The sequence below is a fragment of the Arachis hypogaea genome, chromosome 12, assembly GCF_003086295.3.
Source record: "Arachis hypogaea cultivar Tifrunner chromosome 12, arahy.Tifrunner.gnm2.J5K5, whole genome shotgun sequence".
Lineage (NCBI taxonomy): Eukaryota > Viridiplantae > Streptophyta > Magnoliopsida > Fabales > Fabaceae > Arachis > Arachis hypogaea.
Genome location: NC_092047.1, coordinates 61,923,756 through 62,067,934, shown reverse-complemented (window position 1 = coordinate 62,067,934; position 144,179 = coordinate 61,923,756). Strand labels below are relative to the sequence as shown.

Here is a 144,179-nt window from a genome sequence, read left to right as displayed (position 1 = left end):
TAACATATTAGTGAGGCAAAGATAAAGGAAAGATAAGAAGTTAAAGAAGAGATAAAATCAAAGAAAAAGTCTGTAAGGTTTTAATGACAGAAAAACAGATAGAAATTAGTGAACGAACTAGGGCAACATAGTTAGTCCTTGAGTTGCGACTAGGGTTAGGTATTATATGAAAAGTTAAACTGTTTCAGTATAGACTTAATGAACCTATACTTGGGACAGACTAACTATTCATACCAAAATTTACATAAGCTTTAAATACATACGTTAAACAGAGAAATCAGAGCAAAGTAGAGAAACACAGAGAACAGGTCAACCAGAGTAAAGTAAAGAGATAAAGAGAAAAAAGAGTAATATAGATACAGAGGAAAGAGTAATCAGAAAAAAGTAAAGAGATACAGAGAACAGAGTAATCAGAGCAGAGTAAAAAGACAAAGTGAAAAGAGTAATATGATAAAGAGAATAGAGAACAAGCAGAGGGCCTGTTGAAAGGTCATTTGTTGCGTTAAGGCAACTCCAGAGATATTTGTATATTCATCTGCTGCTTTTCTATTGGCCCTAGAGGTCCTGTAGGCCCAAGTTCACCTACAGTGAGTTGTTATTCCTGTAGGCCAAAGTTCACCTACAGTGAATATCAATTGTGAATCTCAGGGTGTTGCTCCTGTAGGCCGAAGTTCACCTACAGAGAGTTGTAATTCCTGTAAGCCAAAGTTCACTTACAGAGGTGTCATTTCTATAGGCCGAAGTTCACCTATAGAAAGTTGTTGTGCTGTAATTAGACTTTTTCTGTAAGCCGAAGTTCACTTACAGAGGTGTTATTTTTGTAGGCCGAAGTTCACCTACAGAAAGTTGTTGTGTTGTGTTTAGACTATTCCTGTAAGTCGAAGATCACTTATGGGAGTGCTATTTCTGTAGGCTGAAGTTCACCTACAGAGAATAAGCCATATCTAGGACTAGTTCCTGGGTAATGTCGGGCTGCAGGGTGTAAACCGACACGTGAGCTCATTGCCTGCTGGTATGCGAAATTGTTACTCAGGTTGTAAAATTTGTTGTTCGTTCTCTCCCTGGCAATGGCGCCAAAACCTGGTGCACAATACCATGGTCCAAACATAACTTCACAACTTCGCACAACTAACCTGCAAGTGCACTGGGTCGTCCAAGTAATAAACCTTACGTGAGTAGGGGTTGATTCCACAGAGATTGTTGGTATGAAGCAAGCTATGGTCATCTTGTAAATCTCAGTCAGGCGGATATTAAATGGTTATGGAGTTTTCGAATCATAATAATAAATAAACAGAAAATAAAGATAAAGATACTTATGTATATCGTTGGTGAGAATTTCAAATAAGCGTATAGAGATGCTTTCATTCCTCTGAACCTTTGCTTTCCTGCTGTCTTCATCCAATCAGTCTTACTCCTTTCTATGGCAAGCTTTATGTAGGGCATCACCATTGTCAATGGCTACATCCAATCCTCTCTGTGAAAATGGTCCAAATGCTCTGTCACGGCACGGCTAATCATCTGGAGGTTCTCGATCATACTGGAATAGGATTCACCCTCCTTTTGCGTCTGTCACTACGCCCAGCACTCGCGAGTTTGAAGTTCGTCACAGCCATCCCTTCCCAGATCCTACTCGGAATACCACAGACAAGGTTTAGACTTTCCGGATCTCAGGAATGGCCATCCATGGGTTCTAACTTATACCACGAAGATTCTAATATCTCGGACTCGATCCTCTGTATTAGATATCTAAGAGATACTCATTCTAGCTTGTTTGCATGTAGAACGGAAGTGTTTTTCAGGCACGCGTTCATAAGTGAGAATGATGATGAGCATCACATAATCATCACATTCATCATGTTCTTGGGTGCGAATGGATATCTTAGAAGCGGAATAAGTTGAATTGAATAGAGAAACAGTAGTACTTTGCATTGAATCATGAGGAACAGCAGAACTCCACACCTTAATCTATGGTGTGTAGAAACTCTACCGTTGAAAAATACATAAGTGAAAGGTTCAGGCATGGCCGAATGGCCAGCCCCCATGATCTAAGAACTAAACGTCCCAAGATGTCTAATACAATAGTAAAAAGTCCTATTTATACTAAACTAGTTACTAGGGTTTACAGAATTGAGTAAATGATGTAGAAATCCACTTCCAGGGCCCACTTGGTGTGTGCTTGGGCTGAGCTTGATGTTTACACGTGGAGAGGTCATTCTTGGAGTTGAACGCCAGTTTGTAACGTGTTTCTGGCGTTGAACTCCACTTTGCAACTTGTTTCTGGCGCTGAACGCCAGACTGCAACATGGAACTGGCGTTCAACGCCAGTTTGCGTCTTCTAAACTCGGTTAAAATATAAACTATTACATATTGCTGGAAAGCCCTGGATGTCTACTTTCCAACGCAATTAGAAGCGTGCCATTTGGAGTTCTGTAGCTCCAAAAAATCCACTTTGAGTGCAGGGAGGTCAGAATCCAACAGCATCTGCAGTCCTTCTTCAACCTCTGAATCTGATTTTTGCTCAGGTCCCTCAATTTCAGCCAGAAAATACCTGAAATCACAGAAAAATACACAAACTCATAGTAAAGTCCAGAAATGTGAATTTAACATAAAAACTAATAAAAACATCCCTAAAAGTAACTAGTTCCTACTAAAAACAAACTAAAAATAATGCCAAAAAGCGTATAAATTATCTACTCATCACAACAGCAAGCTTAAATTGTTGCTTGTCCCCAAGCAACTGAAAATCAAATAGGATAAAAAGAAGAGAATATACTATAAATTCCAAACTATCAATGAAACATAGCTCCAATCAGATGAGCGGGACTTGTAGCTTTTTGCCTCTTGAATAGTTTTGGCATCTCACTTTATCCATTGAAGTTCAGAATGATTGGCATCTATAGGAACTCAGAGTTCAGATAGTGTTATTGATTCTCCTAGTTCAGTATGTTGATTCTTGAACACAACTACTTTATGAGTCTTGGCCGTGGCCCTAAGCACTTTGTTTTCCAGTATTACGACCGGATACATAAATGCCACAGACACATAATTGGGTGAACCTTTTCAGATTGTGACTTAGCTTTGCTAAAGTCCCCAATTAGAGGTGTCCAGGGTTCTTAAGCACACTCTTCTTTTTGCTTTGGACCTTGACTTTAACCGCTCAGTCTCAAGTTTTCACTTGACACCTTCACGCCATAAGCATATGGTTAGGGACAGCTTGGTTTAGCCGCTTAGGCCAGGATTTTATTCCTTTAGGCCCTCCTATCCACTGATGCTCAAAGCCTTGGATCCTTTTTATTTACCCTTGCCTTTTGGTTTTAAGGGCTATTGGCTTTTTTGCTCTTGCCTTTTGGTTTTAAGAGCTTTTTGCTTTTTCTGCTTGCTTTTTCTCTTTTCTAAAAATTTTTTTCGCTATTTTTTTTCTTTTCTATTTTTTTTTGCAAGCTTTTGTATTCACTGCTTTTTCTTGCTTCAAGAATAATTTTTATGATTTTTTAGATTATCAAATAACATGTCTCCTTGTCATCATTCTTTCAAGAGCCAACATATTTAACATTCATAAACAACAACTTCAAAAGACATATGCACTATTCAAGCATTCATTCAGAAAACAAAAAGTATTGTCACCACATCAATATAATTAAACTAAGTTCAAGGATAAATTCGAAACTCATGTACTTCTTGTTCTTTTGAATTAAAAACATTTTTCATTTAAGAGAGGTGATGGATTCATAGGACATTCAAAACTTTAAGACAAAGTTACTAAATACTAATGATCATGTAATAAGACACTAACATAGATAAGCACTTAACATAAAGAAAACGAAAAACAGAAAATTTGAGAACAAGGAATGAGTCCACCTTAGTGATGGTGGCGTTTCCTTCTTGAGGAACCAATGATGTCCTTGAGCTCTTCTATGTCTCTTCCTTGTCTTTGTTGCTCCTCCCTCATAGCTCTTTGATCTTCTCTAATTTCATTGAGGATGATGGAGTGCTCTTGGTGCTCCTATCCTTAGTTGCTCCCAATAATTATGTGGAGGAAAATGTATCCCCTGAGGCATCTCAGGGATCTCTTGATTTTCAGTCAAATGTTCTACCACTGAGCTATAGACCCTTGAGATGAATATTTCCATCTCCCATGACTCGGAGGTGGAAGCTTTTGTCTTCCCTTTCCCTTTTCTAGAGGTTTCTCTGGCCTTAGGTGCCATCAATGGTTATGGAAAAATAAAAAAGCTATGCTTTTACCACACCAAACTTAGAATGTTGCTCACCTTCGAGCAAGAGAAGAAAGAATAGATGAAGAAGAAGAAGATATGGAAGAGAGGGAGAGAGGGTTGTGTTTCGGCCAAGAAGGGGAAGAGAGGATTGTGTTATGTGAAAATGAAGGAGGGATGGAGGGGTTTATATAGTGAGGGGAGAGGGAGTAGGTTCGGCCATAGTGGGTGGGTTTGGGTGGGAAGGGTGTTTATTGGGAAGAGAGGATGAATGAGAAGAGGGGAGAGTATGAGTGGAGGTATGTGGGGATCCTGTGGGGTTCGCAGATCCTGAGATGATCCTGTGAGGTCCACAGATCCTGAGGTGTCAAGGATTTACATCCCTGCACCATTGAGGCATGTAAAATGCCTTTGCAAGCAATTTTGGCGTTTAAACGCCGAATTGATGCTTGTTCTGGGCGTTCAACGCCCAGATGCAGCATGTTTCTGGCGTTCAGCGCCAGCTTTCCTCAGGGTGCATTCCTGGCGTCTGAACGCCAGGATGTTGCTTGTTTCTGGCGTTCAACGCCAGATCCATGCTCTGTTCTGGCATTGAACGCCAACCAGATGCTCCTTACTGGCGTTTAAACGCCAGTAAGTCCTTCCTCCAGGGTGTAATTTTTCTTCTGCTGTTTTTTATTCTATTTTTAATGTTTGGATTTATTTTGTGACTCCACATGATCATGAACCTCATAAAACATGAAAGAACAATAAAAATAAAATTAGATAAATAAAAATTGGGTTGCCTCCCAACAAGCGCTTCTTTAATGTCAATAACTTGACAGTGGGCTCTCATGGAGCCTCACAGATGTTCAGAGCATTTTTGAGACTTTCCAACACCAAACTTAGACTTTGGTTGTGGCCTTCCAAAACCAAACTTAGAGTTTGACTGTGGGGGGCTCTGGTTGACTCTGTAGTGAGAGAAGCTTACTGTGCCTCTTTTCCATGTTTACAGAAGAATGACCTTGAGTTTTAAACACAAGGGAGTCCTCATTCAATTGAAGGACTAGTTCACCTCTGTCAACATCAATCACAGCTCTTGCTGTAGCTAGGAAGGATCTTCCAAGGATGATGGATTCATCCTCATCCTTCCCAATATCTAGGATTATGAAATCAGCAAGGATGTAAAGGCCTTCAACCTTTACTAACACGTCCTCTACTTGTCCATAAGCCTGTTTTCTGGAATTGTCTGCCATCTCTAATAAGATTCTAGCAGCTTGTACCTCAAGGATTTCCAGTTTCTCCATTACAGAGAGTAGTATGAGGTTTATTCCTGACCCAAGGTCACATAGAGCCTTCTCAAAGGTCATGGTGCCTGTGGTACAAGGTATTAGGAATTTTCCAGGATCCTGTTTCCTCTGAGGCAATGTCAGTTGATCCAGATCACTCAATTCATTGATGAGCAAGGGAGGTTCGTCTTCCCAAGTCTCATTACTAAATAATTTGGCATTCAGCTTTATGATTGCACCAAGGTACTTGGCAACTTGCTCTTCAGTAACATCCTCATTCTCTTCAGAAGAAGAATACTCATCAGAGCTTATGAAGGGCATAAGGAGGTTCAATGGAATCTCTATGGTCTCTAGATGAGCCTCAGATTCCTTTGGTTCCTCAGAGGGAAACTCCTTGTTGATCATTGGACATCCCAGGATGGGATTCACGTCCTCTTCCTCTTTTGTGGTTTCGGCCAGGATTGTTATATCAATGGCCTTGCACTCTCTCTTTGGATTCTCTTCTGTATTGCTTGGGAGAGTACTAGGAGGAGTTTCAGTGATCTTCTTACCCAGTTGGCCCACTTGTGCCTCTAAATTTCTAATGGAGGACCTTGTTTCATTCATGAAACTCAGAGTGGCCTTAGATAGATCAGAGACTAAATTTGCTAAGCTAGATAGATTCTGCTCAGAATTCTCTGTCTGTTGCTGAGTGGATGATGGAAGAGGTTTACTATTGTTAAACCTGTTTCTTCCACCATTATTAAAGCCTTGTTGAGGCTTCTGTTGATCCTTCCATGAGAAATTTGGGTGATTTCTCCATGAGGGGTTATAGGTGTTTCCATAAGGTTCACCCATATAATTTATCTCTACTATTGCAGGGTTCTCAGGATCATAAGCTTCTTCTTCAGAAGATGCCTCTTGAGTACTGTTAGATGCAGCTTGCATTCCATTCAGACTCTGAGAAATTATATTGACCTGCTGAGTCAATAGTTTGTTCTGAGCCAATATGGCATTCAGAGCATCAATTTCAAGAACTCCCTTCTTCTGAGGCGTCCCATTACTCACAGGATTCCTCTCAGAAGTGTACATAAAGTGGTTGTTAGCAACCATGTTAATAAGTTCTTGAGCTTCTGCAGGCATTTTCTTTAGGTGAATGGATCCACCTGCAGAAGTATCCAATGACATCTTTGATAGCTTAGATAAACCATCATAGAATATATCCAGGATGGTTCATTCTGAAAGCATGTCAGAAGGACACTTTTTGGTCAGTTGCTTGTATCTCTCCCAAGCTTCATAGAGGAATTCACCTTCCTTCTGTCTGAAGGTTTGAACATCCACTCTAAGCTTACTAAGCTTTTGAGGAGGAAAGAACTTGGCTAAGAAAGCCGTGACCAGCTTACCCCAAGAGTTCAGGCTATCTTTAGGTTGAGAGTCCAACCATGTTCTAGCTCTGTCTCTTACAACAAACGGGAAAAGCATAAGCCTGTAGACCTCAGGATCTACTCCATTAGTCTTAACAGTATCACATATCTGCAAGAATTCAGTTAAGAACTGAAAAGGATCTTCAGATGGAAGTCCATGAAACTTGCAGTTTTGTTGCATCAGAGAAACTAGTTGAGGCTTAAGCTCAAAATTGTTTGCTCCAATGGTAGGGATGGAGATGCTTCTTCCATGTATATTGGAATTTGGTGCAGTAAAGTCACCAAGCATCTTCCTTGCATTATTATTATTTTCGGCTACCATCTCCTCTTCTTGTTCGAAAATTCCTGTAAGGTTGTCTCTGGATTGTTGTATTTTAACTTCTCTTAGTTTCCTTTTCAGAGTCCTTTCAGGTTCAGGATCTGCTTCAACAAGAATGTTCTTGTCCTTGCTCCTGCTCATATGACAAAGAAGGGAATAACAAAGAAAATATGGAATCCTCTATGTCACAGTATAGAGATTCCTTTGTGTGAGTAGAAGAAGAAAAGAATGTAATGTAAAGAAGAGAAGAGGGAAAACTCGAACATAGAGAGGGAGGTGGTGTTCGAATTTTTGGATGGAAGAGAGGTGTTAGTAGATGAATAAATAAATAGAAGGAGATGAGAGAGAGAATTTCAAAATTTAATTAAAATAAAAAATAAAATTGAAAGTTAGATTTTGAAAATTAAAGTTAAAGTTAAATTAAAATTAAAACAATTAGTTAATTAAAAAGGAATTTTGAAAAAGGAGAGAGGGAATTTTCGAAAATAAGAGAGAGAGGATTAGTTAGGTAGTTTTGAAAAAGATATGATTGAAACAATAAGATAAGATTGGTTGAAAAAGTTTTGAAATTTATTTTTGGAAAAGATATTATTGAAATTTAAAAAGATATGATTGAAACAAAAAGATAAGAATTGAAAATCAATTTTAAAAAGATAAGAAGTTAGAAAAGATTTTGAAATTGAATTTGAAAAAGATATGATTGAAATTTTAATTTGAAAAAGATTTGAATTTTTAAAAGTCAAAATCAATGACTTGACTCACAAGTAATCACAAGATATGATTCTAGAACTTAAAGTTTGAATCTTTCTTAACAAGCAAGTAACAAACTTGAAATTTTTGAATCAAAACATTAATTTTTTGATGATATTTTCGAAAATTATGAGATAAAATTAAGAAAAAGATTTTTGAAAAATATTTTTAAAATTTTCGAAAATAAATAAGAAAAATGGAAAAGATTTGATTTTTGAAAATGCTTTTGAAAAAGATAAGATTTTCAAATTGAAAATTTGATTTGACTCATAAGAAACAACTAGATTTTAAAAATTTTTGAAAAAGTCAATCCAAATTTTCGAAATTTATGAGTGAAAAAGGGAAAGATATTTTTTTGATTTTTGAATTTTTAATGATGAAAGAGAAAAACATGAAAAAGACTCATAACATAAAAATTATGAATCAAAACACACAATGCATGCAAGAACACTATGAATGTCAAGATGAACACCAAGAACACTTTGAAGATCAAGATGAACATCAAGACTTATTTTTGAAAAATTTTCAAAAAAAGAAAACATGCAAGACACCAAACTTAGAAATTTTTCATGTATAGACACTATGAATGCAAGAATGCATATGAAAAACAAGAAAAGACACAAAACAAGAAAATATGAAGATCAAACAAGAAGACTAGCCAAGAACAACTTGAAGATCAAGAAGAACACTATGAATGCATGAATGCAATTTTTGAAAAATGAAAGATGAATATGCAATTGACACCAAACTTAAAACATGACACAAGACTCAAACAAGAAACATAAAAATATTTTTGATTTTATGATTTTATAAATTTTTTTGTATTTTTATTTTATATTTTTCGAAAATAAATTTTGGAAAAACGAAAAAAATAAAGAAAAATTTTGAAAAGTTTTTGAAAACAAAATAAGAAGAAAATTACCCAATCTGAGCAACACGATGAAACGTCAGTTGTCCAAACTCGAACAATCCCCGGCAACGGCGCCAAAAACCTGGTATGCGAAATTGTTACTCAGGTTGTAAAATTTGTTGTTCGTTCTCTCCCTGGCAATGGCGCCAAAACCTGGTGCACAGTACCATGGTCCAAACATAACTTCACAACTTCGCACAAATAACCAGCAAGTGCACTGGGTCGTCCAAGTAATAAACCTTTCGTGAGTAAGGGTCGATTCCACGGAGATTGTTGGTATGAAGCAAGCTATGGTTATCTTGTAAATCTCAGTCAGGCGGATATTAAATGGTTATGGAGTTTTCGAATCATAATAATAAATAAACAGAAAATAAAGATAAAGATACTTATGTATATCATTGGTGAGAATTTCAGATAAGCGTATAGAGATGCTTTCATTCCTCTGAACCTCTGCTTTCCTGCTGTCGTCATCCAATCAGTCTTACTCCTTTCTATGGCAAGCTTTATGTAGGGCATCACCGTTGTCAATGGCTATATCCCATCCTCTCTGTGAAAATGGTCCAAATACTCTGTCACGGCACGGCTAATCATCTGGAGGTTCTCGATCATACTAGAATAGGATTCACCCTCCTTTTGCGTCTGTCACTACGCCCAGCACTCGCGAGTTTGAAGTTCGTCACTGCCATCCCTTCCCAGATCCTACTCGGAATACCACAGACAGGGTTTATACTTTCCGGATCTCAGGAATGGCCATCCATGGGTTCTAACTTATACCACGAAGATTCTAATATCTCGGACTCGGTCCTCTGTATTAGATATCTAAGAGATACTCATTCTAGCTTGTTTGCATATAGAACGGAAGTGTTTGTCAGACACGCGTTAATAAGTGAGAATGATGATGAGCGTCACATAATCATCACATTCATCATGTTCTTGGGTGCGAATGGATATCTTAGAAGCGGAATAAGTTGAATTGAATAGAAAAATAGTAATACTTTGCATTGAATCATGAGGAACAGCAGAGCTCCATACCTTAATCTATGGTGTGTAGAAACTCTACCGTTGAAAAATACATAAGTGAAAGGTTCAGGCATGGCCGAATGGCCAGCCCCCATGATCTAAGAACTATACATCCCACGATGTCTAATACAATAGTAAAAAGTCCTATTTATACTAAACTAGTTACTAGGATTTACAGAATTGAGTAAATGATGTAGAAATCCACTTCCGGGGCCCACTTGGTGTGTGCTTGGGCTGAGCTTGAAGTTTACACGTGGAGAGGTCATTCTTGGAGTTGAACGCCAGTTTGTAACGTGTTTCTGGCGTTGAACTCCACTTTGCAACTTGTTTCTGGCGCTGAACGCCAGACTACAACATGGAACTGGCGTTCAACGCCAGTTTGCATCATCTAAACTCGAGAAACGTATGAACTATTATATATTGCTGGAAAGCCCTGGATGTCTACTTTCCAACGCAATTAGAAGCGCACCATTTGGAGTTCTGTATCTCCAAAAAATCTACTTTGAGTGCAGGGAGGTCAAAATCCAACAACATCTGCAGTCCTTCTTCAACCTCTGAACCTGATTTTTGCTCAGGTCCCTCAATTTCAGCCAGAAAATACCTGAAATCACAGAAAAACACACAAACTCATAGTAAAGTCCAGAAATGTGAATTTAACATAAAAACTAATAAAAACATCCCTAAAAGTAACTAGATCCTACTAAAGACATACTAAAAACAATGCCAAAAAGCGTATAAATTATCCGCTCATTACCTGCATAGGACAGATATGCATCATACTTGGTTGTGCATTTCCTCTGTTATGATTGTTGAATGAATGTATGCTTTCTTTGTTAGTATTCTATTCACTGTGTCTGTGTTTTGTTTTCTTGTATTCTTTTGTTTGTGTTTTGCTTTTTGTTTTCTCTATTTTCTCTATTTATCTGTATCTTCTGTTCACTACTTCTCGGTATTCTGCTATATATCTGCTAAGCAACACAAATTAATGAACTTAACTAATAATTCCGGCACTACTAAGAACTCCCCAGTTCTTACCCCTTCTCTCTCCCTTCCCCCTTCAGATGGAAGCAGGAGTACCCTTCCGTAATCTACTGATGACCGTTTCGCAAAGAGGATTCCGCTCTAGGTAGTCTTCTGAGTCTAGGGTGAATCTCTTTATCTATTTATATGTATATACTATGAGACCAGCCGATGTCTGCACCCCGTTTGTATGCGCACTTTAGCCTAAATCCTGTGTACGAGACTCCTGTTGTGTGGCTACCTGATGAGGTACCAGAGAGACGTCATATGGCAACGTCGGATCGTGCAGAGGAATAGTAGATGATGTTCCATCTTTTGGTAACGTTCCACCTGACTTGAGTTTTGAAGACTTAGAATGCACTTTCCCTCGCTTTAGTATTTTAGAGGGACTAGGCGAGTATATAGTCTAGGCTAGCCTAAGTGCCAGCTTAGGGACCTCTTGAACAGGTCAGGACCTGGGATGTTGTATATATGTATATGCATATAGTTATTATCTAGCTATATCTAGGGGAGTTCTAACTAAAAGTCTATACTCTAATAAAGGCTGGATCACTAAATGTTGTTAGTTGCTTGTGATGTATTTATGTGTGATTGTTTATAACTGTTTTATCTGTTTTTATTTGTGAATTGATTATAAATGATTATGTTTATTAATCCAAACGTTTTCAGGAAAAAAAAAAGTACCTCACTAACTAACTACGCTTTTAACAACGAATCAGGCTCATATAATAAATAATAGATAATAATTAGGATGACAAATTGGTAGCACTCGGTTTCTGGTATGTCCTAGGCGTACTAAAAATTGGGTCGTTACAGCTCACTCTTTGAGTGCTACATGCCTTTACTTCCTTAAGCACTGGCCTTGTTCCTTGGTTGAGTGCTACGCTTTTACGGCCATGGCCACGCTTTGGTAAGGCACGCTTTCATGGTTCTTTCTTTTCTTCACTATTTCTTCACCTACAAGCAACCAAACAAACATGTCAAAGTATCACCAAATTCACAAGATTTCTAAATCATTCATAAAATCAACTAATTCGAGCTTAAATCCTATGATTTTGTGTCAATTAAATGATGGTTGATTGGTTTAACATAACCATGAAAATCCATTCGAAATCACTTACTTATTGTGCAAGAAAGTGCATAAAACCTAATGAAACAAGTGAAAAGTGCTTGAAAAGCTAGCGTAAGATGACTTGTCATCAGGGAACACCAAACATAGTTCCTTGCCTACTTCTATATGCAGCAGAATAAATACATGCATGAAACATCAAGTACTTTTTATTAAGAAAGTAGACTATGAACTAGAAAACAAATATAAACTAGAAAACAAACTAAAAACTAGAAATATAACAATTATTAAGTAGTTTCTCTGATTGTTTGGAGCCGAGACTAGTCATGCTGAGGGTGCAATGTGTTCTTAATGAAATGTTTGGTGGAACACCAAACTTAGCATCCAACATTCACCCCTTAATTATTTTGGTGTGCAACATCAAACTTAGCTCTTTGCAATACAGAGAAATCTACTTAACTCCTTTATTAAAATAACTAAGAAAGGAAAAACTACTGACCTGTAGCTGATGACTTTCTTCCTCTTCTTCCAGTTTGTTAAGAGGAATGACCTCAATGGTAAAGAGGAGCCAGTTAGTGTCCCCTTTCTTGTCCTCTTCTCAGCAAGCTTCCTTTTGTTAATTGCTTGATTGAGCTTTTTTGCTGGTGGTCCAGGGGTTGGATTGCTTGTGGTTGACCTCTCCTTCTTCCTTGATATGTTCAATGGTAGCTTGGTCACAATCCTCTCTTCGGTGTTGTTGTTGATTGCCTTCACTTCTTTGATTTCAAAACATGGTTGCTGTGTGATTATTGGAGTTTTATCTTCATCAAGAGCCTTTTGAATTGATGGTTCCATGAGCCCTACCTTTATGCACTTCTCTGCTTCATTTGAGTGTGGACTTCCCTGATAGAATTCCTCATTTTCCTCTGCATGATCTTCCATTAAGTTCTCTGGGAGTGAGTCCTCATGGTTTTCTATCACCTCCATTAGCCTCTGTGGATATGAAATCCTAGGCTCATATATCTCCACAACCTCATTCCTCATTGAAACATCTCTTGGTACAGGAACTTCTTCATCTTCCCCTTTTACTTCCTTCTTTGCACTCAACATTTGTTTTAATTACACTTTTATGGAGGAGATTTGTTGTTCTTCCCAAGATTTCTTCATCTCCTCTTCATATTTTTCAATGACATATTCAAGTGTTGAGAGTTTTTGGTTTAGAAAAGTTTGTGGGGGTTGTGAATTTTCATGTTCCTTTGTCATCTCAAGTGGCTTCTGTAGATATGTAGTCTCAGGTTCAAATACCTCCACAACCTCCTCCTCCATTGAAATTTCACTTGATACAGTAGCCTCTTTATCTTTCTCTTCTACTTCCTCCTTCACATCCATCAATTAGTCTTCATCTCCCTTGCTTAGCACTTCTTTGTTTCTCCTTGCTTGCACCAAATATCCATCCATCTTATTGCAAAGGGTTTCTTGCTCTTTCCAAGAGTCTATGGATGTTTGTAGGTATTGTTCAAATGCTAGCTCAAGGGATGAAGGTTGAGAGTAATTTTGTGGGCATGGATGTGTTGTGGTGATGTTTTGAGGGACATGGAATGAATTTTGTGAATTGTGGAATGAATTTTGTGGTTAGTATGGATCGTGGAGGAAATATTGTGTTGAGGTATCATCAAGTGATGAAGAATTTTCACATGAGAAACTGGGAGGTGAGGTCAGACAATTTTGCATGAATGAATTGAAGGTTTGCTCAAGTTATGATGACTCTTGATAAGTGGAGTATGAACTGTCAAGTGCTTTTTGGTTTTGATCCTCCCAATCACAACTTGAAGAATTGTGGAATTCATCACAATATGGATCATCTTGTGGCATTGGGGGACAATCTTGCATGAATTTATGGAAATTACACTCCAGTGAAGATGTCTCTTGATGAACAAAGTATGGATTACTAAGATCTCTTTGATTTTGACCTTCCCAGCCACAATATGAGTAGTTGTTAAACTCATCAAAATCTGGATCATATTGTGTCTCTAGGAAGTGTCCCATTTCAACTGATTGTTCACACTCTTGTTGACATGTCCAGACACCATGAGGGTGATGATATAAATCATCTTGTGGTTCTGGATCATATCTCATGTGAATTGCTTCATCATCTATCATTTCTTGGTGATATTCCCAGCCATCACTAGGATAATGACTTGGATCATATTGTGATGGTGGGCAATATCTCATAAAATTGTCTTACTCATCTTGTGGCTCTGAAGCATATCTCCATTGATTGGAGTGCTCTTAGAATCTATGATTTCTTGGTGATATTCTCAGTCACTATTAGAATAGTCAATTGGTGATGGTGGGTAATATCCCATAAAATTTGTTTGATCACAAGATGAGTTGACCTCCATTTGAATTTTGTAAAACACATCACCAATGAAAATTGAAATTCATGTCACAGAGAAGAATTTTTTAGTGAGGCAATAACTCAAACACCTTGGTATCAGTTTAAAACAGAAAATTAAAAGGACAAAAATAAAGAAAATTCTTAATCTAGACTTCTCACCCACTTAATCATTGTCGATCTAAATCAATCCCCGGCAACGGCGCCAAAAACTTGATGAGGAAAAAATGATTCCACACAATCTCACCGGCAAGTGTACCGGATCGTATCAAGTAGTAATAACACACAAGAGTGAGGTCGATCCCACAGGGATTTATGGATCAAGCAACTTTAGTGAGTGGTCAATCTAGTCAAGCAGACAGTAGTGAATTGAATGAAATTAAACTAACAGAGAGTGAATTGCAAGAATTATAAATTGTAGAAAGTAAATTTGACAGAAGCTTAAAGAGCAAGAAATGTAAAGTGCAGCAAATGTAAAGGGAATTGGGTACTGGAAAATTAAATCAAGCAGTAAATCAAAACTCAGAACAATTGTAGAAGATTTAAATTGCAGGAAAGTAAATAAAACTGATGAACATGAACAGAAATGTAAAACTTGCAGAAAGGAAATTGTAGCAGAGGATTGCAGAAATTTAAATTGCATAAGCTGAATTGTAAAAAAGTGCAGAAATATAAAAGAGTATCAACTATGCTAAGCTCTCTGGAGTCTCTAATCCTCCAAGAGAGATCTGGAGTCTCTAATCCTCCAACCTGAGCCTCTATTCTACTCCTACTCCTACTGTGCGTGTTTCTTTTTTCTCAAATGAAACTGATGCTTTTATATAGGCTTCCTAAACTACTAAATGAAATTCAGATTGAAAATAAATTACAATTAAATACAAAATTCCTATTCTAGATGATCCTTGTGCCTTTTAGTGACGTCAATTGGACTATGCTTGCTTTGGGGCTTCAATGGGCTTGAATTGGAATTAATTAGGCCAGAGTTGCAGCTTCCAGGAGAGCGTAGTGTTCATTTAGAGAACGGAGCGTTTGGGCACCCACGCGTACGCGTCCTTCACGCTTGCGCGTGCTTTTGCATTTTCGACCATCAACGTGTAAGCATCACTCACGCGTACGCGTCCTTTGCAGCGTTCTCTTAATGAGCGCTACGTTTGCTTAATGAGCGCTGCCCCATGCATGCGTATCATGTACGCGTGCGCATGGGTAGCAAAACCTCAATTCCATGCTTCGGCGCCAGCCACGCATACACGTGCTTTGTCCTGGGTGCACCATCGATGTGTGCGCGTCAAGCACGTGTGCGCGTCGTTTGCAAAACTTTGCCTCCAAATTTTAATCTGCCCAAAAACGCTGAGTAAATGAACGTAGCACTCTCTTTTAAAAACGAGCGCCAAACACTTCCACGCGTATGCGTCATTCACGCGTATGCGTGGGTCTTCAAAATTTTCCCCTGACGCATAAGCGTCTTATGCGCGTGCGCGTCACTTACTGAGCGTGGCGTTCTTTCTTTGAACGCAACGTTACTCTGCTCTGCCCTTCTTCCTCTTCATTTTCACCTGAAATCAACCAAACAAATACGTCAAAGCCTTGGCATGATCATCAAATCTTGCATCTTTCATATTATCAACTAAATCTTGCAAGAAATCTAATGAGATTGCATAAAATTACCAATGTTTGATTGAATCAAGACAAGCATGAAATTCTCACTCAAACACTTATTTGTTGCCTAAATATGCATGAAAACCAAGTAAAAACTAATGAAATAGGCTTGTGAAACTAGCCTAAGATGACTTGTCATCAAGGGCAAAGGGGTTTTCAATGATTGCAATAAACAAATAAAGAGATAAAAGAACTAGACGAAATTGTAATTAATAAGCTAATGAAAGAACAAAAGAACTATGTATGCAATATGGACAAGTAAAGCTATGAAGTAATGAAAAAGTAGTTCAAAACATAAATGAAACCTTGACTTGGGATAAGTTATGGAATCCCTTCCTTGCCATAACCACAACTATGATAGTTATCATGAGTTAATCTCGCCTAGTTAACCCTAAACATCGAGGAGTAAGTCAAGCAAGCATAATTGACCTTTATCCATAAGTTCTAACTAACTTACCAAACTAGTTGATAAAAGGCTAGCTTTAATGGAAACAAGAATCAACTAACTTCCCAAGAACTATCACTAAATCTTGGATATTATGGCTCCAGTAATCCATAGACTCATTTTTCCCCAAGCCAAGGGGTGGAAATTATCCCATAATCAAAATTGATATTTCATCAAACACATAGAGGGTATAAACATAAAATATCGTAAAATTGAGAAAATCATGAAAGCTATGAAGCATAAATGATAACAAGCATCAAAAGCAACTCCACAAATATAAAATAAGCATCAAACATCAAATTCAACAATTGGAAATCCAAAATTGCAAAGCTATGTAAATATGGACAAGAAAATTTGAAATAGATAAAAGTGTAGGACAAGTAATGTAATTAAAGGAGAAATTAAAGAAATAATTATAATGCAATTGCTAGAATAAAAAATCATACTTGAAGAATAAAATGCTACAAAACCCTAATTTAAACCTAAGAGAGAATTTTCTTTTCTACACTACTCCTATTCCTACTATGTAAAACTATCAAAAATTATGTCTAAGTCCTAATGCCTTCATATATGGTGTTGCTCCCTTCATATAGCCCTTGACTTCAGCCTTAAGCCTTCAGAAATGGGCCAAGGAATCCCAAAATCGCGAGTGCACGTGCATTTTTAATGAAGGCACGCACTGGGACCTGTCCGAACGCATAGATGTATGCGTCCGCACACTTCGCTGAATTTCCTCTTGTGTGTATGCACAGATGGTTGTGTACACACACACTTCACGATTCTCTGGATTCGCTCTACCTGGGTTCTCGTGCGTATGCACAAGTAGCTGTGCGCACGCACGCATGCTGATTTCCATTTTGTGCGTACGTACACATCTCTGTGCGTACGCACGCATAATTGTGCTCTCCTCCTTTGTTTTCTTCATGCTTTCTCCCAATTGCATGCTCCTCTTCCATTCCCACCAAGCCATTCCTACCTTATTCGTCTGAAATCACTCACAAATAACATCAAGGTATCGAATGGAAGGTCAATGGAATAAAATTAGTCAAAATAGGCACAAAAGAGCATGTTTTCACCTTTAGGCACGATCTAGAGAGAAAACACAAAAGTATGCTATTTTGGTGCTTAAGTGTGAGTTCATGTGCTAGAATCTATCCAATTTGAGTCAAAATATACGAAAAAATATGGACTCATCAATTCCCTCATTCTTAAACAATAGCATGTCCTCATGCTAATCACATACAAAGCAGAAGGATAAAAGGGAAACAACTTATTGAATGCACTATTTATATGCATGTATCTATGCTATATACTATCTATATATATCTATCTATAATGTCCTATTGGTTTGGTGTAAACGAACAACAGAATTTCACTCAATCGAAGATAAGATCTTAGGGCTGGGTAAGAAGATACAACAATATAACCAAAATCCAAAAACTTGAATTGAGATTTTCAAATTAACAACCAAACAACTTGCAAGAAGATAAAATATAAGGAACAAGGACATAGAATTGAGCGATCGAACCCCTCACCGGATGTGTTTACACTCTATTCGCTCAGTGTTTAGAGTTTAATCACTTAATTCTCCTTTACTCATGTTTTTCAAAGATTTGCAAGTCATCTAACAATCAACTAATTTTTGATGCATGAAAAGCAAATATCACGAGGTCTTTTGAAGGTTGTAATGGGGCTAGGGTCCAGGTAAGGAAAATATGGTCAAGTGGACTTAGTGAATTACATCTTTGATTAGCTTAAGTGTCCACCTAATCCTATATCATCCTATGTACACATAACAAAACAACCTAGCTACCCATTTGTCTCCTATCTCACCTCTACTCATGCATATTCTTTCCAAAACACACACATATGCATCCTTTATTTAGCTTTTTATTTCATATATATTGAACAATGAATGCATGCGTATTATTCTATTATCCAAGTTTTCTCAATGAATATCCCGAATAAGCTTATCACTAATGTTTCCCAACAATTTTCCCCCACACTTAGAGTATACACACTACTCCACCCAAGCTAATCAAAGAGTAATCCAAGGACATCAATGGTTTTTCACTTTAGGGTGAATAAGGTGCTTAGCATTAGAACAAAAGGGGGTTTAAAGGCTCAAAAAGGGGTTACAAAGGTGAATGCAAGGGTTGGCCATATAGGTTTGTGAGTTCAATAACAAGAATGGCCTCAATCATGCTAAATACAATCAAACAACAAATACAGGACATATAGATTCATGAAAATCAATGATCACAATAAAAAAGGAGTGTAATCGCACAAGAATAAACTTTATGGTTGGAAATGTGCAACCATCTATTAGAGCTCAAATCTCCCAAGGTATGTTGTTCTAGCTCTTTTCTATGTTCTATGAAAAAGGATGCTTCAAGCAAGTTGAAAAAAGATTTTTTTTCAATTCAATCAATGGCACGCCCTAAAAAGGGTTTCATGAAAATTCTTTGTTGTTTCACCAAACTTATTTCCTATATGTATGTATGTTGTGATGGATGCAATTTTCAAAAATTTTCCAAGTTCTATTCCTAATTTTCAACATTACAAAAACTAACATGAACAATTAGGACAAAATTGAACTAGGCACTATGCTATTCACATCATCCAATCACAACTTCTATCTATAAAATATATACTAAAAAAAATATGCAAAAATGCAAGATGCAATAACTAGAAATAAACTATGCATAAGCTAAGATATATATACCAAAAGAAAAATGCAATGCAACAGCCAAAAGCATTCTAAATATCTACAAGAAACATAATAAAAAGAAACAAAAATAAGGTGCAAAGTGTTCGGGAAAAGAAAGTTTACACCCCAAAATGACGAATCCTCCCCCACACTTAAGCGTTGCACGGTCCTCCGTGCACGAATAAAATCCGGTGGTGAGGAGCTATGAAGCTCCACCTTCAGCTGGTGGGTTCAGGGGTTTTGGTTGCTGAGTAAACAAATAAACACAATTGAGGAAAAGTGAGATGTGTGTGGTATGAGAATGTGTGTGTTCTAAGTGTGCACGGTTTAGAACAACACACATTGGCCGGGTAAATGGGGATCACACAATCAAAAGAATTACCATATGTCCCTCAATTAGGTAACCAAGGTTGCAAGTGGAGAATGAGCGAAACTTAAGGCACAAGCAACCTTAGGTGACTATGAAAGTGAATTGAATGATTAAGATATTGGCTATTATAATTGTGCAAGTTAAAGCGCAAGATTAATATAAAATAGCACAATAAACAACAACCAATTCAATAATTTACAAAAACTCCCTACTCATCATAAAGCATAATGAAAAGGTCACATGGAAGGGTACTTGTTACAAAAAGTGATAACCTTGATAAGAATCAAGTTAGGTCACTCAAACAAATGCAAAGCATTAACAAGGAACAAGTACTGGACATGTGATGATTTTTAATATATAAATCATGATGAACAAGTAAATTCAACTCAAATCACTTAATCCAATGCACTTATATAATTTGCCCTAGTGATACAATCAAAACATGAGTATTCAAATCCACTAGGTACTTGCATATTAAAGCAAAGTATAACTGCATTGTATCAAGAGGCAACCCTATCGCTAGTAAACAAACACTTATAAATTATTTAAATAGAAATAACTAAAGTAAAACTAAGATAATAACTAAAATAAAAATGAAATGCAATGAAGATTAAATAAAACAAGAGGAAAAACATGGAAGAAGCAAGAAAAGAGAGGGGGTGGAGGGGGCGGAAGTGCGTGAAGGCTTAAATGGAAAAGAAATAAAAATTTTGCCCAAAACAGCACTTGTGCGTACGCATAGACATGTGTGCGTACGCACATAATGTGAAAAGGGGAGGGGTGCACTCACACAAGGTGTGCGAGTGCTCCGATCAGAAGGCGAAAATAGAAGTGTGCACACGCAAAAGCCGGTGCGCGCACACAGAACGCTTTTTTTTTTTATGGATGGAACATGTGTGCGTACACACACAGTCCGTGCGCACGCATAAGGGCGAAAAGGGTAGAATGTGCATGCGCACAGGCTCAGCCAGCGCTCCCACCAGAAAGGCTGCAAGCTGGTGTGCGGACGCACACGTCGGTGCGGCCGCACAGATGGCGCGAAAAGGAAGACGCGTGCATACGCACAAGGCAATGCGCACGCATAGATCAAGAAAAATAGGGCAGCATCCATGCACAAGCTATGCTAGTGCTACGACCAGAGGGCGCTGCAAGGGGTGTGCGAGTGCACAGAGGCGTGCGCTCGCACAGATGGTGGAAAATACAATTTTGTGCGTGCGCACAGGGTGGTGCGCACGCACAGGTGCCCTGTTTCTCAAAACTTTTTTCTTTCAAAATTAAGGGTCCAAGCCTTAGCACATCAACATATCAACCCCAAAACGTTTAAAACATCACAAAATCATGATCCATTTGCAATTCAACCTATCTAAACTTGAAATTAAACTAATTCTAAGCTAACTCAGACAAGCAAATATGTAATAAACTAAGACTATAAACAAAGAGAAAGGATAAGGAAGATGTTACCATGGTGGGGTGTCTCCCACCTAGCACTTTGGTTTATAGTCCTTAAGTTGGACTTAATGAGGAGACTCTAGCTAGGGTGGCTTGTGTTTCCACTCCTCCTTGAACCTCCATCCATGCTTGCACTAAGAGGCTCTTCCGGGATCCCATATTCTAGGCATCCGGTCACCTTCTTGTTGATCTCCATGCTCCAAGCCGGATGGAAAAGATCTCATTCTACCCTTGAAGTACCCAACATCCTCCGGAAATTACCCACTTGTGCTCTACACCATGCTTGAACTCCAATTCTTGAATTAACCTTCTTGATAATCCTTGTGGTTCTTTGGCTACTGATGACAAGTCATCTTATGCTAGTTTCACAAGCATTTTTCATTTGTTTCATTAGGTTTTATGCACTTTCTTGCACAATAAGTAAGTGGTTAGAGTGAAATTTCATGATTATTGTGATTCAATCAAACATCATTTATTTTATACAAAATCATGAGATTTATGCAAGAACTAAGTGATTATTATGATTGTTGCAAATTCTTGTGATTTTGGTGAAACTTTGATTGCTTGTTTGGTTGGTTTTAGGTGAGAAAATGAAGAAAAGAATAAGCCATGCAGTATAGCGTTGCGTTCAAATAATGAACACCATGCTCACTTGTGACGCGCACGCGTAACAAACGCTTACGTGTCAGGGATGGATTTTTGAAGATCCACGTGTACGTGTTCATGACGCGTACGCATGGAAGTGGTTGGCGCTCATTTTTGAAGAGAGCGCTATGTTTGATTACTCAGCGTTTTCGGGCAAGATTTGAAATTGGAGGCAAAATTCTAGAAATGACGTGCACGCATGCTTGACGCGCACGCGTCGATGGTGGATTTGGAAGGAATCACGCCAACGTGTGAGTGATGCTAAAGCAAGAAATTGGTATTTGCTACCCATGCACACGCATGGAAGACGCGCACGCGTGTGCAGCGTTCACTAAGCCAATGTAGCGCTCACTAGGTTAACGCTATCAATGACGCGTACGCGTGAAAGGGGCGCGCGAGCATGTTTGGAGCTGAAGACTGATAGTGACGTGCACGCGTACATGACGCGCACGCGTCGATGAGCAAAGAGGCAAAAGGACGCGCACGCGTCAGAGACGCGCACGCGTGGATGAATGAATGCTGCGCTCACTTAGAGAATGCAACGTTCCCCTAGAGACAGCAATGAGGAGCCATTTTGATCCACTTCTTCATAGGCCAAAAAGCCCACTCCAAGTATTGGAAGACTAAGTTAAAAAGTGTATAAATAGGATAACATTTGATTTCACAGGGAGCTCTCTTTTAATTTTCATTTTTTTAGAATTTTAGAATTGAGATCAGATCTGAATTTTCCTTTTCTGTTTTGCTTTCTCTTTTCTGCAACTATTACTTTCTGTTTTGTGTCTTTTGACTTCAGAATGAAGAATTCTTCTTAATTTCTTCATCTTGGAGCTTTCTTTTATTTTTCCTTTGATAGTTTTATGAGTTGGAGATCTGGTCATAGTTTACTTTCTGTTTTTCTTTCTTTTGCAATTTCTTCTTCCTGTTCTATTAAAAGAGCAATTGAGATCTAAATTTCTTTTCTGTTTCATTATTCTTCTGCAATTATCAATTTCTCTTTTAGGATTTTGAGATTGTTCTAAGTTTTCTTTCTGTTTTATCTTCTTCTACAAATTCTTCATTTCTGTTTTGGTACTAAAATCCTGATTGATATATTTTTTGCATTTCTTCATCTAAGAGTTCCCTAATTCACTGCAATTTACGTTTTCCAATTCAGTTTTGATTCCCAATACCCAAATCCCTTTATTCTTCATGCAATTTAAGTTTCCTAGCAATTTAGATTCTGCAATTTAAATTTCTTGCACTTTAAGTTTCAGTTATTTACTTTTCTTGCAATTTAAGTTTCAGCTCTTTTAATTTCTTGCACTTTAAATTTCTGCAATTTACTTCTTCTGCACTTTAGTTTACTTGTAATTTAGTTCCTGTAAATCGAATTTCACCAAAAATCATCAAATATTCGCTTAACTAAATTCATCACCATACTAAAGTTACTCAATCCATCAATCCCTGTGGGATTGACCTCACTCTTGTGAGTTGTTACTACTTGATGCGACCCGGTACACTTGCCGGTGAGTTTGTGTGAAATCATTTTTCCCTCATCAAGTTTTTGGCACCTTTGCCGGGGATTGATTTAGATTAACAATGATTAAGTAGGTGATAATCTAGATTAAGCACTTTTTCTTTATTTTTCTTGAGCATTTTAAATGTTTGATATTTTGTTTCAACTAACCATTAACCACCCTCTATCAGTAAAGTGTTTTATTTTAGTTTTCTGGTTTTGTCCGTGTTGTATGCCAGGAGGGAGAAGAGGTGAATCCACTTCTTTTGGTTCTGAACCAGAGAGAACACTTTTGAGAAGAAGAAGAGAAGCAAGAGGGAAGGGGGTTATTGGAGAAGAAGAATCAGAAGAAGAGGATAAAGAGATGGAGGGTAACATTCCAAATCCACCTGAGGATGTGGCCAACAACAATGGCCAGCCTCAGAGAAGAGTTTTAGCTTCTTACACTATCCCCAACCCAAGGAATTGTGGGAGCAGCATCCTAACCCCCAATGTCCATGCTAATAACTTCGAACTCAAGCCTCAATTGATTACCTTGGCTCAGAATAATTGTCAATATGAAGGAAGTGCTGCTGAAGACCCAAACCAACAACTTTCTGTGTTTTTGAGAATTTGTGACACTGTCAAAACCAATGGAGTCCACCCTGACATCAATAAACTCTTGCTATTTCCATTTTCACTGAGAGACAAAGCCACGCATTGGTTAGAAACCTTCCCTAAGGAAAGCATCACCAATTGGGATGATTTGGTCATCAAATTTTTAGCCAAATCCTATCCACCCAATAACCCATCAACTAACCAAAACAACTTTCATTCCCCATCTACATTCCACACTCAACCACAACCACCCCAAGAATCCCAAAGAATCTCCAACTTGGAGATGATGATGGAGAAAATGATCAAACACCAAGAATTGGCCAATAAAAACCATGAAGCTTCACTAAGGAACCTGGAAAGACAAATTGGACAATTGTCCAAGCAAACAGTGGCCGAAAGACCAACCAATGCACTACCAAGTGACACCATTCCCAACCCCAAGGAAGAATGTAAAGTAATTCAACTTAGGAGTGGAAAGACATTGGAGAATAACAAAGAAGCTAACAAGAAGCCAGCAGAGGATGATAAGGCCAACAGCAAGGAAGAAGTGACAATTAAAGAAAAGGACCAGGAAGAGCTCAGAAAGAAAGATAAATAATCTCAAGCTTCAAAGAAGGGAAAATAAGTCATGATAGAGCCTCCACAAGAACAGAAGAAGGAAGTTAAACATTACATCCCTCCTCTGCCATATCCTCAAAGAGTGCAAAGAGAGCTCAAGGATCAAAAGTTTCCCAAATTTCTGGAAGTTTTCAAGAAGCTGGAAATTAACATACCACTTGCTGAAGCTCTAGAACAGATGCCTCTATATGCGAAATTTCTAAAGAAACTCATCAACAAGAAGAGAAGCTGGAATGAGAAGGAGACAGTGATTTTAACACAAGAGTGCAGTGCAGTAATTCAAAGAGGTCTCCCACCAAAACTCAAAGATCCTGGGAGTTTCATCATATCTTGCACCATAGGCAACATGACCTTGGAAAAAGCTCTATGTGACTTAGGAGCCAGCATCAATTTGATGCCCTTGTCACTAATGAAAAAGCTTGCAATAGAGGAAGTCAAACCCACCAGAATGTCACTTCAAATGGTTGACAGATCACTCAAGATACCAAATAGAGTTGTAGAAAATTTATTGGTGAAGATTGCAGAGTTTATCTTCCCTGCCGACTTTGTCATCTTGGATATGGAAGAAGAAGGACATAACTCAATCATCTTGGGGAGACCTTTTTTAGCTACAACAAGGGCTATTATTGATGTGGAGAAAGGTGAAATGACCCTCAGAGTGCATGATGAAAAAATGATCATCAATGTCTTTAAAGCCATGCAACATCTCCCTAAGAAGGAAAAGCATATGAGGGTGGAATTGGTAGAAGACTTGATGGAAGAACTGTCTGAAATCAATGTCCAGGAGAAACAAGAAGAAGACATGGGAACTGATCAAGATGTCACAGAGAAACCAGCCTTTGAAATTTCCCTTGAAAGCAAGACAGAGGAAATGCCAAAGCAAGAATTAAAGACCCTCCCTCCCCATCTCAAGTATGCATTTCTTGGAGAAGAAGAGACCTTGCCAATGATCATCAACTCCTCCTTAAACATGGAAGAAGAAACAAAGCTGATTAAAATATTGAAAGCTCACAAGACAGCTCTGAGATAGACGATTGATGATATCAAGGGCATAAGCCCTACCATCTAAATGCATAAAATCTTGTTGGAGGAAGACTCAAGGCCTGTGGTGTAGCCTCAAAGAAGGCTTAACCCAGCCATGAAAGAAGTGGTTCAAAAAGAGGTGATAAAGCTATAGAATGCTGGAATTATATACCTAATCTCTGATAGTACTTGGGTAAGTCCGGTCCAAGTTGTACCAAAGAAAGGGGGGATGACTGTCATTTCCAATGAAAAGAATGAGTTAATCCCTACAAGGACAGTGACTGGGTGGAGGATGTGCATAGATTATAGAAGACTAAATGAGTCCACAAGGAAAGATCATTTTCCTCTCCCATTCATTGATCAGATGCTGGAAATATTGGCTTGCCATGCCTATTACTGCTTCCTGGATGGTTATTCTGGGTACAATCAAATAGTGGTAGACCCCAAGGACAAAAAAAAACCTCATTCACCTGTCCATTTGGAGTATTTGCTTACAGAAGGATGCCTTTTGAATTATGCAATGCCCTTGCAAATTTTCAAAGGTGTGATGCCAGGGCATTTTGGCCAGTTTTACTGACCTTTTCTTTACTGTTTTTACGGTAGTTTCATGCATTTTCTTAGGAAATAAGCTAGTTTTGGGTAGATATTCACTTACACCTTGATTCAATCATACATTGTGCATTTTACATGATTTCATGAGGATTTTGCATGAGTTTAGTGACAAATTGTATTCTGCATTACCCATGACTTGGACTAGAACTTTGATGCACTTTATTGCCTGATTTCAGGACCAAAGGAAGCAAGGAATGGGAGGTAACTTGCAAAGTTAATGAGAAAAGTGACTGCCAATGACGCTCTCGAAGCCATCATTACCCACGTTAAGAGTCACGTTAACTAAGTTAACGTGAACTCTAATGTGAAGAAGGGAATTTGAGCCAACGTTAGTGACACTTAACATTATCACTAACGTTGGCCAATGCTCATAAGTGGTCACGTTAGAGTCCACGTTAACTTAGTTAACGTGGCCTCTAACGTTAAAAGGGGGAAAGAAAGCAAACGTTAGTGACATTCAACATTGTCACTAACGTTGGCCTAAGTGCACAATGCCACGTTAACTCCCACGTTAACTTGGTTAACGTGGAAGCTAACGTGAAGAGGCAAGAGTGGTCGACAACGTTAGTGACACCCAACATTGTCACTAACGTTGGAAGCAACCACACAACCCCAAGGAGCCACGTTAACTTCCATGTTAACTTAGTTAACGTGGAGGCTAACGTAAGAGAAGAAGGTGATGGCCAACGTTAGTGACACTCAACATTGTCACTAACGTTGGAAGGAGCCACACAAGCCACTATGAGCCACGTTAACTCCCACGTTAACTTAGTTAACGTGGATGAGTGAATGATGAGCCAACGTTAGTGACACTCAACATTGTCACTAGCGTTGGGGATAGCTAAGCATGGCCACGTTATAAGCCATGTTAACCTAGTTAACGTGGACTCTAACGTGAGACATGGGGGCACATTGGAACGTTAGTGACAATGTTGAATGTCACTAATGTTCTCGAAGGATGGCAAGACCACGTTAAAGAGCCACGTTAACTAAGTTAACGTGGGCTCTAACGTAGGAGCAATGGGGGCTTTTCAACGTTATTGGGAAAGTTAAGTCCCAATAACGTGTGCAAAGGACCTAGAGGCAATGTTGGTGGCAACGTTTGTGCCACTAACGTTGAGGTTAAGGTGGCTTTACTTAGTAACGTTAGTGAGAAAGTTGATTGTCACTAACGTTCTCGAACTCATATTTTCACTAAACGTTAACAACCCTAACGTCCTGAGCTAAAATCTCTGCCCACTTCACACTTTCTCTCTGCAAGTAAAGCCAAGCCCAAATGAAGAAGAAAACTGCTTCAAACTCAAGATCCAAAGGCCCAAGACTTGAAGAGCCAACTAGAAGATGAGAAGAGTAGTATATATAGGAGTAGCTTTGAATTATTTAAGGGAGTTCCTGGGAGTAGGAAAATAGCATAGAACTACTCCCTGTATTTTACTTTCTCTGCTCTTCTAGTTTTCATCATGTATTCTCCATCTTTGTTTTCATTTTCCAGAGCTATGAACAACTAAACCCCTTTCATTGGGTTAGGAAGCTCTGTTGTAATTTGATGGATCAATACTAGTTTTCATTATTCTTCTTCTATCTTTTCTCTTGATATTACTTGAAAGCTTTCGATCTTCATCCAATTGGGTAGTTATCTTGGAAAAGAAACTATTCATACTTGGATCTCTTCTGAACCTTGGAAGAGGAATGAAGGGATCAAGCTAGAAATGCTTTCTCATGCTGGACCAAATTGGGTTTGGATGGATATGTGACTATAATCCTCTCAATGCTTGATTTGGGAAATGCATGTGGTATAATCAGTGACCATACTTCATCTCTTCTCATGAGCAATTGACCAAGGAATTGGCTATTGATCAAGATTTGAGAGATTGAATTACAAGAAATTGTAATTCAATCACTTAAGATTGCCAAGGAGATCAATGAGTACATTGATTGAGGAAGAGATGTAAATGAGATTGATCCGGAGAATGCAACATCTCCTAAGCCCAATGAACTCCCCATTTTTGATCTTACCCATTCTCTTTAATTTATGTCATTTACATTTATGAGCAATTCCCCCATTACCATTTAAGATTCTGCAATTTACTTTCTGCCATTTACTTTCCCGCATTTAATTCTCTACAATTCTCAACTCAATTTCTGATTCGCTCAACTAGAACATTCCTCTAATTAAAGTTGCTTGATCAATCAATCCTTGTGGGATTCGACCTCACTCTATTGTAAGTTTTTACTTGACGACAAATTCGGTACACTTGCCGAAGGAAATTTCTTATGAGACAAGTTTTTCGTGCATCAAGTTTATGGCGCCGTTGTCGAGGATTGATTGTGCATCAACAATGATTAGATTGGGGGATAACTAGATTGAGCATTTTATTTTTGTTTGATTTAAATTTCTGTTTGAGTTATTTACTTCCTGTTTTAGTTAATTTCTTCCCTTCCCCCTACTTTTTTTTTGTTATTTACATTTCATCTCACTAACCCACTAACTGTTTGATATATTGCATCACTCATACTAACAGTAATTCTGACAGATATACTTTCTGCACCTATTCTCTTTGCTTGTACTTGTTGGTTGTATGACAAGGAGAAGAAGCAGGGCTTCAACTTCCTTTGATTCTGAACCTGAGAGAACCTTCCTTAGACTAAGGAGGTAGGCAAGAGACAAACGTGTAGTTGGTGCTGAAGAAGAGGAGGAACACTTTGAGGAACACTTTGAACCAAACATGGAAGAAAACATGAAAAACTATCATGAAGAAGAGGCTCACAACCATGGCGGAAGAGGTCGAACAAGTCATACTGGGGAGGATAGAAGAGTTTTAGGCTCTTATATCAATCCAAACCCAAGAAACTATGGAAGTAGCATTCAAAAGCCAACCATCCATGCCAACAATTTTGAACTGAAGCCACAGCTCATCACCCTTTTGCAGAACAACTGTTCGTTTGGAGGAAGTGTCCAAGAGGACCCAAATCAATATTTAACCACCTTCCTGAGAATATGTGACACAGTAAAGTCTAATGGTGTTCATCCTGACGCCTATAGACTGCTTTTATTTCCATTCTCACTCAGGGATAAGGCAGCCAAGTGGCTGAAATCTTTTCCAAGGGAAAGCTTGACAACTTGGGAAGACGTGGTGAACAAATTCTTAGCAAGATTTTACCCTCCTCAAAGAATCAATAGGCTGAGAGCTGAGGTCCAAACCTTCAGGCAACAAGATGGTGAGACTCTATATGAAGCATGGGAGAGGTTTAAAGACCTGACAAGGAGGTGTCCACCTGACATGTTCAACGAATGGGTGCAGCTGCACATTTTCTATGAAGGGCTCTCTTATGAGTCAAAGAAGGCCGTAGAGCATTCATCCAGAGGATCTTTGAATAAGAAGAAAACCATTGAGGAGGCTATAGATGTCATTAAAACAGTAGCAGAGAACGACTACTTCTATGCTTCCGAAAGAGGGAACACAAGAGGAGTAATGGAGCTAAACAATGTAGATGCTCTGTTGGCCCCAAAACAAGCTCATTACCCAGCAGCTGGCTGACCTCACCAAGAAGATGGAGAGGAACCAAGTAGAAGCAATCTCCACTTCATCAACAACCCAAGAAGGAGTGAATGAAGAAGCAGAGGGTAGTCAGGAGCAAGCCAACTACATTGGGAATTCACCTAGGTAGAACCATGATCCATACTCCAAGAATTACAACCCTGGATGGAGGAATCACCCAAACTTTGGGTGGGAAAATCAACAAGACCAAAGCCTTGATCAAACACACCCAAATCTAAACAATTTCACATCTAGACCATATCAACATCCCAATAACAACACCTCTCCACATTCATATCAAGGCCAGAACAACCCTCCTCAACCTGACCTATCATCATTTGACGAAAAAATCTCAAGGATTAAAAATCTACTTGAAGGAATATGCAAGGATATCCAGGACAGTAAAGCATTCAGAGAGGAAGTGCAGTCAAATATACAAAATCAGGATGCTGCCATCAAGAAGCTTGAGACACAAATTGGCTATTTATTCAAGCAAATTCCCAGCCACAACCTTCGCAGTAAAACTAACTCAACCAAAAGGGAGGAGTGTCAGGCTATCACCCTTCGGAGTGGGAAGGAACTGAAGGAAACCCCCCAGAAACCACAAGAAGAGCAGGACGAAGCTCAAGTTCCGACTTTGAGTTCACAAAAAGGGGAAGGAGTGCTGAAACCAGAAATCCCAAGAGTCCCATACCCTCAGCAACTAAAGAAGAAGGGAGATGACAATCAGTTTTTAAGATTTTTGGAAATCTTCAAGAAGCTGCAAATCAACATACCCTTTGCTGAAGCGATAGAACAAATGCCACTCTACACCAAGTTCTTGAAGGAGCTCATGACTAAGAAAAGAAGTTGGAAGAACAACGAGACTGTGATACTAACAAAAGAGTGTAGTGCTATCATTCAGCACAAATTGCCCCAGAAATTGAAGGATCCTGGGAGTTTTCATATCCCTTGCATTATAGGAGAAATCACAGTGGAGAAAGCCCTTTGTGACTTAGGAGCCAGCATCAACTTGATGTCAGTAGCTATGATGAGGAAGATGAAGATAGAGGAGGCTAAACCAACAAAAATGGCCCTACAGTTGGCAGACAGATCGTTCAAGTTCCCGCATGGCGTCATAGAAGATTTGCTGGTGAAAGTGGGAGATTTTATCTTCCCAGCAAACTTTGTAGTGCTGGACATGCAGGAGGAAGCCAAGGCTTCCATCATCCTGGGAAGGTCGTTCATGGCCACTGCTGGAGCTGTCATTGATGTCCAAAAAGGTGATCTTACCTTAAGACTACACAATGAAAAGATGACATTCAATGTGTTCAAGGCCATGAGTTACCCACCAGAACAATTGGGGGAATCCATGAGGTTAGATGTACTTGAGGAGGAAGTGCAAGAGAATTTTGAAGAAGAAGAACCTGAAGAACCTGAGAGATTGGTAGATGAGGAATCTGAATCAAGTGAAGAGGTTGCAACAGCAGAGATTCATATACAAGGTGCACCAAAAGAAGAAAACAAAAAGTCAGAAGCACCCAAACTTGAACTTAAAGCACTACCACCCACTCTCAAATATGCATACTTAGGAGAACATGAAAGTTACCCAGTGATCATAAGTTCATGCCTCAGCCAAGATCAAGAGGAAGAATTGCTCAAGGTACTGCGACAACACAAAGATGCCATTGGTTGGACTCTTGCTGACCTAAAGGGGATAAGTTCAGCCATATGCATGCACAAGATACTGCTGGAAGATGATGCCAAACCATCCATTCAATCCCAAAGGAGGTTGAACCCTATCATGAAGGAAGTAGTACAGAAAGAAGTTATGAAGTTATGGTAGGGAGGGGTGATCTACCCAATCTCAGATAGCCCGTGGGTTAGCCCCGTGCATGTTGTCCCAAAAAAGGGAGGAATCACCGTGGTTCCCAATGAGAAGAATGAATTAATTCCTACAAGGACAGTCACAGGATGGCGGATGTGTATAGACTACAGGAAGCTCAATGAGGCTACACGAAAAGATCATTTCCCCCTTCCATTCATGAATCAGATGTTGGAAAGACTTGCAGGGCACGCATATTATTGTTTTCTCGACGGTTATTCAGGATATAACCAAATAGTGGTTGATCCCAGAGATCAAGAGAAAACCTCATTCACTTGCCCATATGGAGTGTTTGCCTACAGGCGCATGCCATTTGGGTTATGTAATCCACCTGCAACTTTCCAACGCTGCATGCTTTCTATCTTTTCAGATATGATAGAAAAGTTCATTGAAGTTTTTATGGATGATTTCTCGGTATTCAGAGATTCCTTCCCTAGTTGTCTACATCACCTCGCCTTGGTATTGAAAAGATGCCAAGAGACCAATTTGGTCTTGAACTGGGAGAAATGCCACTTTATGGTGACAGGAGGAATAGTCCTGGGTCACAAGGTTTCTAACCAAGGCATTGAGGTTGACAGAGCTAAAGTAGAACTCATTGAAAAACTACCTCCACCCAGTGATGTCAGGGCAATTAGGAGTTTTTTGGGGCATGCTGGTTTTTACAGAAGATTTATTAAAGATTTTTCAAAGATAGCCAAGCCCTTAAGCAATCTCCTTATATCTGATACACCATTCATCTTTGAAGAAACATGCATGTTAGCCTTTGAAAATCTGAAAATGAGGTTGTCCTCTGCTCCTATTATTTTCCCACCTGATTGGAATTTACCATTTGAATTGATGTGTGATGCATCTGATTTTGCAGTTGGGGCAGTGTTAGGACAGAGGAAAGACAACTTAGTCCATGTGATATACTATGCTAGCAAAGTTCTTAATGATACTCAAAGAAATTATACCACTACTGAAAAAGAGTTACTAGCAATAGTTTTTGCATTTGACAAGTTTAGATCATACCTCATTGGTGCTAAAGTGATTGTTTTTACAGATCACACAGCACTTAAATATTTGTTTGCCAAGCAAGAATCAAAACCAAGACTAATAAGATGGATCTTATTGTTGCAGGAATTCAATATTGAAATTAGAGACAAGAAGGGAGTGGAAAACAAGGTAGCAGATCACCTATCCAGGATCCCTCATGATAAAGGTGGAGCACATGATACAAGTGTGAACGAGCTCTTCCCGGATGAGCAGTTGATGACAATTCACAAAGCACCATGGTTCGCAGACATTGCCAACTTCAAGGCATCTGGAGCATTACCTCCAGAGATAAATAAACATAAAAAAAAGAAGCTCATGAATAATGCAAAATACTTTGTCTGGGATGAGCCATATCTCTTCAAGAAGTGTTCAAATGGAATCCTTAGAAGATGTGTTTCAGAAGAGGAAGGACGAGAGGTCCTATGGAACTGCCATGGCTCATGTTATGGAGGACACTTTGGAGGAGACAGAACTGCAGCAAAAGTGTTACAAAGTGGATTCTTTTGGCCCACCCTTTTCAAAGATGCAAAAGAACTGGTAAGGAGCTGCAATGAATGCCAAAGATCTGGAAACTTGCCCAAAAGAAATGAGATGCCACAAAATTTCATCTTGGAACTGGAACTGTTTGATGTGTGGGGAATTGATTTCATGGGACCATTCCCAACCTCATATGCAAACAATTACATTTTGGTGGCAGTAGATTACGTCTCCAAGTAGGTAGAGGCTATTGCAACCCCAACAAATGATAACAAAGTTGTCATGAACTTCCTCAGGAAGAATATCTTTAGCCGGTTTGGAGTCCCACGAGCACTCATCAGTGATGGAGGGAGCCATTTTTGTAACAAACCACTAGAAGCTCTTCTCCTACGATATGGGGTAAAACATAAGGTAGCTATACCATATCATCCCCAAACAAGTGGACAAACTGAGATATCCAATAGAGAGCTAAAGAGGATTCTGGAAAAGTCTGTGGGTGCATCAAGAAAGGATTGGTCGAATAAGCTGGATGATGCTCTTTGGGCATACAGAACAGCATTCAAAACACCACTTGGGATGTCCCCTTATCAACTGGTTTATGGGAAAGCTTGTCACTTACCACTGGAGCTGGAACACAGGGCTCTCTGGGCTATCAAGATACTAAACTTTGACAGCATTGCTGCTGGTGCAAAGAGGATCTTGCAACTGCAAGAGATGGAGGAATTCAGGTCACAAGCCTATGAAAATACCAAGATGTATAAAGAGAAGGCAAAGAGAAGACATGACCTACATCTTGCACCTAGGAGTTTCGAAAAGGGGCAACGAGTACTCCTCTACAATTCTAAATTGAGACTATTCCCAGGAAAACTCAAATCAAGGTGGTCCGGACCTTTTCTTGTCACAAAAGTTTCGCCTTATGGACATATCAAAATCATGGATGAAGGCTCTGAAAGGACTTTTACAGTGAATGGACAAAGACTCAAGCATTATCTGGGCAACTTGGGGGAAAACCCCAGAGTAAATTACCACCTCAAGTAAAGGAGGAACCGTCGAGCTAGCGATGATAAAAGAGCGCTCTGTTGGGAGGCAACCCAACCTCAGGTATTTTCCTTTTCATCTATATTTCAATAAGGATCACAAGTTGTTTCCCCTTGTATTGCGAGGAGCTAAGTTTGGTGTTCCACACCAAAACAAGTCAAGAGTGAAAGTGTGATTCTAAGTTTGGTGTTCCACCAAAGACATTAGAATTACACCCCACTCCCAAAACACATTGCTAGCTCCAACCAATCAAGGGAAAGCACTTAGATGTAGTTAGACTTTAGTAATAATTGTCATATTAACAACAAGATATGAGGCTCTCTGCATATATGCAATGTTTTATACTGGGCAAGGAACTAAGTTTGGTGTTCGCACACCAAAGTAAGTTCAACAGCCACAAGCACACACACAAGCTAACTATGTCTCAAGTACTTTGGGAACAAGCAACTTCCAATAACTTTACAGGAATCTTATGAGGAAATAGTGCATCTTTACCCAAGGAAGTGAAGTAGCAACTATTAGGATGATGACAAAGAAAGAGAGCAACTAGAAATCATCATCCGAAGGTTGTATTGTCACTTAATTCCATTATACTCAGAATTGTTGAAAATTGGAAGTCCGAATGCACTTTTGATTAATAGATACTCGTAGTTGGAACCTTTTTCAATTCTGTCTTTTAAGTTTTTGGTGTTGAAGAAGGTCTCTGTGTGCTAGTCTTTATGTTAGTACACCATCTCCTTACTTAATTGTATGTTTGTCCCTTTAAATCAAATGAAAAAGAGAATGAGTGTGTTTTAAAAAGACCAGAGTGGAGTTCATAATATGGAAGTGTATTCATGAGTTTTTGGTGTGATCATAAGTTAGCTAAGTTGGTTCAACCACAAGGTGGGAGGACAACTATCTGTCATGAATACTATGCTTGAGACACACCCCATGAGACTAGCTAAATAAGAAGATCCTAATAAGAAAAAGGGAAAGAACAATCAAAGTTGAGGAATAAAAGAAAAAGACTAAGCAATAAGGCTAGGCACCAATGGTTTTAAATCTTGAAGCATGTGTCTGTGGTGTTCCTGTGTGAGGGATCTACTTGGATGAATAAGCTCTTAGGGGTGCCTTATCACTTGGTAACTTGGGTTAACTAACTTGGGATTATCAGCTGAAAGTCCACTATCAAGAGTAACCCTCACCACAGAACATTTAGTAACCCAAAGAGGTGCTGGACACCAAGGCCTCAAGAAAAGAAAAAGAATAAACTATATGCCTGTGGTGTGCATGTATGGGGGAGAGACTTGAGCAAGTAAGTCCTTAGGGGTGCTTCAACACCTAGCACCTTGAACCAACTGGTTCGAGAGTGTTGGTTGAAAGCTTATTTTAAAGAGTTGCCCCTTTACAGAACACTTAGCCTAAGAACACAAATAAGCCCTGAAATAACAACAAAATGATCAATAAATAAAAGTTTCATGGGATGCAATCACAGTGAGTATTCTAGGATATGATAAAGGTCTGAAAGCCAGGAATGAACCTAAGTTGCTATGCATGAAACTACCATAAAACCAGGGACATGACTTCCACAAGAATGACTCATTTCTCTTGGTATCACATTCATAATTCTCTTGTTCCAGTACTTGCTTAGGGACAAGCAAGCTTTAAGTTTGGTATTGTGATGCCAGGGCATTTTGGCCAGTTTCACTGACCTTTTCTTTACTGTTTTTAGGGTAGTTTCATGCATTTTCTTAGGAAATAAGCTAGTTTTGGGTAGATATTCACTTACACCTTGATTCAAGCATACATTGTGCATTTTACATGATTTCATGATGATTTTGCATGAGTTTAGTGACAAATTGTATTCTGCATTACCCATGACTTGGACTAGAACTTTGATGCACTTTATTGCCTGATTTCAGGACCAAAGGAAGCAAGGAATGGGAGGTAACTTGCAAAGTTAATGAGAAAAGTGACTGCCAATGACGCTCTCGAAGCCATCATTACCCACGTTAAGAGTCACGTTAACTAAGTTAACGTGAACTCTAATGTGAAGAAGGGAATTTGAGCCAACGTTAGTGACACATAACATTATCACTAACGTTGGCCAATGCTCATAAGTGGTCACGTTAGAGTCCACGTTAACTTAGTTAACGTGGCCTCTAACGTTAAAAGGGGGAAATGAAGCAAACGTTAGTGACATTCAACATTGTCACTAACATTGGCCTAAGTGCACAATGCCACGTTAACTCCCACGTTAACTTGGTTAACGTGGAAGCTAACGTGAAGAGGCAAGAGTAGTCGACAACGTTAGTGATACCCAACATTGTCACTAACGTTGGAAGCAACCACACAACCCCAAGGAGCCACGTTAACTTCCACGTTAACTTAGTTAACGTGGAGGCTAACGTAAGAGAAGAAGGTGATGGCCAACGTTAGTGACACTCAACATTGTCACTAACGTTGGAAGGAGCCACACAAGCCACTATGAGCTACGTTAACTCCCACGTTAACTTAGTTAACGTGGAAGCTAACGTGGATGAGTGAATGATGAGCCAACGTTAGTGACACTCAACATTGTCACTAACGTTGGGGATAGCTAAGCATGGCCACATTATAAGCCACGTTAACCTAGTTAACGTGGACTCTAACATGAGACATGGGGGCACATTGGAACGTTAGTGACAATGTTGAATGTCACTAACGTTCTCGAAGGATGGCAAGCCCACGTTAAAGAGCCACGTTAACTAAGTTAACGTGGGCTCTAACGTAGGAGCAATGGGGGCTTTTCAACGTTATTGGGAAAGTTAAGTCCCAATAACGTGTGCAAAGGACCTAGAGGCAACGTTGGTGGCAACGTTTGTGCCACTAACGTTGAGGTTAACGTGGCTTTACTTAGGAATGTTAGTGAGAAAGTTGAATGTCACTAACGTTCTCGAACTCATATTTTCACTAAACGTTAACAACCCTAACGTCCTGAGCTAAAATCTTTGCCCACTTCACACTTTCTCTCTGCAAGTAAAGCCAAGCCCAAATGAAGAAGAGAACTGCTTCAAACTCAAGATCCAAAGGCCCAAGACTTGAAGAGCCAACTAGAAGATGAGAAGAGTAGTATATATAGGAGTAGCTTTGAATTATTTAAGGGAGTTCCTGGGAGTTGGAAAATAGCATAGAACTACTCCCTGTATTTTAATTTCTCTGCTCTTCTAGTTTTCATCATGTATTCTCCATCTTTGTTTTCATTTTCCAGAGCTATGAACAACTAAACCCCTTTCATTGGGTTAGGGAGCTCTGTTATAATTTGATGGATCAATACTAGTGTTCATTATTCTTCTTCTATCTTTTCTCTTGATTTTACTTGAAAGCTTTCGATCTTCATCCAATTGGGTAGTTATCTTGGAAAAGAAACTATTCATACTTAGATCTCTTCTGAACCTTGGAAGAGGAATGAAGGGATCAAGCTAGAAATGCTTTCTCATGTTGGACCAAATTAGGTTTGGATGGATATGTGACTATAATCCTCTCAATGCTTGATTTGGGAAATGCATGTGGTATAATCAGTGACCATACTTCATCTCTTCTCATGAGCAATTGACCAAGGAATTGGCTATTGATCAAGATTTGAAAGATTGAATTACAAGAAATTGTAATTCAATCCCTTAAGATTGCCAAGGAGATCAATGAGTGCATTGATTAAGGAAGAGATGTAAATGAGATTGATCCGGAGAATGCAACATCTCATAAGCCCAATGAACTTCCCATTTCTGATCTTACCCATTCTCTTTAATTTCTGTCATTTACATTTATGAGCAATTCCCCCATTCCCATTTAAGATTCTGCAATTTACTTTCTGCCATTTACTTTCCCGCATTTAATTCTCTGCAATTTTCAACTCAATTTCTGATTCGCTCAACTAGAACATTCCTCTAATTAAAGTTGCTTGATCAATCAATCCTTGTGGGATTCGACCTCACTCTTTTGTGAGTTTTTACTTGACGACAAATTCGGTACACTTGCCGAAGAAAATTTGTTATGAGACAAGTTTTCCGTGCATCAAGGTGTATGCTTTCTATATTCTCTGACATGGTGGAAAAATTTTTAGAAGTCTTCATGGACGATTTTTCTGTCTTTGGCAATTCATTTGATACTTGCTTGCATCATTTAACTCTTGTATTGAAAAGATTCTAAGAAACTAATCTTGTTTTAAATTGGGAGAAATGCCATTTTATGGTCCCTGAAGGGATAGTTCTTGGGCATAAAGTTTCAAGCAAAGGTATAGAAGTTGATAAGGCAAAAATAGAGATCATAGAAAAGCTTCCTATACCTGTTAATGTCAAAGAAGTGAGAAGTTTCCTTGGACATGGTGGTTTTTACAGGAGATTCATCAAAGATTTTTCAAAAATAGCCAAACCACTGAGCAATCTGCTAGTGATTGACAATCCTTTTATCTTTGATGATAATTGCAAGCATGCATTTGAAACTTTGAAAAGAAAACTCACTACAACACCAATCATCACACCCCCAGATTGGGAATTACCTTTTGAACTTATGTGTGATGCAAGTGACCTTGCAATTGGTACTGTACTGGGGCAAATGAAAGACAAGCTGCATCATGTTATATACTATGCCAGCAAGGTGCTGAATGAAGCATAGAAAAACTATACCACCACTGAGAAAGAGCTCTTGGCAATTATATATGCATTTGATAAATTTAGAAAATACTTGATCGGTTCCAAAGTTATAGTATATACTGATCATGCTGCTCTCAAGTATCTCATATCTAAACAGGATTCAAAGCCAAGGCTTATTAGGTGGGTGTTGCTGCTACAAGAATTTGATATTGAAGTGAGAGATAGAAAAGGGACTGAGAACCAAGTGGCAGACCATTTTTCATGACTATCACCAGAAGCTAGGCAAGATACACCACAACCAGTGAATGAAAAATTACCAGATGAATATCTTCTCCAAATCCAGTAGCCACCTTGGTTTGCTGACATTACAAACTATAAGGTAGGAAGAAAGATCCCTCAAGAGTTCACCAAGTAACAAGTGAAGAAGCTGTGTAATGAAGCCAAAAAATTCTTGTGGGACGAGCCATTCTTGTTCAAGAGGTGTCCAGATGGGATGATCAGAAGATGCATTCCTGAAAATGAGATGAGAGACATATTGTTGCACTGTCATGGTTCAGCCTATGGTGGACATTTTGGGCCAGAAAAAATAGCAGCTAAAGTGCTTCAAAGTGGATTCTATTGGCCGACTATATTCAAAGATGCCAGAGAGTTTGTGCACCAATGCAATGAATGTCAAAGAGCTAGAGGGTTGACAAAGAAGAATGAAATGCCTCCAAACTTCATTTTGGAAGTAGAACTGTTTGAACTCTGGGGCATAGATTTCATGGGCCCCTTTCCTCCATCCTATTCCTTCAAATACATTCTGGTGGCAGTAGAATATGTCTCCAAATGGGTAAAAGCCATAGCAACAACTACCTGTGATGCACCAATTGTTCTTCAATTTCTTAAGAGACATATTTTCACTAGATATGGGGTACCTAAAGGCCTAATTAGTGATGGTGGCAGCCACTTTTGCAACAGACAGATGGAAAAGCTGCTTCACAAATATGGAGTGATTCATAAAGTAGCCACACCATATCATCCTCACACTAATGGCCAGGCTGAATTGGCAAACAGAGAACTGAAAAAAATTCTAGAGAAGATAGTGGGGATCACAAGGAAAGACTGGGCAAAAAAATTGGATGATGATCTGTGGGCATACAGAACAGCATTCAAAACTCCAATTGGGAAGTCACCATTTCAACTAATCTATGGCAAATCTTGTTCACTTTCTTGTGGAGTTAGAACATAAAGCTTACTGGGCCACTAAGCTCCTCAATCTTGACCCTCGAGTAGCAGGAGAGAAAAGGCTATTGAAACTCAATGAGCTAGAGAAATTCATATTAGAAGCTTATGAGAATGCAAAGATATACAAGGAGAGAGCTAAGAAGTGGCATGACAAGAAAATCTTGAAAAGAGAGTTCAAAGCAAGACAGCAAGTGCTCCTATATAATTCCAGGCTCAAGATTTTTCCTGGCAAACTCAAGTCCAAATGGACTGGCCCTTATCTGATAACCAATGTTTTCCCACATGGAAGCCTTGAACTTTTGAATGAAGCAACAAAGGACATAATCACAGCAAATGGTCAGAGAGCTAAGCATTATCTGGGAGGATCTTGGAACAAAGAAGAGAGTGTTCAGGAGTTTGGATGAACAAATAATGGAAGACATCAAGCTAATGACGATAAACAAGCGCTTGTTGGGAGGCAACCCAACCAAAGGTAGTTTTCTTTTCCTAGCTATTTCAATAAAAGGGTTAAGTAGATTTATCTATATTATAAGGAGCTAAGTTTGGTGTTGCACACCAAAACAATTTAAGGGTGAATGAAGGGTGCTAAGTTTGGTGTTCCACCAAAAATTTCATTTAAAAACACATTTCAACCCAGTGCATAAATGGTTATTATCTCCAAACAATCAGGGAAACTACTCAACCATTGTCTGTTTTCTAGTTTTTTATTTTTACTCCCTTCAGTAAAGGCACAATGTTTCATATATGGTTGATCTGTTGCATAAGAGGTATTAGCAAGGGACTAAGTTTGGTGTTCACACACCATAGTAAGTTCAAAAGCCTACAAACATTCATGCATATTGACCATTTTTCAAGTGCTTGGGAGACAAGCAACTTTCACTGCCAGTGCATAAAACTATTTAACTTTTTGGTAGGACTATACATCATCATCAAGAAAAGCATAAAAGCTGAAAAGGAGGATGAAAGACTAAGCAAGAGGATACCAAATGTAACAACCCGGATTTTCGAGTACATGAGATCTTTTCTGAAAGTACGGATTTTTCCGGAAGATCAGTAAAGGGAACACCTCTGTTATATCATCAAGCATCTCAATCCTCATTATCATTATGTCATCCTTAAGTTAGAACCTCCTCTGAGGCAAGCTCGATAATGGAATCGTGAAGAACCTTGTTTTTGAACCGTATCGGTTGGCAGTTTTGATTCTGATTTTCGTAAATAGTGTCTATTTGATGAACTGAACTCGATTTACGAGAGGAGAGAGATAATAGTATAATATTATCATTATATTAGTATTAGAAAATGCTTGAATGACATTATAAGGTTACCTGGTCTGTTTTTGTTAAAAACAGAAAATCGGTTTAACCGGGTTTACGGTTTACTGGTGCAGCTTAGCACCAGCACTCTCTGATGAATTTAGCAATGCTAAGGCCTCATTATACATGTTCTATTCTCATAATAAATATGTTACTAGTGTCATTTATGCTAGTAGCTCAGAAAATAATTTTTATACATGTTTTTACAAGTGTTCCGATACACCTAGTTTTAGTAGTTGTACACCAGAGATATTTTAATATTATTTTAATCCACCTCCAAGCCAACCAATCACAACTCACCTTACACCCCCAAGAACTCCAAGTCTGTCTCATTTCATCATTTTGGACGAAAATAACAAGAGAGAAAAGAGAGAAACTTTCATGAACACTTAATCTTCAAAGCTTGATTTCTTCTGAACTAAAACTCAAATCAAAACTTCGATTTCACCAAAATGATCCTCTCTTCTTCCTCTGCATAACCATGTAACTTATCAAGGATGGAAATAAGGTGATTTGGCTGTCTCCCTCCCATTTCAATTTGGTTTTCAAGGAAAACCATGCAAAACATGTGTTTTCTTGATGTTCTTCCTTAGGAATCATGCTTAACTTTACTTGAGGTCCAAGAAACGTGAATCTACAGCAAGTCTAAGGTGAGATATCTCTTCCTAACATACTGAGTGAGTTTTGGTCAGTTGAGAGTTTTGGATTTAAAGTTGTTCTTGATGTGATTTAGGAGGAAAAAGTGCTTAAGGACCACCTGAAAGTTTAACCGAATTAGGAGCAGCAAAACCAGGTAGGGATTGACGAATTTAATCTTGATTTATTGTGTTTGAGTTGTGTGATTATGATATGGTTTGGCTGTGCTTGAAATTGATTGTTTGTATGAGTAATTCTTGTTGAAATTTTGGTGAAAATTTGATGAAATTTGATGAAATTCAAGCTATGAATGTGTGTTCTTGGAGCAGCTGGTAAATGAAACCCTAGGCCCTAAATTGGGGTTCAATTTGTGTTAAAATCATGTAGAAAAGATGAGGTTTTAGTGGCTGGGAATTTATTTTGAATTTTGGTAAAAATCGGTTGCTGAAAAGACTGAAAAAAGGGTAAAAACAGAGAAAGAATTTGAAGAATATACGAAGAACATGAAGAACACTTTAAGTGTGGTGAAGAATAATGAAGAACACCTTTTTGATCCATAAAAGGGAAAGGAAGTAAATATTTTGGTGTTTGAGGGGTTATTTTGTAATTTCTGAAAGTTAGGATGGTTAAAGTAGAAATATTAAAAGTTACTGAGGTAAAAAGTTAATTTTAAAGGTTAAAAGGTAAAGGCAAGGTAATTTTCGAAAATTTAGTATTAAAATAATAAAAAATAATAAAATATTAAATAATAATATTTAATTAAAAATAATATTTTAATAAAAATAATAAAATAATGCGAAAAAGGCAGTTTTCTGTAAAAGCTTTAGAAAGCCAACTTTAAGTGCAGAATCTCATAATTATCTTCATAAAACACTTAGGGAGTGGTAATAACATAATAGTGAGGCAAAGATAAAGAAAAGATAAAAACCAAAGAAAAAGTCTGTAAAATTTTAATGACAGAAAAACAGATAGAGACTAGTGAACGAACTAGGGCAACTTAGTTAGTACTTGAGTTGCGACTAGGGTTAGGTGTTATATGAAAATTTAAACTGTTTCAGTATAGACTTAATGAACCTATACCTGGGACAGGCTAACTATTCATACCAAAATTTACATAAGCTTTAAATACACATGTTAAACAGAGAAATCAGTGCAGAATAAAGTAACACAGAGCATAGAGTAACCAGAGTAAAGTAAAGAGATACAAAGAGAAAAGAATAATATGATAAAGAGAAATGGTTTGAGCCAGGATATTGTAAAAGTGAAAGATGTAAAGTTTGTACAGTATGATTGAACAGAGAAAGAAAGAGGTACTGCATAAGAATGTGAAAATGATGATGAATAATGAGAATGATGATGAATTATGATAATGAGAATGATTATGTAATGATCTGCTGCATGAAGGCAGTAAGATAGATAGTGGTACGACCACAGAACGTTTTCCAGTGTTACACAGCTATTGAGAGCTGTACCTGCAACTGATAACCTGGGATCACTTGCAGAGGATATTAATTCATACACGGCTAGAATGCCGCACCTGTAAGGCAAGGATTGCTTATAGAGAATATGATTTCATACACGGCTGGAATGCTGCCACCTTTAAGGCAGAGTTTGCTTACAGAGGATATGACGCATACGTCGGTTAGTGAGAACTGTACCTATGCTGACTGGAAAACCATACCCGTTTCAGCTGCTTTGGGTTACGTCGGGAGCGGGTAGAAACTGACAGATGAGCTCATTACCTGCGCTAGGGCTAGACATGCATCATACTTGGTTGCACATTTCCTTTGTTATGATTGTGGTATGAATGTATGCTTTCCTTGTTTGTAATCCATTCTCTGCGTTTGTGTTATTTTCTTGTATTCTTCTGTTTGTGTTTTGCTATCTGTTTTCTCTATCTTCTCTACTTATCTGTGTTTTCTAATTACTGCTTCTTTGTATTCTGCTAATAGTCTGCTAAACAACATAGAATTAATGAACGTAACTAATAACCCCGACCCTACTAAGAACTCCCCAGTTCTTACCCCTTCCCCCTTCAGATGGAAGTAAGAGTACCTTACCATAGTTCGCTGATGACCGTTCGCAAGAAGAGGATTCTGCTCTAGATAGTCTTCTGAGTCTAGGGTGAATATCATTCTCTAATTATATGTATATACTGTGATACCAACCAACGTCTGCACCCCATTCGTATGCGCACTTTAACCTAAATCCTGTGTACGAGATTCCTATTGTGTGGCTACTTCATGAGGTACCAGAGAGACGTCCTGTGGAAAAGTCTGATCGTACAGAAGAGTAGCAGATGATGTTCTATCTTTTGATGACGTTCCACCTGACTTGAGTTTTGAAGACCTAGAACGTACTTTCCTTCGCTTTAGTAGTTTAGAGGGACTAGGTGAGTATAGAGTCTAGGCTAGCCTAGATGCCAGCTTAGGGACCTCTTGAACAGGTTAGGACCTGGGATGTTGTATGTATATACATGTATATAGATATTATTTAGCTATATCTAGGGGTGTTCTAACTAACAGTCTATATTCTAATATAGGCTTTAACACCGAATGTTGTCAACTACTTGTGATGTATTTATGTGTGGTTGTTTATAACTGTTTTATCTGTTATTATTTGTGAATTGATTATAATTGGACATGAATGAGAGTTCGTCCAGTTGCTAGGAAAGGTCTTCCTAGAATGAGAGTAGCACTCTTGTGCTCTTCCATTTCCAGCACCACAAAGTCAGTGGGAAAGGTGAATGGCCCAACCCTGACGATCATGTCTTCAATCACGCCTGATGGGTATTTAATGGAGCCATCAGCAAGTTGGAGACATATCACCAAGCTTTCTGATAGTGGATGCAGGTATTAGATTGATGCTTGCCCCAAGATTCACATAAAGCTGTCTTGGTGCAATTACCCTCTAATGTGCACGGTATCAGAAAGCTCCCGGGATCCTTAAGCTTTTCTGGGAAGCTTTTCAGAATGACTGCACTACATTCTTCAGTGAGGAGAACTCTTTCAGTTTCTCTCCAATCCTTCTTATGACTCAAGATCTCTTTCATGAACTTGGCATAAGAGGGTATTTTCTCAAGTGCCTCTGCAAATGGAATCTTTATTTCAAGAGTCCTGAGATAGTCTGCAAAGCGAGCAAATTGCTTATCCTGCTCCTCTTGGTGGAGTTTTTGAGGATAAGGCATCTTGGCTTTGTATTCCTCAACCTTAGTTCCTGCAGGTTTATTTCCTACAGAGGTTGTTGGAGAAGCCTTTTTAGAGGGGATGTTATCAATACTTGTGTGTGTCTGATCCCTCACTGGCATTTGAATGCCAGAGTTAGAAGCTGGAGTGGCGTTGGACGCCAACTCCTTACTTGTTCCTGGCATTTGAACGCCAGAACTGAGCTTCAATTGGGGGTTTGATGCCAAATCCCTGCCTATTTCTGGCGTTTGAACGCCAGAGTTATTCCTCTCTGGGCTCTTACTGTCCTCAGAGGGATTTTGAATAGCAGTTTGTTCACTTCTTGGCTTCCTGTTGCCTTGAAGTGAGGTATTTAATGTTTTCCCACTTCTTAATTGAACTGCTTGGCACTCTTCTGTTATTTGTTTTGATAACTGCTATTCTGTTTGCTTCAACTGTACTTCCATATATAGATTAGCCATTCTTGTGTCTTGTAGTATCTCCTTGAATTCGGCCAACTGTTTTGTTAGAAAGTCCAATTGCTGATTGAATTCAGTAATTTGTTCTGCAGGACTGAGTTCAGCAGTTACTGTTTTAGCCTCTTCTTTCCTGGAAGATTCACTGCTTAGGTATAGATGCTGATTACTGGCAACTGTATCAATAAGCTCTTGAGCCTCTTCAATTGTCTTTCTCATGTGTATAGATCCACCAGCTGAGTGGTCTAGAGAAATCTGAGCTTTCTCTGTAAGCCCGTAATAGAAGATGTCTAACTGCACCCATTCTGAAAACATTTCAGAGGGGCATTTTCTTAGCATCTCTCTGTATCTCTTCCAGGCATCATAAAGAGATTCATTATCTCCTTGTTTAAAGCCTTGGATATCTAGCCTTAGCTGTGTCATCCGTTTTGGAGGGAAGTATTGATTCAGAAATTTTTCTGACAGCTGTTTCCATGTCCTTATGCTAGCCTTAGGTTGGTTATTTAACCACCTCTTAGCTTGGTCTTTTACAGCAAATGAAAATAGTAATAATCTGTAGACATCCTGATCTACTTCCTTATCATGTACTGTGTCATCAATTTGTAAAAATTGTGCCAGAAACTCTGTAGGTTCTTCCTGTGGAAGACCGAAATACTGGCAACTTTGCTGCACCATGATAATGAGCTGAGGATTCAACTCAAAGCTACTGACTCCAATGGAGGGTATACAGATACTGCTCCCATATGAAGCAGTAGTGGGGTTAGCATATGACCCCAGAGTCCTTCTGGACTGTTCATTTCCACTTAGGTCCATGATGGAGAAAGGGAGATGATGCGGATTGCAAATAAATTTTTTTTTATTTTTTTTTTGAAAACCAAAATTAAAATAAAATAAAATAAAATAAAATAACTGAAAAATTTACTATATTTTCGAAATTTAGAAGAAAAAGAAATAAAAGAAAATTGAAAACTAAATTAATTAAAAATATTTGAAAGAAATGTGGGTGAGGATTTTCGAAAAAAATGAAGAGAGAGAAATTGGTTAGGAAGTTTTGAAAAAGATATGTCTTAAAATTAAAGATACTTGTAAGAAAATAAAATAAAATAAAATAAAAAAGAAAAGATATGAAAAAGATTTGATTTTAAGATTTAAGATTAGAAAAGATAAGATAAGCTAGGTAAGAGAAGATAAGGAATTTAAATTAAAAAGTGTTGAAATTTAAATTTTAAATTTGAAAATTAATTTTAAAATTTGAAATTTGAAATTTGAAAATTAAAATTTGAAAATTGAAATTTGAATTTTCGAAAAAGTCAACAATATTAAGATGAGGATTTGAAAAAGAAAATTTTGAAAAGATTTGAAAATTGAATTTTGAATTTTGGAAGTTGAAATTTGAAATTTGAAATAAGATAAGATAAGATTTTGAAAAAGATATGATTTTTTTGAAAAAGATTTTGAATTTTGAAATTTTAAAACTAAGATAAGATAAAATAAAAAATTTTAAAATAAAATCTGAATTTTTTTAAAAGGAAAATTCGAAAAATCAATTAAAATAAAGGGAAAAGATATTTTTGAATTCAATGAGGAAAGAGAAAAACAATAAAAAGATACAAAACTTAAAATTTTTAGATCTAATGCTCCTTATTTTCGAAAATTTTGGAGGGAAACACCAAGGAACACCAAACTTAAAAATTTTAAGATCAAAACACAAGGAAGACTCAAGAACACTTTGAAGATTCACAAGAACAGCAAGAACATGAAGATAGAACACCAAACTTAAAATTTTTAGAAAACCAAGATAAAATTTTCGAAAACTAAAGAAAAATCAACAAGAAAACACCAAACTTAAAGTTTGGCACAAGATTTATCCAAAGAAAAATTATTTTTTTGAAAAAGTTTTTTAAGAAGATAGCCAATTACCAAGAACATAAGCACCACGCTCTAGCCAATTGAGCTATAAATTTAAAGTGTTTTAACAAGGTGTCTAATGCATAAAAATATTTTATTATTTTTTTTAGATACTAATAATTCTAGAATGCACAAGAAAAACAAGAAAAATCACAAAACAAGAAAAACTAAAGATCAAACAAGGAAAATAAACAAGAACAACTTGAAGATTAAGAAAGAACAATGAACACAAATTCGAAAATTTAAAAGAAAATAAAAACATGCAATTGACACCAAACTTAAAATATAAAACTAAACTCAAATAGAAAAACTCAATTATTAGTAAAAAAAAGAGAATTTCGAAAAAAAATTTTGAAAAAGAAAATAAGGATTCTAAAATTTTAACAAGAACAATAATAAAAGACTCTAAGACAAAACATAGATTAATAAAGAAAAATAAAAATTTTGAAAGATTTTTGAAAAGAAAGTAAAAGACTCTGACCCAAAAGACAAAATCTTCCTAATCTAAGCAACAGGATGAACCATCAGTTGTTCAAACTCGAACAATCCCCGACAACGGTGCCAAAAACTTGGTGCATAAATTGTGAATCACACTTTTCACAACTCGTACCACTAACCAGCAAGTGCACTGGGTTGTCCAAGTAATACCTTACGTGAGTAAGGGTCGAATCCCACGGAGATTGTTGGCTTGAAGCAATCTATGGTTATCTTGTAATTCTTAGTCAGGATATTAGTTATGATTATCAGTTTGAATTGAGAAAAATAAAAGAGTATGAATTAAATACTTGTTATGCAGTAATGGAGAATATGTTGGAGTTTTGGAGATGCTTTGTCTTTTGAATCTCTGCTTTCCCCTTGTTTTCTTCTTCACGCACGCAAGGTTCCTCCTATGGCAAGCTGTGTGTTGGTGGGTCACCGTTGCCAATGGCTACCATCCGTCCTCTCAGTGAAAAAGGTCCAGGTGCGCTGTCACCGCACGGCTAATCATCTGTCGGTTTCCACTCATGCTGGAATAGGATCCATTGATCCTTTTGCGTCTGTCACTACGCCCAGCCCTTGTGAGTTTGAAGCTCGTCACAGTCATTCAATCCCTGAATCCTACTCGAAATACCACAGACAAGGTTTAGACTTTCCGGATTTTCAAGAATGCTGCCAATGGATTCTAGCTTATACCACGAAGATTCTGATTAAGGAATCCAAGAGATATTCATTCAATCGAAGGTAGAACAGAGGTGGTTGTCAGGCACGCGTTCATAGGTTGAGGATGATGATGAGTGTCACGGATCATCACATCCATCATATTGAAGTGCGAATAAACATCTTACATAGAAACAATCGTGTTTGAATAGAAAACAGAAATAGTTGCATTAATTCATCGAAACACAGCAGAGCTCCTCACCCCCAACAATGGAGTTCAGAGACTCATGCCGTCAAAGAGTACAAAGTTCAGATCTAAAATGTCATCAGTTGCAAAATAAATCTCTAAAAGTTGTTTAAATACTAAACTAGTAACCTAGGTTTACAGAAAATGAATAAACTAAGATAATTGGTGCAGAAATCCACTTCTGGGGCCCACTTGGTGTGTGCTAGGGCTGAGACTTAAGCTTCTCACGTGCCTAGGCTGTTTCTGGAGTTGAACGCCAGGTTGTAACCTGTTTCTGGCGTTCAACTCCAATTTGTAACCTGTTTCTAGCGTTTGACGCCAGACTGCAACATGGAACTGGCGTTGAACGCCAGTTTACGTCGTCTATCCTTGAGCAAAGTATGGACTATTATATATTTCTAGAAAGCCCTAGATGTCTACTTTCCAACGCAATTGAGAGAGCGCCATTTGGACTCTTGTAGCTCCCAAAAATCCATTTCGAGTGTAGGGAGGTCATAATCCAACAACATCTGCAGTCCTTTTTCAGCCTGAATCAGATTTTTGCTCAGCTCCCTCAATTTCAGCCAGAAAATACCTAAAATTACAGAAAAATACACAAACTCATAGTAAAGTCCAGAAATGTGATTTTTATTTAAAAACTAATAAAAATATAATAAAAACTAACTAAATTATACTAAAAACATACTAAAAACAATGCCAAAAAGCGTATAAATTATCCGCTCATCAGTTAGTAAGCTCAAAAAATAAAAGCTGCAGGATAGGATGTCTCCTTGTAGTGTGAACTTAGTTACTGTTATAAAGCAAGAAGGAAAGGAAGAAAAGCCAAGAATTGACAACCAAAAAAAATGAAAAAAATAGATAATAAGGCTAGACACAAATAGCTTGGACCTTAGGACACATGCCTATGATGCAATTGTATTAGGATCTGCTTAGATTATTAGGTTCTGAGGAGTATTTTAAAACTTGGTAACTTGGATTAACTAATCCGGGATTACCAACCGAAAATCCACCATCAAGAGTAACCTAATTACAAAGCATTTAGTGACCCAAAGAGGTGCTGGGCATCAATGTCTTAGGATGAATTCTGAGCCAAGTGTCTGTAGTAAATAGGTGTTGAATTGAGCCAAAGAGCTTCTGCAACACTTAGCTACAATTGAAAAACAAGCTTCTAAAGCAAAAGAAAGAAAGAAAAAGTTAACATGGATCAATAAAGAATAAGGCATTATAGCAGTAGTTCTAGTTAACACTCAAAGATACATTTCTTGATTGACAGCTGATAATAAGTGAGCTGCATTCTGTCTGCATAAAACCCCAGGAACCAAATTCAATTACCTGCTAAATAAGGACATATAGGCTTCTCTATTTTCTCTCATTTCTTCTCATGTTTTAATGCTTGCTTGGGGACAAGCAAGATTTAAGTTTTGTGTTGTGATGACAAGTCATCTTATGCTAGTTTTACAAGCATTTTTCATTTGTTTCATTAGGTTTTATGCACTTTCTTGCACAATAAGTAAGTGGTTGGAGTGGAATTTCATGATTATTGTGATTCAATCAAATATCATTTATTTTATACAAAATCATGACATTTATGCAAGAACTAAGTGATTATTATGATTGATGCAAATTCTTGTGATTTTGGTGAAACTTTGATTGATTGTTTGGTTGGTTTCAGGTGAGAAAATGAAGAAAAGAAGAAGCCATGCAGTATAGCGTTGCGTTCAAATAATGAACGCCACGCTCACTTGCGACGCGTACGCGTAACGGACTCTTACGCATCAGGGATGGATTTTTGAAGATCCACACGTACGCGTGCATGACGCGTACGCGTGGAAGTGGTTGACACTCATTTTTGAAGAGAGCGCTACGTTTGATTACTCAGTATTTTTGGGCAAGATTTGAAATTGGAGGCAAAATTCTGGAAATGACGCGCACGCGTGCTTGACGCGCATGCGTCGATGGTGGATTTGGAAGGAATCATGCGAATGCGTGAGTGATGCTGAAGAAAGGAATTGGTATTTGCTACCCACGCGCACGCGTGGAAGACGCGCACGCGTGGGCAGCGTTCACTAAGCCAACGTAGTGCTCACTAAGTTAACGCTATCAACGACGCATATGCGTGAAAGGGGCGCGTGAGCATGTTTAGAGCTGAAGACTAATAGTGACCTGCACGCGTACATGACGCGCACGCGTCGATGAGAAAAGAGGCAAAAGGACGCGCATGCGTGGATGAATGAACGCTGCGCTCACTTAGAGAACGCAACGTTCTCCTGGAGGCAACAATGAGGAGCCATTTTGATCTACTTCTTCATAGGCCAAAAAGCCCACTCCAAGTACTGGAAGACTAAATTGGAAAGTGTATAAATAGAATAACATTTGATTTCACAGGGAGCTCTCTTTTAGTTTTCATTTTTTTAGAATTTTAGAATTGAGATCAGATCTGAATTTTCCCTTTCTATTTTGCTTTCTCTTTTCTGCAACTATTACTTTCTGTTTTGGGTCTTTTGATTTCAGATTGAAGAATTCTTCTAAATTTCTTCATCTTGGAGCTTTCTTTTATTGTTCCTTTGATATTTTTATGAGTTGGAGATCTGATCATAGTTTACTTTCTATTTTTCTTTCTTCTGCAATTTCTTCTTCCTGTTCTGTTAAGAGAGCAATTGAGATCTAAATTTCTTTTCTGTTTCATTATTCTTCTACAATTGTCAATTTCTCACTTAGGATTTTGAGATTAATCTAAGTTTTCTTTCTGTTTTATCTTCTTCTACAAATTCTTCATTTCTGTTTTGGTACTAAAATCCTTATTGATCTATTTTCTGCATTTCTTCATCTAAGAGTTCTCTAATTCACTGTAATTTACGTTTTCCAGTTCAGTTTTGATTTCCAATACCCAAATCCCTTTAATCTTCATGCAATTTAAGTTTCCTAGCAATTTAGATTCTGCAAGTTAAATTTCTTGCACTTTAAGTTTTAGTTATTTACTTTTCTTGCAATTTAAGTTTCAGCTCTTTTAATTTCCTTCACTTTAAGTTTCTTCAATTTACCTCTTCTGCACTTTAAGATTCTGCCAATTTTCATTCTGCACTTTGTTTACTTGTAATTTAGTTCTTGTAAATCGAATTTCACCAAAAATTATCAAATATTTGCTTAACTAAATTCATCACCATACTAAAGTTGCTCAATCTATCAATCCCTGTAGGATCGACCTCACTCTTGTGAGTTATTACTACTTGATGCGACTCGGTACACTTGCCGGTGAGTTTGTGTGGAATCGTTTTTCCCTCATCAGCTACCAACACTTCTCTTTCCACCATGCACCAACCCAAGAAAGACCATGAGTTGGTAGTTCGTCTCCAAGATAGCATTTTGATGGGGGCCAATGAAGCTCATAGGTGAAATTTCCACCCACTCAATATGTTCTTGGTTGACAACTCCTTCCTTACCAACCTCTTCCTCCTCTTCCCCATCACTCACATCATAACAAGGAGGTCGTGAGAAGTCTACCTCCATATCTTTCTCAAGCTCAAGGGGAAGAGGTTCATTAGGATCCTTAAGGGGATTGATCAAGGAAGACAAAAAATCATGAATGATGGAATCCTCATCTTGATCAATCTCCCTCAATTCTCCCCTTCTCTCCTCCAGTTCACATACTCCACCTTCCCCCTCTTGTTGCATGTCATGACATAACTCTTATTCTTTCCCTTGGGGCTCCACCTTCTTCTCTTCTCTACGCCCTTCAATTATTTCCTCACATCCTCTAAGAGAAATATCTTGATCGGATGAGCATAGAAGAACCAAGCGGTTCACTGCTTCGGCTATGGTAGCCACGAATTGACCTTGTGTCCTTCGAAATTCTTCTTGCTCTCGAAAAAAGGCTTGAAGGTCTTGATCTTCTTGAGACAAGGGTGGGAAAGCTTCACATTAGGGTGAAAAAGGGGTTTTATTGTTTGGGAGTAGGGTTGTATATATAGGAGGTGATTCATGTTAGTAGGTTTCTTGAAGTGGTATATAAGGAGGTGTATGGTGGTGATGGTGTGGTGTTTGAAAATATGGTGATCGAGGGTTATGTTGGGAGTATGGGTCATAGGCACATGGTGGTAGAGGTGTATAATCAAGATGAAATCCACTATATCCTTGGGTTGGTTATGTGCATTAGGAAGGGTATGGTTCATTGTAGTTTGGAGGAGGTTGCTCCTTCCAAAACAGATGCTCTAATCCCATGATGCAATCCAAAATTGAAGTTATCAAACCCTACAAAATGATCACAACCAAACTCCAAACCAAGAGGGTGATAACTCATAGAGGAAATTGAAAATAACAACTAAAGACATCAATTAACAAAATAAACAAAATCCTAATTACCAACAAAAGCAAACAAGCAACCAAAAAGTATCTATTCACACAATGGACATATTTACAACAACCAAAATATAGCACTCATGACGCTAGCTCCCCGGCAACGGCGCCAATTTGATAGAAGAGAATTTATGCCAATTCGAAAAACTAGATAAAGTAATTCCGTTGTGAGTATAGTCCAAACCGACAATGGATCCTCTCAATCAAAATTCAATTCAAGATAATGTCACAATTCAAACCAATTTATAACCGAGAGTATTTCGACTCTCGGGTCGTTCTCCCTAGGAACTAATGCCAATAAGTGCACAATTTTGGTTGTAGAGGGAAAAGGGGTTTTCAATGATTGCAATAAACAAATACAGAGATAAAAAAACTAGACAAAATTACAATTAATAAACTAATGGAAGAACAAAAGAACTATGTATGCAATATGGACAAGTAAAGCTATGAAGTAATGAAAAAGTAGTTCCAAACATAAATGAAACCTTGACTTGGGATGAGTTATGGAATCCCTTCCTTGCCATAACCACAACTATGATAATTATCATGAGTTAATTTCGCCTAGTTAACCACAAACATCGAGGAGTAAGTCAAGCAAGCATAATTGACCTTAATCCATAAATTCTAACCAACTTACAAAACTAGTTGATAAAAGGCTAGCTTTAATGGAAACAAGAATCAACTAACTTCCCAAGAACTATCACTAAATGTTGGACATTATGGCTCCAGTAATCCATAGACTCATTTTCCCCCAAGCCAAGGGGAGGAAATTATCCCATAATGAAAATTGGCATTTCATCAAACACATAAAGGGCATAAACATAAAATATGGCAAAATTGGGAAAATCATGAAAGCTATGAAGAATAAATGATAACAAGCAACAAAAACAACTCCACAAACATAAAATAAGCATCAAACATCAAATTCAACAATTGGAAATCCAAAATTGCAAAGCTATGTAAATAAGGACAAGAGAAATTGAAATAGATGAAAGTGTAGGATAAATAATGTAATTAACGGAGAAATTAAAGAAATACTTACAATGCAATTGCTAGAATCCAAAATCAAACTTGAAGTATAAAATGCTACAAAAACCTAATTAAACTCTAAGAGAAAATTTCCTATTCTACACTACTCCTACTCCTACTATGTAAAACTATCAAAAATTATGTTTAAGTCCTAATGCCTTCATATGTGGTGTTGCTCCCTTCATATAGCCCTTGATTTAAGCCTCAAGCCTTTAGAAATGGGCCAAGGAAGCCCCAAAATCGCGAGTGCACGTGCATTTTTAATGAAGGCACGCACTGGGACCTGTGCGGATGCACAGATGTGTGCGTCCACACACTTAGCTGAATTTTCTCTTGTGCGTACGCACAGATGGTTGTGTGCATGCACACTTCGCGATGCTCTGGATTCGCTCTGCTTAGGTTCTCATGCGTACGTACAAGTAGCTGTGCGCATGCACGCATGCTGATTTCTATTTTGTGCGTACGCAGACATCTCTATGCATATGCACGCATGGCTGAGCTCTCCTCCTTTATTTTCTTCATGCTTTCTCCCAATTGCATGCTCCTCTTCCATTCCCACCAAGCCATTCCTACCTTATTCATCTGAAATCACTCACAAATAACATCAAGGTATCAAATGGAATAAAAATAGACAAAATAGGCATAAAAGAGCATATTTTCACATTTAGGCATGATCTAGAGAGAAAATACAAAAGTATGCTATTTTGAGGCTTAAGTGTGAGTTCATGTGCTAGAATCCATCCAATTTGAGTCAAAATATACCAAAAAATATGGGCTCATCACCGCTCCAAGGAGAGTTACTCTTAAGGAAGCCGGTGCTCCGGACTTTGTTCTTTAATCGCTTCAGGTGCGTTATCCAGAATTAAACGCTAATTTTGAACTCAAGACCGCTTTGATTCATCTTCTACCCAAGTTTCATGGACTCCCCGCCCAAGGTCCTATTAGACACCTTAGAAACTTTCAAGGTGTATGCTCAACAACTAGGCGGGAGGGTTCCAATGAGGTTGCTATTTGGTTGTTTGCTTTCCCATTCTCCCTAGAGGGAAGAGCCAAAGATTAGTTCTACAATTTGCCCAATGAGATTGTCAGTAATTAGAATTTGCTTAGAAGGGAGTTCTTAGATAAATTCTTTCCTCCAGAGGTGACGGATAAATTGAGGAAAGAAATTTCATGCATTGTCCAAGGTGAAATGGAAACTCTATATGAGTATTGGGAAAGATTTCGAAGACTACTTGACTCATGCCCCCATGATGAATCCATATTTGATGATGATTTTTGGTTAGAATTGGATGGATTTTCATCATATAAACTTGCACTTATTCCCTTGAATAGCATGCTTTTGAACTTTCCTTCCAAATTGCGCTTGATTATGAAAATGCGCTCTTTTGTGCCTATTTAATCTATTTTCATTCCATTTGCCTTCCATTCGATGCCTTGATGTTGTTTGTGAGTGGTTTCAGGTGTATAAGGTAAGAATGGATTGGAGAAAATGGAAGAAGAGCATGCAAAGTGGAGGAAACATGAAAAATCAAAGGAGATGAGCTCAGAGATGTGTGCGTGCGCACAGCTACCTGTGCGTACGCACAGCCGGCCAATCAGAGTGCGTGGAGTATTTCGAGCGCGTCGCACGTCCAACCAAGCATCGCGTAGTCTGCATGCGCACAGTCCCTTGTGCATACGCACAGGCCTGGATTTATCGCGAGGGGTGCGGACGCACGCATCTGTGCGTCCGCACAGGTGTCTGCACATGACTTCATTAAAATAGCACGTGACTCATGAATTGGGGCCTTTAGAGGCCCATTTCTGAAGTCTTCTAGCTCATGATGGAGGGGGAATGAACAACATAACATAGCATATCATTAGTATAGTTTTAGGAGTAGTAGTAGGAAGCTTTAGTTAGTTTTTTCTCTAAGTTTTTCATCATCTCTATTAGGGTTTCACATTCAAGTGCCATTTCCATTTTTGATCTTGGATTTTGCTAGCTTTCATTGTAAGTATTCTCTTGTTATTACTTTTTATAGTTACATTGTCATTACTCTTTCTTCTAATTCAAGTTATAGTTCAATTTTGCTTCTCTCTTACAAATTTAATTTCTTGTTGATGAATTTGATGTTTGATGTTTATTTCATGCTTCCTTGTGTTGTTCTTATTGATTGAGATCAATTGTTGCTTTTAGTTTCAAGCCTTTTCTCTTTTTCTCCATGTTTAAGGTTTATGCCCACCAAGTGTTTGACAAAATGTCAAACATGGTTTTAGGCTAAATTTTTGGTTCTTGGCTTGGGTAAAGTAAGCAATTGGGTTTCTAGAGTTGCAATGTCCAAAATTTAGTTTCAATTCTTAGATCGTTAATTGTTCTTGTTCCCACTATCGCTAAGTTGTTGCTAAGCCAATTAGCAAGCAATTTAGGATTTGTGGGTTGGGAACACTTATGCTCATTTAACTTACCTTCCGATGTGAGGGTTGATCAAGTGAGATTAATCCATCATAATTGTCATAGATGTGGTTCCAACAAAGAAAAGACCCTTAGCTCACTCTAAGCCAAGACTCTTTTTTATGCTTTTAATCCGTCATACATTTCTATGTTAATCTCTTTTATACTTTACTTGTTTATATTACATAGTCGGTTCTTTAATTTCTTTATTTGTTCAATCATTACAATTTTGCATGTTCTTTTATTGCTTTATGTGTTCATTTCCTTAATGACAAACCTTTGATCACTACAACCGGATTGGCATACTCATTGCTCTAAAGTACTCCTTAGGAGACGACCCGGGAGTCAAATACTCTCGGTTTTAAATTAGTTTTGAATTGTGACACACCTTGTGAACCTCTAATTTGATCGGTGGCCAAACTTATTGGGTTAGGACTATACTTACAACGCTAATCCCATTTTTTGGATAACCGAGTTTCTAATCCTATATATGCATATTAGCTCCACCCCACATCAAATTTTGGTGCCGTTATCGGAGAGTTCACTTTAAGTGCAATGAGTGCTACAATTTTGGTTGTGTAAATATGTGAATAGTGTGAATATTTGACTTTTGGTTTGCTACTTAGCACTAATTGTAGATATTACTTTTCTCTTTGGTAGGATGTGCCTCTATCTTAGTATTGATAGCAACTAACACCTTTTGTTTGTTTAGATCTGCACAAGTGGATATAATTAGAACATATATACTCATTGGTTCATTGCTTTTGTTGATATCATTGCGTTTTATTTTTCCTATTCATCATGAACTATCACCCTTTTGGCTTGGAGTCTGGTTGTTATCATGTTGCAGGGGGTAGCAATTTGAGGAAGGGTCACAAGCAGTCAACTCTTGGCAACAAGGACCGTTGCAAGGGCCCTACGATCTTAATGTCTATCAACCTCTCACACCTAGTGGAATACGTCCTCACCATAACTTTGCCCGTCCATATGCTTATGCTTCATACCCTCAACATGAAATGCGACCATCATACCCTCAAGCTCCTTTACCTTTTCCACCGCCGATTCCCTCTCCATCCATCTACTTACTACCTCACTTGGGACAACCTAGCTTCCACTACCGTCCCACCCCCATTAACTTCCGTTATGGAGAGCCTAGTGATGAGGGAAAAATGATTCCACACAAAACTCACTGGCAAGTGTACCGGGTCGCATCAAGTAGTAATAACTCACAAGAGTGAGGTCGATCCCACAGGGATTGATGGATTGAGCAACGTTATTAGGTGATGAATTTAGTTAAGCGAATAGTTGATGATTTGAGTGAAACTTGATTAACCAAAGTAAAATTGCAAGAAAATAAAAGGGAAAAGGTAAATTGACAAAATCCTAAAGTGCAGAAGAATTAAATTGAGGAAACTTAAAGTGCAAGAAAGTAAAAGAACTAAAACTTAAATTGTAAGAAAGGTAAATAACTGAAACTTAAAGCTCAAGAAATTTAAATTGCTGAATCTAAATTGACAAGAAACTTAAATTGCATCAAGGATAAAGAGATTTGGGTACTGGGATTCAAATTTGAGCTGAAAAATGTAAATTGAAGTAAATCAGAGAACTATGAGATGAAGTGATTCAGATCTGGATCTCTGTAGCAAAACAGAAATGTAAAATTGCAGAAAAATCAAAACAGCAAGAAAGCTTAACTCAATTATCAAATCCTGAAAGAGAAATTGACAATTGCAAAAGAGTAACAAGAACAGAAAGCAAATCTAGATCTCAATTACTCTCTTGACAAAAATAGAAAAGAAGAAATTACAAAAGAAATAAAATGAAAACAGAAAAGAAGATTCAGATCCAAATTCCAATTCTTAGATCTATCAAAAAGAAAATTAAAAGATGATTCTCAGATGAAGAAATTCAGTGGAGTTCTTCAATCTGAATTCAAAACCCAAAACAGAAAATAGAAGTTGCAGAAGAAAGAACAAACAGAAAGAAAACTTAGATCTAATCCCAATTCCCCAAATTCAAAAGAAAATTTAAAAGAGAGCAAAAAGTAAAAGTAAAATAAAATGTGAAGTAAAGGTCTTTTTTCTCAAATTAAAATTGCTCCTATTTATACACTTTCTATTTTCAGTCATTGAGCAATTGGAATGGGCTTTTGATTTGGCCTTGAAGAAGTGGATCTGGATTTGCTTGGTTTAATTGGACCAGGGTGCATTTTGTGCTCCCAGGGAAGCGCTCAGTTCAATTTGTGAACTCTTCGTTCACTCCCTTTGGTGCTCCCCTCACGTGCATTCTTTCTCACAAGCCAGCGTTCTCTTTGTGAACGCTGAGTTCACTTTTTGAGCGCTGCACTTGCTAGACTAGGCGTGCCAATTTTTAGTGTGCAATGTGCCTCCTCTAGCGCTCCTTTTTTGAGCGCTGCGCTCATCCTTTGAGCGCTATGCTTGGTGCGTGCTGCCTTCATTGAGCGCTTCTCCTAGCGTTCCCTTAGTGAACGCTACGTTGAGTGTTTGAGTGTTGCTTAGTGCTCCCTTGGTTGAGCACTTCTCCTAGCGCTCCCTTGGTTGAGTGCTACGCTCAATATTTGAGCGCTCCTTAGTGTGAGAGGGACAAGGCTTCCTCCCAATTGTGAAATCCACGAAAAAGGTGGAAAAGTGAGCGCCACGCTCACTAGAGAAGTGAACGCTAGCTGCTTGTGTTCCAAAGCATGGCGTTCTCTTTCCTAACATAACGCTTTACTGTTTTGCCTCCTCCTTTCTTCATTTCTTCACCTACAAGCAACCAAACAAGCAATCAAAGTCTCACCAAAATTACAAGATCTTTGCATCATTCATAAAATCAATTAATTTTAGCATGAACCTTTTGATTTTGTGTAAAATAAGTGATGTTTGATTGATTCAAAATAATCATGAAAATCCACTCCAATCACTTACTTATTGTGCAAGAAAGTGCAAAAAACCTAATGAAACAAGTGAAAAATGCTTGTAAAACTAGCATAAGATGACTTGTCATCACAACACCAAACTTAAACCTTGCTTGTCCCCAAGCAAGCACTAAACATGAGAAGAAATGAAATGAAACAGAGAAGTATATATATATATATCCTTATTTAGGAGGTAATTGAATTTGGACCATGGGATTTTATGCAGACAAAATGCAGCTCAATTATTCTTTGCTGATAGATTTGAAATGTCTCTTTGAGGATTCACTAGAGTTGCTGCTATAATTCCTTGATCTTTGATTGATCCCTGTTAGCTCTTTCCTTCTTTCTTTTGCTTAGAAACTTATTTCTCACTGATAGCTCAGTATCAAGTGTTGCAGCAGCCTTTTGGCTCAATTTTTCTCAACACTTCTTCACTATAGACACTTGGCTCACAATTCTTCTTAAGAACATTGATGCCCAGCACCTCTTTGGGTTACTAAATGCTTTGTAACTAGGTTGCTCTTGATAATGGACTTTCGGTTGGTAATCCCGGATTAGTTAATCCAAGTTACCAAGTTTTAAAAGACTCCTCAGAACCTAATTGTCCAAGCATATCCTAGTACAAGAAGCACCACAGGCATATGTCCTAAGGTCGAAGCTATTGGTGTCTAGCCTCATTGTTTGTTTCTTTCATTCTTGTTGCCAATCCTTGGCTTTTCTTTTCTTTTTTTCTTTCTTACTTTTCATTTTCCAGGGATATTCATTAATAAAAGGTTTTATAACAGCAAAAGAGTTGACACTACAAAGAACATTCTATTCTGCAGCTTTTATTATTGAGCTTATCATCCAATCAAGCAATTACCACCACAAGTCTTTATTCTAATTCCTACTACATTGGACAATCACTTTCTATTTCAAACATTTTCTCTTATTGATGCAAAAGGGAAAAAAGACATAAACTAGTGCAGACATCAAAATTTGCATTATTTGAACTAAACATCAAGGTAAACAGCAGCTTCTCATTCAGAACATTTCAAAACAGAGTGAATTTTGTGACAATACAACCTCTCAGGAGTGTCTTGAAGCTTTCCTTTTGTCATCATCATCTTTTACTTTTGCATTTCCCTTGGTGATGATTCTTTTAAGAGGTTGGGTATCTTTTCTGCATAATTATTGGAAGTTGCTTCTTTTTCCAAGCACTTAGGCAGATAGTTAGCATGCATGAATTATTGTAGTTTCTTGAACTTACTTTGGTGAGGGAACACCAAACTTAGTCCCTTGCTACTATTTATGATGCATCAGTTACATGAAACCTTGTGCTTTTGCTAAAAGTAATAAAACTAAAAACTAGAGAACAGACAATGGTTTAGTGGTTTCCCTGATTGCTTGGAGCTAGTAACCATTAATGCAAGGGGTTGAAATGTGTTTTTAAATGAGATTTTTGGTGGAACACCAAACTTAGCATCCTTCATTCACCCTTAAATTATTTTGGTGTGCAACATCAAACTTAGCTCCTTGAAATACAGATAAGTCCACTTAACCTTTTTATTGAAATAGTTTAGGAAAAAAAAAACTACCTCTGGTTGGGTTGCCTCCCAACAAGCGCTCTTTTAATGTCACTAGCTTGACATCCTTCATTATTGCTCAACTTAATTTCTGAATCTCCTTCTCTTTGTCCCAAGGGCCTCCCAAATAATGCTTTGCCCTGTGACAGTTTGTTGTGAAATTACTCTTTGTTGCTTCATCTAGGAGTTCAAGGCTTCCATAAGGGAGAACCTTTGTCACCAAGTAGGGGCCAGTCCATTTGGACTTGAGTTTGCCAGGGAAGACTTTGAGCCTGGAGTTATACAAGAGTACTTGCTGTCCTGGTTTGAACTCCTTGTTTGTGATCCTGTTGTCACGCCATCTCTTAGCTTTTTCCTTGTATATCTTAGCATTTTCATAGGCTTCCGGTCTAAACTCATCCATCTCATTTAGTTGCAGTAGCCTCTTCTCTCCTGCTGCTTGAGAATCAAGGTTGAGGAGTTTAGTGGCCCAGAAGGCTTTATGCTCAAGCTCTACAGGGAGGTGACAAGACTTGCCATATAATAACTGGAAAAGAGACTTTCCAATAGGAGTTTTGAATGCTGTTCTATATGCTCAGAGAGCATCTTCTAATTTTCTAGCCCAATCCTTTCTTGTGTTCCCCACTGTTTTCTCCAAAATCCTCTTCAACTCCCTATTTGCAAGCTCTGCTTGGCCATTGGTCTGTGGGTGATATGGTGTAGCTACTTTATGCATCACCCCATATTTGTGAAGTAGTTTCTCCATCTGTTTATTGCAAAAATAACTACAACCATCACTGACAAGACCCTTAGGCACTCCATATCTAGTAAACATGTGCTTCTTAAGGAATTGGAGGACAATTTGTGCATCACATGTGGTTGTTGCCATGGCTTCCACCCACTTTGAGACATACTCTACTGCTACAAGTATGTATTTGAAAGAATATGAAGGTGAAAAAGGGCCCATAAAGTCTATGCCCCAAAGATCAAAGAGTTCTACCTCCAAGATGTAATTCTGAGGCATCTCATTCCTTCTTGTTAGTCCTCCAGCTCTTTGGCACTCATTGCATTGATGAACAAACTCTCTAACATCCTTGAATATGGTTGGCCAATAAAATCCTCTTTGAAGTACTTTGGCTGTTATTCTTTCTGACCCAAAATGTCCACCATAAGCTGAACCATGACAATGCCATAATATGTCTCTCATCTCACTCTCAGGTACACATTTCCTAATCATTCCATCTGGACACCTCTTGAATAAGAATAGTTCATCCCATAAGAATTTCTTGGCCTCATTGAGCAGCTTCTTCACTTATTGCTTGGTGAATTCTTGGGGAATCTTCCTTCCAAACTTGTAGTTTGTAATGTTTGCAAGCCAGGGAGCTTATTGGATTTGTAAAAGGTGTTCATCTGGAAAGCTTTCCTTCACTGAATATGGAGCTTGGTTAGCTTCTTGTGATAGTTTTGACAAATGGTCTGCCACTTGGTTCTCATTCCCTTTTCCTATCTTTCACTTCAATGTCAAATTCTTGTAGCAGCAACACCCACCTAATAAGTCTTGGCTTTGAATCCTGTTTAGACATGAGATACTTGAGAGCAGCATGATCAGTATATACTATAACCTTTGAACTAATCAAGTATTGTCTAAATTTATCAAATGCATATACAATTGCCAAGAGCTCTTTCTCGGTGGTGGTATAATTTTTCTGTGCTTCATTCAACACCTTGCTAGCATAGTATATAACGTGATGTAGCTTGTCTTTCTTTTGCCCCAATACACTACCAATTGCAAAGTCACTTGCATCACACATAAGTTCAAAAGGTAATTCCCAATCTGGGGGTGTGATGATTGGTGCTGTAGTGAGTTTTCTCTTTAAAGTTTCAAAGGCATGCTTGCAATTGTCATCAAAGTTGAAAGGATTATCAATCATTAGCAAGTTGCTTAGTGGTTTTGCTATTTTTGAAAAATCTTTGATGAATCTCCTGTAAAAACCAGCATGTCCAAGAAAACTTCTTACTACTTTCACGTTAACAGGTATAGAAAGCTTTTCAATGATTTCTATTTTTGCTTTGTCAACTTCTATACCTTTGCTTGAAACCTTATGCCCAAGAACTATCACTTCAGGAACCATGAAATGGCATTTCTCCCAATTCAATACCAGATTAGTTTTTTGGCATCTTTTCAAAACAAGAGTTAAATTATGCAAGCAGGTGTTAAATGAATTGCCAAGGATAGAAAAATCATCCATGAAGACTTCTAAAAATTTTTCCACCATGTCAGAAAATATAAAAAGCATACACCTTTGAAAAGTTGCAGGGGCATTGCATAGCCCAAAGGGCATCCTTCTCTAAGCAAAGACTCCAAATGGACAGGTGAAGGAAGTCTTTTCTTGATCCTTGGGATCCACCACTATTTGATTGTATCCAGAGTACCCATCCAGGAAGCAATAGTATGCATGGCCAGCCAATCTTTCCAGCATCTGGTCAATGAATGGGAGAGGAAAATGATCTTTTCTTGTAGCATTATTCAGTCTTCTATAATCGATGCACATTCTCCACCCCGTCACTGTCCTCGTGGGAATGAGTTCATTCTTCTCATTGAGGATGACAGTCATGCCACCTTTCTTTGGCACTACTTGTACTGGGCTCACCCAAGAGCTGTCAGAGATTGGGTATATAATTCTAGCATTCCATAGCTTCATCACTTCTTTTTGAACCACCTCCTTTATGGTTGGGTTAATCCTTCTTTGGGTTGAACTACAGGCCTTGAATCTTCCTCCAATAGAATTTTGTGCATTCAGATGGCAAGGCTTATGCCCTTGATATCATCAATTGTCCAACCCAAGGCTGTCTTGTGAGCTTTCAACACTTCAATCAGCTTTGTTTCTTCTTCTATGTTCAAGGAGGAGTTTATGATCACTGGCAGGGCCTCTGCTTCTCCAAGAAATACATACTTGAGATGAGGGGGAAGAGGCTTTAACTCTTATTTTGGCTTCTCTTCTGTCTTGCCTTCAGAGGAGATTTTTATTACTTCCTCTTCTATGAAATCTTGTTCCACTTCTGTTTCCTCTTCCTGTTCCTCCTGGTTGTTGGCCTCAAGTAACCCCCTCTCTACTTCTTCCACCATTTTCACCCTCATATATTTTTTTTTCTCAAGGGGGTATTGCATGGCTTTAAAGACATTGATGATCATCTTTTCATCATGCACTCTGAGTGTCATTTCACCTTTCTCTACATCAATTATAGCCCTTGCTGTGGTTAGAAAGGGTCTCCCCAAGATGATTGAGTTGTGTCCTTCTTCCTCCATGTCTAAAATGACAAAGTCAGTAGGAAATATGAATTCTCCTACTTTTACTAACAAATTCTCCACAACTCCATTAGGTATTTTGAGCTATCTGTCAACCATTTAAAGTGACATTCTTGTTGGCCTGAGTTCCTCTATTGCAAGCTACTTCATTAATGAGAGAGGCATCAAGTTGATGTTGGCTCCTAGATCACAGAGGGCTTTGTCCAATGTTCTGTTGCCTATAGTACAAGATAGGATGAAGCTTTCTGGATCTTTGAGCTTTGGTGGAAGACCTCTTTGGATGACAGCACTGCATTCTTGGGTCAAGATCACCATTTCCTTCTCATTTCAGCTCCTCTTCTTGTTGATAAGCTCCTTTAAGAACTTTGCATACAAGGGCATTTGCTCTAATGCTTTAACAAGAAGAATATTAATTTCCAACTGTTAAAAAACTTCTAGAAACTTGGGAAATTGTTGGTCCTTGAGCTCCTTCTGTAATCTTTGAGGATATGGCAGAGGAGGGGTGTAAGTCTTCACCATTTTTCTCAATTCTTGTGATTGCTCCTCATGATTTGCTTTCCCTTCTTTGAAGCTTGTGGCTGTTCCTCTTTCTCCTTGAGCTTTTCTTGATCCTTCTCCCTTAAGTGTCACTTCTTCCTTGCTGCTAACCTCATCATTCTCAACTGTCTTCTTGTTAGTTTCTTTGTCATTTACCAAGGTTCTTCCACTTCTTAATTGGATTGCTTTAAATTCTTCTTTGGTTGGTCTCTCAACTGATGTTTGCTTGGACAATTGTCCAATTTGCCTCTCTAGATTCCGTAGTGAAGCTTCATGGTTTTTACTGGTTAGTTCTTGATGTTTCATCATCTTTTCCATCATTATCTCCAAGTTGGAGATCCTTTGAGATTTTTGGGGTCGTTGGGTTGATTATGGGATGTTGAGGGTGGATGATAGTTATTTTGGTTAGTGGATGGGTTGTTGGGTGGATAGTAGTTAGGTTGGGATTGATTGTTTTGATGGTTTTGATGGTTTGTTTTTGTGGAATTGTTTTGATTTGAGTTTCTTTGCAAAGGCTGTTGGTTTTGGTTGTTCTGTACCTCAAATTTGGGTGGTTTCTCCAGGATGAGTTATAAGTGTCTCCATGGAATTCATTCTGACCAGCACCTTGATTGTGCATAGAGTTAACTTGCTTTTGCTACTGCTTGGTGGGCGAAATTGTGATCACACTTTTCACAACTCTGCACAACTAACCAGCAAGTGCACTGGGTCATCCAAGTAATACCTTACGTGAGTAAGGGTTGATCCCACGGAGATTGTCGGCTTGAAGAAAGCTATAGTCATCCTGTAAATCTTAGTCAAGAGGATTCAAATGGTTATGAGGTTTTGATAATTAAAAAATAAATAAAACATAAAATAAGATAAAGTTACTTATGTAATTCATTGGTGGGAATTTCAGATAAGCATTTGGAGATGCTTTGTTGCTTCTGAATCTCTACTTTCCTATTTCCTTCTTCCAATCATGCGTGCTCCCTTCCATGGAAAGCTGTATGATCCTCTCGGATGAAAAATACCAGGTACGATCTCTTTACGGCTAATCAACTATCGGATTTCTCGTCACGGATGAAAAATACCATGTACAGCTACCATACGGCTAATCATCTGTCGGTTCCCGCTAGCGTCAGAATAGGATCTCTCTATCCTTTTGTACACTATCACAGCGCCCAACATTCGTAGGTTTGAAGCTCGTCACAGTCATCCCTTCCCAGATCCTACTCAGAATACCACATACAAGGTTTAAACTTTCCAGATCTCAGGAATGCTACCAATGGTTCTGCCCTATACCACGAAGGTTCTAATCTCAGATTCAGATGCTCTGTTGTCAGGAGAGACGATGTGAATCGTTGATTAGAAACCTAAGAGACTATACTCCGGCTGTCATCCAATGACTACGTTCAACATCATGTAGACCGTTTGTGGTTGTCAGGCACACGAATCTTGGCTAAGCGAGTAACGAAGATAGTGGGTGATTGTCACGGGTCACCCCTTCATTCTGACTTAACTGAATTAAGTATAAGAGTATATCTTGGAGAAGAAGTAGGCGTGAATTGAAAGAAAAACAATAGTACTTGCATTAATTCATGAAGAACAGCAAAGCTCCTCACCTTAATCTATGAGGTGTAGAAACTCCACCATAGAAAATACATAAGAGAAAAGAGGTCTAGGCATGGCCGAATGGCCAGCCTCCATAGTCTAAAGACTAACCGTCCAGAGATGTGAATACAATAGTAAAAGGTGCTATTTATACTAAACTAGTTACTAGGGTTTACAGAAATTAAGTAACTAAGTACAGATAGTGCAGAAATCCACTTCAGGGGCCCACTTGTTGTGTGCTTGGGCTGAGCATTGAAGCTTTCACGTGCATAGGCTGTTCTTGGAGTTAAACGCCAGCTTGGGTGCCAGTTTGGGCGTTTAACTCCAATTCTGGTGCCAGTTCTGGTGTTTTACGCCAGAAAGTTTTAGGCTGGCCTTTAGCGCCAGTTTGGGCTATCAAATCTCAGGCAAAGTATGGACTATTATATGTTGCTAGAAAGTCCAAGATGTATACTTTCCAACGCAATTGAGAGCGCGCCGATTGGGCTTCTGTATCTCCAGAAAATCCACTTCGAGTGCAGAAGGATCAGAATCCAACAGCATCTACAGTCCTTTTTCAGCCTCTGAATCAGATTTTTGCTCAGGTCCCTCAATTTCAGCCAGAAAATACCTGAAATCACAGAAAAACACACAAACTCTTAGTAAAGTCTAGAAATGTGATTTTTGCATAAAAACTAATAAAAATATAATAAAAAGTAACAAAAACATACTAAAAACTATGTAAAAACAATGCCAAAAAGGGTATAAATTATTCGCCCATCACTGCTCTTCATAGTTTTCCTCATTTTACCCCCACCCAGCTGGTGTTTGATTTGTAGTGTTCACTGCAGCTACTTGAAGATCATCAATCCTCTTGGCCATCATCTCTATTTGCTGCTGGATCTGTTGATGCATCACTTTGTTTTGAGCTAAAATGGTATCCACACCTTCCAGCTCCAATACACCCTTCATTTGAGCTGGTTGGCGTTGCCTTTGATGAGCATAGAAGTATTGGTTATTTGCCATAGTGTCTATTAGGTTCTAAGCTTCCTCAGCTGTTTTCATGAGTTGAGATGAACCTCCAGTAGAATAATCCAAGGCCTCTTGAGCTGGCAGTGTCAATCCTTCATAGAAATTTTGGAGTTTATCCCATTCATTGAACATCTCTGGTGGACACTTTCTGATAAAGGCTTTGTATCTTTCCCAGGCCTCATAAAGTGACTCTCTATCCATTTGGGTGAAGGTTTGTACCTCCGTCTTCAACCTTATGATCTTCTGAGGTGGGTAGAATTTAGCTAGAAATTTGCTCACTAAATCTTCCCAGTTGTTGATGCTTTCTTTTGGAAATGGCTCCAACCATTGAGCAGCTTTGTCCCTTAATGAAAATGGGAATAGCAGCAACTTGTAGATGTCTGGATGTACACCATTTGTCTTAACTGTGTCACATATCCTTAGAAAGATGGCTAGGTGCTGATTTGGATCTTCCAAGGAACCTCCTCCATAAGAACAGTTGTTCTGCACCAAAGTGATCAGTTGAGGTTTCAACTCAAAGTTGTTTGCATGAACATTTGGAGTGAGTATGCTACTCCCACAGTTTCTTGTATTGGGAAGGTGTAGGAAGCTAGAACTCTCCTTTGAGGCTGGCCATTGTTATTAGCCACACCCTCAGGGTGATTTGGGATGTTATCCTCTCTCTCTTGATCCTCTTCTTCTGATGCTTCTTCTCCAATAATTCCCTTTCTTCTTGATTCTCTTCTTCTTCTCAATAATGTTCTCTCAGGCTCAGAATCAAAAGATGTGGATTCACCTCTTCTTCCTGCTGACATAAACCACACACAAAACCAGAAACCAAAAGCAATTCACTCTACTGCTAGAGTGAGGTTAATGTTAACTTAAACAAAAACTTAAACAGTAAGTATGCTTGACAAAAATAAAGAAAAATGCATAATCTAGATTATCACCATACTTAATCATTGTCAATCTATATCAATCCCCGGCAACGGCGCCAAAAAATTGATGAGGGAAAAACGATTCCACACAAAACTCACCGGCAAGTGTACCGGGTCACATCAAGTAGTAATAACTTACAAGAGTGAGTTCGATCCCATAGGGATTGATGGATTAAGCAACTTTAGTTAGGTGATGAATTTAGTTAAGCGAATAGTTGATGATTTCAGTGAAACTTGATTAATAGAAGTAAAATTGCAAGAAAATAAAAGGGAGAAGGTAAATTGACAAAATCTTAAAGTGCAGAAGAATTAAATTACGGAAACTTAAAGTGCAAGAAAGTAAAAAAGCTGAAACTTAAATTGCAAGGAATGTAAATAACTGAAACTTAAAGAGCAAGAAATTTAAATTGCTGAATCTAAATTGACAAGAAACTTAAATTGCATCAAGAATAAAGGGATTTGGGTACTGGGATTCAAATTTGAGCTAGAAAATGTAAATTGAAGTAAATCAGAGAACTATGAGATGAAGAGATTCAGATTTGGATCTCAGTAGCAAAATAGAAATGTAAAATTGTAGAAAAATCAAAACAGCAAGAAAGCTTAACTCAATTATGAAATCCTAAAAGAGAAATTGACAATTACAAAAGAGTAACAAGAACAGAAAGCAAATCTATATCTCAATTACTCTATTGACTAAACCAGAAAAGAAGAAATTGCAGATAAAATAAAATAAAAATAGAAAATAAGATTCAGATCCAAATTCCAAATCTTAGAACTATCAAAAGAAAAATTAAAAGATGATTCTCAGATGAAGAAATTTAGTGGAGTTCTTTAATCAGAATTCAAAACCCAAAACAGAAAATAGAAGTTGCAGAAGAAAGAGCAAACAGAAAGAAAACTTAGATCTAATCCCAATTCCCCAAATTCAAAAGAAAATTTAAAAGAGAGCAAAAAGTAAAAGTAAAATAAAATGTGAAGTAAAGGTCTTTTTTCTCAAATCAAAATTGCTCCTATTTATACACTTTCTATTTTCAATCATTGAGCAATTGGAATGGGCTTTTGATTTAGCCTTGAAGAAGTGGATCCGGATTTGCTTGGTTTAATTGGACCAGGGTGCATTTTGTGCTCCCAGGGAAGCGCTTAGTTCACTTTGTGAACTTTACGTTCACTCCCTTTGGTGCTCCCCTCACGTGCATACTTTCTCACAAGCCAGCGTTCTCTTTGTAAACGCTGAGTTCACTATTTGAGCGCTGCACTTGCTAGCCTAGGCGTGCCAATTTTTGGTGCACAATGTGCCTCCTCTAGCGCTCCCTTTTTTAGCACTGCGCTCATCCTTTGAGCGCTATGCTTGGTGCGTGCTGCCTTCATTGAGCGCTTCTCCTAGCGCTCCCTTGGTTGAGTGCTACGCTCAATATTTGAGTGCTCCTTAGTGTGAGAGGCACAAGGCTTCCTCCCCAATTGTGAAATCCATGAAAAAGGTGGAAAAGTGAGCGCCACGCTCACTAGAGAAGTGAACGCTAGCTACTTGTGTTCCAAAGCGTGGCGTTCTATTTCCTAACGTAACGCTTTACTGTTTTGCTTCCTCCTTTCTTCATTTCTTCACTTACAAGAAACCAAACAAGCAATCAAAGTCTCACCAAAATCACAAGGTCTTTGCATCATTCATAAAATCAATTAATTCTAGCATGAACCTTATGATTTTGTGTAAAATAAATGATGTTTGATTGATTCAAAATAATCATAAAAATCCACTCCAATCACTTACTTATTATGCAAGAAAGTGCATAAAACCCAATGAAACAAGTGAAAAATGCTTGTAAAACTAGCATAAGATGACTTGTCATCACCTAGCTTTCAAGCCCTCATCCAAGAGCAGAGGGAATTTCAAAAGACGCAAGAGAATTGCATGGCAACTCTTGCCAAGGCTTTGTCACGTCTAGCACGCTTCCACTCCACCCCTAGCAACCTTGCTCCTCCACCCTTGCCACGCCCATCAACCCCAAAATCTAGCATTGATGCTATAGCTCCAGAAGGAAGTAGGCCACTTAATGAGATAAAACCTCAACCTGCTCTTCCGAAGGAGGAATCTATTGATGGGGGCAAGAATTTCATTGAAGATGGGAGAGAGAATGACTTTGAGGTAGATAACCACCAAGAGCTTCAAAAAGGTTTAGGTGATAAAGAAGATGAAAGTGACCCACCAAGTCTCCATAACCAAGAGGATAAGTTACCCCACGAAGAAGCAAGGGAAGATTTGAAACCACCACCACCTCATGTTAAATATGCGTTCCTAGATGAGGAACATAAGTTTCTGGTGATAGTGGCAACCGATCTCTCTGATCAAGAAGAGCAACAACTCCTCGAAGTTATCCGGAAGTATAAAAAGGAAATTGGATGGAGTCTAAGTGACATTGTGGGAATAAGTCCTCAAGTGTGCCTCCATAGGATTTTCATGGAAGAAGGCGCTAAGCCGGTCCGACAACCGCAAAGACGGCTAAATCCTACAATCCTTGATGTGGTCAAGAAAGAAGTAACTCGCCTCTTGGAAGCGGACATCATTTACCCCATTTCCGATAGTGAATGGGTAAGTCCGATCCAAGTGGTGCCGAAAAAGTCTGGGGTAACAATGGTGAAGACGGAGAGTGGAGAGCTTGTGGCCACCCGAGTCTAGAATACTTGGCGAGTGTGTATTGATTACCGCCAGCTGAATCAAGCAACGAGGAAGGACCACTACCCGTTGCCGTTCATTGACCAAATGCTGGATCGCTTGGTAGGTAAATCCCATTATTGCTTTTTGGATGGATACACAGGGTACTTTCAAATTCACATAGCTCTAGAGGATCAGGAGAAAACTACTTTTACTTGCCCCTTTGGAACGTTTGCATACAAGAGAATGCCTTTTGACTTCTGCAATGCACCGGCAACGTTTCAAAGATGCATGACAAGTGTTTTCTTGGATCTTTTGGAGGATTGTATGGAAGTTTTCATGGACGATGTCAGTGTGTATGGTAGCTCCTTTGATGCTTGTTTAGGAAACTTAGCTAGGGTACTAGAGCGATGCACCAATACTACCCTTGTTTTGAATTTTGAAAAGTGCCACTTCATGGTGAAGCAAGGTATAGTATTGGGTCATATTGTGATGTGTATTTTTGTGGAAACGAATTCCAAACACACAACTCACCGGCAAGTGTACCGGGTCACATCAAGTAATAAAACTCACGGGAGTGAGGTCGATCCCACAGGGATTGAAGGATTGAGCAATTTTAGTTTAGTAGTTGATTTAGTCAAGAGAATCAAGATTTGGTTGAGTGATTTGTAATTGACTAAAACTAAAATGCATGAAAATTAAAGATAGAGGGATAATTGCAGTAAAGTAAAGAGAACAGAAAGTAAATAAGCTGAATCTTAAAGAACAAGTAATGTAAATTGCAGAAACTCAGATTGCAAGAAATGTAAATGGCTGAATCTTAAAGTGCAAGAAATATAAATTACTTAAATTATAAAGGGAATTGGGAAGTGGATTTGCAGAAGTTAAACAAGGAAAAGTAAAATTCAACAAACAGAAATGTAAAAGATGGATTCAATTAAACCGGATCTCAAATGATAATGAAAATAAGCTTGGTGTAGCAACGAAATAAGGAAATTTAGATTGAAAGATGTAGATCTCAGGACTCTAAGAGACTAGATAACCAAGTCTAGATCTCAATGCCTTCTTAGATCCAAATTGAGAATTCAATTGCAAGAAAAGTAAAGATCCAGCAGTAGAAGAAAAGAAGTGAAATCGCAAATTCTCAATGATGCAGTAAATCAAAACAGAGAGAGATCTCAAGATGAGATTGAGACAGAATTTCCTCAATTCTTCAACCCAAGATTTAAGACAAGTGTAAATGAAATTGAAAACAAGAAAACTAAGAGGAAGAGAATTCAATTCTCCTTCCCCAAGACTCAGAATCTCAAAATAATTTCTAACCAAAAGCTCTCCCAAAATCACTTAGTAAAAACTAAAACGGAAAAGCTCCCCAAAAACTTAAATTCTAAGCTATTTATACACTCTCTTCAAATGATCTTCAAGCCTTGAATTGGGCCTTTGCTCTTGATGGAATTGGGTTGACAAAAGCCTCTGTTGATTGCTCTTGGAGTTGGAGAGAAACCCACTTGTGAACCGGGCCATGAACCAGAAAAGCTTGAGTAAAAGTTTGAGTCAAACTTTTACTCAAGCTTTTCATATCAGCTAGCCTCCTTTGCTGTCATCCACGTTTGAGCCAAAGTTTGAGGTCAAACTTTGAGCCAAACGTGGATCCCTCTTGCATACCTCTTGGGGTGCTACTTTGTCCTCTTGTCAACGTTGCCAATTTTATACCCACTATAGACTATTATATATGGTTGGAAAGCTCTGAATGTCAGCTTTCTAACCCAATTGGAATCACCTCAATTGGACATCTACAACTCAAGTTATTCTTGTTGGAAGTATACCCCTTCAGGCTGTTGTGGCGCCAACGTTTGCCTAAAAGCTTGAGGTCAAACGTTGGCGCAAGCTTTTGCTCCCTCCAGGGTGTGTTTGTTGTGGCGCCAACGTTTGCCTAAAAGCTTGAGGTCAAACGTTGGTGCAAGCTTTTGCTCCATCCAGGGTGAATTCAACTCTTCCAAAAGTTTGAGCTAAAGTTTGAGGCAAGCTTTTGCTCAAGCTTTTTGTTCTCTCTTGCTCCTTGCCATTTTTTCTTTCTTCAACCCTCTTCAAAGCTCTTTTCACCTATCATCAATCAACCAAGCACATCAAAGCTATGCTCAAAATCATGAGATTTTTATTCTTTCATAATATATGACAATTATAGCACAAAATCTCATGAAATTGCATTAATTTATCCATGGTTGATTGAATCAAAGGAAACATGAAATTTTACCCAATTGGCTTACTTATGGCTCAAGAAAGTGCATAAATTCAATTGAAAATAAAAGAAAAAGACTAGTGAAACTAGGCTAAGATGACTTGTCATCATATTGTCTCTAAAGATGGAATCTCTGTCGACCCGGCTAAGATAGATGTCATTTCGAGTTTACCTTACCCCTCCTCGGTGAGGGAGATCCGTCACTTCCTTGGTCATACAGGCTTTTATCGTCAGTTCATCAAGGACTTTAGCAAAGTCGCCTTACCTCTCTCCCGCCTACTACAAAAGAATGTGGAATTCCATTTCAGTGAAGATTGCAAAAAGGCTTTTGACAAGTTGAAGGAAGCGTTAACCACAGCTCCTATTGTGCGAGGCCCAAATTGGAATCAACCTTTTGAAATCATGTGCGATGACTCGAATCACACCGTAGGTGCCGCGCTAGTACAGCGCGATGGTAACGCGCCCTACACTATAGCTTATGCATAAAAAACTTTGGATTCGGCTCAGTCAAATTACACCACCACCGGAAAAGAGCTTTTTAGCCATTATTTTTGCTCTAGACAAGTTTCGACCCTATTTGCTAGGCTCTAAGGTGGTGGTGTATTCAGACCATGCCGCATTGAAATATTTGCTAAAGAAGAAAGAGTCAAAGCCTAGGCTCATTAGGTGGATATTACTTTTGCAAGAATTTGACTTGGAGATCAAAGATAGAAGTGGATCCCAAAATCTAGTAGCGGACCATTTGAGTCGGCTAGAACATTTAACTCCGGATCCCACTCCTATCAATGACTCATTTCCCTTAGATACCTTGCAAGCAATATCCCAAAGCACCCCTTGGTTTGCCCCGATAGCTAATTACTTGGTCGCTAGTGTTTTTCCCCCCACAATTTTCAAAGCATCAAAAAGATAAATTGAGAAGCGATGCTAAGTATTATCTTTGGGATGATCCACATTTATGGAGGCGTGGAGCATATCAAGTAATTAGAAAATGTGTTCCAGAATCTGAGTTCCAGTCTATCCTTCAATTTTGCCACTCATCTGAGAGTGGGGGTCATTTCGGCCCGCAACAAACAGCGAGGAAGGTTTTAGACTGTGGATTCTGGTGGTCTACTCCATTTAGGGATACAAACCAATTTTGCAAATCTCGTCATCAATGCCAGAAATCCGGAAATACCTCACAAAAGGATGAGATGCCCCCAACGACCGATGATTTTTTGCGATATTTTTTAAGTTTGGGGCATGGACTTCATGGGGCCATTTCCAAATTCCAATGCATTTGTGTACATATTGTTAGCAGTGGATTACGTCTCTAAATGGGTGGAAGTAATTCCTACTCGTTGCGATGACGCTAACACCGTTGCTTCATTTTTGAAGAATAACATTATTTGTAGATTTGGGTCACCCGAGCAATCGTGAGCGACCAAGGAACCTATTTTTTTAACAGGAAAATCGAGTCATTGATGAAGAAGTATGGGGTCATTCACAAAGTCTCCACAGCCTATCACCCCCAAACCAATGAGCAAGCTGAAGTATCCAATAGGGAGATCAAAAGGATCTTAGAGAAAGTGGTTAACCCACAGCGGAAGGATTGGAATTCTAGATTGGGAGATGCATTATGGGCCTATAGGACCGCTTACAACACCCCAATAGGGATGAGCCCCTTCCGTATTGTTTTTGGAAAGCCTTGTCATCTTCCGGTTGAAATCCAACATAGGGCATATTGGACGGTGAAGAATTTCAATCCGGACTTAAAACGGGTGGGAATGGAACGTAAGCTTTAATTGGAGGAATTAGAATGCCTTAGGTTGGAAGCATATGAGAACGCTCAGTTCTACAAGGAAAAAGCTAAGGCATTCCATGACCAGAATATCAGGAGGAAGAACTTCAAGATAGGTGACGAGGTTCTTGTGTATAATTCAAGATTGCGATTGATGCCCAAAAAATTGAGATCAAGATGGGACGGGCCGTCTAAGGTGGTAGATGTCAAGTCTTATGGGGTAGTGGAGGTGAGTCACCCTACCAGTGGAGTGAAGTTCAAAGGTAATGGTCATAGGGTGAAGCATTATCACACTCAACCCAAAAATGCCAAGGAGTTGGAGATTTTCCTCCTTGGCGAAGACTCCAAGTGACAAATGAAGCCATTCAAGTCAAACTTAGGACTCTAAACCAAAGTGCTTGGTGGGAGACACTGCACCATGGTAACTTTGTTCCAATTTTATCTCTTGTTTATAGCCTTTTGAATTATTTGCTTTCTTGTAATGTAATGGTTAGTTTAGGTTTGGTTTGATGAATTTTGAGTTATATAAGTTGATTTACTTGTGGACTGTGATATTGTGCTTGTTTGAATGATTTGGGGTTGGTATGTTGGTATACTAAGGGTAGGAACCTTAGTTTTGAAGAGAAATGAATTTTCTGAAACAAGGCATCTGTGCATACGCACCAACCTGTGCGTGCGCACAGAACTGTGTTTTTCACCATGTGTGCGGCCGCACGCACCTGTGTGTCCGCACACGACTTAATATGCCCTCTGGTCGCAGTGCCAGCACAGCTTGTGCGTGCACGCTGCCCTGTTTTCTCAGACCTATGTGTGCTACAGCTGCGTGTGTACGCATACAACCCCTCTCATACTTCATCTGTGCGGCCGCACGGACGTGTGCGCCCGCACACAGCTTGATAGCCCCTCTGGTGGAGCGAGGGAACAGCTTGTGCGCCTGAACAACCTCCCCCATTTCAAACCCTTGTGCGTGCACACGGACCTGTGTGCGCATGCACACATGCCTTTGTCCCCAAGTTAAAAAAAAAGAAAGCCTGTCTGTGTGGTCGCACGTCTTTGTGCGTCCGCACATCCTTTTGCAACCTCTCTGGTCACAGCAATCGCACGCTATGTGCGTTCGCAACCTTTCTTAGTTGTGCTCTCTGTACGTCCGCACAGGCCCTAATGCGTTCGCACGCGACACATTCTGGGCAATAACAGGGCAACCTGCCCTGTTGAGAGGCCGCTTTCTTCTTTTCTTTCTTTGTTCTTCGCTGCTCTCTCTCCCTCTTGTCCGCCCAGCCCTGCCGATCCCGGCCACCGCCGCCGTCAGCCCACCGCCGGCGACCTCTCTCTCTCTCTCTCTCTCTCTCTCTTTCTCTCTTTCTCTTCTCTTCTCTTCTCTTTTCTTTCTCTCTTTCTTTCTCTTATCTTTTCTCTATACATCACCGGTGAGTTCTCTCTTCCGGTGCTTCTTTTTCCAGCGAACCCAAACTCCGTGATTTCACGGTGGCTATAAGGAGTGCCATTGTTCCCCCCTCATTCTTATCCTTTTCAACCTTTATATCATATGTTCTTGCTTTTCCTTCCTATTTATGTTAATATTTTTTGCAATTGCTTTCATTTCTTTTATGTTGCTTAGATTTCATTAGTTGCTTTCCTTATTGTTTCTTTGTATTGCAAAGTGTTGTTGCTTGATTGTTGGGATAGTTAGGATCAAATTTGAGCTTCAATTGTGATGAACTTGCACATTGCATACCATATGTTCGATAAAATACCTCAATGAACATTTTGTCTGATTCATATAACTTGGCCATCATATGTGTTCAATTTATTTCTTATTAGGCATATTGTATGAATGGTGCAACTTCTATTATGACTTTTGAAGGTAGAAAAATGAAATCACCAATGCATTTCCTTGATTATTATGTGAATTTTTGGTTGTAAATGCATTGTGTTGGTGTAATCTAAGTTTCATTGTTCATCTTCGAATTTCAAATAAGTAACCACTCCACTAATGTTCAACTTTTGATGATGTCTTGATCAAACATCTTTTGGCCTTCCAATTGGAAATATTGTATGCGTGATTACCACTTTTTGAGGATGAACAATGGACAATCCCTTTTTGGTGCTTGCTTGAAGTTGTGTACATTTCTCCATTTTATATTTGCAACTTGAGCTGTGAATTGCCTTAGGGGTGTGATTGCCGTGATATCCGGCCGGTGTGTGTGTTCCAACCGCGCGAACCATTGGAATATACACACCGAGTTCCTTATAAATCACACTCCTTCTATAAGCTATTTTAACAATCTTAGTATTTCCTCAATGAGTTTACTTTATTGTTGCCCTATAATCTCGAAGATCTTTTCTTTGTATTTTCAGGATGAGGAAGAAGGGTAAGACACCGGTTACTTTGTCGGTTAAGCAAACTACCGCTTGCCCTCCTGATATTTGGTGGGATCGCCAAGGTCATAGACCGGATACCTTGGTTAACCAGAGAGCCGACTATCAATACAAGACTATTAAGAAGCGTACAATCTATTGGGAGCGGCCGTTGAAGGTTCGAAGCCAATACAAGGCGACTATTCACCAAAGGATCGCCTCGCTTCATTTGGAATTTCTCGAGCGAGAACCCCTTGAAGTCAATGAAACTATGGTGCAGGAATTTTATGCAAATTACCAAGCTTGGGAAGCAAATTCAGTCTTCCTCCGGGGAAAGATGTTGGATACATCCAATCAAGCTTTAAAAGCTATTCTGAACATCCCCCACATTCCACATGAGAAAGATGAATATTCCAAGATAAAAGTGGATGTCTTCAAGGGAAGAGTATCTCTGACTCCCATTCTTGAGAGAATAGGCCGTCCTGGTGCATCTTGGAAGTATAGCAAGGGGAGGAATTTTGTTCCTGCTAGTATTGCGTACTCTGATTTGAATACTGAAGCTCGTATATGGCATCAGATTGTGGCGTATTATATCATCCCGAGCACCCACACTACCCATGTGAGATTTAGAACTGCTTTGCTACTTTGGGCTATTATGCAAGGGAAGCATATAGCCATCTTGCCTTTAGTGCGCAAATCGATTTGGAAATTGGTTGACAAGAAGAATATCAACATTCAATTTCCATCGATGGTAATGTGCTTAGCAAACACAGCGGGGGTAGAGAGGCGACCAATGGACATTATGTTCTGGACTCCTAGAGGCAACAAGTTCATTCCGAGAGGTGATTTGGAAAGATCAACAAACACTATCCCCTCCAAGAGGAAGACACCCATAGCACCACCATCAAGTCTACCAACTTCATCAATTGCTTTACCCTTTCTCCGACCTCTTCCGGATCTATTTCGAGACATCTTGCACGATATCCACCATATGGAGCACTTAGAGTACAAACGCTTTGAGTGGATAGCGACAAAGCTAAAAGGAAGAGACCCCGGCCCGATTCCTAGAGCTTCATCCGAGCTAGCTGCGGAGGAGCATGATGCAGTTGACCATCCCACTCATGAGTCCACCAGCTGAAGGTGGCCCCTCTTCATCCTCCCAGATCGTGAGCATGCACAGAGGACCGTGCACAAATTAAGTGTGGGAGAGGGTCGATGACTTCGAGGGGGGTAAAAATTTCTTTCTTAAAGACACTTTGCAATGTTTCTTGTAGTACCTTTCCTTTATTTTGAGTAGCTTTATTTCTATTGCATCTTGTTTGGTTTGCTGTAAATATTTCTTTATCGCTTATGGATAGTTAGTAGTTAATATTTGCATGTTGCATTATAGAATAAATATGTTGGTGAAACACCAAGGAATTTCCATGAAATTTTCCTTTTAAGGGCATACTATTGATTGAATTAAAGAAAAATTTGTTTACCAACTTGCTTGGAGTATTTTGTTTGTAGAACATGCAAACGAGCTAGAACAACATATCTTGTGAGATTTGAGCTTTAATAGATGGTTGCACTTTTCAGCCATAATGTTGTTCTTGTGTGTGATTATACTACTTTTTTATTGTGATCATTGATTTGCATGATTCTTTATGTCCTGTATTTATGTTTGGATGCATTTAACTTGATTGAGGCCATCTTTGATGATAAACTCACTAACCTATATGGCCAACCCTTGCATTCACCTTTGTGAACCCCTTTGAGCCTATGAATCCCCATTTGTTCTAATGATAGCACATTACTCCCCTTACGCAATTGAGAGCGCGCCGATTGGGCTTCTGTATCTCCAGAAAATCCACTTCGAGTGCAGGAGGATCAGAATCCAACAACATCTACAGTCCTTTTTCAGCCTCTGAATCAGATTTTTGCTCAGGTCCCTCAATTTTAGCCAGAAAATACCTGAAATCACAGAAAAACACACAAACTCTTAGTAAAGTCCAGAAATGTGATTTTTGCATAAAAACTAATAAAAATATAATAAAAAGTAACTAAAACATACTAAAAACTATGTAAAAACAATGCTAAAAAGGGTATAAATTATTCGCTCATCACTGCTCTTCATAGTTTTCCTCATTTTGCCCCCACCCAGCTGGTGTTTGATTTGTAGTGTTCACTGCAGCTACTTGAAGACCATCAATCCTCTTGGCCATCATCTCCATTTGCTGCTGGATCTGTTGATGCATCACTTTGTTTTGAGCTAAAATGGTATCCACACCTTCCAGCTCCAATACACCCTTCATTTGAGCAGGTTGGCGTTTCCATTGATGAGCATAGAAGTATTGGTTATTTTCCATAGTGTCTATTAGGTTCTAAGCTTCCTCAGCTGTTTTCATGAGTTGAAATGAACCTCCAGTAGAATAATCCAAGGCCTCTTGAGCTGGCAGCGTCAATCATTCATAGAAATTTTGGAGTTTATCCCATTCATTGAACATCTCTGGTGGACACTTTCTGATCAAGGCTTTGTATCTTTCCCAGGCCTCATAAAGTTGATGTAGCGTAAAACGATCCGACACAAAACTCACCGGCAAGTGCACCGGGTCGCATCAAGTAATAATAACTCACGGGAGTGAGGTCGATCCCACAGGGATTGAAGGATTGAGCAATTTTAGTTTAGTGGTTGATTTAGTCAAGCGAATCAAGATTTGGTTGAGAGATTTGTGATTTGCAGAATTTAAATTGCATAGAAAGTAAAGGGAATGGGTAAATTGCATGAAATTAAAGAGAACAAGAATTAAAGTGCTGAATCTTAAGGAACAAGAAATTAAATGGCAGAAACTTAGAACGCAAGAAATGTAAATTGCAGAATCTTAAAGTACAAGAAATGTAAATAGCTTGAATTGTAAAGGGAATTGGGAATTGGATTTGCAGAAATTAAACAAGAAAAAGTAAAATTCAACAAACAGAGGAGTAGAAGATAACTTGGATTGAACCGGATCTAAAAACAGACTTGTAAATGAGCATGAAAAACATCAAACAGAGGATGTAAAATTGGAATTTAGATCTCAGGACCCAAGAGACTAGATAACCAAGTCTAGATCTCAATGCCTTCCTAGATCCAACAAGAGTAATTGCAAAGGAAATGTAAATTGTAGAGAAAGTAGATGAGAGAGCAAGTAACAGAAACTGAAATTCAATTAAGCAGAGAATTAAACAGATCCCAAGGTGAGATTGAAACAGAAGTTCTTCAATTCTCCACCCAAGATCCGAAGCAAGAAAATTAAAGAGTGCTGTGCAAGAACAACGAAGAAGAGAGATCAATTCTCCTCCCCAATTCTCTTGAATTAAAACAACAATGCTAGAATGTAAAAATGAGCTCTGCACTAAGTTCACTAATCAAACTGAAAAGAAAACTCTCTACTGCAAGTATTGAAAATTCTAAAAAGGAAGCTCTCCGAAAAACTTAAATCCTATGCTATTTATACACTTTCTTCAAATGGTCTTCAAGCCTTCAATTGGGCCTTTGCTCTTGATGGAATTGGGTTGATAGAGGCCTTGGTTGATTGCTCTTGGAGTTTGGAGAAGAACCGAATTGAACCGGGTTTGGAATCATGAAAGCTTGAGTAAAAGTTTGAGTAAAAGTTTGAGGCAAACTTTTACTCCAACTTTTCACATCAGCCACCCTCTTTTGCTGATATCAACGTTGGGGCAAAAGTTTGGGGTCAAACTTTTGCTCCAACGTTGGCCTCCCCTTGCACACTCATGGCGCCAATGTTAGCCAAAAAGTTAGAGGCTAACGTTGGCGCAAACTTTTGCTCTCCAGGGTGTGTTGTTCATGCGCCAACATTTGCCAAAAAGTTAGGGGCTAACGTTGGCGCAAACTTTTGCTCTCCAGGGTGTTGATTTGTGATGCCAAAAGTTTGCCAAAAAGTTTGAGGCTAACTTTTGCTCCAGCTTTTTGCACAAAAGTTTGCACAAAAGTTTGAGGCAAACTTTTGGTCCAGCTTTTTGCTCCCTGGTTCATTTTCACTTATTCCAAAAGTTTGAGCTAAAGTTTGAGGCAAACTTTTGCTCAAACTTTTTGTCCTCTCTTCCTCCTAGCCATTCCTTCTTGCTTCAACCTTTCTCCAAGCTTTCTTCACCTATCATTAATCAACCAAACACATCAAAGCTATGCTCAAAATCATGAGATATTCATTCTTTCATAATATGTGACAATTATAGCATAAAACCTCATGAAATTGCATTAATTCATACATGGTTGATTAAATCAAAGGAAACATGAAAATCTACCCAATTGGCTTGCTTATGGCTCAAGAAAGTGCATAATTCTATTGAAAACAAAAGAAAAAGGCTAGTGAAACTAGGCTAAAATGACTTGTCATCACAACACCAAACTTAAAGCTTGCTTGTCCCCAAGCAAGGAATGAATTATGCTCAATGGTTCTTTCATTTAAGATGGATTGAAGAACAACTTGTAAAGTCCTGTGAGTGAAGTGATCAAGTAACAGTGGGGTGAACTCTAAATTATATGCTCATACAAGGGCTTCAGTGCTTACTAGTCCTCACATATTGGGAGTCTTAGGTCTTAGGATTTTCATCCAAATGGTATCATGGAGATCTCTTTATATGTAGTCACCTTGAAGCAGCTTATAGTTTCTGTGCTTTGGCCTCGACTCTAAGTGTCATGTCTCAAAGCGGCTCTTTAGATAAGCTTTCAATCAATACTCCTAAACCAGTTGGTTTTAAGGTATTAGGTGTTAAAGCACCCCTAAGGATTTACTTGCTCAAGCCTCTTTCTTTGACACAACTCAACCACAAGCATTTACTAGGCTAACAACTCTTTGAGTTTTGTTTCTTCTTTCTTTTTCTGCCTAGTAATTGATGCTCAGAGCCTTGGGCCATGTTCTTTTTGCTTTTGTATTTTCTTTATTTTCTTTTGTTTTGTTTGCTGCTTCTTGGATCAATAGATTTTTGAGAATCTCCACAATACTTCTTTGAACTTCATGTCCTGCCTATGAGCTCCCATGCAAGTTTTCACAAGCATGCAACCTCAATACCTAATCATACAACTAGAACCGCCACTTCTCCTAATCTTTTGCTTGCCTCAAAATTGTTTAATTCCTCAATCCTTATTTTCAAAGAACTTTCATGTGATGCATTTTTTTTAATATTGAGTGCAAACAAGTTTTGAAGAGACAAATGTTGTGAATGATCAAGCACCTTGCTTATTGAATTGCAAAAAAACTATACTAGACAGAAGGACAGATAAGGGTATGATATTACTTTCAATCATAGCAGTGTTTGATGTAAAACAATCACTTATCAATACAACCTTTTGGAGTTCACTTGCTTTCCTTTTTCTCATCATCATCATTGCTGGCCTTCCCGTTCATCTTTCATCTCTTTGGTTGATGATGCTTAATCTCTCCAAAAGCTTGTATGGTATTCTGCAGTGATATTGAAAGTTGCTTGTTCCCCAAGCACTTGGGAACAATGGTTAGTCTGCATGATTTATTTGTGGGCTTTTGAACTTACTTTGGTGTGGGAACACCAAACTTAGTACCTTGCCAATGGTTCTCATGCATCAAATTTAACCATGTGTGAGATTCTTTTTTTCTTTTTCAAAAGCAATAAAACTAAAGACTAGAAAACAACAGAATAGTTAACTAGTTCGTCTAGATGCTTGAAGCTAGCATTATGGTAGTGAGAATGTGTTTTATGATGGGATTTTGGTGGAACACCAAACTTAAAATCCTTCATTCTCCTTTATATTGTTTTGGTGTGCAACACCAAACTTAGCTTCTAGCAATATAGGTGAAACTCAGTAACCTTTTTATTGAAATAGATATGAAAAGAGAACTACCTCAGGTTGGGTTGCCTCCCAACAAGCGCTCTTTTATTGTCACTAGCTTGACATCTTGCTCTTTGATTATGGAGGCTGGAAATCATAATGCCTCAGTTTTTCTCCTCTTGCTGTAGGATTACTTTCCTCCATGACCTGCACAATCACAAACAATCCAAATGAAAATTGGATATTCTCATGCCAGAATGTAGTCAGAGGATTAGTTGACACCATGTGTCAAACAGTTGGTAAACTTGAGAGATTAATGAACGAAAATCACTTCTCTCGTTTATTTATCAAGCTATGAGAATCATATTCAGCAAGATAAACCAAGAAAACTTCACTCTATTGCTAAAGTGAGGTTTCAATTAGCTCAGGCAAAAATTCAAACAGTTAGTGTGTCAGTCAAAAATTAAAGAAAAAGTGCTTGATCTAAATTGCCACCTCACTTAATCATTGTCAATCTAATCAATCCCCGGCAACGGCACCAAAAACTTGATATAGCGCAAAACGATCCGACACAAAACTCACCGGCAAGTGCACCGGGTCGCATCAAGTAATAATAACTCACGGGAGTGAGGTCGATCCCACAGGGATTGAAGGATTGAGCAATTTTAGTTTAGTGGTTGATTTAGTCAAGCGAATCAAGATTTGGTTGAGAGATTTGTGATTTGCAGAATTTAAATTGCATAGAAAGTAAAGGGAATGGGTAAATTGCATGAAATTAAAGAGAACAGGAATTAAAGTGCTGAATCTTAAAGAACAAGAAATTAAATAGCAGAAACTTAGAACGCAAGAAATGTAAATTGTGGAATCTTAAAGTGCAAGAAATGTAAATAGCTTGAATTGTAAAGGGAATTGGGAATTGGATTTGCAGAAATTAAACAAGGAAAAGTAAAATTCAACAAACAGAGGAGTAGAAGATAACTTGGATTGAACTGGATCTAAAAACAGACTTGTAAATGAGCATGAAAAACATCAAACAGAGGATGTAAAATTGGAATTTAGATCTCAGGACCCAAGAGACTAGATAACCAAGTCTAGATCTCAATGCCTTCCTAGATCCAACAAGAGTAATTGCAAAGAAAATGTAAATTGCAGAGAAAGTAGATGAGAGAGCAAGTAACAGAAACTGAAATTCAATTAAGCAGAGAATTAAACAGATCCCAAGGTGAGATTGAAACAGAAGTTCTTCAATTCTCCACCCAAGATCCGAAGCAAGAAAATTAAAGAGTGCTGGGCAAGAACAAGGAAGAAGAGAGATCAATTCTCCTCCCCAATTCTCTTGAATTAAAACAACAATGCTAGAATGTAAAAATGAGCTCTGCACTAAGTGCACTAATCAAACCGAAAAGAAAACTCTCTACTGCAAGTATTGAAAATTCTAAAAAGGAAGCTCTCCGAAAAACTTAAATCCTATGCTATTTATACACTTTCTTCAAATGGTCTTCAAGCCTTCAATTGGGCCTTTGCTCTTGATGGAATTGGGTTGATAGAGGCCTTGGTTGATTGCTCTTGGAGTTTTGAGAAGAACCGAATTGTTTGGAATCATGAAAGCTTGAGTAAAAGTTTGAGTAAAAGTTTGAGGCAAACTTTTACTCCAACTTTTCACATCAGCCACCCTCTTTTGCTGATATCAACGTTGGGGCAAAAGTTTGGGGTCAAACTTTTGCTCCAACGTTGGCCTCCCCTTGCACACTCATGGCGCCAACGTTAGCCAAAAATTTAGAGGCTAACGTTGGCGCAAGCTTTTGCTCTCCAGGGTGTGTTGTTCATGCGCCAACATTTGCCAAAAAGTTAGGGGCTAACGTTGGCGCAAACTTTTGCTCTCCAGGGTGTTGATTTGTGATGCCAAAAGTTTGCCAAAAAGGTTGAGGCTAGCTTTTGCTCCAGCTTTTTGCACAAAAGTTTGAGGCAAACTTTTGGTCCAGCTTTTTGCTCCCTGGTTCATTTTCACTTATTCCAAAAGTTTGAGCTAAAGTTTGAGGCAAACTTTTGCTCAAACTTTTTGTCCTCTCTTCCTCCTAGCCATTCCTTCTTGCTTCAACCTTTCTCCAAGCTTTCTTCACCTATCATTAATCAACTAAACACATCAAAGCTATGCTCAAAATCATGAGATATTCATTCTTTCAGAATATGTGACAATTATAGCATAAAACCTCATGAAATTGCATTAATTCATACATGGTTGATTAAATCAAAGGAAACATGAAAATCTACCCAATTGGCTTGCTTATGGCTCAAGAAAGTACATAATTCTATTGAAAACAAAAGAAAAAGGCTAGTGAAACTAGGCTAAAATGACTTGTCATCAAAAGTGACTCTCCATCCATTTGGGTGAAGGTTTGTACCTCCGTCTTCAACCTTATGATTTTCTGAGGTGGGTAGAATTTAGCTAGAAATTTGCTCACTAGATCCTCCCAATTGTTGATACTTTCTTTTAGAAATGCCTCCAACCATTGAGCAGCTTTGTCCCTTAATAAAAATGGGAATAGCAGCAACTTGTAGATGTCTGGATGTACACCATTTGTCTTAACTGTGTCACATATCCTTAGAAAGATGGCTAGGTGCTGATTTGAATCTTCCAAGGAACCTCCTCCATAAGAACAGTTGTTCTGCACCAAAGTGATCAGTTGAGATTTCAACTCAAAGTTGTTTGCATGAACATTTGGAGTGAGTATGCTACTCCCACAGTTTCTTGCATTGGGAAGGTGTAGGACGCTAGAACTCTCCTTTGAGGCTGGCCATTGTTATTAGCCACACCCTTAGGGTGATTTGGGATGTTATCCTCTATCTCTTGATCCTCTTCTTCTGATGCTTCTTCTCCAATAATTCCCTTTCTTCTTGATTCTCTTCTTCTTCTCAATAATGTTCTCTCAGGCTCAAAATCAAAAGATGTGGGTTCACCTCTTCTTCTTGCTGACATAAACCACACACAAAACCAGAAACCAAAAGCAATTCACTCTACTACTAGAGTGAGGTTAATGTTAACTTAAACAAAAACTTAAACAGTTAGTGTGCTTGACAAAAATAAAGAAAAATGCTTAATCTAGATTATCACCATACTTAATCATTGTCAATCTATATCAATCCCCGGCAACGGCGTCAAAAAATTGATGAGGGAAAAATGATTCCACACAAAACTCACCGACAAGTGTACCGGGTCACACCAAGTAGTAATAACTTACAAGAGTGAGGTCGATCCCATAGGGATTGATGGATTAAGCAACTTTAGTTAGGTGATTAATTTAGTTAAGCGAATAGTTGATGATTTCAGTGAAACTTGATTAATAGAAGTAAAATTGCAAGAAAATAAAAGGGAGAAGGTAAATTGACAAAATCTTAAAGTGTAGAAGAATTAAATTACGAAAACTTAAAGTGCAAGAAAGTAAAAAAGCTGAAACTTAAATTGCAAGGAATGTAAATAACTGAAACTTAAAGAGAAAGAAATTTAAATTGCTGAATCTAAATTGACAAGAAACTTAAATTGCATTAAGAATAAAGGGATTTGGGTACTGGATTCAAATTTAAGCTAGAAATGTAAATTGAAGTAAATCAGAGAACTATGAGATGAAGAGATTCAGATTTGGATCTCAGTAGCAAAACAAAAATGTAAAATTGCAGAAAAATCAAAACAGCAAGAAAGCTTAACTCAATTATGAAATCCTAAAAGAGAAATTGACAATTGCAAAAGAGTAACAAGAACAGAAAGCAAATCTATATCTCAATTACTCTATTGACTAAAACAGAAAAGAAGAAATTGTAGAAAAAATAAAATAAAAACAGAAAAGAAGATTTAGATCCAAATTCCAAATCTTAGAACTATCAAAAGAAAAATTAAAAGATGATTCTCAGATGAAGAAATTTAGTGGAGTTCTTCAATCAGAATTAAAAACCCAAAACAGAAAATAGAAGTTGCAGAAGAAAGAGCAAACAAAAAGAAAACTTAGATCTAATCCCAATTCCCCAAATTCAAAAGAAAATTTAAAAGAGAGCAAAAAGTAAAAGTAAAATAAAATGTGAAGTAAAGGTCTTTTTTCTCAAATCAAAATTGCTCCTATTTATACACTTTCTATTTTCAATCATTGAGTAATTGGAATGGGCTTTTGATTTGGCCTTGAAGAAGTGGATCCGAATTTGCTTGGTTTAATTGGACCAGGGTGCATTTTGTGCTCCCAGGGAAGCGCTTAGTTCACTTTGTGAACTTTACGTTCACTCCCTTTGGTGCTCCCGTCACGGGCATTCTTTCTCACAAGCCAGCGTTCTCTTTGTGAACGCTGAGTTCACTTTTTGAGCGCTGCACTTGCTTGCCTAGGCGTGCCAATTTTCGGTGCGCAATGTGCCTCCTCTAGCGCTCCCTTTTTTAGCACTGCGCTCATCCTTTGAGCGCTATGCTTGGTGCGTGCTGCCTTCATTGAGCGCTTCTCCTAGCGCTCCCTTAGGGAACGCTACGTTGAGTGTTTGAGCGCTGCTTAGCGCTCCCTTGGTTGAGCGCTTCTCCTAGCGCTCCCTTGGTTGAGCGCTACACTCAATATTTGAGCGCTCCTTAGTGTGAGAGCCACAAGGCTTCCTCCCCAATTGTGAAATCCACTAAAAAGGTGGAAAAGTGAGCGCCACACTCACTAGAGAAGTGAACGCTAGCTACTTGTGTTCCAAAGCGTGGCGTTCTATTTCCTAACGTAACGCTTTATTGTTTTGCTTCCTCCTTTCTTCATTTCTTCACCTACAAGAAACCAAACAAGCAATCAAAGTCTCACCAAAATTACAAGGTCTTTGCATCATTCATTGAATCAATTAATTCTAGCATGAACCTTATGATTTTGTGTAAAATAAATGATGTTTGATTGATTCAAAATAATCATAAAAATCCACTACAATCACTTACTTATTATGCAAGAAAGTGCATAAAACCTAATGAAACAAGTGAAAAATGCGTGTAAAACTAGCATAAGATGACTTGTTGATGAGCAGATAATTTATACGCTTTTTGGCATTGTTTTTAGTATATTTTTAATAGAATCTAGCTACTTTTAGGGATGTTTTTATTAGTTTTTATGCTAAATTCACATTTCTGGACTTTACTATGAGTTTGTGTATTTTTCTGTGATTTCAGGTATTTTCTGGCTGAAATTGAGGGACTTGAGCGAAAATCAGATTCAGAGGTTGAAGAAGGACTGCTGATGCTGTTGGATTCTGACCTCCCTGCACTCAAAATGGATTTTCTGGAGCTACAGAACTCAAAATGGCGCGCTTCCAATTGTGTTGGAAAGTAGACATCCAGGGCTTCTAGCAATATATAATAGTCCATACTTTGACCGAGATTAGACGACGTAAAAGGGCATTGAATTCCAGTTCTATGCTGCTGTCTGGAGTTAAACGCCATAAACAAGTCACAAACCAGAGTTGAACGCCAGAAACACGTTACAACCTGGCGTTCAACTCCAGAAAGAGCCTCTGCACGTGTAACATTCAAGCTTAGCCCAAGCACACACCAAGTGGGCCCCGAAAGTGGATTTATGCATCAATTACTTACTTCTGTAAACCCTAGTAACTAGTTTAGTATAAATAGGACTTCTTACTATTGTATTTGACATCCTGGATTGTATTTTTGATCCTGTGATCACGTTTTCGGGGCTGGCCATTCGGCCATGCCTGAACCTCTCACTTATGTATTTTCAACGGTAGAGTTTCTACACTCCATAGATTAAGGTGTGGAGCTCTACTGTTCCTCATGAATTAATGCAAAGTACTACTGTTTTTCTATTCAATTCAACTTATCCCGCTTATAAGATATTCATTCGCACTTCAACATGAATGTGATGAACGTGACAATCATCATCATTCCCCCACGAACGCGTGCCTGACAACCACTTCCGTTCTACCTTAGATTGAATGATTATCTCTTGGATCTCTTAATCAGAATCTTCGTGGTGTAAGCTAGATTGATGGCGGCATTCATGAGAGTCCGGAAAGTCTAAACCTTGTCTGTGGTATTCCGAGTAGGACTCTGGGATTGAATGACTGTGACGAACTTCAAACTCGCGAGTGCTGGGCGTAGTGACAGACGCAAAAGGAGGGTGAATCCTATTCCAGTATGATCGAGAACCTCAGATGATTAGCCGTGCTGTGACAGAGCATTTGGACCATTTTCACAAGAGGATGGGATGCAGCCATTAACAACGGTGATGCCTCCAAACGATTAGCCATGCAGTGACAGCGCATCGGACCATTTTCCAGAGAGGATCAAAAGTAGCCATTGCCAATGGTGATGCCCTTACATAAAGCCAGCCATAGAAAGGAGTAAGATTGATTGGATGAAGACAGCAGGAAAGCAGAGGTTTAGAGGAACGAAAGCATCTCCATGCGTTTATCTGAAATTCTCACCAAGGATTTACATAAGTATTTCTATCCTTATTTTATTATTTATTTTCGAAAACTCCATAACCATTTTATATCCACCTGACTGAGACTTACAAGATGACCATAGCTTGCTTCATACCAACAATCTCCGTGGGATCGACCCTTACTCATGTAAAGTTTATTACTTGGACGACACAGTGCACTTGCTGGTTAGTTGTGCGAAGTTGTGATAAAAAGTTGAGATTACAATTGAGCGCACCATGTTGATGGCGCCATTGATGATCACAATTTCGTGCACCAAGTTTTTGGTGCCGTTGCCGGGAATCACTTGTCATCACCTAGCTTTCAAGCCCTCATCCAAGAGCAGAGGGAATTTCAAAGGAAGCAAGAGAATTGCACGGCAACTCTTGCCAAGGCTTTGTCACGTCTAGCACGCTTCCACTCCACCCCTAGCAACCTTGCTCCTCCACCCTTGCCACACCCATCAACCCCAAAATCTAGCATTGATGCTATAGCTCCGGAAGGAAGTGGGCCACTTAATGAGATAAAACCTCAACCCGCTCTTCCGAAGGAGGAATCTATTGATGGGGGCGAGAATTTCATTGAAGATGGGAGAGAGAATGACCTTGAGGTAGATAACCACCAAGAGCTTCAAAAAGGTTTAGGTGATGAAGAAGATGAAAGTGCCCCACCAAGTCTCCATAACCAAGAGGATAAGTTGCCCCACGAAGAAGCAAGGGAAGATTTGAAACCACTACTACCTCATGTTAAATATGCGTTCCTAGATGAGGAACATAAGTTTTCGGTGATAGTGGAAACCGATCTCTTTGATCAAGAAGAGCAACAACTCCTCGAAGTTATCCGGAAGTATAAAAAGGAAATTGGATGGAGTCTAAGTGACATTGTGGGAATAAGTCCTCAAGTGTGCCTCCATAGGATTTTCTTGGAAGAAGGCACTAAGCTGGTCCGACAACCGCAAAGACAGTTAAATCCTACAATCCTTGATGTGGTCAAGAAAGAAGTAACTCGCCTCTTGGAAGTGGACATCATTTACCCCATTTCCGACAGTGAATGGGTAAGTCCGATCCAAGTGGTGCTGAAAAAGTCCGGGGTAACAATGGTGAAGACGGAGAGTGGAGAGCTTGTGGCCACCCGAGTCCAGAATACTTGGCGAGTGTGTATTGATTACCGCCGGCTGAATCAAGCAACGAGGAAGGACCACTACCCGTTGCCGTTCATTGACCAAATGCTGGATCGCTTGGTAGGTAAATCCCATTATTGCTTTTTGGATGGATACACAGGGTACTTTCAAATTCACATAGCTCTGGAGGATCAGAAGAAAACCACTTTTACTTGCCCCTTTGGAACGTTTGCATACAAGAGAATGCCTTTTGACTTGTGCAATGCACCGGCAACGTTTCAAAGATGCATGACAAGTGTTTTCTCAGATCTTTTGGAGGATTGTATGGAAGTCTTCATGGACGATTTCAGTGTGTATGGTAGCTCCTTTGATGCTTGTTTAGGAAACTTAGCTAGGGTACTAGAGCGATGCACCAATACTAACCTTGTTTTGAATTTTGAAAAGTGCCACTTCATGGTGAAGCAAGGTATAGTATTAGGTCATATTGTCTCTAAAGATGGAATCTCTGTCGATCCGGTTAAGATAGATGTCATTTCGAGTTTACCTTACCCCTCCTCGGTGAGGGAGATCCGTTCCTTCCTTGGTCATGCAGGCTTTTATCGTCGGTTCATCAAGGACTTTAGCAAAGTCGTCTTACCTCTCTCTCGCCTACTACAAAAGAATGTGGAATTCCATTTCAGTGAAGATTGCAAAAAGGCTTTTGACAAGTTGAAGGAAGTGTTAACCACAGCTCCTATTGTGCGAGGCCCAAATTGGAATCAACCTTTTGAAATCATGTGCGATGCCTCGAATCACACCGTAGGTGCCGCGCTAGTACAGCGCGATGGTAACACGCCCTACACTATAGCTTATGCATCAAAAACTTTGGATTCGGCTCAGTCAAATTACACCACCACCGAAAAAGAGCTTTTTAGCCATTGTTTTTGCTCTAGACAAGTTTCGACCCTATTTGCTAGGCTCTAAAGTGGTGGTGTATTCGGACCATGCCGCATTGAAATATTTGCTAAAGAGGAAAGAGTCAAAGCCTACACTCATTAGGTGGATATTACTTTTGCAAGAATTTGACTTGGAGATCAAAGATAGAAGTGGATCCCAAAATCTAGTAGTGGACCATTTGAGTCGGCTAGAACATTTAACTCCGGATCCCACTCCTATCAATGACTCATTTCCCTTAGATACCTTGCAAGAAATATCCCAAAGCACCCCTTGGTTTGCCCCGATAGCTAATTACATGGTCGCTCGTGTTTTTCCCCCACAATTTTCAAAGCATCAAAAAGATAAATTGAGAAGCGCTGCTAAGTATTATCTTTGGGATGATCCACATTTGTGGAGGCGTGGATCATATCAAGTAATTAGAAAATGTGTTCCAGAATCTGAGTTCCAGTCTATCCTTCAATTTTGCCACTCATCTGAGAGTGGGGGTCATTTCGGCCCGCAACATACACTACAACATTTTGGGTCTATGGCCACGGTTTTTTTTGTCACGATAAAAAACCGTGACCATAGACCCTCTATGGTCACGGTTTTTTAGGGTGACCAAAAATAAAAGCTATAGTCACGGTTTTTTTAGAAAGGGTGACCAAAGAGTACCTATGGTCACGGTTTTTTAAAAAAGGGTGGCCTAAAAGGGTTTATGGTCACGGTTTTGAGGGGTGACCTAAAGGGGTCTATGGTCACGGTTTTTTACAGTGACCAAAAAGGGTCTATGGTCATGGTTTTTCAAAAAAGGGTGACCTAAAAGAGTCTATGGTCACGGTTTTAGAGGGTGGCCTAAAGGGATCTATGGTCACGATTTTGGGGGGTGGCCTAAAAGGGTCTATGGTCACAGTTTTGGGGGTGACCTAAAGGGGTCTATGGTCACGGTTTTTTACAGTGACCAGAAAGGGGCTATGGTCACGGTTTTACAAAAAAGGGTGACCTAAAAGGGTTTATGGTCACGGTGTTGGGGGGTGACCTTAAGGGGTCTATGGTCATGGTTTTGGGGGTGGTCTAAAAGTGTCTATGGTCACAGTTTTGGGGGGTGGCCTAAAGGGGTCTATGGTCACGGTTTTGGGGGGTGGCCTAAAAGGGTCTATGGTCACGGTTTTAGGGGTGACCTAAAGGGGTCTATGGTCACGGTTTTTTACAATGACCAAAAAGGGACTATGGTCACGGTTTTTCAAAAAATGGTGACCTAAAAGGGTCTATGGTCACGGTTTTGGGGGGTGACCTAAAAGGGTCTATGGTCACGATTTTGGGGGTGGCCTAAAAGGGTCTATGGTCACGGTTTTGGGGTGACCTAAAGGTGTCTATGGTCACAGTTTTTTACAGTGACCAAAAAGGATATATGGTCACGGTTTTTCGGAAGGGTGACCTAAAAGGGTCTATGGTCACGGTTTTGAGGGTGACCTAAAGGGGTTTATGGTCACGATTTTTTACAATGACCAAAAAGTGTCTATGGTCACGGTTTTTCAAAAGGGTAATCTAAAAGGGTCTATGGTCACGGTTTTGGGGGTGACCTAAAGGGGTCTATAGTCACAGTTTTAATCATTTGAGTTTAAATTAATTAAAATTTTTATGTATTTTTTATAATTTTAAATATTTTATCTTTTAAAAATTTTAATAATTAAAAACTAATAATAATTTTATATGATTTATTTTAAATATTAAAATTTTAAATTTAATTTTATAAATAAAAAATTAAGTTGAATACTATTAATTTTAAATTAAAAAAAGATTTAAAACTTAATAACATAAAAAATGATTTAATAACTTAATAATGATTTAAAAAATGATTTATAATTAGTTACTTTATAGAAATCGAAATTAAAGTTGTGATAGAAAAATAATGAAATGTAATATAATTTAATTTATGTAATCGATATTTTAGATTTAAAATCGTATTTTATAAAATGTGATTTGTAAGACCCATAATTTTCGAAAAAAATATTATTTGAGTTAATTTCAATTTATATATTCATTAAATACTTTATTTTTAGAAATTATTTTATTAAAAGTAATTAAATTAAGTTTTGATAATTAAATGAGAAATGATTAAATGGATTTTTATAAATACTTAAAGTTTAAGTAATTTTATTATAATTAGATATTTTGTAAATTGAAATTAAAGTTTCGGTGATAGAAAAATAATAAAAAGTTATATCATTTAATTTGAATAATTAGTATTGAGTTTAAACTATATTTTATAAAAATGTGATTAATATATTTATTTTATAATTTAAATTAAAAATAATTAGTTGAACTTAACAATATGTTGATAAATAATGTTTTTAAATATTTTTAATAGAGTGTATTTGATTTTAAAATTTCTCTACCCTCTAATTTTATCAAAATATTTATTCATATCTATCCTTTATTCTTTTATAAAATTCTTAATTTCTAATCCCAATTTCCAAATTAAAATCAGAAACCTAATTCCCAAATTGGAAACCTAACCCTCATTTTTCCCTTTCCTCAGAGGCTGAAACACGCAGCCTTCACCCCCTTTCTCCTTCACCCACTTAACGTACAACACACCCACACCAGCCACAGAGAGGAAGAGAGGGAGCTGCGCCACGTTACCGTCCAGTCGCTGTCCGGCTCGCCATCACCGGTGTCTCACCGCCGTCACTATGGAGACCAAACGCCGTTGAGCTTCTTGCTGCTGCCTTGGAGTCCGTCGTCAGGTTCGAGTTGAAGAAAGAGGGAGGCATAGATTCAACATCGCGTAGAGAGGGATTTGTTGTTGTCGTTGCGCGCCGTCGTGTGCTGTCGCTGTTGTTCGAGCCATCGCCATCGCCGTGGGTGAAGTTCGCCGCTGGTGCCAGTTGAGGCCGCTGCTATTGAACAGAGATGAGAGAGTGACGTTGGGAGGAAACTGTGAGCTGCAAGCCGCTGACCGAGAAGAAGCTCTGCCTTTGTCGCCGTGTTAGAGTCGTCGTTGCCAACGCTGCGCACCGCCGTTAGCGCTGCCGTTGAAGGGAGCTCGCCATCACAGTTCAATCATCATTGAGCTTGAAGGGAGGCGTCACTGATATACCCAACAGCAGCTTCCCCTGCATTCCCAATTCCATTCTTGAAACTGTAACACTCTTTCTCATGCTCTGTTTCCCGAATCTATTCCTCTACCATATTTTGTTCTGATTACAATAGCATATGTTAATGTCTCTGTTCAGTATTATCATCTTTATCCGGAACCACTGATGTTACCGCTACGGGGGTGATTGGGATAGGCTCGATTGTCATTGTTGTTGCTGCCCCAGAAGAAGTGAGGCTGCTGCTGCTGTTCCGGCCGCATTGGCTGTTGTAAACTGGAAAAAAGAAGGGCATCATTGCGTTTAAATTCGACGGCTTCGACTAATTGAGGTAGGGGGTTTAAACGATTTCAGTTTAAGAATGCCTACAAGGTTTATTGAATAACTGCAAATAGATTTAATAGCTGTGAGTAATTGATTGATTATGTGAATATTGAATTGTGGCTGAAATTGTGATTGGAATGGTTGAGATTGTGATTTGGAATTGTTGATTAGTGATATTGATTGATTATGTGGATTGGGAATTGTTTGATAACTAATTGTTGAGAATTTCTTAATTTTAATGGGTTATGTTGGATTTGTTGCCGTTGAGCTGTTATTTGGTATATTGTAATGTTAATGAACTTGGTTGGTGGTTGATTTGGAATTGGTTTTGAGGGGTATTGAAGGGTTGGATTTTGAATACTAAATGGTTTGCTGAAAATCAGGTTCTCTTGAAATAAAACGGCAACTTTGAAAGTGATTTAGTAACTCTATAGTGACTGAAATTATAAGAATTTAAATGTTAAGTAAATTATGTTAAGTGTAATTGTGAAAATTCAATTTTTAAGGTTTCGTATCAACTAGAGAATTAGTTATGATTTTTCAAAGTTGAACTCTAAAATCTAATTTTCTGCATAATTTTAAACGAAGTCAGAAACTTTAAAAAGCTATAACTACTTACGTAATGATCGGAATTGTATGAGACCAAGCCTGGGTTAAACTTGGGGATATAAGGAACTAAACTGGTAAATTTGAGACTTTTTCATTAAGTTTATGATTTATGGTGAATTTTTGAATTGGGGATGTCAAATCTGGTTTTTCTGCAGAACGTTTAACACAGCAGCAACTTGATTCCTCTATTGGAAATTCTGTAGTTTGAATTTTGAAATGGAATTAATTTTAAATGAAACTTTGGTCTTAATAATTTAATTTCATAAAAATTTAGAATGGTTAGAGTTTTGGTTTTAAAGATTTGGATTTTCAGAGAAAGATGTATTATGCAGTAAAAGTCAGGCTTTGTTTTCTAAGTCAGTAACTTTGAGGCTTCATAATTTTTAATTCTGGAATGATATTGAGATGTAACTAATTGAAGGTAAAAGTTGAGTATGTTTAGTATATATGATTCAAATTTCAGGGTTTTCCATGTTTTAGTAAGTGAGTTATGGGACTTGGAAGAGGTTATGTTCAATGATTTGTAAAATAGACTTCAGCAGAAAATTACCTAACTTCCAAGCTACGTAACTCCTTCATTTAAAATGGTATGACCCTGGAACTAATTGAGAAAGAAATTTGAATAAGTTATGTTTAACCACATAAATTTTGAAGGTGGTTGGATTTAATTTGGATTTTATATGAAATTTCGAATGTTGTATGCTGCTGCTGTCTTCTGGATTTAAAACACTGCAGAGCAGTCACGGTTTTGCTTATATTCCCGAAGCTAGAGTCAGCGAAAAATTATGACTTTTGATTTAATAGAAAGCTTAATCCAAGACGATCGCATGGATATAAAGTTTGCGTGATTTCGAATTCATTTGATATTTTAAAAACAAAATGGAAATCAGGCTGCCAAGTTGTGTTGGCAATTATTTTGGATATGGAATTTAAGAAATAGATTTTCTATACTATTATCAAATATTTTTGAGAATATATATTGTTGTGGTAACTGCTGAAAGAAGCTGATGAAATGTTGAGAAAGAAGGAACCCATAAGGGTGGCTAAGTCCTATTTTTAAAGGAGATTATGTCCAAATTTAGTCAAGTAGCAAATTCCCTTGTTCTCAAATGTGAATCCTTATGGCTAGTTCTCAGTGAAAATTTCTGTGTTTTCAATTTTTCAGTGCAGCAATAAACAACTTGTTTGGTATGCTTGTAGGATGGTTATTTGTTGGGACTGTCCGTGAATTTAGGGTTTTTTGAACTAACCTAGGGATTAGCATTTCTTGTTTCTTCTGAAATTGGTAATAGCAAGGTTTTACACTAAACAAAAGGGTGAATATAATGAGTTGTAACAGTGATGAATTTAAACACTAAGAGTAAATTTTTGGCTGAAAATTTCTCATTCTAATTTTACCAAAGAAATATATATGGGGACTACTAAATCATTTTGATTTCACTCAATCAAAACACATCACTTTATAAATGTCATGTAGATGATATGATATCACTATTTTTTGTCTTAATGATAGATTAGAAATTTTAATTTTATTTATTTTTCAGAGGTCATGCATCAACTTTATTTATGTGATTAGTGTGTAAAAATTTTAAAAGTTTTTTGTATCTATTTTCTTTGATTTTTCAAATAGTTCTGTGTTTTCCAAGATATTTTATAATTATTGATATGTAAAATCTTCAATTACTAAATTGCAAATATTTTCCAGAACATGCTTGATTATGTCTCATTTTAAGACAGAAAGTTTAAAATAGAAATTATTTTGTATTTTATATTAATTTAGGATTAATATTTGTTAATTGATTATTTTGTTTACCTACTCTTAAATGTTCTTTACGAGGAATTTTTTGTTTTATTTTGTATACAGGATAATTTTTTTGGACTCGTAAAGACAAAAGGAGTTGATTAGTTGTTGTGGCACCCTGTATAAGATGGGATAGGTCTTATAATGAGTTTGGTTATCTAAATGTATTATTTTGATGTGTTCTTTACTTTTTGATAAGAGACTTTATCCGATATTATATGTAATGGATAAATTACACTCTATTTTGATTAGTGTTGTAATGAATATCTAATTTTTAATGAAACTTTTATGATTTGGATTTATCAAATTTTTCATTTTTAGATTTATTTTGTGATTATCATCATTTTGGGATGTGATTATGATTTAAAAAAATTAAATCTCATAACATAAAACAGGCTATGGTCACGGTAAAAACTGTGACCATAGATAAGCTATGGCCACAGTGAAAACCGTGACCATAGATAAGGCTATGGTCACGGTCAAGGTGGGGTGACCATAGGGGCTATGGTCACGGCAAAAAACCGTGACCATAGATAAGGGTATGGTCACGGTTTAAGGAAGGGGTGACCATAGGGGCTATGGTCACGGTTTTGGTTAGGGGTGACCATAGAGGCTATGGTCACGGCCAAAACTGTGACCATAGATAAGGCTATGGTCACGGTTTTGGTGAGGGGTGACCATAGAGGCTATGGTCACGGCCAAAACCGTGACCATAGATAAGGCTATGGTCACAGTTTAATGAGGGGTGGCCATAGGGGCTATGGTCACGGCTAAAATCGTGACCATAGCTAAGGCTATGGCCACGGTTTTGGTGGGGTGACCATAGAGGCTTTGGTCACGGCAAAAACTGTGACCATAGATAAGGCTATGGTCACGGTTTTGGGAAGGGGTGACCATAGAGGCTATGGTCACGGTAAAAACCGTGACCATAGATAAGGCTATGGTCACGGTTTTATCGCGTGACCATAGATTAACCTATGGTCATGGTAAAAAAACGTGGCCTAAAGTGCCAGAATTTGAACATTACAACCGTGACCATAGAAACCGTGACCATAGATAAAAAAACCGTGACCATAGGTCTATGGCCATGAGAGAATAGGCCACGGCGGAAAAACCGTGACCATAGACCTTTTTTTGTAGTGATAGCGAGGAAGGTTTTAGACTGTAGATTCTGGTGGTCTACTCCATTTAGGGATGCAAACGAATTTTGCAAATCTCGTTATCAATGCCAGAAATCCGGAAATACCTCACAAAAGGATGAGATGCCCCCAACGACCGATGATTTTTTGCGAGATTTTTTATGTTTGGGGCATGGACTTCATGGGGCCATTTTCAAATTCTAATGCATTTGTGTACATATTGTTAGCAGTGGATTACATCCCTAAATGGGTGGAAGTAATTGCTGCGCGTTGCAATGATGCTAACACCGTTGCTTCATTTTTGAAGAATAACATTATTTGTAGATTTGGGTCACCACGAGCAATCGTGAGCGACCAAGGAACCTATTTTTTTAACAGGAAAGTCGAGGCATTGATGAAGAAGTATGGGGTCATTCACAATGTCTCCACAGCCTATCACCCCCAAACCAATGGGCAAGCTGAAGTATCCAACAGGGAGATCAAAAGGATCTTAGAGAAGGTGGTTAACCCACAGCGGAAGGATTGGAATTCTAGATTGGGAGATGCATTATGGGCCTATAGGACCGCTTACAACACCCCAATAGGGATGAGCCCCTTCTGTATTGTTTTTGGAAAGCCTTGTCATCTTCCGGTTGAAATCCAACATAGGGCATATTGGACGGTGAAGAATTGCAATCTGGACTTAAAACGGGTGGGAATGGAACATAAGCTTTAATTGGAGGAATTAGAATGCCTTAGGTTGGAAGCATATGAGAACGCTCAGTTCTACAAGGAAAAAGCTAAGGCATTCCATGACCAGAATATCAGGAGGAAGAACTTCAAGATAGGTGACGAGGTTCTTGTGTATAATTCAAGATTGCGATTGATGCCCGGAAAATTGAGATCAAGATGGGACGGGCCGTCTAAGGTGGTAGATGTCAAGTCTTATGGGGTAGTGGAGGTGATTCACCCTACCAGTGGAGTGAAGTTCAAGGTTAATGGTCATAGGGTGAAGCATTATCACACTCAACCCAAAAATGCCAAGGAGTTGGAGATTTTCCTCCTTGGAGAAGACTCCAAGTGACAAATGAAGCCATGCAAGTCAAACTTAGGACTCTAAACCAAAGTGCTTGGTGGGAGACACTCCACCATGGTAACTTTGTTCCAATTTTATCTCTTGTTTATAGCCTTTTGAATTATTTGCTTTCCTGTAATGTAATGGTTAGTTTAGGTTTGGTTTGATGAATTTTGAGTTATATAAGTTGATTTACTTGTGGACTGTGATATTGTGCTTGTTTGAATGATTTGGGGTTGGTATGTTGGTATACTAAGGGTAGGAACCTTAGTTTTGAAGAGAAATGAATTTTCTGAAACAAGGCATCTATGCATACGCACCAACCTGTGCGTGCGCACAGAACTGTGTTTTTCGCCATGTGTGCGGCCGCACGCACCTGTGTGTCCGTACACGACTTAATATGCCCTCTGGTCGCAGTGCCAGCACCGCTTGTGCGTGCACGCTGCCCTATTTTCTCAGACCTGTGCGTGCTACAACTGCTTGTGTACGCACACAACCCCTCTCATACTTCATCTGTGCGGCCGCACAGACGTGTGCGCCCGCACACAGCTTGATAGCCCCTCTGGTGGGAGCGAGGGAACAGCTTGTGCGCCTGAACAACCTCCCCTATTTCAAACCCTTGTGAGTGCTCACGGATCTGTGTGCACACGCACACATGCCTTTGTCCCAAGTTAAAAAAAAAGAGAGCCTATCTGTACGGTCGCACGTCTTTGTGCGTCCGCACGTCCTTTTGCAACCTGTCTGGTCGCAGCAATCGCACGCTGTGTGCATTCGCAACCTTTCTTAGTTGTGCTCTCTGTACGTCCGCACAGGCCCTAATGCGTTCGCACGCGACGCGTTCTGGGCAATAACAGGGCAACCTGCCCTGTCGAGATGCCGCTTTCTTCTTTTCTTTCTTTGTTCTTCGCTGCTCTCTCTCCCTCTTGTCCGCCCAGCCCTGCCGATCCCGGCCACCACCGCCGTCAGCCCACCGCCGGCGACCTCTCTCTCTCTCTTTCTCTCTTTCTCTTCTCTTCTCTTCTCTTTTCTTTCTCTCTTTCTTTCTCTTATCTTTTCTCTATACATCACCGGTGAGTTCTCTCTTCCAGTGCTTCTTTTTCCAGCGAACCCAAACGCCGTGATTTCACAGTGGCTATAAGGAGTGTCGTTGTTCCCCCCTCATTCTTGTCCTTTTCAACCTTTATATCATATGTTCTTGCTTTTCCTTCCTTTTTATGTTAATATTTTTTGCAATTGCTTTCATTTCTTTTATGTTGCTTAGATTTCATTAGTTGCTTTCTTTATTGTTTCTTTGTATTGAAAAGTGTTGTTGCTTGATTGTTGGGATAGTTAGGATCAAATTTGAGCTTCAATTGTGATGAACTTGCACATTACATACCATATGTTCGATAAAATGCCTCAATAAACATTTTGTCTGATTCATATGACTTGGCCATCATATGTGTTCAATTTATTTCTTATTAGGCATATTGTATGAATGGTGCAACTTCTATTATGACTTTTGATGGTAGAAAATTGAAATCACCAATGCATTTCCTTGATTATTGATGTGAATTTTTGGTTGTAAATGCATTGTGTTGGTGTAATCTAAGTTTCATTGTTCATCTTGGAATTTCAATTAAGTAACCACTCCACTAATGTTCAACTTTTGATGATGTCTTGATCAAACATCTTTTGGCCTTCCAATTGGAAATATTGTATGCGTGATTACCACTTTTTGAGGATGAACAATGGACAATCCCTTTTTGGTGCTTGCTTGAAGTTGTGTACATTTCTCCATTTTATATTTGCAACTTGAGCTGTGAATTGCCTTAGGGGTGTGATTGTCGTGATATCCGGCCGGTGTGTGTGTTCCAACCGCGCGAATCATTGGAATATACACACCGAGTTCCTTAAAAATCACACTCCTTCTATAAGCTATTTTAACAGTCTTAGTATTTCCTCAATGAGTTTACTTTATTGTTGCCCTATAATCTCGAAGATCTTTTCTTTGTATTTTCAGGATGAGGAAGAAGGGTAAGACACCGGTTACTTTGCCGGTTGAGCAAACTACCGCTCGCCCTCCTGATATTTGGTGGGATCACCAAGGTCATAGACCGGATACCTTAGTTAACCAGAGAGTCGACTATCAATACAAGACTATTAAGAAGCGTACAATCTATTGGGAGCGGCCGTTGAAGGTTCCAAGTCAATACAAGTTTACTATTCACCAAAGGATTGCCTCGCTTCATTGGGAGTTTCTCGAGCGAGAACCCATTGAAGTCAATGAAACTATGGTGCAGGAATTTTATGCAAACTACCAAGCTTGGGAAGCGAATTCAGTCTTCCTCCGGGAAAAGATGTTGGATACATCCAATCAAGCTCTAAAAGCTATTCTGAACATCCCCCACATTCCACTTGAGAAAGATGAATATTCCAAGATAAAAGTGGATGTCTTCAATGGAAGAGTATCTCTGACTCCCATTCTTAAGAGAATAGGCCGTCCTGGTGCATCTTGGGAGTATAGCAAGGGGAGGAATTTTATTCCCGCTAGTATTGCGTACTCTGATTTGAATACTGAAGCTCGTATATGGCATCAGATTGTGGCAGATTATATCATCCCGAGCACCCACACTACCCATGTGAGATTTAGAACTGCTTTGCTACTTTGGGCTATTATGCAAGGGAAGCATATAGCCATCTTGCCTTTAGTGCACAAATCAATTTGGAAATTAGTTGAGAAGAAGAATATCAACATTCAATTTCCATCGATGGTGATGTGCTTAGCAAACGCAGCGGGGGTAGAGAGGCGACCAATAGACATTATGTTCCGGACTCCTAGAGGCAACAAGTTCATTCCGAGGGGTGATTTGGAAAGATCAACAAACACTATCCCCTCCAAGAGGAAGACACCCATAGCACCACCATCAAGTCTACCAACTTCATCAATTGCTTTACCCTTTCTCCGACCTCTTCCGGATCTATTTCGAGACATCTTGCACGATATCCACCATATGGAGCACTTAGAGTGCAAACGCTTTGAGTGGATAGTGACAAATCTAGAAGGAAGAGACCCCGGCCCGATTCCTAGAGCTTCATCCGTGCTAGCTGCGGAGAAGCATGATGCAGTTGACCATCCCACTCATGAGTCCACCAGCTGAAGGTGGCCCTTCTTCATCCTCCCGGATCATGAGCATGCACAGAGGACCGTGCACAAATTAAGTGTGGGGGAGGGTCGATGACTTCGAGGGGGGTAAAAATTTCTCTCTTAAAGACACTTTGCAATGTTTCTTGTGGTACCTTTCCTTTATTTTGAGTAGCTTTATTTCTATTGCATCTTGTTTGATTTGCTGTAAATATTTTTTTATTGCTTATGGATAGTTAGTAGTTAATATTTGCATGTTGCATGATAGAATAAATAAGTTGGTGAAACACCAAGGAATTTCCATGAAATTTTCCTTTTAAGGGCATACTATTGATTGAATTGAAGAAAAATTTGTTTACCAACTTGCTTGGAGTATTTTGTTTGTAGAACATGCAAACGAGCTAGAACAACATACCTTGTGAGATTTGAGCTTTAATAGATGGCTGCACTTTTCAGCCATAATGTTGTTCTTGTGTGTGATTATACTACTTTTTTATTGTGATCATTGATTTGCATGATTCTTTATGTCCTGTATTTATGTTTGGATGCATTTAACATGATTGAGGCCATCTTTGATGATAAACTCACTAACCTATATGGCCAACCCTTGCATTCACCTTTGTGAACCCCTTTGAGCCTATGAATCCCCATTTGTTCTAATGATAGCACATTACTCCCCTTAAGCAGAAAACAATTGATGTCCTTGTATTATTCTTTGATTAGCTTGGGTAGATTAGTGTGTAAATTCTAAGTGTGGAGGAATTATTGGAAGCATTGGTGATAAAGGCATGAACTCTTTGTGAAAAGAAATTTTGGGCAATTAGGTAATGCTCATGCATTTTACTAATTAAAACATATGCATTCATAGTTCAATTAAAAAAAAAACCTTGTGCATAACAAAGTATGAATAAAAAGAGTAAATAGGTTAAGTGAGATAGGAAAGAGAAAATGGGTAAAAAGGTTGTACTGTTATGTGTACATAGGTGATGTAGGATTAGGTGGACATTCAAGCTAATCAAAGAACTAATTCTTTTAACTCCACTTGACCATATTTCATCCTACCTAACCCTAGCCCCATTACATCCCTCTAAAGACCTCATGATACTTGTTATTCATGCATTAAATACTAGTTGATTGTTAGATGACTTGTGATGAGCAGATATTTTATACGCTTTTTAGGGTTAATTTCATGTAGTTTTTAGTATGTTTTAGTTAGTTTTTAGTATATTTTTATAAGTTTCTAGGCAAAATTCATATTTCTGGACTTTACTATGAGTTTGTGTGTTTTTCTATAATTTTAGGTATTTTCTAGCTGAAATTGAGGGAGCTGAGCAAAAATCTGATTCAGGCTGAAAAAGGACTGCAGATGCTATTGGATTTTGACCTCCCTTCACTTGAAATGGATTTTCTGGAGCTACAGGAGTCCAAATGGCGCGCTCTCAATTGCGATGGAAAGTAGACATCCAGGGCTTTCCAGCAATATATAATAGTCCATACTTTTCTCAAGGATAAACGACGTAAACTGGCGTTCAACGCCAGTTCCATGTTGCATTCTGGCGTTAAACGCCAGAAACAGGTTACAAGTTGGAGTTAAACGCCCAAAACAGGTTACAACCTGGCGTTTAACTCTAGAAATAGCCTAGGCACGTATAAAGCTCAAGTCTCAGCCCCAGCACACACCAAGTGGGCCCCAGAAGTGGATTTTTGCACTATCTATCATAGCTTATTCATTTTCTGTAAACCTAGGTTACTAGTTGAGTATTTAAAAAACTTTTAGAGATTTATTTTGTACCTCATGACATTTTAGATCTGAACTTTGTACTCTTTGACGGCATGAGTCTCTAAACTCTATAGTTGGGGGTGAGGAGCTCTACTGTGTCTCGATGAATTAATGCAATTATATCTGTTTTCTATTCAAACACACTTGTTTCTATCTAAGATGTTCATTCGCACTTCAATATGATGGATGTGACGATCTGTGACACTCATCACCATTCTCAACCTATGAACGCGTGCCTGACAACCACCTCCGTTCTACCTTCAATTGAATGAGTATCTCTTGGATTCCTTAATCAGAATCTTTGTGGTATAAGCTAGAATCCATTGGCAGCATTCTTGAGAATCCGGAAAGTCTAAACCTTGTCTGTGGTATTCTGAGTAGGATTCAGGGATTGAATGACTATGACGAGCTTCGAACTCACGAGTGCTGGGCGTAGTGACAAACGCAAATGGATCAATGGATCCTATTCCAGCATGAGTGAGAACCGACAGATGACTAGCCATGCGGTGACAGCGCATTTGGACCATTTTCATTGAGAGGACGGATGGTAGCCATTGACAACGGTGATCCACCAACACACAACTTGCCATAGGAAGAAACTTGCGTGTGTGAAGAAGATGACAGTAGGAAAGCAGAGATTCAGAAGATAAAGTATCTCCAAAACTCCAACATATTCTCCATTACTGCATAACAAGTATTTATTTCATGCTCTTTTATTCTTCATAATTCAAACTGATAATTATAATTGATATCCTGACTAAGAGTTACAAGATAATCATAGATTGCTTCAAGCCAACAATCTCCGTGGGATTCGACCCTTACTCACGTAAGGTATTACTTGGACGACCCAGTGCACTTGCTGGTTAGTGGTACGAGTTGTGAAAAGTGTGATTCACATTTCGTGCACCAACTTGCAAATCTTTGAAAAGCATGATAGAAGGGGAATTGAGTGGTTAAACCCTAAACACTGAGCAAATTGAGTGGATACACATCCAGTGAGGGGTTCGATCGCTCAATTCTATGTTCTTACGCTTCATATTGCATCTTCTTGCAAGTTGTTTGATTGGATAGTTTTGATAACTTCAATTCAATTTTTTGGACATTGATCTTAATGCATGAACTCTTTGCATTGGCCCTATAGTTTCTTGTGATGGATTGGAATTTCATGGTTCGTTTCTACCAACTCTCATCATTGTATATTTTGGTGATTAGTCTTAGGATAGTTGCATGCATTTAAGTAGTATATAGCATAAGTCATTTTTCCTTTCATATATCTCCTTTGTGTGTAAAGCATGAGGACATGCTAGTGTTTAAGTGTGGGGGAATTGATGAATCCATATTTGATGATGAGTTTTGGTTAGAATTGGATGGATTTTCATCATATAAACTTGCACTTATTCCCTTGAATAGCATGCTTTTAAACTTTCCTTCCAAATTGCGCTTGATTATGAAAATGCGCTCTTTTGTGCCTATTTAATCTATTTTTATTCTATTTGCCTTCCATTCGATGCCTTGATGTTGTTTGTGAGTGGTTTCAGGTGTATAAGGTAGGAATGGATTGGAGAAAATGGAAGAAGAGCATGCAAAGTGGAAGAAACATGAAAAATCAAAGGAGATGAGCTCAGAGACGTGTGTGTGTGCACAGCTACCTGTGCGTACACACAGCCGGCCAATTAGAGCGTGTGGAGTGTTTTGAGCGCGTTGCACAGGCCTGTATTTATCGCGAGGTGTGCGGACGCACGCATCTGTGCATCCACACAGGTGTCTACACATGACTTCATTAAAATAGCACATTACTCGTGATTTGGGGGCTTTGGAGGCCCATTTCTGAAGTCTTCTAGCTCATATTGGAGGGGGAATGAACAACAAAACATAGCATATCATTAGTATAGTTTTAGGAGTAGTAGTAGGAAGCTTTAGTTAGTTTTTTCTCAAAGTTTTTCATCATCTCTATTAGGGTTTATATTAGGGTTTTACATTCAAGTGCCATTTCCATTTTTGATCTTGGATTTTTTCTAGCGTTCATTGTAAGTATTCTCTTGTTATTACTCTTTATAGTTACATTGTCATTACTCTTTCTTCTAATTCAAGTTATAGTTCAATTTTGCTTCTCTCTTGCAATTTTGATTTCTTGTTGATGAATTTGATGTTTGATATTTATTTCATGCTTCCTTGTGTTGTTCTTGTTGATTGAGATCAATTGTTGCTTTTAGTTTCAAGCCTTTTTCTCTTTTTCTCTATGTTTAAGGTTTATGCCCACCAAGTGTTTGACAAAATGTCAAACATGGTTTTAGGCTAAATTTTTTATTCTTGGCTTGGGTAAAGTGAGCAATTGGGTTTCTAGAGTTGCAATGTCCAACATTTAGTTTCAATTCTTGGATTGTTAATTGTTCTTGTTCTCACTAACGCTAAGTTGTTGCTAAGCCAATTAGCAAGCAATTTAGGATTTGTGGGTTGGGAACACTTATGCTCATTTAACTTACCTTCCGATGTGAGAGTTGATCAAGTGAGATTAATCTATCATAATTGTCATAGTTGTGGTTCCAACAAGGAAAGGACCCTTAGCTCACTCCAAGCCAAGACTCTTTTTAATGCTTTTAATCCTTCATACATTCCTATGTTAATCTCTTTTATACTTTTCTTGTTTATATTTCATAGTCGGTTCTTTAATTTCTTTATTATTTCAATCATTACAATTTTGCTTGTTCTTTTATTGCTTTATGTGTTCATTTCCTTAATGACAAACCCTTGATCAATACAACCGGATTGGCACGCTTATTACTCTAAAGTACTCCTTGGGAGACGACCCGGGAGTCAAATACTCTTGGTTTTAAATTAGTTTTGAATTGTGACACACCTTGTGAACCTCTAATTTGATCGGTGGCCAACTTGTTGGGTTAGGACTATACTTACAACGCTAATCCCATTTTTTGGATAACCGATTTCCTAATCCTATGTATGCATATTGGCTCCACCCCACATCACCCCACCATATAATTGACACCCTAGTGTTGATAAGCTATTTTTGCTAAGGAATGAAACCACAAGATAAGATCCTCTTGGATGCCTCAAGCAATGGTTCCTTGACAAAGTATAGAACGACGTAGGAGGCATGGCAATTGATCACCGATTTGGCCGAGTCCACCCAACATGCTAGACAAAGAAACAACCATCCAAGAGCTATAAATGAAGTTTTTACTAGTGGTGAGACCGCCGCCCTTACCAAGACCTTGGGAGAAATGACAAACATTCTAAAGCAACTCCAACTCAATCAACAACAACCTCCATTCTTAGTCCACATAACTAAAACCTAAGTTTGGTGTTCCACCATGCCACATGAACAAGTACCTGAGACCATCTTGCATTAGATCCTCAATCAAATGAAAGCTATTAGTTCTTTTTGAATATTTGATGAAATTTTTGAAAGATAGCTATTTTCTTTTATTTTTCTCTCAATGAATTTTAAATTTGCTTTTGAATTTGGTTTTGCAGGGGGAATTGTTGAGACTTGATTGATGGGTGTAATCAATGAAGCCAAGGGGGCTCGGTCATTGTGATAAGGAAGCTAGGCACTATTAACATTTAAAGCAACTAGTCACATGCACCTTGGATTCTGCTCTTTGGGAAGCGTCACACTCATGCATTGGCTAGTCATTTCTTGTTTCATTCCTCCCTTAATGACCGAACTCAACCACCCAACAACACACATTCCCAATCCTTGTCTTCACCCCCTACAACATGCACACCATTTGATCAAGTACAACATCAATCTCAATCTTTCATTCTGAACATTTCCCATTTATAAATCCACAAGCCACCCGATTTATATGCCACCTCTCTTGCATTCATATGCACGTTTGCTCCCTTGTTCTATTCCTCAAGTCTCACACCTATCTTCTTACTTTCATACTCTAACCCCTTGCATTCCTATACCATTTGGCCAAGTCTTTTATGTCCCTTGATTTTAACTCAACATCATGGCATATCCATCAGGGACCAAGGACAACAGAGGGAAACAGATAGTGGAGAAACCCGAGTTGAAAGGATGGAGATTCAGATATCACTACCACCAACGTCACTACTATAGTTGGATGCTTAAGAAAGAAGCAATCCCAGAAGTACCTTTTAACCTTGCCAGTATCTATCCTTCAATGAGGGAAGCGATTGAGAAGAGAAGGTAGGAGCTTCTATGTAACCCAACAGCATGGGGTTAGCCAAAGAATGATCCAAGAGTTTTATGCCAATGCAGTAAGAGAAAATGACAATGACCCACCCTTCAAGAGTTATGTAGGAGGGGTAAAAGTTGATTTTAGCCCTAAGGCCATAAAAAGGGTGCTAAAAATCAAATCAAGGGCATTTGATCAACCTAGCTATGACCCTTGACTTGAAGACGTGGCTAGTGATATTTGCAGTGCGGGTATAGATTGGCAAAAGGATGCTCATGGAAGGTCAAAACACATAAGGAGGGGAGATCTCAACCGTGAGGCAAAGGGGTGGTTCGAGTTAGTGAGAAGGCCAATCCTCCCCACCTCCAACACATCCGAAGTAATCATTAAGAGGGCTGTCATGATACATTTTATCATGAAAGGTAGATCAATTGATGTGCCTACCATCATTGCCAAAAGCATCAAGGAAATAGCTGAGGACCCAGAGGAAAGCACAAGATTAGGCCACCCAAGCGTCATTCACCTCCTATGTGAAAAGGTCGGGGTTAAGTTTGAAGATGGTAACCCCAATTGGGTCCCTACAACAAAGCCTATAACTAGACTCAGAATGGATTTCATCCACAAAGAAGAGCCCAAAAGAAAAGAAAGGCACAAGCACAAGAAAGGGAACACATGCCCGAAGCTTTGGAGCAAGCACAAGCTCCATTCGACATGTCCCAAATCCAACAAGCAATTGCTGGGTTATCTAAACAATACGCTGAAGCTCAAGAGCAACAGAGGAGTTTTCAAGTGCAAATGTTGGACATACAAAGGCGATGCCAAGCTCAATTAATGGATCAACAAAGGGAGCTACAAATCCAATTGATGGAACGGCAAAATCAACATTACAACCAACTTGGTGAATCCATCAATATGGTAAGTCAGAAGTAAGCTCAAGAAGAAGAAACCATTAACAAATTGCTTCAAAAATAAGCTCACCAAGATGAATGTATGCAATTGATGGGTCAGCAGCAATATATACACCTCAAGGCATTTGATGAGTTTAGAGCATTTCAAGAAGGAAGGTATATAAACAGAGCTGAGTATGACATGAATACTCAAGCTAAGCTCAACTACTTAGTTGGGTATTTGCCCTTGCTGAACCCAGAAATCAAGAAATATGAAGAAGTTCAAAGCGAGTTAGCATCCCTAGAGACAAAAAGAGAAAAGCAAAACGATGAGAACTTGAAACGAACATCAGAAGATTGGAGGAAGTCAAGGATGAAAAGCCAAGAGTTAGGAGGCACGAGCGAACAAAAAGAAGGAAGGACAAAGAAGAAGCACAAATAAGTGGAGGCCACCAAAAAAGGCAAAGAATGAAAGGTTGTTAAAGCTCTTTATGTTTCTTTAAATAAGGACATGCATGTATGGAATAAGACATGCCCCAATGCTTGAGTTATTTAAGTATTTGCATCATATTGTGTTTTTTAGCTTGTTCTACTTGCTAGGTATTATACTTGAATCATTACACTTTATTTTGATTGTATGTTTGAATTCCCAAGTCTAAATAAAGAATAAAATGTTGTGAAAAGAAAGAGTAAAAGTCCAACCTTGGAAGATTTATAAGGTTCTAGTAGGTGGTGGTATGTGCTAGTTCATTAGTTGATTCATGAATAAGGCTAGAGGTTGGCATGACTCATTAGGTATGAACTTAAGTTACATTCTATGAGACTTGACAAATAAAAGAGGTCCTTGTATAAGAAAGAAAATGCAAGAGAAAGAAACAAAAAGAAATAATTAATACGAGAATTATTGTCGGTCTAGAATTTCTCTTGTAGAAATAAGAACTTCGTTGTAAGCATAGCTCCAAACCAACAAACAACTCTCACATCAAATTAAATTTTGGTTTTGTCACAAGTATAAACCCCAATAAGAATTAACCGAAGTATTTAGACTCTGGGTCGTCTCCCTAGGAATTGCAATGAAGTGGTCAATCATTGGCTATAAAGGGGCAAGGGGGTTTTGGTTTATAAGAGGAACAAGAGAAGGTAAAACAAGCAAGTGACTAAAGAAAGCAATTAATAAAGAGAGACATTCAAGGCAATGATTGAGATCATAGGCTTTCCATCCTAATCACTAATAACAATAATTAACAAGAATTTATCTTATTTCGTTATCTCCAAATTGGAAGAAGGTATCATATTATCTTCCATGAGAGAAAGTCAAACAAGACTAGTGGTGTACGAAATCACAATCACACTTTTGTAATTCTGCACAAATAACCAGCAAGTGCACTGGGTCGTCCAAGTAATACCTTACGTGAGTAAGGGTCGATCCCACGGAGATTGTCGACTTGAAGCAAGCTATGGTTATCTTGTAATTCTTAGTCAGGATATCAGTAATGATTCTTAGTTTTAATTGTAAAAAGTAAAAGAACATGAAATAAATACTTGTTATGCAGTAATGGAGAACAGGTTGAGGTTTTGGAGATGCTCTGTCTTCTGAATCTCTGTTTTCCTATTGTCTTCTTCTTCACGCACGCAAGGTTCCTTTCGTGGCAAGCTGTATGTTGTTGGATCACCGTTGTCAATGGCTACCATCCGTCCTCTCAGTGAAAATGGTCCAAATGCGCTGTCACCGCACGGCTAGTCATCTGTCGGTTCTCACTCATCTTAGAATAGGATCCATTGATCCTTTTGCGTCTGTCACTACGCCAAGCACTCGCGAGTTTGAAGCTCGTCAGAGTCATCCCTTCCCAGATCCTACTCGGAATACCACAGACAAAGTTTAGACTTTCCGGATCTCAGAAATGGCCGCCAATTGATTCTAGCTTATACCACGAAGTCTCCGATCGTTCGGAATGGAGGCTAAGAGATACACACTCAAGCTATTGCAGATAGAACGGAAGTGGTTGTCAGGCACGCGTTCATAGGTGAGAATGATGATGAGTGTCACGGATCATCAATTCGTCAGGTTGAAGTGCGAGTGAATATCTTAGAATAGAAACAAGTGTGATTGAATAGAAAAAAGTATTGATTGCATTAATTCATCGAGACACAGCAGAGCTCCTTACCCCCAACCATGGGGTTTAGAGACTCATGCCGTAGAAGATACATAATTCAGATGTAAAATATCATGAGGTACAAAATGAATCACTAAAAGTGGTTTTTATAATAAACTAGTGACCTAGGGTTACAGAAAATGAGTAAACTAGAATAGTTAGTGTAGAAATCCACTTCCGGGGCCCACTTGGTGTGTGCTTGGGTTGAGCATTGAAGCTTTCACATGTAGAGACCTTTGATGGAGTTAAACGCCAGCTTTTATGCCAGTTTGGGCGTTTAACTCCATCTTTTATGCCAGTTCTGGCGTTTTGACGCAAGAATTTTTATGATAACTTGAAATGCCGGTTTGGGCCATCAAATCTCGGGCAAAGTATAAACTATTATATATTGCTGGAAAGCCCAGGATGTCTACTTTCCAACGCAATTGAGAGCTCGCTAATTGGGCTTCTGTAGCTCCAGAAAATCCACTTCGAGTGCAGGGAGGTTAGAATCCAACAGCATCTGTAGTCCTTTTTCAGCCTCTGAATTAGATTTTTGCTCAGGTCCCTCAATTTCAGCCAGAAAATACCTGAAATCACAGAAAAACACACAAACTTATAGTAAAGTCCATAAATGTAATTTTTGAATAAAAACTAATAAAAACTAACTAAAATATACTAAAAACATACTAAAAACAATGCCAAAAAGCGTATAAATTATCCGCTCATCAACTAGCTAATCTCAATTCAAATGTCCTAATCAACTCACTAATTGGATTAGTAAGTGATTAGAGTCAATGGAAATGATATTAACTAACAATTCTAGATCACCAACATAGGTGGGTTTTCATGGCTCAAGATTGCCTAATTACTCTTTCCAAGCCAAGAATGCTCAAAATCTACTCTAAAGCCCAACCAAGCATTTTGTCAAGCACTTGATGGGTAGTAAAGGAAAGCATGGTAAATATGCAAGAATAATAAATCTAACAACTACCAATTGCAGGGAAAGTAAATCAACGATTTAATTCATCAAAGAAAGAAACATCAACATCAAATTGCATTAAATGTAAACCAAATTCAACATGAGTTCATCATCACAAAAGAGAGCAAAGAGGGAAATTAACACTAAAACTAAGAAAATCAAGATGTAGAATTGAGAAATTATAAAAGAAATAAGATGAGATCAAGTAATTAATTCAAGATCCAAGACAATCTAACTTAATCCTAACATAATTCTAGAGAGAAGAGGGAGCTTCTCTCTCTAGAAAACTAACTAAAGGCTCGTGTTGACTAACTAATTGCTTCCCCCTTTGCCCAAGCTTGAAATAGCATTAGAAATGAGTTGGATTGGGCCCAACATGCTCTACAAATCGCTGGCCACGAGTTGCTTTTAGTAAATCACGTGCACCAATCGGCGCGCACGTGTACAGTGCGTGTGCGCATCCCTAGACATCCAAAAATTATGGAAAATTTTATATCATTTTGAAGCTCCGGATGTTAGCTTTCCAACGCAACTAGAACCACCTCCTTTGGACCTCTGTAGCTCAAGTTATGGTCGATTGAGTGCGAAGAGGTCAGGCTTGACAACTTTGCGGTTCTTTCATTTCTTCATGAGTTCTCCCACTTTGCATGCTTTTCTCCTCACTTCTTCCATCCAATACTTGCCTTATGAACCTAAAATCACTCAACAAATATATCAAGGCATCGAATGGAACTAAGGTTAGTTAAAATCACCAATTTAAGGGCCTAAAAAGTATGTTTTCACAATTAAGCACAAATCAAGGGAGAATTGCAAAACCATGCTATTTCATTGAATAAATGTGAGAAAAGGTGATAAAATCTCCCAAAATAAGCACAAGATAAACCACAAAATTGGGGTTTATCAAATCTCCCTACACTTAAACTAAGCATGTCCTCATGCTAAAATCAAGAAAGAAGCAAAGGGGTATCAACATTTATTCAATGCAAATTAACTACATGCAACTTTCTATCTAAATGCAATCTATCTACATGATTGTATCTACTTGGTCAAAACAATCAATTTCCAAGAATACATATACAAGTACAAGGGCTAAAGCAATAGCAATCAAATCAACCCACAATTGAATGGAATCATTGAAAGATCTTACAAACTTGCAAGAAAAGATGATCATGTGTGGAGACATGTAATTGAGCGATCGAACCCTCACCGGATGTGTATCCGCTCTAGGCACTCAAGTGTATGGGGTTGATTCATTCAATTCTCCCCTAATCATGCTTTCCAAGATTTGTTTTTCATCAAACAATCAACAATTACTTTATGCATGCATACAAATATCATGAGGGCTTTCCCATCCTATTTCATTGAATAAATGTGAGAAAATGTGATAAAATCCCCCAAAATATGCACAAGATAAACCACAAAATTGGGATTTATCAATAATCAAAATGGCTAGGCACCAATGGCTTGAAGTTTTGGATATATACTTGTGATGCTCTGGTACAAAAATAAGTGATGAGTGGATAATTTATACCTTTTTTGGCATTGTTTTTAATTAGTTTTTAGTATGTTTTAGTTACTTTTTCTTATATTTTTATTAGTTTTATTCAAAAATCACATTTCTGGACTTTACTATGAGTTTGTGTATTTTTCTGTGATTTCAGGTATTTTCTGGCTGAAATTGAGGGACCTGAGCAAAAATCTGATTCAGATGCTGAAAAAGAACTGTAGATGCTGTTGGATTCTGACCTCCCTTCACTCGAAGTGGATTTTCTGGAGCTACAGAAGCTCAATTGGTGCGCTCTCAATTGCGTTGGAAAGTAGACATCCTAGGATTTCCAGCAATATATAATAGTTTATACTTTGCTCGAGATTTGATGGCCCAAACTGGCGTTCAAAGTCAGCCTAAAACATCTTAGCGTAAAACGCCCAAACTAGCACGAGAATTGGAGTTAAACGCCCAAACTGGCACCAAAGCTGGCGTTTAACTCTAGGAACAGCCTATGCACGAAAAATATTCAATTCTCAGCCCAAGCACATACCAAGTGGGCCCCGAAAGTGGATTCTGCACTATCTGCACTTAGTTACTTATTTTCTGTAAACCCTAATAACTAGTTTACTATTGTATTCGTATCCAGTCTTTTGACCATCTTTGGAACCTGTTGTACACGTTTGGAGGCTAGCCTCACGGCCATGCCTAGACCTTTTTTACTTATGTATTTTCTACGGTGGAGTTTCTACACCTCATAGATTAAGGTGCGCAGCTCTGCTGTTCTTCATGAATTCATGCAATTACTACTATTTTTCCTTCAATTCACGCCTACTTCTCCAAGATATACTCTCGTACTTAATTTAGTTAAGTCAGAATGAAGGGGTGACCCGTGACAATCACTCAATCTTTGTTACTCGCTTAGCCAAGATCGCGTGCCTGATAACCACAAAGCGGTCTACATGATGTTTAACGTAGTCATTGGACGACAGCTGGAGTATACTCTCTTGGATATCTAATACGCGGACCGAGTCTGTGAGATTAGTATCTTCGTGGTATAGGCTAGAATTATTGGCAGCCGTTCCTGGGATCCGGAAAGTCTAAACCTTGTCTGTGGTATTCCGAGTAGGATCCGGGAAGGGATGACTGTAAAGAGCTTCAAACCTGCGAATGTTGGGCGCATGTGACTGATGACAAGTCATCTTAGCCTATTTTAACTAGTCTTTTTCTTTTATTTTCATTAGAATTATGCACTTTCTTGAGCTACAAGCAAGCCAATTAGGTAGATTTTCATGTTTCCTTTGATTTAATCAACCATGTATGAATTCATGCTATTTCATGAGGTTTTATACTATAATTGCCACATATTATGAAAGAATGAATATCTCATGATTTTAAGCATAGCTTTGATGTGTTTGGTTGATTAATGATAGGTGAAGAAAGCTTGGAGAAAGGTTGAAGCAAGAAGGAATAGCTAGGAGTAAAGAGAAGATAATGGAATAAGTGAAATTGAACCAGGAAGCAAAAAGCTGGACCTAAAGTTAGCCTCAAACTTTTGCACAAACTTTTGGGTGAAAAGTTAGCCCCAACATTAGCCCCTAACTTTTGGGCTAACGTTGGAACTTGAAAATCACTCCCTGGGTACCAAAAGTTTGCGCCAACGTTAGCCCCTAACTTTGAGGCTAACGTTGGCATAAGAAAAACCTCCCTGGCCACCAAAAGTTTGAGCCAACGTTAGCCCCTAACTTTTGGGCTAACGTTGGCACATGAAAAATAAAAGGGAAGGAGCAAAAGTTTGCGCCAACGTTAGCCCCTAACTTTTGGGCTAACGTTGGCGCCATAAGTGCACCAAGGAAGGCCAACGTTGGTGCAAAAGTTAGACCCCTAATTTTTGCACCAATGTGAGTATCAGCAAGATATGGGGGCTGATATGAAAAGTTGGACCAAAAGTTAGACCCTAACTTTTGCTCCAACTTTTGGTCCAACTTTTGCAAAACTCCAACCCGGTTCATTTGGTTCACTTTGGTTCTTCTCCAAACTCCAAGAGCAATCAACCAAGGCCTCTTTCAACCCAATTCCACCAAGAGCAAAGGCCCAACTCAAGGCTTGAAGATCATTTGAAGAAAGTGTATAAATAGGATAGAATTCAAGTTCTTCGAGGAGCTTTCCTTTGGAATTTTCATAATAGTTTTCGGAGAGCTTTGGATATTGAGTGATCTTTAATTTCTTAGTCTTGGGGAAGGAGAATTCACTTCTCTTCCTCTTAGTTTTATTGCTTTCAATTTCAATTACAATTGTCTTGGATCTTGGGTTGAAGAATTGAAGAAATTCTGTTTCAATCTCATCCTTGGATCTCTCTGTTTATTTACTGCTTAATTGAATTTCAGTTTCGGTTACTTGCTTCTCATCTACTTTCCTTGCAATTTACAATTCCCTTGTAATTGTTCTTGTTGGATCTAGGAAGGCATTGAGATCTAGACTTGGTTTTCTAGTCTCTAGGTCCTGAGATCTGAATTCCCAATTTACATCTTGTTTCTTGCTTTTAATGTTCATTTACTTTACTGCTTCAAGATCCGATTCAACCCAAACCTTCTTTTACTCTTTTGTTTGATGCAAGTTCCTTTTCTTTGTTTAATTTCTGCAAATCCAACTCCCAATCCCCTTTACATTTCGAGCCATTTACATTTCTTGCACTTTAAGATTCCGCAGTTTACATTTCTTGCACTCTAAGTTTCTGCCATTTAATTTCTTGTTCTTTAAGATTCAACAATTTAATTTCCTGCTCTCTTTAATTTCATGCAATTTAAATTCTGCAATTCACAAATCACCCAACCAAATCTTGATTCGCTTGACTAAATCAACCACTAAACTAAAATTGCTCAATCCTTCAATCCCTGTGGGATCGACCTCACTCCCGTGAGTTTTTATTACTTGATGCGACCCGGTACACTTGCCGGATAGATTTGTGTGTTTTGGGAGAAATTCATTTTTCCACCAAAATACTCATCAGTGACAGTGTGCAAAAGGATCAATGGATTCTATTCCAACGCTAGCGGGAACCGACAGATGATTAGCCATGCGGTAGCTGTACCCGGTATTTTTCATTCGAGACAAGAAATTCGACAGTTGATTAGCCATGCAGAAACCGTAGAGGACCATTTTCACTGAGAGGATCTTATAGCTTGCCATGGAAGGAGGTAACGCATGGTTGGAAGAAGGCAATAGGAAAGCAGAGGTTCAGAAGCAACAAAGCATCTCCATACGCTTATCTGAAATTCCCACCAGTGAATTACATAAGTAACTTTATTTTATTTTATGTTTTATTTATCTTTTAATTATCAAAACTTCATAACCATTTGAATTCGCCTGACTGAGATTTACAAGGATGACCATAGCTTGCTTCAAGCCGACAATCTCCGTGGGATCGACCCTTACTCACGTAAGGTTTATTACTTGGACGACCCAATACACTTGCTGGTTAGTTACGCGAAATTGTGAAGAAGTGTTGAGATCACGATTTCGTGTACCATGATTTTGGCGCCGTTGCCGGGGATTGTTCGTGTTTGGACAACTAACGGTTCATCTTGTTGCTCATATTAGGTAATTTTATTTTATGTTTAAGCATTTTTATTTTTAATTTTATTTCAAAAATAATTCAAAAAAATTTTATGGTTTTCGAAAAATTCAAAAAAAAAAATTATTTTATTTTATTCTTCAGAATTTTTAAGAATGAATTTTAGAGTTTCATCATGATCTGTTAAAGCCTGGCTGGCTGTCAAGCTATGTCTAATCTTTTGGACCAAGGCTTTCACTTATCATGGCAGGAGCCTTTGGATTTCCATCTATTTGGCTGTTGTATGTCTGTATTTGTATGCTGAAGCTTGGCTGTCCATTTGGCCATGTCTAATCTTTTGGACCGAAGCATTCACATAAACTTGGCTGGCTATTTAGCCATGTCTAAATTTTTGGACCGAAGCTTTAGACTAACATTGCATGATTCTTGGAATTCTTATTAAAAATTTTGAATTTCTTATTTTTCTTTTCCAAATTATTTTCGAAAAATAGAAAAAAAATTAATAAAACCATAAAAACAAAAAATTTTGTGTTTTTTGTTTGAGTTTAGTGTCAAATTTTAAGTTTGGTGTCAATTGCATCATGTGTTCTTTCTTAATCTTCAAATTGTTCTTGATGATTTTCCTTGTTTGATCTTTAGTTTTTCTTGTTTTGTGTCTTTTCTTGTTTTTCATATACATTTTTGAATTATTAGTGTCAAATTTTTAAGTTTGGTGTCTTGCATATTTTTCTTTTCTTAAAAATTTTCAAAAATATGTTCTTGATGTTCATCATGATCTTCAAAGTGTTCTTGGTGTTCATCTTGACATTCAAAGTATTCTTGCATGCATTTTTTGTTTAGATCTTAAATTTTTATGTTTTGCATCATTTAGTTGTTTTTCTCTCTCGTTAAAAATTCAAAAAATAAAAAAAATATCTTTCCCTTATTTTACGCATAATTTTCGAAATTTTGAATTGATTTGGTCAAAATTTTTAAAATTTAGTTATTTCTTGTTAGTCAAGTCAAAATTTCAATTTAAAAATTCTATCTTTCCAAATCTTTTTCAAAATCAATTCTTTTTCATTTTTCTTTCCTGCTTTTCGAAAATTCTTCAAAAATTGATTTTCAAAATCTTTTTCTTATTTTTATTTTATAATTTTCGAAATTAATGCTAACATTTAATATTTTGATTCAAAAAATTCAAGTTGTTACTTGCCTATTAAGAAAGGCTCAATCTTTAAATTCTAGAATCATCTCTTTTAGTTTCTTGTTAGTCAAGTAATCAACTTTAATTTCAAAAATCAAATCTTTTTTTTTAATTTTCTTTTCAAATCTTTTTCAAAATAACTTTCAATCATATCTTTTTCAAAATTTAATTTCAAAATATCTTTCTAACTTCTTATCTTTTCAAAATTGATTTTCAAATCTTTTTTAATTAACTACTTGACTTTTTGTTTGTTTTACTATTTCTTATCTTTTTCAAAACCACCTAATTACTTTTCTCTCTCTAATTCTCGAAAATCACTAACCTCTTTTTCAAAATTCTTTTTAATTAACTAATTGTTTTAAATTTTAATTTACCTTTTATTCTCTTCTTAAATTTCGAATTATCACTAAATATTAAAATAAAAACAAAAATATTTTTCTTTTATTTTAAATTAATATTCGAATTTCTTCTCCCTCTCATCTCTTTTTATTTATTTTATTTAACTATTCTTCTTAAAAATTCGAACCCTCCCCCTCTCTCTGTGTTCAAATTCTTCTTATCTTCTCCCTACCTTATTCTTCTATTCTTCTCCTCTTCTACTCACATAAAGGAATCTCTATACTGTGACATAGAGGATTCTTATCCTTTTCTGTTCTCTTCTTTTTCATATGAGTAGGAACAGGATAAGAACATTCTTGTTGAAGCTGATCCTGAACCTGAAAGGACTCTAAAGAGGAAGCTAAGAGAAGCTAAAGCACAAAACTGTGGAGAAGACCTAACAGAAATTTTCAAAAAAGAAGTAGAGATGGCAGTCAAAAATAACAACAATGGTGGAGATGCAAGGAAGATGCTTGGTGACTTTATTGCACCCTCTTCTGACTTATGTGGAAGGAGCATCTCAATTCCTGCAATTGGAGCAAACAACTTTGAGCTTAAGCCTCGATTAGTTTCTCTAATGCAGCAGAATTGCAAGTTTCATGGACTTCCCTTGGAAGATCCTCATCTGTTCTTAGCTGAATTCTTACAAATCTGTGACAGTGTTAAGACCAATGGGGTTAATCCTGAGGTCTATAGACTTATACTTTTTCCGTTTGCTGTAAGAGACAGAGCTAGGACATGGTTAGACTCACAACCTAAAGAAAGCCTGAACTCTTGGAAAAAGTTGGTCAATGCTTTCTTGGCCAAATTCTTTCCACCTAAAAAGTTGAGCAAGCTTAGAGTGGAAGTCTAGACCTTCAGATAGAAGGAAGGTGAATCCCTCTATGAAGCTTGGGAAAGATACAAGCAATTGATCAGAAGGTGTCCTTCTGACATGTTTTCAGAATGGAGCATCCTATGTATATTCTATGATGGTCTGTCTGAATTGTTCAAGATGTCATTGGATCACTCTGCTGGTGGATCTCTTCATCTGAAGAAGACACCTGCAGAAGCCCAGGAACTCATTGAAATAGCTGCAAATAACCAGCTCATGTATACTTCTGAAAGAAATCCTGTAAATAATGGGGTGACTCAGAAGAAAGGAGTTCTGGAGATTGATACTCTGAATGCAATATTGGCTCAGAACAAAATATTGACTCAGTAAGTTAATATGATTTCTCAGAGTCTGACTGGAATGCAAGCTGCATCAGGCCGTACTAAGGAAGCTTCCTCTAAAGAAGAAGCTTATGACCCTGAGAATCCTGTAATGGAAGAGGTGAATTACATGGGAGAATCCTATGGAAACACCTATAACCCTTCATGGAGGAATCGTCCTAATTTCTCATGGAAGGATCAACAGAAGCCTAATCAAAGCTTCAATAATAATGGTGGGAGAAATAGGTTTAGCAATAGGAAGCCTTTTCCATCATCTACTGAGCAACAGACAAAGAATTCTAAGCAGAGCCACTCTGACTTAGCAACCATAGTCTCTGATCTATCTAAGACCACTATCAATTTCATGACTGAAACAAGGTCCTCCATTAGAAATTTGGAGGCACAAGTGGGTCAACTCAGTAAAAGAGTGACTGAAGCCCCTCCTAGTACTCTCCCAAGCAATACAGAAGAGAATCCAAAGAGAGAGTGCAAGGACATAAATATAACCAACATGGCCGAACCTAGTGAGGAAGAAGAGGCAGTGAATTCCAGTGAGGAAGACCTCAATGGATATCCACTGGCCACTAAGGAGTTCCCTAATGAGGAACCAAAGGAATCTGAGGCTCATACAGAGACCATAGCGATTCCACTGAACTTATTGTTGCCATTCATGAGCTCTAATAAGTATTCTTCCTCTGAAGAGGATGAAGACATTGTTGAAGAGCAAGTTGCTCAGTATCTAGGAGCAATCATGAAGCTGAAGGCAAATTTATTTGGTAATGAGACTTGGGAGGATGAACCTCCATTGCTCATTAATGAACTGAATACCTTGGTTCAACAGAAATTACCTCAGAAGAAACCGGATCCCGGAAAGTTCTTAATACCTTGCATCATAGGCACCATAACCTTTAAGAAGGCTCTGTGTGACCTTGGTTCAAGTATAAACCTCATGCCACTCTCTGTAATGGAGAAACTAGGGATCTTTGAGGTGCAAGCTACGAGAATCTCACTAGAGATGACAGACAATTCAAGGAAACAGGCTTATGCACTTGTTGAGGATGTCTTAGTGAAGGTTGAAGGCTATTACATCCCTGCTGACATCATAATCCTAGACACTGGAAAGGATGAAGATGATTCCATCATCCTTGGAAGACCCTTCCTAGCCACAACAAGAGCTGTGATTGATGTGGACAGAGGATAGTTAGTCCTTCAATTGAATGAGGACTGCCTTGTGTTCAAGGCTCAAGGATCTTCTTCTGTAACCATGGAGAGGAAGCATGAAAAGCTTCTTTCAATACAGAGTCAAACAGAGCCCCCACACTCAACTTCTAAGTTCGGTGTTGGGAGGCCAACATTAAGCTCTGAGTCTCTGTGAAGCTCTCTAAGAGCTCACTGTAAAGCTATTGACATTAAAGAAGCGCTTGTTGGGAGGCAACCCAATGTTATTTAATTATATTTATTTATTTTCCATTGCTATTTTATGTTTTCTTTAGGTTGATGATCATGTGAAGTCACAAAAACAACTGAAAAATTAAAAACAGAATGAAAAACAGCATCAAAAATAGCACACCCTGGAGGACAGGCTTACAGTCATTTAAACGCCAGTAAGGATAGCAGAATGGGCATTTAACACCCAGCCTGGCAGCATTCTGGGTGCTAAACGCTAGAATGGGTAGCACTCTGGGCGTTTAACACCAGAAAAGGGCTGTTTGGCATTTGGTTGGCGTTAAACGCCAGAAATGAGCATCTGGCTGGCGTTTAACGCCAGAAATGGGCAGCAGACTGGCGTTTAATGCTAGGAAAGGTAGCAGAGCTGGCATTAAATGCCAGAATTGGCACAGAATGGGCGTTTGAACGCCAGAATGGTACAAGGAGCAGAATTCCTTGACACCTCAGGATCTGTGGACCCCACAAGATCCCCACCTACCCCACCTCTCCTTCTCTCCTCCTCACACCTTTCCATAACATTCTTCCTCAAATACCCTTCACCTATCAAATCTTACCCTCTTCTCCATAATCTCTTCACCACTCACATCCATCCATCATAAACCCCACCAACCTCACCATTCAAATTCAAATCATTTCCCTCCCAAACCCACCCATTCTCACACGGATTCCCTCTCTCCCCTACCCTATAAATACCCCTCCTCACTACCTTCCATTTCACACATCATACACACTACTACCCCCTAGGCCAAAACCTTCACTACCCTCCATCTCCTCCATTTCTTCTTCTTCTACTCCTTTCTTTCTTCTCTTGCTCGAGGATGAGCAAACCTTCTAAGTTTGGTGTGGGAAAAGCTAAACTTTTTATTTTTCCATAACCATCAATGGAACCTAAGACTGGAGAAACCTCTAGAAAGAGGAAAGGGAAGGCAATTGCTTCCACATCCGAGTTATGGGAGATGGAAAGATTCATCTCATAGGTCCATCAAGACCACTTCTATGAAGTTGTGGCCAAGAAAAAGGTGATCCCCGAGGTTCCCTTCAAGCTCAAAAAGAGTGAATATCCAGAGATCCGACATGAGATTTAAAGAAGAGGTTGGAAAACTCTCACTAACCCCATTCAACAAGTCAGAATCTTAATGGTTCAAGAGTTCTATGCTAATGCATGGATCACTAAGAACCATGATCAAAATATGAACCCGAACCCAAAGAATTGGCTAAGAATGGTTCGGGGGAATTACTTGGATTTCAGTCTGGAAAATGTGAGGTTAGCATTCAACTTGCCAATAATGCAAGGAGACCCTCACCCTTTCACTAGAAGGTGTCAACTTTGATCAAAGGTTGGACCAAGTCCTTAGGGACATTTGTGTGGAAGGTGCTCAATGGAAGAGAGAATCAAGAGGCAAACCGATTCAACTAAGAAGGCTTGACCTCAAACCCGTGGCTAGGGGATGGTTGGAGTTTGATGCCAAGGCATCTTAGGCTAGTTTCACTAGCCTTTTTTCTTTTATTTTTAGTTGTTTTATGCATTTTCTTGAGCCTTAAGTAATCATTTGGGCCAAATAGTCATGCTTGTCTTAAATCATTCAAACATGAAGATTTTGATGCAAATTCCATGAGTTTTTAGTTATATTACTTGAATGCTATGAATGGAAGAATTCTCATGAAATTTTGCAAGACTTTGATGCAATTGTTTGGATGATTTCAGGAAAGAAGAGGCTAGGCAAGGAAGCAACAAAATCAATAAAGGAAGCTTGAATATCACATGTGGAGTTTAAGTTCCAGTTTAAGCTTAAACTGGAGCTTAAACGCCAGAATCATGAAGGCTAAGAAATGCTGAAACTGAAGTTTAACCTCCAGTTTAACCTTAAACTGGAGGTTAAACGCCAGAATGAGAATGCCACTCAGGAAGCATTTCCACGTTTAACCTCCAGTTTAACCTTAAACTGGAGGTTAAACGCCAGAAATGGAAAATGCACCAGGGAGCCATTTCCACGTTTAAGCTCCAGTTTAACCTTAAACTGGAGCTTAAACGTGTTCGACCTCCAGGATGGCTTTCCTCCATTTCCACGTTTAAGCTTCAGTTTAACCTTAAACTGAAGCTTAAACGTGTTCGACAATTCCACACTCCAGGGTTGCCTTCTTCCATTTCCACGTTTAAGCTTCAGTTTAACCTTAAACTGAAGCTTAAACGTGCTCGAGCTAGTGCCTCCAGGAAGTGCCAGCGTTTAAGCTCCAGTTTAAGCTTAAACTGGAGCTTAAACTGGAGCTTAAACGTGTTATATGGAACAGCTTGACCATGCCTTCTTCAAACATAAATAACTTGAGCTACAAAACTCCAAATGAGGTGATTCAAAATGCATTGGAAAGAAGACATCTAGAGCTTTCCAAGCATATATGGCATGCATGGTGGATACTAAAAATTGAGGGAGAAAACAGCCCCGTAATGTGCATAGAAGAGCATAGTACCAACATGCAATCAGGCCAGCTGACCTCTTCACCTTCCATGGAGTATAACTCGAGTTGTAGAGATCCAATTGAGGTGCTTCCAGTTGCGTTAGAAAGCTGACATCCATAGCTTTCCAACGAGGTATAATAGTCTATATTTGGCATCAAATTGGCAAGGTTGATAAGAGAACAAAGTGACGACTCAAGAAAGGGGGTGCAACGTTTGAGTGTAGTTTAAATGGATCATTATCCTTTTTGGATCAATTATGTCACTCTACCCTTCAAGCAAGCAAGGCCCATCAACAACACCAAATCAAGGCCACAAGAATCATCTAGAATAGTTTATTTTCATTTGATTGTAATTTGCTTTGAATTTCATTTTCATTTTGTAATTTAGGGAGCCTATTTAAAGGCCTTAGTTTCTGCATTTGAGACACGACGGGGGATTGAAGGGGAATCCAGCCCCTGTGGGGGACTTTTGGAACTTTTACCTTTTCATTTTTAGCTAGTTTTCATATCTTTGTAGTTGAATTCAGAGCTATGACTCACTAAACCCCTTTCATTGGGTTAGGGAGCTCTATTGTAATTCAATGAATCAATAATAGTTTATCTTCTTCTTCAATCTTTTCTCTTGAATTTTGTTAGAAAGCTTCTCGTTCTAATTCCATTGGGTAGTTGTCTTGGGAAAGAAACTACCCATAATTGGAATCCTTCGGAACCTTGGGAAAGGAATGGAGGATTCATGCTAGAGAAGCTTTCTCACAGTGAATTGGATTGGGGTTTGGATGGATATTGTGACATGTAATCCTACCAAATTGTGGTTCATGAAACTGTGTGGTATAATCAGTGATCGAGCATCATCTCTTCTTATGAACATTTAAACCAAGGGATTGGGAATTTGTTTGTTTTTAGAGAGAATTGGTGAGCCAAGGGATTGGGATCCAATCATATAAGATTGCCAAGCAAAATTTAATGAACGCATTGGTTGAGGAAGAGATATACATGTTTTGATTCGGAGATCTCAATATCTCCTAACACCCAATGAATTCCCCATTTCTGATTTCCAATTTCTCTTTACATTCTGCAACTCAATTCTTGCAATCACCCCCATTCCTTTTTAATTTCAGCAATTTACATTCTGCTCTTTAATTCATGCAATTTAAGATTCCGCCATTTCAATTTCTTGTCATTTACTTTCCCCGCCAATTTTACATTCCGCAATTCTCATCTAAATCTTGAATCCGCTCAACTAGAACACACTTCTAATCTGAATTGCTCACTCAACCAATCCTTGTGGGATTCGACCTCACTCTATTGTGAGTTTTTACTTGACGATAACCGGTGCACTTGCCGGAAGGAATTTTGCCGATCGTGCAATTTCCTAAATCGTAGCATAACAAGTTTATGCGCATCAAGTTTATGGCGCCGTTGCCGGGGATTGGTTTTCGATTGACAATTCTCAAATTGGAAGTTAACTAGATTGAGCAATTTTTCTTTTCTTTTGTTAATAGTTTTTGTTTCAGTTTATTACTGCTAATTTCTGCAAATTTTAATTTGTTTTCTTTGCTTATTCACTTGTTGGCATACTAACCACTAGCTGTTTGTGATATTGCCTCACTATGGAATTTCCACTATCTTTGGATGAGTATTGTTTGAGACTGAGCACATTGCAAAAAAGAAAGGAGTATCCATCATCTTTTGGTCAATCAAAATTCATGAGAAACTCTCCACCACCACAGAATGATTCATGTTATTATGCTCATGGTGGGTGGGAGTATCAGGAACAGGAAACGGGGTACTTCCCAGAGCCACAAAATGGTCCATGTTTTGGTGAATTTGATCACTACTCAAGTTGTGGCTGGGAAGATCAAAACCAAAGAGATTTCACTTATTCACACCCCATTCATCAAGAGCCATCACCTCTGAATTATCCAACCTCACCTCCTAGTTTTACATATCCAAATTCTTCATCACTTGAGCATTTCTCAGCACAAAATTCCTTCTCAAATTCATACAATTCATTTCACTATCCACAAGACTCATTCCACTACACACAAGAGTCATACCACTACCAACACTCCAACCAAAGACTCTATCAGCCCACACAAAACACATACTCCCAGCCACCATATCACAGCCAAGATAATCAACCTCATCAACCCAATCCGAACCAACAATTTCAAGATCAATTAAACAGGATAGAAGGAATGATTGCAACTATGGGCAGAGATGTGGCCGATTTGAAAAGCTTTAAGGAAGAAGTGATATCCAACTTACAAAATCATGGTGCTGCCATTCAAAAGCTAGAAGCACAAATTGGATATCTATCAAGGCAAATCCCTACCCACAATTCTTCTAGTGATACCATGGCAAACCCAAGGGAGGAATCAGAAGAACAAGAAAGGGAGAAAGTCAATCAAGGGAGATCACACTCCAATGACACAGAGAGTTGCAAAGAGGAAGGGTTCATTGAACCACAAATTCAGGAAGCTTTTGATGAACAGGATACTCCAACTGTCCAACAACAACCAAGTTCTGAGATCAAGGATGTGAAGGCAGTAGAAACAAGCACCAAAATGAGGATTGTGACCGAGAAACAAAGGATCATATCCATGAAGAAGAGAAGGTCGAAGAACAATCCAACTCCTGAGCCAACAAGCAAGTTCACTCAAGCCAATCACAAGGGAAAGCTTGCTGGAAAGAAGCATTCACAACAAGGGGCACTAACTAGCTCCTTTATCCACTTGAAGTCATTCCTCTTAACAAACAGGAAGAAGAGGAAGAAAGTCAGGAACAGCATGTCAAGCTAATGACGTTAAAGAAGCGCTTGTTGGGAGGCAACCCAACCAAAGGTAGTTTTTCTTTTCTAGTTATTTCAATAAAAGAGTTAAGTATATTTATCTGTATTGCAAGGAGCTAAGTTTGGTGTTGCACACCAAAACAATTCAAGGGTGAATGTGAGATTCTAAGTTTGGTGTTCCACCAAAAACTTCATTAAAAGCACATTTCTACCTCAGCATGACTAGTCACTAGCTCCAACCAATCAGGGAAACTACTTAAACAATAGTTTAATTTCTAGTTCATAGTTTCTTTTTCTAGTTCATAGTTATTTTCTTAATAAAAGCACATGAGGTTTTCTGCATATGATCCCAATTTCTACATATGGCAAGGAACTAAGTTTCGTGTTCACACACCAATCTAAGTTCAGAGGCCTACAAACATACATGCATGCTAACCAATTCTCAAAGTGCTTGGGGAACAAGCAACTTCTAATAGCTTTGCAGGAAGACAATCAATCTCATGGAAGGAATATACATCATCATCAAAGAGAACACCAAGGCTAGGAAGGATGATGAACAACAAAGAAGATGCTAAAAGGTTGTATTGTCACTTAATTGCTTGTACTTTGAATTGCTGATATTTGAAGTTTGCATGCACCCCTGCTTTAAGTTTGAGTCATTGCAGTTTTTGTTTGTCTGTTTGTTTAATTTTCAAATAAGTGATAGTCTAAGTGTCTGGATAACTTCATCTTCTTAAACAAATGCTTGCCATGCTTGTTCTGTTTCCATAAAATAAAAGAAATGTTTGAACAAAAGTAACTCAATTCCATTTGGTAAGAAATCAAATAAGATTAAGTGGTGGTATGCATGTTTGATTGAATAGTCAGCTCACTAAGAAATAAAGTTAGAATTGTCACTTTTAGTGGAAATTAGGATGCTGTCTATGGATCTTGATGAATAAATGTCTTTGGCCATGAAAAAGAAAGAAAAAGAAGAAGAAAAAGCCACTGAAAAAGGGCAACCAAAAAGCAAAAAAAATTGAGAAAATAAGCTAGGCACCAATGGTTTGAACTTCTGAGACAAATGCCTGTGGTGTTTATGTATTAAGGATATGCTTGGATGAATAGGTTCTGAGGAGTGTTTCAACACTTGGTAACTTGGGTTAACTAACCCGGGATTATCAACCAAAAGTCCATTATCAAGAGCAACCTAAATACAAAACATTTAGTCACACAAAGAGGTGCTGGGCACCAATGTCTCAAGAAGAAATGTGAACTAAAATGCCTGTAGTGGATATGTGTAGTGCACTAATAAGAAAAAGAAAATGCCAAAGGCTTGAGCAACACATGACACTGAGCAACAAGGAGCAAATAAGCTCAAAGAAAAAGAAAAACAAAGAAAAGAAACTTGCCAAGGATATGTGAATAACAAGAGGCCATAGCAGTGTTTTAGTGGAAACATAAAAAGTGACATTCTTACCTAAGAAACAATAAAGTGATACTGCAACAACTTTCTGCATGAACACCCCATTAATCAATGTCAATTACTTACTGATATGGCTAATGAATTTACTTTCTGTTGCATTCTTTCTTCTCAATAATTCAGAACTTGCTTGGGGACAAGCAAGGATTAAGTTTGGTGTTGTGATGCCAAGGCATCTTAGGCTAGTTTCACTAGCCTTTTTTCTTTTATTTTTAGTTGTTTTATGCATTTTCTTGAGCCTTAAGTAATCATTTGGGCCAAATAGTCATGCTTGTCTTAAATCATTCAAACATGAAGATTTTGATGCAAATTCCATGAGTTTTTAGTTATATTACTTGAATGCTATGAATGGAAGAATTCTCATGAAATTTTGCAAGACTTTGATGCAATTGTTTGGATGATTTCAGGAAAGAAGAGGCTAGGCAAGGAAGCAACAAAATCAATAAAGGAAGCTTGAATATCACATGTGGAGTTTAAGTTCCAGTTTAAGCTTAAACTGGAGCTTAAACGCCAGAATCATGAAGGCTAAGAAATGCTGAAACTGAAGTTTAACCTCCAGTTTAACCTTAAACTGGAGGTTAAACGCCAGAATGAGAATGCCACTCAGGAAGCATTTCCACGTTTAACCTCCAGTTTAACCTTAAACTGGAGGTTAAACGCCAGAAATGGGAAATGCACCAGGGAGCCATTTCCACGTTTAAGCTCCAGTTTAACCTTAAACTGGAGCTTAAACGTGTTCGACCTCCAGGATGGCTTTCCTCCATTTCCACGTTTAAGCTTCAGTTTAACCTTAAACTGAAGCTTAAACGTGTTCGACAATTCCACACTCCAGGGTTGCCTTCTTCCATTTCCACGTTTAAGCTTCAGTTTAACCTTAAACTAAAGCTTAAACGTGCTCGAGCTAGTGCCTCCAGGAAGTGCCAGCGTTTAAGCTCCAGTTTAAGCTTAAACTGGAGCTTAAACGTGTTATATGGAACAGCTTGACCATGCCTTCTTCAAACATAAATAACTTGAGCTACAAAACTCCAAATGAGGTGATTCAAAATGCATTGGAAAGAAGACATCTAGAGCTTTCCAAGCATATATGGCATGCATGGTGGATACTAAAAATTGAGGGAGAAAACAGCCCCGTAATGTGCATAGAAGAGCATAGTACCAACATGCAATCAGGCCAGCTGACCTCTTCACCTTCCATGGAGTATAACTCGAGTTGTAGAGATCCAATTGAGGTGCTTCTAGTTGCGTTAGAAAGCTGACATCCATAGCTTTCCAACGAGGTATAATAGTCTATATTTGGCATCAAATTGGCAAGGTTGACAAGAGAACAAAGTGACGACTCAAGAAAGGGGGTGCAACGTTTGAGTGTAGTTTAAATGGATCATTATCCTTTTTGGATCAATTATGTCACTCTACCCTTCAAGCAAGCAAGGCCCATCAACAACACCAAATCAAGGCCACAAGAATCATCTAGAATAGTTTATTTTCATTTGATTGTAATTTGCTTTGAATTTCATTTTCATTTTGTAATTTAGGGAGCCTATTTAAAGGCCTTAGTTTCTGCATTTGAGACACGACGGGGGATTGAAGGGGAATCCAGCCCCTGTGGGGGACTTTTGGAACTTTTACCTTTTCATTTTTAGCTAGTTTTCATATCTTTGTAGTTGAATTCAGAGCTATGACTCACTAAACCCCTTTCATTGGGTTAGGGAGCTCTATTGTAATTCAATGAATCAATAATAGTTTATCTTCTTCTTCAATCTTTTCTCTTGAATTTTGTTAGAAAGCTTCTCGTTCTAATTCCATTGGGTAGTTGTCTTGGGAAAGAAACTACCCATAATTGGAATCCTTCGGAACCTTGGGAAAGGAATGGAGGATTCATGCTAGAGAAGCTTTCTCACAGTGAATTGGATTGGGGTTTGGATGGATATTGTGACATGTAATCCTACCAAATTGTGGTTCATGAAACTGTGTGGTATAATCAGTGATCGAGCATCATCTCTTCTTATGAACATTTAAACCAAGGGATTGGGAATTTGTTTGTTTTTAGAGAGAATTGGTGAGCCAAGGGATTGGGATCCAATCATATAAGATTGCCAAGCAAAATTTAATGAACGCATTGGTTGAGGAAGAGATATACATGTTTTGATTCGGAGATCTCAATATCTCCTAACACCCAATGAATTCCCCATTTCTGATTTCCAATTTCTCTTTACATTCTGCAACTCAATTCTTGCAATCACCCCCATTCCTTTTTAATTTCAGCAATTTACATTCTGCTCTTTAATTCATGCAATTTAAGATTCCGCCATTTCAATTTCTTGTCATTTACTTTTCCCGCCAATTTTACATTCCGCAATTCTCATCTAAATCTTGAATCCGCTCAACTAGAACACACTTCTAATCTGAATTGCTCACTCAACCAATCCTTGTGGGATTCGACCTCACTCTATTGTGAGTTTTTACTTGACGATAACCGGTGCACTTGCCGGAAGGAATTTTGCCGATCGTGCAATTTCCTAAATCGTAGCATAACAAGTTTATGCGCATCAGAGTTCATCCAACGCTCTATCATTCCTACTAGCAATCGGTCTAAAGTTACAATAGACCGGGCTATCATGATCCATACTATTATGATTAGAGAGGATGTAGAAGTTCATGAGATCATATCCCTAGAACTCTACAAGGTGGCGGACAGGCCCTCCACTTTGGCAAGGTTAGCCTTCCCTCATCTCATTTGTACCCTATGCAATTCAGCTGGAATTGCCATAGAGGAAGACATCCTCATTGAAGGAGACAAGCCCATCACTAAGAAAAGGATGGAGCAAACAAGAGAGCCCACTCATGGACCTCAACAAGAGCATGAGGAAGTTCCTCATCATGAAATCCCTGGGATACCTTAAGAGATGCACTTTCTTCCACAAAACTATTAGGAGCAAATCAACACCTCCTTAGGAGAACTGAGTTCTGACATGGGACAACTAAGGATGGAACACCAAGAGCATTCCATCCTCCTCCATGAAATTAGAGAGGACCAAAGAGCCATGAGGGAGGAGCAACAAAGGCAAGGAAGAGACATAGAGGAGCTCAAGCACTCCATAAGATCTTCAAGAGGAAGAACTAGCCGCCATCACTAACGTGGACCTGTTCTTTGATTTCCTTGTTCTTATTTTTCTGTTTTTCAAAAATTATGCTTTATGTTTTATCTATGTTTATGTCTTTATTACAGGATCATTAGTGTCTAGTGTCTATGCCTTAATCTATGAATGTCCTATGAATCCATCACCCTTCTTAAATGAAAAATGTTTTTAATTGCAAAAGAACTAGAAATGCATGATTTCGAATTCTATCTTGAAATTAGTTTAATTATTTTGATGTGGTGGCAATACTTTTTGTTTTCTGAATGAATGCTTAATGGTGCACGAAATTGTGATCATCAATGGCGCCAACAACTTGGTATGCACAATTGTAATCTCAACTCTTTATTACAACTCTGCACAACTAACCAGCAAGTGCACTGGGTCGTCCAAGTAATAAATCTTACGTGAGTAAGGGTCGATCCCACGGAGATTGTCGGCTTGAAGCAAGCTATGGTCATCTTGTAAATCTCAGTCAGGCGGATTCAAATTGTTATGGAGAATTAATAATTAAAAGATAAATAAAACATAAAATAAAGATAGAGACACTTATGTAATTCATTGGTGAGAATTTTAGATAAGCGTATGAAGATGCTTTGTTCCTCCCAAACTTCTGCTTTCCTATTGCCTTCATCCAATCATTCATACTCCCTTCCATGGCAAGCTTTATGTTGGGCATCACCGTTGTCAATGGCTACTTCCCGTCCTCTCAGTGAAAATGTTCTACGCACGCTGTCACCGCACGGCTAATCATCTGTTGGTTCTCGATCATGTTGGAATAGGATCCATTGATACTTTTGCGTCTGTCACACGCCCAACAATCGCGAGTTTGAAGCTCGTCACAGTCATCCCTTCCCAGATCCTACTCGGAATACCACAGACAAGGTTTAAACTTTTCGGATCTCAAGAATGACCGCCAATAATTCTAGACTAAACCACGAAGGTTCTAATTTTATATTAGAAACCCAAGAGATACACATTCAAGCTTGTTTGCATGTAGAACGGAAGTGGTTGTCAGTCACGCATTCATAGGTGAGAATGGTGATGAGCGTCACATAATCATCACATTCATCATGTTCTTGGGTGCGAATGAATATCTTGGAGAAGAAATAGACTTGAGTTGAATAGAAAAACAATAGTACTTGTATTAATTCATGAAGAACAGCAGAGCTCCACACCTTAATCTATGGTGTGTAGAAACTCCACCGTTGAAAATACATAAGAACAAAAGGTCTAGGCATAGCCGAATGGCCAGCCTCCCAAAGACGGTTCAATCATCAAAACATGATTCCAAGATGATCAAAAGATGAAAATACAATAGCAAAAGGTCCTATTTATAGAAAACTAGTAGCCTAGGGTTACAAAAATAGGTAATTAATGCAGAAATCTTTTTCCGGGCCCACTTGGTGTGTGCTTGGACTGAGCATTAAAGCTTCCATGTGTAGAGACTTTTCTTGGAGTTAAACGCCAGCTTTTGTGCCAGTTCTGGCGTTAAACGCCAAAATTCTTGAGCTGACTTGGAACGCCTGTTTGGGCCAATAAATCTCGGGCAAAGTATGGACTATTATATATTCATGGAAAGCCCAGGATGTCTACTTTCCAATGGAATTGAGAGCATGCCAATGGGGCTTCTGTAGCTCCAGAAAATCCACTTCGAGTGCAGGGAGGTCAGAATCCAACAGCATCTGCAGTCCTTTTTTAGCCTCTGAATTAGATTTTTGCTCAGGTCCCTCAATTTCAGCCAGAAAATACCTGAAATCACAGAGAAACACACAAACTCATAGTAAAGTCCAGAAGAGTAATTTTTATTAAAAACTAATAAAAACATAATAAAAATTAACCAAAATATACTAAAAACATACTAAAAACAATTCCAAAAAGCGTATAAATTATCCGCTAATCACAACACCAAACTTAAATTGTTGCTTGTCCCCAAGCAACTAAAAATCAAATAGGATAAAAAGAATAGAATGTACAATGAATTTCAAAAACATCTATAAAGATCAGTATTAATTAGATGAGCGGGGCTTTTAGCTTTTTGCTTCTGAACAGTTTTGGCATCTCACTTTATCCCTTGAAGTTCAGAATGATTGGCATCTATAGGAACTCAGAATTCAGATAGTGTTATTGATTCTCCTAGTTAAGTATGTTGATTCTTGAACACAGCTACTTTATGAGTCTTGGCCGTGACCCAAAGCATTTTGTTTTCCAGTATTACCACCGGATACATAAATGCCACAAACACATAACTGGGTGAACCTTTTCAGATTGTGACTCAGCTTTACTAGAGTCCCCAATTAGAGGTGTCCAGAGCTCTTAAGCACACTCTTTTTGCTTTTGGACCACGAATTTAACCGCTCAGTCTCAAGTTTTCACTTGACACCTTCATGCCACAAGCACATGGTTAGGGACAACTTGGTTTAGCCGCTTAGGCCAGGATTTTATTCTTGTGGGCCCTCCTATCCACTGATGCTCAAAGCCTTGGATCCTTTTTTATTTTACCCTTGCCTTTTGGTTTAAAGGGCTATTGGCTTTTTCTGCTTGCTTTTTCTTTTTCTTTCTTTCTCTTTTTTTTTCGCATATATTTTTTTTTTTTTGCTTCAAGAATCAATTTTATGATTTTTCAGATTATCAAATAACATTTCTCCTTTTTCACCATTCTTTCAAGAGCCAACAATTTTAACATTCATAAACAACAATATAAAAAATATGCACTGTTCAAGCATTCATTCAGAAAGACAAAAGTATGGCCACCACATCAAAATAACTAAACTGTTTTAAAATTCGAAATTCATGCACTTCTTTTTCTTTTTTCAATTAGAAACATTTTCCATTTAAGAAAGGTGATGGATTCATTTTCATAGCTTTAAGGCATAGACACTTAGACACTAGTGATCATGTAATAAAAACACAAACATAAATAAACATAAAGCATAAAAATTTGAAAAACAGAAAATAAAGAATAAGGAAATTAAAGAATGGGTCTACCTTAGTGATGGCGGCTTGTTCTTCCTCTTGAAGATCTTATGGAGTGCTTGAGCTCCTTAATGTCTCTTCCTTGCCTTTGTTGCTCCTCTCTCATGACTCTTTGATATTCTCTAATTTCATGGAGGAGGATGGAATGCTCTTGGTGCTCTACCCTTAGTTGTCCCATATTGGAACTTAATTCTCCTAGGGAGGTGTTAATTTGCTCCCAATAGTTTTGTGGAGGAAAATGCATCCCTTGAGACATCTCAGGGATTTCATGATGAGGAATTTCCTCATGCTCTTGTCCATGAGTGGGATCTCTTGTTTGCTCCATCCTTTTCTTAGTGATGGGCTTGTCCTCTTCAATGAGGAGTCTTGGCCACAACTTCATAGAAGTGGTCTTGATGGACCTTTGAGATGAATCTCTCCATCTCCCATGACTCGGAGGTGGAAGCTTTTGCCTTCCCTTTCCTCTTTCTAGAGGTTTCTCCGGCCTTTGGTGCCATAAATGGTTATGGAAAAACAAAAAGCAACGCTTTTACCACACCAAACTTAGAAGGTTTGCTCGTCCTCGAGCAAAAAAAGAAGGAAGAGAGTAGAGAAAGAAGAAATAGAGGAGATAGAGGGGGTTAGTATTTCGCCCAAGGGGGAGAAGTAGTGTTTAAGATGTGTGAAAATGAAGGGGTGAAGATGGGTTTATATAGGAGTGGGGAGAGGGTAAGGTTCGGCCATGTATGGTTGGGTTTGGGAGGAAAAGTGGTTTGAATTTGAATGGTGAGGTAGGTGGGGTTTATGATGGATGGATGTGGATTGGTGAAGGGTTTATGGAGAAGATGGTAGGATTTGATAGGTGAGGTATTTTTGGGGAAGAGGTATTGAGGTGATTGGTAAAGGGTATTTGGGAAAGAGTATTATGAAAAGGTGTGAAGAAGAGAGAGTGAGTTGAGGTTGGTAGGGATCCTGTGGGGTCCACAGATCCTGAGGTGTCAAGGATTTCTCATCCCTGCACCAATTAGGCGTGCAAAACGCCTTCTGCTGCCAATCCTGGCGTTAAAAGCCAGGCTGCTGCCCATTTCTGGCGTTTAATGCCAGCTTCTTGCCCTTTTCTGGTGTTAAACGCCAGTCTGGTGCCCATTTTTGGTGTTAAACGCCCAAAATAGTGCCAGACTAGGCGTTTATCGCCCATTCTGCTGCCCTTACTGGCATTAAAACGCCAGTAGGCTTCTCCTCCAAGGTGTGTTGTTTTTCATTCTGTTTTTCAGTTTGTTTTTGCTTTTTTACTTGTTTTTGTGACTTCACATGATCATCAACCTACAGAAAACATAAAATAACAATGGAAAATAGGAATTTAACATAGATAAGTAAAATTGGGTTGCCTCCCAATAAGCGCTTCTTTAATGTCAGTAGCTTAACAGTGGGCTCTCATGGAGCCTCACAGATACTCAGAGCATGATGATGGCCTCTTAACACCAAACTTAGAGTTTGGTTGTGGCCTCCCAACACCAAACTTAGAGTTTGAATGTGGGGGTTTTGTTTGACTCTGCATTGAGAGAAACTTTTCATGCTTCTTCTCCATGGTTACAGAGGGAGATCCTTGAGCTTTAAACACAAGGGAGTCCTCATTCACTTGAAGGACCAATTCTCCTCTGTCAACATCAATCACAGCTTTTGCTGTGGCTAGGAAGGGTCTGCCAAGGATGATGGATTCATCCATACACTTCCCAGTCTCTAAGATTATGAAATCAGCAGGGATGTAATGGTCTTCAACCTTTACCAAGACATCCTCTACAAGTCCATAAGCTTGTTTCCTTGAATTATCTGCCATCTCTAATGAGATTCTTGCAGCTTGTACCTCAAAAATGTCTAGTTTTTCCATTACAGAGAGGCATGAGGTTTATGCTTGACCCTGGTCACACAGAGCCTTTTCAAAGGTCATGGTGCCTATGGTCCAAGGTATTGAGAACTTTCCAGGATCTTGTCTCTTCAGAGGTAATCTCTGCTTAGTCAAGTCATCCAGTTCTTTGGTGAGCAAGGGGGGTTCATCCTCCCAAGTCTCATTACCAAATAACTTGGCATTTAGCTTCATGATTGCTCCAAGGTACTTAGCAACTTGCTCTTCAGTAACATCTTCATCCTCTTCAGAGGAAGAATACTCATCAGAGCTCATGAATGGCAAAAGTAAATTCAATGGAATCTCAATGGTCTCTGTATGAGCCTCAGATTCCCATGGTTCCTCCTTAGGGAACTCCATGGAGGCCAGTGGACGTCCATTGAGGTCTTCCTCAGTGGAAATCACCGCCTCTTCCTCCTCTCCAGGTTCGGCCGTGTGGGGTATGTTGATGGCCTTGCACTCTCCTTTTGGATTCTCTTCTGTATTGCTTGGATGAGTACTAGGAGGGAGTTCAGTAACTTTCTTACTCAGCTGACCCACTTGTGCCTCTAAATTTCTAATGGAGGACCTTGTTTCAGTCATGAAACTTTGAGTGGTTTTAATTAGATCAGAGACTATGGTTGCTAAGTCAGAATGGCTTTGCTTAGAATTCTCTGTCTGTTGCTGAGAAGATGATGGAAAAGGCTTACTATTGCTAAACCTATTTCTTCCACCATTATTGTTGTTGAAACCTTGTTGATGCCTCTGTTGGTCCTTCCATGAGAGGTTTGGATGATTCCTTCATGAAGGATTATAGGTGTTTCCATCGGGTTCTCCCATGTAATTCACCTCTTCCATTGCTGGGTTCTCAAGATCATAAGCTTCTTCTTCAGATGAAGCTTCTTTGGTACTACCTGTTGCTGCTTGCATTCCAGACAGACTATGAGAAATCATATTGACTTGTTGAGTCAATATTTTGTTCTGAGCCAGTATGGCATTCAGAGTATCAATCTCAAGAACTCCTTTCTTCTGATTTGTCCCATTATTTACAGGATTCCTTTCAGAGGTGTACATGAATTGGTTATTTGCAACCATTTCAATGAGTTCCTAAGCTTCTGCAGGCGTCTTCTTCAGATGAAGAGATCCTCCAGTAGAGCTATCCAATGACATCTTGGACAGTTCAGACAGACCATCATAGAAGATACTTATGATACTCCATTCTGAAAGCATATCAGAAGGACACCTTCTGATCAATTGCTTGTATCTTTCCCAGACTTCATAGAGGGATTCACCTTCCTTCTGTCTGCAGGTTTGGACTTCCATTATAAGCTTGCTCAACTTTTGAGGTGGAAAGAACTTTGCCAAGAAGGCATTAACTAGCTTTTCCCAAGAGTTCAGGCTTTCCTTAGGTTGTGAATCCAACCATGTTCTAGCTCTGTCTCTTACAGCAAAAGGAAAGAGCATAAGCTTGTAGACCTCGGGATCAACCCCATTGGTCTTGACAGTGTCACAGATTTGCAGGAATTCAGCTAAGAACTTATGAGGATCTTCCAATGGAAGTCCATGAAACTTGTAATTCTGTTGCATCAGAGAGACTAATTGAGGCTTAAGCTCAAAGTTGTTTGCTCCAATGGCAGGGATTGAGATGCTTCTCCCATAGAAGTCAGGAGTAGGTGCAGTAAAGTCACCAAGCACCTTTGATGCCAGCGCATTTTGGCCAGTTTCACTGACCTTTTCTTTACTATTTTTAGGGTAGTTTCATGCATTTCCTTAGGAAATAAGCTAGTTTTGGTTAGATATTCACTTACATCTTGATTCAAGCATACATTGTGCACTTTACTTGATTTCATGAGGATTTTGCATGAATTTTAGGACAAATTGAATGTTGCATTTTCCATGACTTGGACTAGAACTTTGATGCACTTTATTGCTTGATTTCAGGACAAAGGAAGCAAAGAAGAACCACATTAGTGGCTACGTTAGTTACACTAACGTTAACACTAACGTGGAATGGGAGTAACTTGCAAAGTTAATGAGAAAAGTAATTGCCAATAATGCTCTCGAAGCCATCATTGCCCACGATAAGAGTCACGTTAACTAAGTTAACGTGAACTCTAACGTGGAAGAAAGGAAATGGAGCCAACGTTAGTGACACTTAACATTATCACTAACGTTGGACCAAGCTCATAAGTGGCCACGTTAGTTGCCACGTTAACTTAGTTAACGTGGCCTCTAACGTTAAGAAGTAAAGGGGAAGCCAACGTTAGTGACATTCAACTTTGTCACTAACGTTGGCCAAGTCACAATAAGCCACGTTAACTTCCACGTTAACCTAGTTAACGTGGAAGCTAACGTGAGGAGACAAAGTGGTTGACAACGTTAGTGACACCAAACATTGTCACTAACGTTGGAAGGAACCCTCACAAGCCCCAACAAGCCACGTTAACTCCCACGTTAACTTAGTTAACGTGGAAGTTAACGTGAAGAAGGGAGGTGATCGCCAACGTTAGTGACACCCAACATTGTCACTAACGTTGGAATTAGCCCACATAAGCCACTATGAGCCACATTAACTCCCACGTTAACTTAGTTAACGTGGAAGCTAACGTGGATAAGGGAATGATGAGCCAACGTTAGTGACACTCAACTTTGTCACTATCGTTGGAGATGGCTAGCATGGCCACGTTAGAAGCCACGTTAACCTAGTTAACGTGGACTCTAACGTGAGAAATAGGGGCACATTGGAACGTTAGTGATAATGGTAACTGTCACTAACGTTCTCGAAGGTTGGCAAGCCTACGTTAAAAGAGCCACGTTAACTAAGTTAACGTGGACTCTAACGTAGGGAAGGGGGAGACTTCTCAACGTTACTGGGAAAGGTAAGTCCCAGTAACGTGTGTGAAGGACATAGAGGCAACGTTAGTGGCAACATTTGTGCCACTAACGTTGAGGTTAACGTGGCTCTTACTTTGGTGAGGAACGTTAGTGAAAAAGGTGATTGTCACTAACGTTCTAGAACCCATATTTTCACTGAACGTTAATACCACTAACGCCCTGAGCTAAAGTCTCTACCCACTTCACATTTTCTCTCTGCAAGTAAAGTTAAGCCCAATGAAGAAGAGAACTACTTCAAACTCAAGATCCAAAGGCCCATACCCAAGACTTGAAGAGCCAACTAGAAGAACAAAAGAGTAGTATATATAGGAGTAACTTTGAATTAAAATGGGAGTTGAAAAATATAGGGAGCCTCTGGGCATAGAATTACTCTCTGTATTTTTCTTTCTCTACACTTCTAGTTTCATGATGTATTCTCCATCTTTGTTTTTATTTTCCAGAGCTATGAACAACTAAACCCCTTTCATTGGGTTAGGGAGCTCTGTTGTAATTTGATAGATCAATACTAGTTTTCATTATTCTTCTTCTATCTTTTCTCTTTATTTTACTTGAAAGCTTTCGATCTTCATCCAATTGGGTAGTTATCTTAGAAAAGAAGCTATTCATACTTGGATCTCTTCTGAACCTTGAAAGAGGAATGAAGAGATCATGCTAGAAATGCTTTCTCATGCTGGACCAAATTGGGTTTGGATGGATATGTGACTATAATCCTCTCAACACTTGATTTGGGAAATGCATGTGGTATAATCAGTGACCATACTTCATCTCTTCTCATGAGCAATTGACCAAGGAATTGGCTATTGATCAAGATTTGAGAGATTGAATTACAAGAAATTGTGATTCGATCACTTAAGATTGCCAAGGAGATCAATGAGTGCATTGATTGAGGAAGAGATGAAAATGAAATTGATCCGGAGAATGCAACATCTCCTGAGCCCAATGAACTCCCCATTTCTGATCTTACCCATTCTCTTTAATTTCTGCCATTTATGAGCAATACCCCATTCCCATTTACAATTCAGCAATTTACTTTCAGTCATTTATTTTCAGTTCTTTAATTCTAGCATTTTACTTTTTCTGTCATTTACCTTTCCGCCATTTTATTTTCTGCAATTCTCAACTCAAATTTTGGATTCGCTCAACTAGAACATTCCTCTAATTAAAGTTGCTTGATCAATCAATCCCTGTGGGATTCGACCTCACTCTATTGTGAGTTTTTACTTGACGACAAATTCGGTACACTTGCCGAAGGAAATTTGTTGCTAGACAAGTTTTCCGTGCATCAAGTTTATGGCGCCGTTGCCGGGGATTGATTATGCATCAACAATGATTAAATTGGAGGATAACTAGATTGAGCATTTTATTTTATTTTTTTTTAATTTTTTGTTTGAGTCATTTACTTTCTGTTTTAGTTAATTTCTTCCCTTCCCCCTACTTTTTCTTTGTTATTTACCATTCATTTCACTAACCCACTAACTGTTTGATATATTGCATCACTCACACTAACAGTAATTCTAACAGATATACTTTCTGCACCTATTCTCTTTGCTTGTACTTGTTGGTTGTATGACAGGGAGAAGAAGCGGGGCTTCAACTTCCTTTGATTCTGAACCTGCCAGAACCTTCCTTAGACTAAGGATGGAGGCAAGAGAAAAATGTGTAGTTGGTGCTGAAGAAGAGGAGGAACACTTTGAGGAATACTTTGAACCAAACATGGAAGAAAACATGGAAAACCATCGTGAAGAAGAAGCTCACAACCAAGGCGGAGGAGGACAAGCAAATCATGCTTGGGAGGATAGAAGAGTTTTAGGCTCTTACATCAATCCAAACCCAGGAAACTATGGAAGTAGCATTCAAAAGCCAACCATCCATGCCAACAGTTTTGAACTAAAACCACAGCTCATCACCCTTGTGCAGAACAACTGTTCGTTCGGAGGAAGTGTCCAAGAAGACCCCAATCAACATCTAACCACCTTCCTGAGAATATGTGACACAGTGAAGTCTAATGGTGTTCATCCTGACGCCTATAGACTGCTCTTATTTCCATTCTCACTCAAGGATAAGGCAGCCAAGTGGCTGAAGTCTTTCCCAAAGGAGAGCTTGACAACTTGGGAGGATGTGGTGAACAAATTCTTAGCAAGATTCTATCCTCCTCAACGAATCAATAGGCTGAGAACTGAGGTCCAAACTTTCAGGCAACAAGATGGTGAGACTCTTTATGAAGCATGGGAGAGGTTTAAAGACCTAACAAGGAGGTGCCTACCAGATATGTTCAATGAATGGGTGCAGCTGCACATTTTCTATGAAAGCCTGTCATATGAATCAAAGAAGGTAGTAGACCATTCATTCGGAGGATCTTTGAACAAGAAGAAGACTATTGAGGAAGCCATAGATGTCATTGAAACTGTAGCAGAGAATGACTACTTCTATGCTTCCAAAAGAGGGAACACAAGAGGAGTAATGGAGCTAAACAATGTAGATGCTCTGTTGGCCCAAAATAAGCTCATTACCCAGCAGCTGGCTGACCTCACCAAGAAGATGGAGAAGAACCAAGTAGCAGCAATCTCCACTTCATCAACAACCCAAGAAGGACTGAATGAAGAAGCAGAGGGAAGTCAGGAGCAAATCAATTACATTGGGAATTCACCTAGGCAAATCCATGATCCATACTCCAAGACCTACAACCCTGGATAGAGGAATCACCCAAACTTTGGGTGGGGAAATCAACAAGACCAAAGCCTTGATCAAAGACGCCCAAATCCGAACAATGCAGCTCACCAACATTTCACATCTAGGCCATATCAACACTCCCATAACAACACCTCTCCATATCCACATCAAAACCAAAATAACTTACCTCATCCTTCCACCTCTAATCACGATCTACAATCATTTGATGATAGACTCTCAAGGATTGAGAATCTACTTGAAGGCATAGGCAAGGAGATTCAAGACAACAAGGTGTTCAAGGAGGAAGTGCGAGCCAATTTCAAGAGCCAGGGAGACACAATCAAGAGGTTGGAATCTCAAGTGGGGTATCTCTCTGAGTAAATTCCCAAACCCACAGATGGATTCCCAAGTAACACAGAGAAGAATCCGAGAGGTGAAACAAAGAAAGTAAGATGGAAAGATTGTAAGATAGTCACTATAAGTGATAAGGAGACTGAGGACAAGCCAAGCAAGCTATCAGAATAACCTGAAGATACCTCAGTAGAGAAGAAAGAAAAAGATCATCAAGAACCAGAAATCTCACAACAGGAGCTTCTGAGACTCTATGCACCTTTTCCCCAACTGTTCAATGGTGCTGTGGAGAAGAGAATATACTCAAGATTTCTAGATTTGTTTGCATCTCTGCATGTCAACATACTATTCATCAAGACTATTCAACAAATGCCTACATACATCAAGTATATGAAGGAGCTGCTTCCTAGGAAAAGCTCACTCAAGCGAGGCCAAACTATAGTGATGAACAAGGAGTGCAGTGCCCTTATTCAACCACAGTTGCCTACAAAAAGAAAAGTTCCAGGGAGTTTTCATGTCCCCTGTGCCATAGGAGAAACAATGTTTGATAGAGCACTCTGTGATTTGGGAGCAAGCATCAACTTAATGCCCTTTTCCCTGGTGAAGAGGCTGAAGATCAATGAGATAATGCCCACAGATGTAGTCATTAGGCTGGCTGACAAAACTCAAAAACAAGCAATAGGGGTGGTGGAAAATGTATTGTTAAAGGTTGGGAAATACTTCCTTCTAACAGACTTTGTCATCCTGGACATGGAAGAAAGTCACACTCACCCAATCATATTGGGAAGACCATTCCTAGCTACAGCCAGAGCACTCATAGATGTGGAGCAAGGGGAGCTAATATTGAGGATCCATGATGAACAACTCAGCTTTAATGTCTTCAAACTCTTACAAGAAGCAGACCAAGAAAACAAAGAACCAAGCAAAGATCATAATGAGATGCTGACAGAGGAAGCAAGCATTGAAGCACAACCAGCCCATCTGGGAGAACCATTGGTTGATGAACAAGGAAATAAGCAGTTGTCACAACTCAAGGAAAAGCTGGAGGAACCTAAACCACCAGAGACATGTGAAGACAACAACAAAATTCCCTTAGAAGAAGAAGTCACCAAGAGCAAGGCAACATCAAAAGGGACAAGGAAGAAGGTACCAAGGGGGTGGAAGAACAAGAAGATCCCTACGGAAGGCTTCTCTCCAGGGGATAAAGTGATCTCAGCTTACTTCCCAGATATTCCCCCTAATCTCCCAACTGTACCATCTCAGTTACCTAAGGTCTTCACTATCAACAGAGTTCTCTCCTTGGAACATGTGGAGATCATTGATACAACCAATGGATATAAGTCCAAGGCAAGAGGGGAGGACTTGAAGCATTATCAACCTCCCTGATGAAGGAGAAACGTCAAGCTAGTGACGTTAAAGAAGCGCTTCATGGGAGGCAACCCATGTTTTATGAGCTTTTACTAGTGAATAAGTCAATATTCATGAATTCCAACCCAAACTTGACAAAAACTTGGTGAAATCCTTAATATGCAGTATATAGTGAAGAACAAGTTTGGTGTTCAAAGCATGCCAAGAAAGCATGAATGCAACTGAGTGCATGCTAGTCTTGGAGCTTTGAACAGAACTTTTCATCACAGTGCTCCAAACTAAGTTTGGTGTCACCCCATGGTGC

The 144,179-nt window shown here is 38.7% G+C and overlaps 1 protein-coding gene, 1 long non-coding RNA gene, 3 other non-coding genes and 1 pseudogene across 5 annotated transcripts; 4 read left to right on the top strand and 2 right to left on the bottom strand.

Moving 5' to 3' along the window:
- Positions 1-6,700: 6,700 nt before the first annotated feature.
- On the top strand, positions 6,701-6,808 carry LOC112730891 (small nucleolar RNA R71). The gene has a single exon (XR_003166694.1). It is a non-coding gene; the product is annotated as a small nucleolar RNA R71 (small nucleolar RNA).
- A 22,335-nt stretch (positions 6,809-29,143) lies between these two features.
- LOC112731550 (small nucleolar RNA R71) lies at positions 29,144-29,247 on the bottom strand. The gene has a single exon (XR_003167323.1). It is a non-coding gene; the product is annotated as a small nucleolar RNA R71 (small nucleolar RNA).
- Positions 29,248-33,050: 3,803 nt separating this feature from the next.
- LOC140176738 (uncharacterized) lies at positions 33,051-92,166 on the top strand (annotated as a pseudogene).
- A 1,836-nt stretch (positions 92,167-94,002) lies between these two features.
- Positions 94,003-97,689, top strand: LOC112727438 (uncharacterized). The gene is made up of 3 exons (XR_003165777.3): positions 94,003-94,697; positions 94,790-94,979; positions 97,446-97,689. It is a non-coding gene; the product is annotated as an uncharacterized lncRNA (long non-coding RNA).
- A 3,889-nt stretch (positions 97,690-101,578) lies between these two features.
- LOC140176737 (uncharacterized) lies at positions 101,579-104,618 on the top strand. The gene is made up of 2 exons (XM_072208282.1): positions 101,579-102,807; positions 104,001-104,618. Exon 1 carries the CDS (start codon positions 101,579-101,581, stop codon positions 102,713-102,715), a length of 1,137 nt encoding a protein of 378 aa, XP_072064383.1. The 3' UTR covers positions 102,716-102,807; positions 104,001-104,618.
- A 15,484-nt stretch (positions 104,619-120,102) lies between these two features.
- Positions 120,103-120,206, bottom strand: LOC112731701 (small nucleolar RNA R71). The gene has a single exon (XR_003167467.1). It is a non-coding gene; the product is annotated as a small nucleolar RNA R71 (small nucleolar RNA).
- Between the last annotated feature and the right edge of the window lie 23,973 nt (positions 120,207-144,179).

Excerpts from the sequence above, each read along its gene's own strand:
- LOC140176737 (XM_072208282.1), top strand. The coding sequence starts at position 101,579 with ATGAGGAAGAAGGGTAAGACACCGGTTACTTTGCCGGTTGAGCAAACT.